This window comes from Bos indicus x Bos taurus, chromosome 3, assembly GCF_003369695.1.
Source record: "Bos indicus x Bos taurus breed Angus x Brahman F1 hybrid chromosome 3, Bos_hybrid_MaternalHap_v2.0, whole genome shotgun sequence".
NCBI lineage: Eukaryota > Metazoa > Chordata > Mammalia > Artiodactyla > Bovidae > Bos > Bos indicus x Bos taurus.
In genome coordinates, this window is record NC_040078.1 from 34,117,903 (window position 1) to 34,239,798 (window position 121,896).

Below are 121,896 nucleotides of genomic sequence, written 5' to 3' on the forward strand. Positions count from 1 at the left end.
ATCAGAATAACACAGCAAAATTCCACATACCCACCAATCAGCCTTGTGAAATTTTAACACTCTTCCTCATTTGTCTCAAATCTATTCTTTAAAAACAAAATTAAAATTGCATGTAAAATTGAACCCCTGGGTGTACCCTCATATCATTCTCTCCCTTTTTCCTTGCTGTAAGTAACAACTATCCCATCCTGCATTTGTTTTTAGTTAGCCTCATGTACATTTTAGTGCTTTTTCTCTCTCTATATATATATAACTATATACATGACTGTATGACTGTATCTAGAAATAACACACATTCACCATTGTATTGTTTTTCGGATTGTTTTAAACTATATGTAAACAATATCATACGTTAGGTATCCTTCCTCTGCTTTTTTTTTTTTTTCCTGTAAACATAAGGTTGTAAGAGTCATCTAGCCTGATGCACGTACATTTAGTTCATTCCTTTTGGCTATAAGGAATTCCACTACATACATATACCATATGTATTCACTTATTCTCATATTGATGGACATTGAGGTTATTTTCAAACATCTACTCTCACAAACAGTCCTGCATCACATGTGTACATATGTCCTTCTGCATCTGTGCCTAGGTTGCTTCACAGCAAGACATTTCCAAACTTCTCTTTTTTAATACAAATGCTGGTAAGAAATACATTTTAATGTCATGATCCATGATATAAATGGAAACAAAAGTTTCACAAAAAGCTTTCATATTTTCTATTCCATTTCATTTTTTAAAAAAGTCTGATGATCCAGAAGCAGATCCAGGTTTTGTGGGGACTAAAGTTTATACAATTTGAGCACTCTCTTTAGAAAAAGAATAGAAAATTATGAATAAAAATATATCAGTCAGATATTGGAAGAAGCTTTGCAAGTGAGAGGTCCTGAAGCTGAAGCTTCATTAGTTTTAGGGTCCCTCTGAGTAGACACACTAAATTAATTTAATGATTCACTTATAATGATGGATCTCTACCAGCAGTTTGAGAAACATCACTCTATACCTAAAAGTGAGCTAGCTGGGTCATGAAATATGAACACTGCAACTCTGAGTTTTGATAAATGTTTATATCCAGGTAACCACCACCATGATCAAGATAACAAAAGCTTCCATTATTCCCAAGTGTTTCTTCCTGCATTTTGCTGTCAATCCCCAGTCAACCACTGATCTGCTTTGTCATTATAAATTTGCTTTGCTTTTTCTAGAATTTCAGATTGGTGGAATTATACAGTATGTATTCTTTTGTGTTTGGCTTCTTTCACGCTGCATAATGTTTTTGAGATTTATCCATATTATTGCTGTATTTATCAATAGTTTGCTCCTTGTTTGTTCCTGAGTTCCATCCCATCACTGTTTATTCACCTGCCAAAATATATTTGGGTTATTTCTACTTTATTTTTTAATATTATGAGTAGAGCTGCTAAAAAACATTTTTGTGCAGGTTTTTGAATGAACATAAGTCTTTATTTCTAGGGTAAATACCCAGGAATGGGATTTCTAGATTATTTATCTAACTTTATATAAAACTACCAAACTGTTTTCTAGAGTGGGCTTACCATTTTGCTTTCTCACCAACAATGTATTCCAGATGCTCTGCATCTTCTCCAGAACTTGGTATTGTTAGAGGTTTTTTTCTTAGCCATTGTCTTTTTCTTAGTCAGTGGTACCTTATTGCTGTTTTAATTTGCATTTCCCCAATAGTTAATGATGTTGAATATGATTTATGTGCTTATTTGCCATCTGTGTATCTTTGGCAAAGTGTCTGTTCAAGTTCCTTGCCCATTTTTTAGTTGGGTTGTTTGTTTCTTACAATTAAGTTCTGAGAATTCTTTATATATTCTAAATGCAAGTCCTTTGTTGGATATGTGATTTGGTAATATTTTCTCCCAGTCTGTAGTTTGTCTTTTCATTCCCTTAACAGTGTCTTTTCCAGAGCATAAGTTTTACATTTTGGTGAAGTCTAATTTATCTTTTTTTAAAAATGGATCATGATTTTGGCATCCTATCTGAAAACTCTTTGCCTAACCCTAGGTCACATATATTTTCTCCTATGTTTTATCTTAATGTTTATAGTTATATACTTTCCATTTGGATTTTTTGAGCTTTGTTTTTTCTTTTGTATAAAGTATGTAATTTAGATCAAGGTTCTTTCTTTCTTCCTTCTTTCCTTCCTCCTTCTCCTCTCTGTCCACCCTTTCTAGGCATGTAGATATTCAGTCGTTCTAACATCATTGTTTGTAAAGACTGTTCTTTCTCCATTTAATTGCTTCTGCGCTTTTGTGAAAAAAAATCAGTTGGTCATATTTGTGCGACTCTACTTCTGGACTGTGTCTAATCTGCGTCTCTATGCCCTTGCCAACACCACACTGGGTTGGATACTGTAGCTTTAAAGTAAATCTTAAAATAGAGTGATACAATTCCTCCAACTTTAGTGGTCTTCTTCAAAATTGTTTTAGCTATTCTAGTTCCTTTGCCTTTCAAAATAAATGTTAAGATCAGCTTGTCCATATCTTAAAAAAATTCTGCTAGGATTTTTATTAGAATCACATTAAATTTACCTGCCTAGATCAATTTAGGCAAAATTGACATGAATTTTATGTTGCATTTTTCAATCTATAAACATGACATGCTTCTCCATTTATTTAGGGCTTCAATTTCTTTCATCAGCATTTGCAGTTTTCAACATACAGATCATGTATATGCTTTGGTAGATTTATTCTCAACTATTTAATTTGTGAGAGAACCCATTATAAATTATATTATTTTATTTTTTAAATATAATTTTAAGTTTCCTTTTGACAATTGTTAGTATATAGAAACATGATTGATTTTGTTTCTGTTGACGTATCCTGTGACTTTTCTAAACTCACGTTTTAGTTCCACGAGTTCTTTGTAGGTTCCTTGGGATTGTCTATGTAAACAATTATATCGTCTGCAAATAGAGAAAGTTTTATTTCTTCCTTTATGAACTGTATGCCTTTTATTTATTTTCCTTGTCCTACTGCACTGGCTAGGACTTCCAGTATGATGTTAAATAGGACTGGTGACAATGGACATCATTGCCTTGTTCCTGACCATAGGACAAAGTATCCAGCTTTTCATGATTTCGTGTGATGTTAACTCTATGTTTTTTATAAATGCCCTTATCAGCTTGTGTCAGTTTTTTTCTATTTCGAGTTTGCTGAGAGTTTTTAATCATGGATGGATGTTGAATTTTGTCACATGCTTTTTCTGTATCAATTGATAATGATCATATATTTTTCCTTCTTTGGACAATTATGACAAGTAGGTAGATTACACTGATAAATTTTTTAGATTTTTTTTTGGCTACACTGGGTCTTTGTTGCTGCACACAGCCTTTCTCTAGTTGTGACAAACCAGGGCTAGTCTCTAGTTTTGGTGCACGGGCTTCTCACTGTGGTGGCTTCTCTTGCTGCAGAGCAGAGGCTGTAGGGTGTGCAGGCTTCAGCAGTGGCATGTGGGCTTGGTAGTTGCGGCTCATGGGCTCTAAAGCATGGGTTCAGTAGTTGCAGCATGGAGGCTTAGTTGCCCTGTGGCATGTGGAATCTTCCCAGACCAGGGATCGAACCTGTGTCTCCTGCATTAGAAAGCAGATTCTTAATCACTGGACCACCAGGGAAGTCCTACTTTTTAGAATTTTAAAAGGATATGTAAATATATGTCTATATAAAATTATATAGAAATATATATATCATTTTTAAATAAAGTATTAATATAATACATGTATACACACGTACATATATGTGTGTGTGTGTATATATATATATATATATATGCATACATACATTTTATTTTTAGAGCAGTTTTAGGTTCACAGTAAAATTTGGCAAAATGTGCACAGAATTCCCACCTCCCTACCCCGTCCTTGCACACAGCCTCTCCAATCATCAACAACCCGAATCAGTACGGTACATTTATTTGTAACAATCAATGAGCCAACAATGACACATCATTATCAACCAAAGTCCATAGTTTACATTAGGGTTTACTCTTTGTATATTATATAGTCTATGGGTTTTGACAAATGCATAATGACATGTATTCACTCTTATAATGTTATGCAGAATAATTTCACTACCCTAAAAATATCCCAAGCTTTACCTGTTCATCCCTGCCTTCCCACCACCCCATATCAACCAACTACTTATCTTCCTGCCTCCCAACTTTTGTTTTATCCAGAATATCACACAGTTGGAATCATTAAGTATGTAGCCTTTACAGATTGACTTCTTTCACTGAGTAATATGTTTTTGTTTCAGTTCAGTTACTCAGTCGTGTCTGAATCTTTGCGACCCCATGGCCTGCAGCACGCCAGGCTTCCCTGTCCATCACCAACTCCCGGAGCTTGCTTAATGTCCATGTCCATTGAGTCGGCGATGCCATCCAACCATCTCATCCTCTGTCGTCCCCTTCTCCTCCTGCCTTCAGTCTTTCCCAGCATCAGGGTCTTTTCCAATGAGTCAGTTCTTCCCATCAGGTGGCCAAAGTATTGGAGCTTCAGCTTCAGCATCAGTCCTTCAATGAATATTCAGGACTGATTTCCTTTAGGATGGACTGATTGGATCTCCTTGTAGTCCAAGTGACTCTCAAGAGTCTTCTCCAACACCACAGTTCAAAAGCATCAATTCTTCAGTCCTCAGCTTTTTTTATAGTCCAACTGTCACATCCATACATGACTACTGGAAAAACCATAGTTTTGACTAGACAGACCTTTGTTGGCAAAGTAATGTCTCTGCTTTTGAATATGCTATCTAGGTTGGTCATAGCTTTTCTTCCAAGGAGCAAGTGTCTTTTAATTTCATGGCTGCAGTCACCATCTGCAGTGATTTTGGAGCCCAAGAAAATAAAGTCTGTCACTGTTTCCCCATCTATTTGCCAGGAAGTGATGGGACCAGATGCCATGATCTTAGTTTTCTGAATGTTGAGTTTTAAGACAGCATTTTCACTCTCCTCTTTCACTTTCATCAAGAGGCTCTTTAGTTCCTCTTCGTTTTCTGCCATAAGGGTGGTGTCATCTGCCTATCTGAGGTTATTGATATTTCTCCTGGCAATCTTGATTCCAGCTTGTGCTTCCTCCAGCCCAGCATTTCACATGATGCACTCTGCATATAAGTTAAATAAGCAAGGTGACAATATACAGCCTTGATGTACTCCTTTCCCAATTTGGAAGCAGTCCATTGTTTCATATCTGGTTCTAACTATTGCTTCTTGACCTGCATACAGGTTTCTCAGGAGGCAGGTAAAGTGGTCTGGTATTCCATCTCTTTCAGAATTTTCCACAGTTTGCTGTGTTGCACACAGTCAAAGGCTTTAGCATAGTCAAAGAAGCAGAAATTTTTCTGGAATTCTCTTGCTCTTTTTTTAATCATGATGTGTTATTCTTTATATGTTGTCTATTATATATGCATATATTATATATTACTGAATTCAATTTTTAAATCTTTGTTGAGATTTTTTTTTTATTTGGTTGTGCTACTTGCTTGGCAGGCAAAATCCTAGTTCCCTGACCAGGGATCAATCCCTATGCAGCAGAAGTGTGGAGTCCTAACCACTGGACCACCAGGAATTCCCCAGCTGGGGATTTTCTTCACCTATGTTCATGAGGAGTATTGGTTTGTAGTTTTCTTTTTTGGACTCCCTTTCTTTGGTTTTGTTATCAAGGTAATGGTAGCCTCCTAAAATGAGTTAGAAAATGTTACTTTCTCTTTATGTTTTCTGGAGAGCTTTTTAAAAAGCTGAAGCTGTATTGTAGCCAAATCAACTGACCATTCAATGTAACATAACTCAGCATTTTTTAATCTATGAAATTATTCCACAGCAGATATTTCATTTTTTAAAAAATTATGTCTGTTGGGAGGAGAGGTACCCTACAAAAGGAGACTGATTACTGCCAAATTTCTGTCCTGAATAGTTTTTTGTTTCGTAATTTTAGACAATCTTGGATTATCTAAATTTTAGATAATCTTTAGGGGAGACCCTAAACACTTGTTGGACTTTTGGTAAAATGACTTCTACTATTTGGAATCCTAATTCTGTTTGATTTGGATTTTTAAACAATTTATAAAGGCCTAATACATTTCAAAACCACTTAATATTTGTACATTCTTCAGAACAGTTCATTTTAAGGGAAGAAATATACATGTGTGTATATATTTGTATACATGTAAAAATCAATTTATATATATATAAAAATAAAAACCATGACAATTATTGTGTGAAACAATGATTTAAATATTTCTATTTTTTTTTCTGGAACCAGTGACACATTGAAAACATTCTTACATAAACAAAGGCATGGAAGTGTGAATTGCTGAGGGATATTGGTGTTCAGCAAATGCTTTTATTTGCCCTGAAAATCAGATGTATGAAGGGGCATAGTAGGAAATAAAATTGGAATGGCAGTTGAAAGTAAGGGTCTTAAGTGATAAGCCCTTAGACTTTACTGACTGCTCACTCAGATTCTGAACAGAAGAGGTGATAAAGAATAGTGGTTAAGGACCAAAGTCAAGTGAGAGAGATCTGAGTTCCAAACCTAGTTCTGCCATTTAGTAGCTATATTTCCTTTCCAAGAGACTTATTTTTCCTAAGCTTCCATTTTCCTATCTACAGAATGGGGTTAATGATGTTACCTACTTTGAGGGGTTGTTATGAAGACTAAATAAGATAATATAGAGAGATATTATATGTGGTGCCTGCCACATAGCAAATATTCAGTAAATATTAGTGACTACCTGATAAGAGCTGTGCTTCAGGAATATTAATCTGGCAGCAATGTGTATAAATTATGTAAGTACATGGCTTTCCTTCTTAAAACAGAACCAGAGCCTTCCAAGGTTTGTGCCAAGAATATTTCAGAAAGCTGAATCTCCAGGTGGAATGGCATGTCTCTGCAATTGAATTACCAAGATTTAGAGGCTACTCTGAAGGTCAGAGAAGAGGGAGTCACGACTGCATTACTGTTTTCTATATTTCAGCGTTCCCATACACTGTGCTATTTTTAAGCACTGAAATTCAAGTATTTTTGTTGGTGTAATACCATTATCCTAGACATTTGTTGACAACTTTATTTACTCTCTTTAGGTCCTTTTCAAACCCTCTTTCCTTCTGCTCTAACCCCCTCCTCATCACTACCACCATAAACTCTCCCATCCCCTCCTTACCACCCAGTTCCAGTAACTCCCTACCTCTGCTAACTTCTTCATCCTCCACTATGCTCTCTCAGCCAAAATACTGAGTGAGGATTAGATAGGAGGAGCTTCTGAAGTAGGAAATCTCCCCACAGGAGATGAAGAAAAGTCAGATTCAGCTAGAGCTCACAGGAGAGAAATCATTTTCAATCAGAGGAAGTAGCCCTGAAAACTCTGTGGGTTGCTAAATTGGGCAGGAAAGTTTAGAAGCTCTTCCAGACCAGCTACAACAGAGATGATGTTATGTGTGTGGATGTGTGTGGGGGTATAGATGGAAGAGCAGTAAAGCTGCAAAAAGCAGCAGAGCCAGTAGTGGCTAGAAGGGTATTGTGTCATTTAAAAAATATATTAAATAATACTTAGTTACATTAATCGGAGAAGGCAATGGCACCCCACTCCAGTACTGTTGCCTGGAAAATCCCATGGACAGAGGAGCCTGGTAGGCTGCAGTCCATGGGGTCGCTAGGAGTCGGACACAACTGAGCAACTTCACTTTCACTTTTCACTTTCATGCATTGGAGAAGGAAATGGCAACCCACTCCAGTGTTCTTGCCTGGAGAATCCCAGGGACGGGGGTGCCTGGTGGGCTGCCGTCTATGGGGTCTCACAGAGTCGGACATGACTGAATTGACTTAGCAGCAGCAGCAGCAGCAGTTACATTAATATTTTTTAAACTTTGTAAATTCTGCTGCTGCTGCTGCTAAGTCACTTCAGTCATGTCCGACTCTGTGAGACCCCATAGACGGCAGCCCACCAGGCACCCCCGTCCCTGGGATTCTCCAGGCAAGAACACTGGAGTGGGTTGCCATTTCCTTCTCCAATGCATGAAAGTGAAAAGTCCACACCAAGTACCAAAATATTGGATTTTATTTCATCACGTGTTCAGAATTCATAACAATTTTTTGAAAATTAGTGAAACTGCTGCTAATTCACGTTGTTGTTGTTTAGTTGCTGAGTTGTGTCTGATTCTTTGAGACCCCATAGACTGTAGCCCACCAGTCTCCTCTGTCAATGGGATTTCCCAGGCAAGAATATTGGAGTGGGTTGTCATTTCCTTCTCCAGGGGATCTTCCGGACCCCAGAGATAGAACCCACGTTTCCGGCATTGGCAGGTGATTCTTTACCACTGAGCCACCTGGGAAGCCCTTCTCGGCTCAATAAACTTGTCTAAGAAAATAATAATAGATAGTGAAGAAGCAAAAGCAAAAGGTGATCGCTATATCACATAACAAATCTGTTAGAACTGCACCTAGAATCAAGGCCAGTTGGCTCTCAGTGAGAATCGAACATTTCCCATAAATGAAGTCCATGAACGCAGGTATATAAACTTCGTGCCCTCTATTTTGGTAGCTCCAGGTGGTTTTTCAGAGCTGAGGGCATAGAGATATTCTTCTGCAGAATCATCTTCTTCGGTAAGCTCTTTAAGTGTGGGCACCTCTTAGGGTTTTATTCTCTGAATAATTGAGTTGTCACATAAATTATCTCTAGAAGATGAGTTGTACCATAATCTAACAAGGGGTATTTCTCTCTTCCAGGATTGCACAGGCAAATCATTAGGTTGCAAAGAGAACCTCACAGAATATTTAAGCCACCTGGAGTACAGACAATAACCGTTAAGTGTAGAATTTAAGAGCTAAAGGAATCTGGGACTGCTTTGCAGAATGCAGCTAATTCTCAAAATGAGGAGTCAATTAAATAAATATCAATTGAACACTATCCTGTGATTGCTTCCACCATATTCATTTCCTCATTTTTCCAACAGTGGTACCCAGATTTTGCTTAAGGCACACCATTTATGGCCACATGGTTTAAGTAATATAAATGATACCTCTGGTTTTAGAAGTAGGTTCTGATTGACCTATGGCAATGTTTCTGGTCATAATAATTCATTCAAGGATGGGAATATGACCCAGTTTAGGCCAATTACACTCAATTCTTAAACATCTATTTGAATGAATCAGAATCTCTCTCTTAATTGCATACAAATCCATATACACCTAGATTCAGGCAGCTATCCTGAACCAGGAAGGGAGAGCTTGCTGAGGATGAAGCCAGTCTCAAGAAAAACTGGAAGAGAAAAACCAGGTCCTGGTCACATTTTTTGAGTTGTTGGATCAAGCCACACCTGAAGCCATATACTTGTGGACATTTTGGTAATGTGCACTAATAAATTCCCTTTACTTTTCAAAGTCAGTTTGAGTAGGATTCTGTTTGTTACTTGTTGTTCTAACACAAACCCCAGCTGAATACAATTCTGATACTAACCACCTGCAGTTGGTGCAAGACTACACAAATTTAAGGGCACAGTTCTCAGCAAGACTGCCCTTACATCAGATGCCAGCCACACTCTGAGGGTCCCCAAGTCACCCACACTTCTGACCAACTGGCAAAAATTCAGGGATTCCTATGATCCCCTCAGGTTCAGTAAGTCACAAGAATAACTCACAGAACTTAATGACTCAGGAATGCACAGTTTAGTCAATTCAGTTGTGCCTGACTCTTTGCGATCCCATAGACTGCAGCATGCCAGGCTTCCCTGTCCTTCACCAGCTCCTGGAATTTACTCAAACTCATGTCCATTGAGTCAGTGATGCCATCCAACCATCTCATACTCTATTGTCCCCTTCTCCTCCCACCTTCAATCTTTCCCAACATCAGGGTCTTTTCAAATGAGTCAGTTCTTTCCATCAGGTGGCCAAAGTATTGGAGTTTCATCAGTCCTTCCAATGAATATTCAGGACTGATTTCCTTTAGGATAGACGGGTTGGATCTCCTTGCTGTCCAAGGGACCCTCAAGAGTCTTCTCCAACACCACAGTTCAAAAGCATCAATTCTTCAGTGCTCAGCTTTCTTTATAGTTCAACTGTCACATCCATACATGATTACTGGAAAAACCATAGCTTTGACTAGACAGACCTTTGTTGGCAAAGTAATGTTTCTGCTTTTGAATATGCTGTCTAGGTTGGTCATAGCTTTTCTTTCAAGGAGCAAGCATCTTTTAATTTCATGGTTGCAATCACCATCTGCAGTGATTTTGGATTCCCGAAATATAGTCTATCACTGTTTTCATTGTTTCCCTATCTATTTGCCATGAAGTGATGGGACCGGATGCCATGATCTTGGTTTTTGAATGGTGAGTTTTAAGCCAGCTTTTTTACTCTCTTTTTTCACTTTCATCAAGAGGCTCTTTAGTTCCTCTTCGTTTTCTGCCTTAAGGGTGGTGTCATCTGCATATCTGAGGTTATTGATATTTCTCCTGGCAATCTTGATTCCAGCTTGTGCTTCCTCCAGCCCAGTGTTTCTCACGATGTACTCTGCATAAAAGTTAAATAAGCAAGGTGACAATATACAGCCTTGACGTACTCCTTTTCTGATTTGGAACCATCTGTTGTTCCATGTCCAGTTCTAACTGTTGCTTCTTGACCTGCATACAGATTTCTAAGGGGGCAGGTCAGGTGGTCTGGTATTCCCATCTCTTGAAGAATTCCCATCTCTTGAAGAATTCCCATCTCTTGAAGAATTAAGTGCAGGAATGCACTGCACTTAACAATTTAGTTTTATTTAAAGGATACAACCAGGGCCAGCCAAATGAAGGGCAGGGTGAAACCTGGGAGGGTTATGAACACGAAGCTTCCATATCTTCTGCCTGGGGAGCCAAGACGTGTCACCTTCCCAGCACACCTGTATTTACCAACCAGGAATTCCTCTGAGCCTCAGCATCCAGAAACATTATTGGGATTTCATTAGGGAGGCCTGATGCATTGGGTCATTAGCCACATGATTGGACTCAATCTTCAGCTGTATTAGAGATGTTTGCTCAGGTTCCCCCTCCTTGCTGTTCCCCCTGCCTCTGCATGAATTCAATCCCTCACCACTTCTCACCTGAACCCTTAGTACAGCTTCTTGGTTCCCATTCTTATTCCATGTCAGTTTCTCACTGGTTGGGCCTCCTTATTCTAGCAGTTTCTCTGCCTTGATGAAGCCCCAGGAGATAAGCTTAGTCTGGAATAGTACAGGTGGGAGTTCTTCATCCCTAGTTAACCTGCAAAGTCCAAAGACAATCTTGAAGATCCTTGTTACCTGAAACAGAGAATATAATTAATGGGAAATTTAGGATGTTTCTCACTATTCTCTCATCTTCTTGTCAAATCTGTCTTTTTGAGGTCCATTTCATCCATCCATTCATCTTTTATCCCTTCTGAATGCAATGATCTGCCAGATGCTTGGCCATTTTCCTCACCTGACTCATGGCTTTCCTGTTCCTTTCCTGGGCAATTATAAAGTCCATGTGGCCTCTCTTATCTCCAATCCAATGAATTTCTTCTTAACTCCATGTCATCCACAATCCTCTACTGTTGTCATGCTGCCATGTCTCCTTAGACACTCTTATTAATTCTTATGGCTTTAGACACAGTCTGTGTACTCATGACTCCTAGTTACTCTTCCAGTTCAGGCTTCTCTTCTGAAATTCATACCTCCATATTCAGTTGCCTGTTTAGCATATTCCTTACATGACTCACACTCAGGCATCTCAAACTCAACTTCTCAAAACTTATATATTGCTTCTTTGAACTTCCTTTGGCAAATCTGCTACATTTCAGCAAATGATACCATCAGCCATTCAAGTGTGCAATCTACCTTTCTCATCCCTTCATTTATTCTATCAAGTCCTATTCATTTTACCTCCGAGATATATCCTGAATCTGTTTACTCCTCAACATCCCCAGTGCTGTCAACCCAAGCCAATGTATCATCCCTTTTAGCCTGGATGATTGCAGGAGTGTCCATCAGGCCTCTATTTGTTCTTGTATTCTTTCAACCCATTCTGTACAGAGAACATGTATGTAAGTTGTTGGGTTTTTTTATGTACACATTTTATCTTTATTCTCCTCCTTAAAAATATTTTAGAGGCTTTCTGTTTTCTCGGAGGATGTTGTTCAAGATCTTTTGCATGTTCAACAAGGGCCTTGCATGATCTGGTTCCCTCAGTCTTTCTGGCTTGCTTCCTGCCACTCTCCCCTTTGTTCACTGGGCCTGTCACACAGGCCTTGCTCTTTTCTGAAGATACCAAGCTCCCTCATGCCTCAGAGAGTTTATACATACAGTCCCATCTACTTTGAACATTCTAGACACCCTTCTCCTATCTCCATCTACCCCTTAGAATGTGACAGAAGACACAACTAAATAAAATACAACTCTCTTTCCTTAAGAGCTCATGGTTTAATAAGAGACTTGTGCTGTGCTGTGCTTAGTTGCTCAGTTGTGTCCAACTCTTTGTGACTCCATGGACTGTAGCCTGCCAGGCTCCTCTGTCCATGGGGATTCTCCAGGCAAGAATACTGGAATGGGTTGCCATCCCCTCTTCCAGGGGATCATCCCAAATCAGGGATCGAACCCAGGTCTCCTGCATTGCAGGCTGATTCTTTACCATCTGAGCCACCAGGGAAGCCCAAGAATACTGGAGTGCATAGCCTATCCCTTCCTCAGGGGATCTTCCTGACCCAGGAATTGAACCAGAGTCTTCTGCATTGCAGGTGGATTCTTTACCAGCTGAGCTACCACGGAAGTCCAATAAGAGACCTACATGTAAGCAAAATAAATAAATAAACAAAAATTCCACTGCAGTATATAAATGCAACAGAAGTATGGCCAAAGGAATAAATATTCATCTATCTCTAAAAGTCAGGAAATTTAAGTAGAAGAACCATACGTCCCCAAGGACAGAGGCAAGGACTCGAGGTGATATAAGCAGTTTGGCGTTGTTGGAGAGTAAAGGCAAGGGGGTTGTGGGAGATGACTTGGATGTTGTGTTGATGGTTTTATCCAATATGCAAAGAAGTTGCCCTCTATAAAGGATTCTATGTAGGAGAAATATGAATACATATCAACTGAAGTGCTATCAAACTGGTAATGATGAGAGAGAAGGGCCTCAATAGAAGAAGGTGAAGGCAGGAAGTCAAGTAGGAGAATGCTATGATAGTCTTGGCAAGTGGGGATGGCAACTGAATTAAGGCAAAGGTAGTGAAAATGGAAAAGGAGATGGGCAGAAGATATTTTTAAGGGGGAGAATTTGATAGGACTTGAGGACTGAGCAAAACATGAATTCTTGCCTTTATGGAGTTTGCATTCTACTGTAGAGGGCAGATAATACGTCCAATAAACAAACACATACATGACACAATCCCTGTCATGCTACAAGCAATGAAGAAAATAGAGCAAAGTAAAATCCCAGCAAATGAAGGAGAGAGTTATTTTAGATGAAGTGGTCCCTGTGAGGGGATGACACCTGAACAGAGAAATGAGCCATGTGAATATCTGGGGAAAGAGTATTTTAGGTAGAGTGAACAGCAAGTACAAAGGTCCAGAGATGAGAATGTTCTTGTCATATGTCTGAGGAAAAACAGTGAAACTAGTGTGATTGAAGTACAAAAAAAAAGAAAGGGGAGAATGAAGAAGATAAGGTCAGAATATAGCAAGAAGCACATAGATCATGGGAAAAACCTTGGGTTTTAAGTGTGATGGGAATCACTGGAGGGTTTTGGAATAGGGAGTGGCATATCCTAACTTATACTGTAAAAAAAATCACACCCAGAAGACTACAGTGGGACAAGTGGAAGCTGGGTAGCCAGTTAGAAGGAAGGGATCTGGGTGAGAGATGATGGCAGTTTGGACTAGAAAAATAGTGATCAAGTTGGTGATAACTAATCAGTTTGGTTTGTATTTTGATGGCAGAGCTGATGCAATGTGTTGATGGATTAAATGAGGGTAGCAGAAAAAGAAAGGAGTCAACAACGACCCCAGTGTTTCTGGCATGAAAAACAGGCTGAATCACTGAGCCATTTACTGAGATGGAAAAGACTGATAGACAGGAAGTCAAGAATTTGATTTTTAGACATGTTTAGTTTGGAATACTATTAGACTTCCAAGTAGAGTAGCTATTGGAGATATGATTAAGATATATAGTTTTGGATACATTGGCATATAAATGATATTTAAGATGATAGAATTGGTTAAAATGAGTATAAGCAAAAGCTGAGAAGAAGTCCAAGGATGGAACAATAGAATACTCTAAGGCTTAAAGGTTGAGAAAAGAAGGAAGATCTAACAAAGAGACTGAGAAGGAGTGTCCAGTCAGGTGAGAAGAAAATCAGTAAAGGATAGAAGCCAGGTAAAGGTAGTCTTTCAAGAAAGAGGAAATAATCAACTGCTTAAATGCTGCTATTAGGTCAAGTAGTTTGAGAATTGGATTTGGCAACATGAAGGTTATTGGTGACCTTGATAAGAGAAGTCTCAGAGAAGTAACAGAGATAAAAGGTTTTAAGTATCATAAAAGGTTAATATACAGTAGATAAAAAGAAAGTGAGAGGATTCTCTACATCAAGAGGAGCAGAAAAGTAGTGCAGTACCTGAAGAGACATATGCCGTCTGAGGAGGGTTTCTTCAAGAAGGGAGGAAAGACTGGTGATGCAGAAGAAAGAGGAATATAGGTGAAGAAGTAAAGTTCTCGAGTAGGTGAGTTCTCTGGATATTTGAATATATAGGCCTGGAGCTTAAGAGAGAGGTAAAGGCTAGAGATACAGATTTTGGAATGATTAAACTATATATGAAAGGGGCAAATGTGAGACTGACAGAAATTGGGATGAATGAAAACCAGAAGCCAGGGAATAGCCACAGGTATCAAAAATTAGAGGAAATAAGGGGAGTAGATCCAGTAAGGAAGATTGAGAAAGAATATCCTCTATTTTTCAGCTATTTTTATGCTCACAGCACATGGCATATTGTTTCACTTCTCATGCCTGTAAAGCATTTCCTTCCCTGGATTCATACCCATCTTTCATAGTACTTTATAAAAATCTTCATTAGCACTTATTTCACTGCATTTACATTATATGTCTGCTTCTTCCACCAACCTGAAAGCTCCCTCTGCCAAATACTTTATTCATCTTCTTATCTACAACTCTTAACATAATGCATAGAAGGTGCTAAATGAATGAGGCATGGAGCAGGGGGAAGTTAATCCACAAATAGAGTGTGTGATATATAAGCATAAGAAAGTGTGAATATGCCTTTTATGCCTTTCTGAAAGAAATAGACATGTTGGAAAGAATTCACCAGAGAAGCCATCTGGCATATTTTTTTGTAGAAAGGTTTTGAATTATGAATTCAATTCCCTTAAAATAGAAAATATAGAATTTTCTCTTCATTATTGTTTCAGTTTTATAAGTTTTATTTTTCAATAAAAATTTCCACTTCATATGAATTGCCAAATTTATTGGTATAAAGTTGTATTCTCTTACATTTTTAATGTCTATAGGACCTGTGGTAATGCCCCCTTTTTATTGTTGATATTGGTAATGTATTCTCTTAAATTCTTCTTTGATTAGTCTTTCTAGAGTTGATTAACTTTTTTAGTCTTTTTGAAGATTAGTAAGTTTTGCCTTGTTGATTTTCTCTCGTTTTTTTGCTATTTCTGATTTTATCTTTATTTCCTTTTTAAACTGTCTTTGCATAAATTGCCTTTTTCTAAATTTCCATCCACGCTCTGAATTCTGTCAGTAGTTCTCTAGCTAAAGTGGCCCACTGGAGAAGTCTCAAGTCTGGAAGGAGTGGGCTTGCATTATTACTCCACCATGCTCAGTCATTAGCTAGGAGTAGGTTGTGGGAAGTGTGGCCTCAGTTGTGAACACACTGGCGGATCTACATCAATATCTGAGGTCATCAATTAACTGTGTACCACAGCAGGAAATCCAGTGGCCCATTTTCAGAAACACCACAATCCACTCCTTTCCCCACAGATCTACTTCTTGCTGGTTTGGGGGAAAGCTCTTCCATGGACCTCTCTTTCTGAAGAGAAACTTGGAAGAGGGTTAGTGGAATGAACTACAGAAACTGGTCTGGAGGCCACGATTGATAACTCATTCTCTCCCTTTTCCACTACCTACTCTAAATTCTTCTCACCTTCAGTTACCAACTTAGCAGGTCTTGGTGGCTTATGTGGTGGTGTGGTTCAAACTTCTATTTCTGTGGAGACTAAGCTCCTAGAAACCACATCCTTCTGAGGCCAGAGTTGCTGCATGTGTTCACAGTTACAGTGAGGCAAGGAGCATCAGGATATGCCCAAGCGGATCACATGGAATCTGTAAAAAGCAGTGATACCTTCTACTGATCAGGGTCAGTTTTCCGTGTCATGATGGTGACTTCTCTTTTCATCTACTGGTCCCTTGAATAATGAATTCAAAGTGCCCTGGTGCAATCATAGCTCATAGTTCAACAGAACCTTTGTTATGACCCTTGACAGGAGTGTAATCCCTTTGGGGACCAGTACCTCCAACCCTACATATTCCAGATTTGTAGGTATTGGAAACAAAAAAATCCTCTAGTGGGGCACTGGTAGTAAAGGTAAGCGCAGCTATTTCTGTATCCACTCTTTGGTTAGTGGACCCATGTATTTTTCCTACCAGGTTCATAAAGGCCAGGATTTAATGTGTATAACATATCCTGGATGATAGCATCTTAGTTTTTCAGAGTTGTCACTGGCATTTCACTTGAACCTTTAGAAATGTCATTCTAACTCTTTATCAGGTCAGTTTGTTCTGATTGGTGTGGTACTGATGAGGTCATAGGTCCACTCTCGCACTTTTTTTTTTTTTTTTAACCATGAAACAGTTGCCCTGTTTGGATGCTACGTTATGCAGGATTCTGTGCCTGTGGATTGGACATTCCACAAACCCCAATACAGTTATCATGAAAATGAACTACTGGCCCCTCCAGAATGGAAGGAACCCAATGTAGTCAACTTGTCACCAAGTAGCCAACTGTCTCCCTGAGTAACAGATTCAAACTAGGGGCTCAGCATTGGTCTCTATTGCTGATATGTTGGCCATTTAGGCATCAACAGCTAGACTGGCCTTAAAAACTTGGAGTCCAAGCTTCATGGGCCCACAGCTAGCTTCTGTCTTCCATGGTGGCTCACTTGGTAAAGAGTCTGCCTGCAATGTGGGTGACCCAGGTTCAATACCTGGGTCGGGAAGATCCCCTGGAGAAGGAAATGGCAACCCACTTCAGGAGCTAGCTTCTGTCTCTATGTGGGCACACCATTTGTGTGCCTGCGTTAGCTTCTTAGGGCTGTGTTACCAAAGTGATTTAAACAACAGAAATGTATTTTTAAACAATTTTTAAAATTATTTATTCATTTATTTTTGGCTGCACTGGGTCTTCAGCAGTTGTGGTGCACGCGCTTAGTTGCTCCAGGGCACGTGGAATCTTCCTGGATCAGGGATTGACAGGTGGATTCTTACCCACTGTACCACCAGGGAAGTCCTAAACAATAGAAATATATTGTCTCACATTCTGGAGGCTAGAAGTCTGAGATCAAGGTGTCAGAAGGCTTGAGTCCTTCTAAGGGTTGTGAGGGAAAACCTGTTCCATGTTCTCTTCTCTAGCTTCTAGTGGTTTGCTGGCAATCTTTGGCATTCCTTGGTTTCTACTGCATCACCCTCATCTCTGTTTTTATCTTCACGTGGCATTTCCTCTGTGTGTCTGTCTTCATATGGCCTTCTGCTTATAAGGATACTGCTGCTGCTGCTGCTAAGTCGCTTCAGTCGTGTCCGACTCTGTGCAACCCCATAGATGGCAGCCCACAAGGCTCCCCCGTCCCTGGGATTCTCCAGACAAGAACACTGAAGTGGGTTGCCATTTCCTTCTCCAATGCATGAAGGTGAAAAGTGAAAATGAAGTCGCTCAGTCGTGTCCGACTCTTAGCGACCCCATGGACTGCAGCCCACCAGGCTCCTCCATCCATGGGATTTTCCAGGCAAGAGTACTGGAGTGGGGTGCCATTGCCTTCTCCTTATAAGGATACTAGTCACATTGAATTAGGGCCCATCCTACTGCAGTTACGATGTCATTTTAACTAATTACATCTGTAAGAACCCTATTTCCAGATGTCACATTTTGAGGTATGGGGGATTAGAACTTTAACGTATAAATTGGAGGGAGGAGGCAGGCTTGGAGCGTGTCCCAGAAGAAACCATGGCGTCGCTCAGCTGTGGTACCACCGTCTGCGTTATTTGGAGAAGCCCAAATATGGCTGCCCCGCCTGCTTTGTGCCCTACTGCTCCTTGCCCTGCTTCTGGAAGCACAAAGAGCAGTGCAAGCCTGCAACTGATCTTGTTGAGAAAAAAATAAGATCAGCTCTTACTGCAAAAACTAAAAAGTGTGGAAAATGAAGATGATGATGATGACTCTGTAGCTGATTTTCTCAATAGTGATGAGAAGAGGATAGAGTGTCTTTGCAGAATTTAAAGAGTTTAGGGGAGTCTGCAGCGCTGAGGAGCTTACTGCTCAAGCCGCACCTCAGACAGTTGATGGTTGACCTCAATCAGGCGGACGACAAGGCCAAGCTTATGCAGGCCTGCATGCAGGAACCCTTGTTTGTGGAGTTTGAGGACTGCTGCTTGAGTATCGTGGAGCCATCTTAGAACAAGGATCCTTAAGGTGGATGACTGTGCTGTCTGCTCCTCCTGGGAGGCCATCATGTGTGGGCCCTGCCCAGGGCGGTGCTTCCAGGACTCAGCGGCTGACGTCAGGTGGGCCGCCCCAGCCCCCTCTCCAGCACTGCAGGCTGAGGCACAGGCAGGTGGAGGTACTCACGGTGGCAGACCCGTATGGAGAAAGAACTTGACGTTCAAATGGTTGTTTTTAAGTGTTTTATTTTTGGTATAATTAAGACAAATATTCACTGAGTTTCCACACCCATTTGAGTAAAAACTTGCTCAGTGTTTCTAAATAAAATTATGGTGTGATGGTTCAAAAAAAAAAAAAATGGGGGGGAGGATACAATATAACCCACAATAGTTCCCATCAGACTGGTTCCAAGGTAGCCAATGATTAAGATTGGTAATGACAATTGGATGAGTTATTCTACTTCATTGTTTAGTACCTTTTCCCTGGCAAGTGCAAAATGTGTTACAAAAATCTTCACAATTCATGCCCATTCCTGTATATCCACCCACAAGACTCTACCCTAGACCTTCTTGTCTTTGATCTTTCAGGCCTTTTACTTCCCAGCCCCCTACCAGCGAGCCAGGCCATTGACATATGCCCAAGCATCTCTATATATTTACTTCAGTCTGCTTCTCCTAATATACAAACCAAATGACCAGGGACACTGCTTTAACTCTACCCATTAGGAAGATTTTTCCTCTTCTCTATTTTTCAAAGCCTATCAAGTATGTGGCTACAAAGGAGCCACTATCTAATTTTGGTTTATACCCACATACTAAGCTGACTCATCCATTAAACCAAACTCAGCCTTTATTCCTCCTCCTTCAGCTGGTCAGCTGTTGGTGCAGCTATGGTGGGTGACATGGGAGTCTGGATTAGTTGGTCCTGCAGCTTACAAGTATCTCAATTGTGCTTGAGCTCCATTTCAGATGTACTATTTCCATCTTATAATAAATGCTACTGGGTCCATCTGAACACCAAAAGAACGCAGACCATAACGGGCAGTTCTGGGCACAGGGTCACTTGGAGTCCCATGGTTAAGTGTTTGGTTTCTACCAAGGTGCAGTATCACACTAGGAGTTGTTTCTTAAAACTTAGGTAATTTTCTGCTACAGATAGAATGGCCCCACTCAAGTCCCAGGGACTACACTTTGATTTTTCCACTGAGCTTACCTAAGTTCTGTCTTAATTCAGTTTGGGCTGTTATAATGGAATACCACAGACTGGGTGGTTTAAACAGCAGAAATTTGTTTTTTGACAGTTTTGGAGGCTGGAAGTCTGAGATCATGGTGCCAGCATGTTCAGGTTCTGATGTGATCCCTCTTCCTACTTTGGAGACAGTCACCTTCTCATTCTCACTCTGCCCTCATGGGGGGTGGGGGCAGCCAGGGAGAGCTATCTGGTGTCTCTTCTTCACCATCACGTTGGGAGTTAAGGCTTCAACATATGAATGGGGATGGGGACAAATTCAGTCCATAATATTCCTCCCCTGGCCCCCTAAAATTCATGTCATTATTGCATGCAAAACACATTCACTCCATCCCAACAGCCCCCAAAGTCTTAACTCATTCTAGCATCAACCGAAAAGCCTCCTCTAAATATTATCTAAATCAGATATAGTGAGACTCAAGGTATGATTCATCCTGCGGCAAAACTCCTCTCCAGCTGTGAATCTGTAAAATCAGACAAGTTACGTGCTTCCAAAATACAATGTGGGGGGAGGGGGCAGGCATATAGGATAGGCATTCCCATTCTAAAAGAAACAGGAAAGAAGGAAGGAGTGATGGGTCCTAAGAAAGTTCAGAATTTAGTGAGAAAAATTCCATTAGATCTTAAGGTTTGAGAGTAATTCTCTGGCTCAGTGCTCTGCTGTCCAGGTCCTACGGGGTGGCAGCATCACTCCCAAGGCTTTGCTGTCTAGTCCCACTCCTAAGGCTTCCGGCAGAAGCCACCTGCCTGTCAAAACTGAGGCAGTGGCCCTGATGACCATCTCTTATTCTGTCCTGTCCAATTCAATAAATCCAACAGCCGTCCTTTATTTTTTCCCATCTCTGTCCTCTTCAGTTCAAGCTGGCAGTGTTTCTGCTCATGTAATCCCATATACTCCTTTTCAAGTAATAATCTAGTAACGCTGTTGGGTTTTTCATTCAAACACGTTTTCTCATTTTTTGCAACATGGGTAGGCTGAGAGTCTTCTAAGTAATCAAGTTCTAGTTTCTCTTTGCTTTTTAATTCACCTCTCTCCTTTCATGTTTTACTCTAAGTAATAAGGTGAGACCAAGCCCTTCCTTCAGTACTTGGCTTAGAAATCTCCTCAGCTGAATATTCAATTTTATCACTCAAATTCTACCTTCCACAAAACACTAGGACACAATTCAGCCAAGTTCTTTACCATTTTATAACAGGAATCACCTTTCCTTCAGGTTCCAGTAACATGTTCCTCATTTCCATCTGAGATCTCACTAGATTTTCCCTTAATGTCCATATTTCTAGCATGTAACTTAAAATCATTCCAGCCTTTACCCCTTATCCAGTTCCAAAGCTACTTCTGCATTTTAGTTACTTATTACAGCTGTACTCCACTGCTCATATCTGTATTAGTCAGGCTCCTCCAGAGAAACAGGAGTTAGATAGAGATGTAAATTTATTATAAGGAACTGGCTCACGTGATTACAGAGGCTGAGAAGTCCCAAGATTTGCAATCAGCAAGCTCATGACCTAAGAGAGCCAACGTGCATGTCCAGTCTGAGTTCAAAGGCTTGAGAACCAGAACACCTATGGTGTAAGTTCCAGTCTGAAAGTTGGCAAGCTCAAGATCCAAGAAGAGACAAGGTTTCTGTCCAAGTCTGAAGGCTAGAAAAGACCAGTGTCCTAGCTATACAGTCAGGCAGTTGTAATTCCCTTTTACTCAGTTTTTTTGGGTTCTATTCAGGTCTTAAATTGATAGGCTGTGGCCCACCCACATTAGACAGGGCAGTCTGCTTTACTCATTCTACCAATCCTATGTTAATCTCATCCAGAAACAAACCCCTACCCCACCCCAGACACACCCAGATGTTTGACCAAATTATTTGGGTACTCAATGGCCCAGTCAAGTTGAAACAAAATTAACCACCACAAGCTCCAAACTGCATCTTTTCCCACTCTTGACCCCTCTAATACAAGAGTCTACTGGAATAGTAACAGAGATACTTGTATAGGAGACCGGACCATCTGAAGAGCCCTTCTGTTCTGGGTCTCAAAGCTGGAAATCTTCTGTTACCTAGTATATAAGCTGGAGAAGTATTCCTAGATACGGAATATGCCCCAGAAGATGAACAGAGATACCAAGCCCCGTGCATTCTTTGTGGCAGGGGATGCAAGATGCAACTTTTTTATGTGTAAGGATGGACCCTTAAAAACTTCACTGAAGTGACAAATCCTTGAATCTTTGCAGCATTTTTCTACTTTCTGGAGCATGGGTCTTACCAATGCCTCCAGCATACTAGCCACCTCTTGCTTGCACTTGTCTGCCCAGCATAATATCATCTACGTAATGGGTCAATGTGATATTCTATGAATTGTCCAGGTGGTCCAGATGTCTTTTGACTATGACAGAGGATAGAGTTAACTTATCCTTGAGGCAAAACTGTACGTAAATATTATTTATCCCACATGTATGTGAACCTTTTCTGATATCTTCTCTAATTAGAATGGAAAATAATTCATTCAACAAATCACTGGCCATACACTATATCTTGATGCCTTATTAATCTGCTCTTGCTAAGTTGCTTCAGTCATGTCCAACTCTGTGCGACCCCATAGATGGCAGCCCACCAGGCTCCCCCGTCCCTGGGATTCTCCAGGCAAGAACTCTAGCAACAATATTATGCCCAGCACAGCAGGTGTGATTAGAGCTGTTACTTGCTAAAGCCTGCAATAGTCTACAGTCATTCTTCAGGATCCATCCAGTTAGTTTCTGCATGGGCCAGACTGGCTAATTAAATGGAGACATGACAGGGACTGGATTTCCCAGGTGGTGCTAGTGGTAAAGAATCTGCCTGCCCATGCAGGAGACACAAGAGATGCAGGTTTGATCCCTGGGTCAGGAAGATCCCCTAGAGGAGGAAATGATAACCCACTCCAGTATTCTTGGAGAATTCCATGGACAGAGGAGCCTGGCAGACTACAGTCCATGGGTTCATGAAGAAGTTGGACATGACTTAGAGACTAAACAACAACAGCAGCAACAAATTACAAGGTTGGTGCCAAAGTAATTGTGGTTTTGGACTGTTGACATCTGCCATTTGATACTGGAATATATTCTTAAATGTGGTTATGTTATTCATCATTTTAATGCACATTTCTTGCTATATGTTTTTTGCTAATGAATTATTACTTGCTATGTATTTTATATATATTTTAAACTATGGAAATCATGTTAGACAAAAAAAGCAAATTCAAGCGATTTTCTTATGCAAGTTCAAAATGGGTCATAAAGCAGCACAATTTGCAAGGTCAACAACACATTTCTCCCAGGAACTGCTAATATACAGTGCAGTGGTGGTTGAAAAAGTTTTGCAAAGCAGACAGGAGCCTTGAATATGAGGACTGTGGTGGCCTGCCATCTAAAGTTGACAATGACCAACTGAATCATCAAAGCTGATCCTCTTACAACTACATGGGAAGTTGCCCAAGAACTCAACACTGACCATTCTACGGTCATTAGGCATTTGAAGCAGACTGGAAAAGTGAAAAAGTTCAGTAAGTGGGTGCCTTATGAGCTGATCGCAAATCAAAAAGAACTGTCATTTTGAAGTGTCATCTTCTCTTATTCTGTGCAACAACAATGAACCATTTCTCAGATTGTAACATGCAATGAAAAGTGGATTTTATATGACAACTGGTGATGATCAGCTTAGTGGTTGGACCAAGAAGCTCCAAAGCACTTTCCAAAGCCAAACTTGTACAAAAAAAAAGGGTCATGGTCACTGTTTGATGGTCTGCTTCTGGTCTGACCCACTACAGCTTTCTGAATCCCAGCAAAACCATTACACCTGGGAAGCATGCTCAGCCAGTTGATGAGATGCACTGAAAACTGCAGCCAGCACTGGTCAACAGAACGGGTCCATGACAATGCCCACCGCACATCGCATAACCAATGCTTCAAAAGTTGGATGAATTGGGCTACAAAGTTTTGCCTCATCCACCATATTCACCTGACCTCTTGCCAACCAACTACCACTTCTTCAACCATCCTGACAACTTTTTGCAGGGAAAATGTTCCCACAAGCAGCAGGATGCAGAAAATGCTTTCCAAGGGTTTGCCTAATCCTAAAGCATGGATTTTTACATGACAAGGATAAATAAATTTATTTCTTGTTGGCAAAAATGTGTTGACTGTAATGGTTCCTATTTTGATTAATAAAGATGTTTGAGCCTAGTTACAAAGATTTAAGATTCAGGGTCCAAAACTGTAATTGCTTTTGCACCTAACTGTCAAATAGATCAATTCCAGTTACATACACAGGAACTGAAGAAATGATCATTGGGTGGGCCCACAGACACCATGGACCCGCTGTTACTGACTTTAGCAAGGACCCCATTTACTACAAGGCCCTCATAAGTGTCCAGTCTAACAGGGGGCCATGACAATGCTTGGGTCTCAGGGTACTGATATCTGTTTTTTGAGTCAATTTTCTGGTTATCCCTCTTCCACATTGTGTACAGTCACTATAGTAAATGGCCACAGGTCTCTTTGGGGAAGGACTGGAGAATCATTACATGTGTAACTTGCTGAAGTGCTGCAGGATCTGCCATCTCTTAGTCAATGGATTTCGGATCTGAAAAGTGGCCCAAATCCAGACATTGAACAAGGGATAATGAGTTTTTGGCTAGGGTTGGGGGTGAGGGGGACCATCTTCAGTCTCCTATTTTTCCATCTTGGCCTATTTTTGGTTGTAGATGTTAATTTTACCTCTAGAGATGCTAGGCTCTATATCCATCTTCATAATTCCCTGTCAAGGCCCTTGGCTGCCAATCTTGTCAGAAGTGGCTCATCTTTTTAATATTTGTGGCCTCCTGGTGATTAAGTGCCACCATCTGGCCTGTATTACTTGGGGGAAGGGGGATATCATTTCCATAGTTATTAATCAATCCCAGCTCTGTTCCAACCCCAGACTGTTCCTATGTCAGCCCAGACTTCTTGGTGATGCTCTTGCCCCTCACCAGAGGATTTCTGACGGCCTCAGTGAATGGTGTGTTTCCTGGGCCTTCCTGTGGAACATAATCCTCTGATGGGTCCTCTGGCCTCACACCTATTCCTGCATGCCCACTTCCTTGTCTTTTTATTCATTCTTCTACCACATGCCAGGGTAACTGAGACATTTCTACTTTACTCAGCATTGGCCATCCCTTTCTCTAGGTTCCTAAAAGCCCCCCTGCAGTTTGTTTCATCCCCAAGGGTTTTTGCTACAGTGTTAAATCCTGTACCTCCAGAAAGTGCTCCTAATTCAATGAATTCCTGATTATACAGTCTTATATTCCAGCCCCTTTGATCAAGCAACCTCAAAATTCAACTGCAAGATACTCTCCTGGCTTCTGTCTGTATATGCTAGCTAGTTCTTACAGCTCTTTGTATATAATCTCTTTCCTTCTGTATCAGGCCAAGTATGTTCTCAGCTGGGCTTCGCTAGGATTTAACTCTAGTTACTGCCCTGGCAGCCAGTAGAAGAGGTAGGGACAACTTCTATGTTGCCTTGTGGGGCAGTGGCTCTGCAGTATCTTTCAGCATGAAGGGAGTAAGAAGAAGAGGTAAACCATCTCTGCAAATTTTGAGAGTTCATGTGGGGCTTGCAGAACTAACATCCTTACAGATGTCCATTCAGATGCACTATCTCTTGTTTCAGGTTTTCTCAACCAGGGCCCTGACCTGTTGCCTCTCTGAAGTCCTGAGTCAGTGGCTTAACTGTCAGCTCTTCCACTATAGGAGATAAAAGCCTCTTTGAAAGCTACTAAAGAGGCCCACTGTCTCTCATACTTAACCATTAACCAAGGGAGAACCCTTGCTTTCTCCTTATTCCTTTCCAGAGTGTCACTACAACTTGGCAGTAACCAGTAAACCCCACTGCCCTTACAGGTATGTTTCGCCCCCAACCACCATGTATTTCACATGCCTGAAATTGTGCCTGCAAGGGCTTTCTCCTCCACTGGGATGTTTTCCCAGGTTGTTCTTAGTCGCTCAGTCGTGTCCAACTCTTTGTGACCCCATGGACTGTAGCTCACCAAGCTCCTCTGTCCATGGGGATTCTCCAGACAAGAATACTGGAGTGGGTTGCCATGTCCTCCGTCTCAGGATCTTTCCAACCCAGGGATCGAATCCTGGTCTCCCGCATTGCAGGCAGATTCTTTACCATCTGAGTTACCAGGGTAGCCAGGTTACTAATGATTAAACCTTTAGCAGCTAGATCACCAACTGTGTTAGTAACTACCCATGCCCCTACACTACTCGGGAAAGCATCATCTTGGTTTACAAGGTAGTGAGTGTGCCATCACACTTTCTCAACTTTCTATGTTTTCTTGGACCTCTCCTGGTACCACCTGTGCTAGTTTGGGCCCTCTAAGAGGCAGTTGCCAAAGTGTGATTTGACATGTACATTAGCTAGGGCTGGGTGGCTTAAACAATAGAAATTTATTTCTCACTCTTTTGGAGGCTAGAGGTCCAAGATCAAGATGTCAACAGGTTTGGTTTCTTTTGGGGCCTCCATCCTTGGCTTGCAGATGGCCACTTTTGCAGCATGGCCCTTCCTCTGTACACATACCCCGAGTGTCTCCTTACGTGTCCAAATTTCCTCTGCTTTTAAGAAATCAGCCAAACTGGGTTAGGGTTCACCTTAACAGGTTCATTTTAACTTAATTGTGTCTTTCAAAGACTCATCTCCAAATACAGTCACATTCTGAGGTACTGTGGGTTTAGAGTTTCAACATATGGATCCTTCAACATATGGATCTTGGGGAAATCACAATTCAACCCATAACAACATGCAAGATATTTATTAGGGGAGCTATCTGTCAAAGATAAAAGGGAAAGGAGAAGGGCAGGTGTGAGAGTCTGCAAACTGTGACTATCAAGTCACATACCTGACATCTATGCAGAGAAAAAAGAAATGATTGAGTAGGCAGGTCTTAGACTGCAGCACAAATTGAAGAAACTCTAAGTTAGGCTGATGGGTCCTCCAGTCAAAGCTGCCCATCAGAGGAGTCCCAAACGTTACAGCAATGCAGCACATTAGCAGCCTTGTGCAGTCACTTCTAAGTTAGAAAACTACAGGCACATAAAGAATTCCATTTAGGGACCAGTTCTTACTGGTTTCTTTGCTTAGTGTTACACTCTGGCTATTATTCTGCCACACTTTATTTTGCTCCAGGACCCATGTGCCTAGCTCTCCAAGATGTTTTTATATCTTTCTTATTTTTTGAGTCCAGTTCATTTTCTCATGTTTACTTTATTCCTTTCCTTTCTGTCTTCTATGGCTTCCTTATTATTTTTTTTCAAAGGATATCCAGTTCAACTTTCAATGAAACATTTATTGAACGGGATTGATTATGGGCAATAAATACAGTAGGTGCTGGATTTTTATGCCCTAATGGTCCACTTTCTTGGGAGAAAACAAGATTTCCCTTCTTATCCACAATCAGAGCTACCTGCAGCTTCCTTTCACTTATGATATATAGGGCACAAGCACATTTACCCTGAGAATTCTACATTCAAATAATTTTTTGACACTCACCATAATATCTGATAGTAATAAGGGCTGCAAAGCACCCTGCATCCCTGGGTGTTCAGGACATATTATTATGCCTGAAGTGAGCTTCCCTGGTGGCTCAGTGGTAAAGAACCCGCCTGCAATGCAGTTTGATCCCTGGGTCTGGAAGATCCCCTGGAGAAGGAAATGGCAAACCACTGCAGTATTCTTGCCTGGGAAATCCCATAGACAGAGGAGCTTAGTGGGCTGTAGCTGTAGTCCATGGCGTCACAAGAGTCAGACAGGACTTAGTGACTGAAAAACAACAACAACCTATTTAGGTACATAGGTAATATTTATGTAGATATGTATAAATAGTTACTATATATTAATTTCAAAAGAACTTCAGAAGAGAAAGCATAATGAACTTAACTAAGCATAATGAAGCTTAACTATGGCCTTTGTAATAGAAAGGCCATATTAAGCTGACCAGAAACTTGAGGGATAAATCTAAAAGATGTCTGAGGACTACTCTTGGAATTTCTCCTCAGTTTTATCAGTGTCAAACTTATTGGCTAGGGGCCACAAAAACAAAATTCCAGTTGAACTCATGAGGAAAGGACATAAAGGACGGGGAAAAAGATATCAATACTCAGAAGGCTTGTTTCTACATTTCCTTAACATTTCCAAATGAATTGCCTTGGTCATTTACAAACGTAATCTGAGGCCAAGTCAGGAACTTGAGAGAAACAGGCCTGGAGAGGTTGAGGCCTTGACCAGTGGTATATTATTAACCAAAAATGGAACACTGGCATTTCTCTTTCAGTCATACACCACCCACTAAATGACTTCCTAACTGGCTATCTTTCTTGAACATATCATTTACAGTCTTTCTATGAAGCTGTGAGTGTGCTCTCCTACCCTTAGGGAAGGTAAGTTAGAAAAACAAACAAGACACTGCTGTCTGTTAATTCATGGATAATAGAAAAAGCAGTGAACAATCTGAATCCCAGATCCAGAGCTCTGGGTCACTAGGTTGAAGCCTGTAGTACTAGTGGCTGGGGGGTAAGAATGGAAGTCCCCTACACATGAATGAGTTCCCTTCCAAGAGTCTTTAGTAAGTCCAGTAAAGTTAGCCTAAGCACCCAACTAACACAATCAGCTATATAGTACTGTACTGTAATAGGTTTATAATACTCTTCACACTAATACATAAAAAAGAAACACAAAAAAATAAAGAAAACACTTTTAATCTTACGGTACAGTACCTTGAAAAGTACAGTAGTAACCAGCTACATCACACTGCTTTAGCTCACTTCAGGATATCTTGGGCTTGAAATAAAGATACTATACTACTGTACTCTATATAGTACTGTAAAGTACACAAAAGCAAAACCACTTGTAAAGGCACACATGTGACAGTGTATGGCAGACATGTGAACTAACTTAGGTAACTGGACATGCGAAGGTACTTCCTATCTTTGAAAGTTTCCAACTTTCAACTTTGAAATTTCCTATGTAGGAGACTTACTGTAAAATTACCCTGGCCATGGGGAAACTTCAAGACTTTCCTACCAACTAAAACTCACCAACTTTTCTCAACAAACGAGCCATGGGAGGGGTGGGCTGAAGTGAACGGACTCGCTCCCAGCACCGGTACAGACGCATCCAATTATTTCGCAAGTTCAGTCCTGGAGGCAGTCACAGCACCTGGAGGAAGTCTGCGCCGGAGCCGGAAGAGCGGGGTATACAGCTAACAGCCGGGCGGGTGGAAAGCGAGAAGAGCCTGGGACAAACGCTCTCCGATAGGGACCCATCAAACCAGGGCTCAGACAGTCTGGCTCGCCATAAAATTACCCAGTTGACAATCTTGGGACAGTTCACAAGAACTCTAAAAAAGTGAACTCTGACCACACGCCTTCAGTTCCGAGCGCCCCTGGCAACCACTCGCGATTTAAAACGGAAGAACGGCCTTTGTCCCGCCCACCCTGGGCCACCGGAGGCCCGGCGGGTTAGCTCGTTGGCCCAATCACCTCGGCGGGAACTCCGATCAACCAATAAGAGACAGGTATGGGAGAGAGGGCTGCAGGGGTGGCGAGCGCACGCGCAGCTGGGAGAGTGGCCCTGGTAGTGTGGCGGTGTGGGTGAGTTGGTTGCAGGTGGACTCGTGTTGGCTCTAAGAATCCCGGAGTAGCCACTGCCGCTTTCTCCTGCCCTTACCATGTTTCTCACCCGGTCTGAGTACGACAGGTCTGTATGGCTGGGGGGGGAAGATTGGGTCAGGTAACGGGTGGGCGGACTCGGGGCCCGGTCTGGGCCTGGGTTCTGCCGTGTCATCAGGGCACCCCACGAACCCGAATTCTGGCCCAGCCTGGGGGTCTCCTCCCTTCCCCAGGCGTCCGCTGTGTTCTCCAAGGCTAGATTTGCGCCCATCGGCCTCAGTTGTCCTACCGCTGAGTCACTGCTTGATCCCAAGTCGGTGCGGAAGCGTGAAGCTCTGCTTTGTGCTTCGGAAAGAAGGCTGATGGGGGCCGGAACTCTGACCTTTAACCCGGGGAAGGCCAGGAGTCACCCTCTCTCCCCTTCTTTTTGTGCTGAGTGTGACTGCCTTTTAAAAGATGTAAACGCGCTACCTGGAAGAAAAAGCAGTTAGGGATCACTTAATGGGTTTGATGATTTCAGCTCCCTTTTCTTTCTAGGAGGACAGCCTCGTTTTCCGTTTCTTAGTTGTAGGAATAAAGCTGCTATTCCTTTGATTGAGTTGTAGTAAGGCGTCCTGGGATGTTTAGTTTCTGCAGAGGAGCGAAGGAAATCTCAGCTTTACCAAGATACAGTGTCTGGAGTCAGATTTTGTGGGAACTGGAATTTAGAGTGATTCTCAAGTGTTTTGTCATCATGCTGATTCAAATAGCCTTTTTGACTTTTTAAAAAGTTTAAGGGAAGTTGCTTTAAGTGTGTCGAAAACCAAACCTGTTTTTGAAATCAAAGCTGTGAGATTGTTGTATCTATTTAAAAGAAAAAACTTTCAGAGCTTGGGAATGTTAATATTAAGTTGTATCTACTTATGCTGCAGACATTTTTACTTTCAGTTTCTGTTTTGATCAGTTATGATTCACATAGTTATTAAGTTGCTTAAATATTTGAGGCCAGGAAAAGCAGATGTTTTTTCTTTATTAGATGGGTTTGAGAAGCTGCATTTCTTCTCAAGTATATGTTGATCGTGTTGAAAGTTTTATCACTTAGAACCGCTACTTCTAAAAAAAACTGTTTACTGACTCAGAAGATGTATGTGAGGCTTTAAAACTAACTTTTTTCTGCCGTCCTATAAAATATCTTTGTTGGTCGGTATTTATTTTCTAGAACATTGAAGAGAATCGTCTTTGTGTGATACAATTTTGAGTAAGGGTGTGTATGATGGAAATTGTTGTCCTTATCAGAAAACCTTTATTAAGGTTTTTGTGATCATTTACTTAACAGCTTTATTAACTGCTTTGTGTTACTCATTTTTGTATATTCTTGCATTTGTGCTGAGTCGCTTCACTCGTGTCTGACTCTTTGGGACCTCATGGACTGTAGCCCACCAGGCTCTTCTGTCTAGGGGATTCTCCAGGCAAGAATACTGGAGTGGGTTGCCATTTCCTCCTTCATTGTATCTTCGTAAGAATGCCTAAAATATAGTCTGCTTAGCTAATATACTTAAATGCTTGCTGTGTACAAGGCACTGTTATAGTTGCTGATCATACAGCAGTGAACAAAAATCAAGATCCGTGTTCTCATATGGGAGACTGTCCTTTAAAAACTACTTAACAGGAAAATTCTCTGGTGGTCCAGTGGTTAGAATTCTGGGCTTTCACTGCTGAGGGTGCAGGTTGGATCCCTGGTTGGGGAACAGATCCTGTAAGCTATGAGGTATGGCCAAAAAAAAAAACCACCACTATTTACAAAAGTAACTACAGTATAAGTTAGAAATGTGTTCGTGTCATTAGAAAAGCTGAAATCAACACGATGGGAGTTTTAATGACAGAGGTTGCATTTGATATTATAAGGGGATTATGGAAAACTTTAGAAGGAGTTGATATTTAAACTGAGTTCAGGAGTAAGAATGTAATAAATATGCATAGTAAGAGTCAATAGTTTTGAGGCAGAGAATATAAGATGAACAGAGGAGGGGCCATGGGAAAGCCACAGTTCATGTTTGGGAAAACTCTAGGCTTCTGGCACATATGATACACATATGGGAATAGGGGGAGTTCAGAGAAAAACATTGGTGCTAGGTATTGGGTGGTTTTTAATTTGAAGTTGAAGGGTTTGGGTCTTATTTTGTGCCATTAATTATCATTTTAAGTTACATAGTCATAATTGTATTTTATAGAAATTAATTGACTGGATTAGAGAAAAGAGTCAATACCGGTTAGATGGCTGTTACAGTTAGGTGAAAGGTAATGAGGGCATTGAGCAATGGAAGGGAGAGTTGAGTTACTGTGGGGGAGGAACTGATTTAAATTAATATGACTTGGCATATGGTTAATATGGGCAAGGGCTTCCCAGGTGGCTCAGCGGTAAAGAATCTGCCTGCCCATGCAGGAGCTGGAGGTTCATCCCTTGGTCGGGAAGATCTCCTGGAGGAGGAAATGGCAACCCACTCCAGTCTTGCCTGGAAAATCCCGCAGAGAGGAGGCTGTTGGACTACAGTCTGTGGGGTCGCAGAGTCCAACACGACTGAAGAGACTGAGCACTCATGCACTATATTAAGTCAGATCATTCAGAACTTTCTAGCTTGGGAAACTGGGAGGTGGGAGGTGTTTTAAAGTAAAAAATGAAGTAGGATTGGCAGCAGGTGGAGCTGATTTCGAAACGATGACTGGATTTAAGATATATCAGATTGGAAGGTGTTAAGTGTTTGGTATTAATGGGATATCCATGTGGAAACACTCATAAGACATTCAGATTAACGAGGAAAGAGGTCAAACTGGCAATAGAGATTTGGAAGTACTTTTGCCTGGAAAATCCCATGGACGGAGGAGCCTGGTTGGCTGCAGTCCATGGGGTCGCTAAGAGTCAGACACAACTGAGCGACTTCACTTTCACTTTTCACTTTCATGCATTGGAGAAGGAAATGGCAACCCATTCCAGTGTTCTTGCCTGGAGAATCCCAGGGACGGGGAAGCCTGGTGGGCTGCCGTCAGTGGGGTTGCACAGAGTTGGACACAACTGAAGCGACTTAGCAGCAGCAGCGGCAGTGCTTAGCATAGATGAAATAACCCAGGAAAAGTTTGAAAAGAGGACCAAGAGCAGAGCCCATATTAGAGAAGATATGGGAATACTTCACCAGGATGAAGTTCCTGAATTAGAGCGAAAATACTGTATTCATATTCACAGAATATGGTGGCTCAGACGGCAAAGCGTCTGCCTACGATGTGGGAGATCCCTGGGTCAGGAAGATCCTCTGGAGAAGGAAATGGCAACCCACTCCAGTACTCTTGCCTGGAAAATCCCGTGGACGGAGGAGCCTGGTAGGCTGCAGTCCATGGGGTCGCAAAGAGTCGGACACGACTGAGCTACTAAACTTGCACTTTCATAATCTGTGCCATTCAATACCAATTGTATTGTGACAGAGCAGGATGGGGGTTTTTTTTGCATTTGAGAGAGGAAAAGTTAGGTGACACAACTAGAATTTAATTCCAGATCTTCTGCCCTGACTTCCCTCTCAGTGATTTTTAAAAAACTGTTCTTTAGTGTCATAAATTTCCTTTTAAATGACCTTAAGGAAAGCACCTCTGGGGAAAATGAGAGGCTGGAATGGTGAGATTCTCCTTTGAGTCCTGATAGAAGTTTGTCTCTGTAGTCAGATTGCCTAAATTCTCCTTCCAGCTCTGGTTCTTATATGCTGAGTGACTTTGAGCAAATTACTCAACTTCTTTGTATCTCAATGTCCCCTTCTCTAAAATAGTATCTGCTTTAGTTTACTTCATGGGATTGTTTGAGGATTAAGTGTGTTGTCATTTCTAGGATTATAACAGTGCTAGGCATATAGTAGATGTGCAGTAAACATCAACCTTTATTATCTGTTTTATGTTTGGGAGTTATACACACACACATATTTCTTTGGGGGGAAAAAAGTTTTTGATAAAACAAATTTGAAAACACTGCTGTTTATCATGATAGTTACATGTTATAAACTCCAGATTCCATAAACCAAGGAACACAACTATTTGCTTTTATTTGTTCTTCTTGTCCATTTTTTTCCAATTTCCATTTTCTTCTTGTCCAATATTTATTCTTCGTGTCCATGATGTGCTGAAAGCTTGTATAGCTAATTCTATGCTGCCTCTTCTCCAAAGGAATTTCTAACAGACTGGAGCAAGGAGAGGTTGGGAATTGTTTAAGGGAGAAGAGCATTCTGGCATATAATTAGTATAATATACTGAGTGAATTAATCAGGTTAGGTTTTAGGAACCACACAGATCTGTCTGTTGTTCTGATAACAATACTAATTCATACTTATAAACAGAGAAGTGTCCCAGTGGCTGATTTCTACTAAAAAGAAATGTCAAACGCACATAATGGAAAGAGGATAAGAATAAGTGCACATTTTATTAAGAATTACCTGATAGTTTGGGGGCACGAATTTACCAGAGGGATTCCAAATTGATTCAGGCTTGAGGCAGAAAGTCACCTACTCTCATTTGATCAGTTTGAAGATACTCTGGGAGTGGGAAAGAAGTGTTCTGTATATAGGTTCCATTCTCTTGAAAAACTGTTAATGTACCCAAAAAATAGAAGATTGTTGTGGTTGAAAGAGAATAATGACAATATGCACATCTGAGCTAGCTGTCAGGGAACTTGAGTTTAATGTCTCTACGTTTTTGTTTTTATTTTTTCTCTTCTCTGAAAATTTTAATACCTTTTTTTTTTTTTTTTTAATTATAGGGGTGTGAATACTTTTTCTCCTGAAGGAAGATTATTTCAAGTCGAATATGCCATTGAGGCTATCAAGGTATAGTATCAAGTGGGATAGTTTTTGAAATTTCATGTTTAATGCTTTGCTGGCAGAGCATTTGGAGTAAATGTATGTACATAATTTCTTTAGAAAATGTTCTTTATCTCCCTTTAATCACAGTTAACCATAAAAATATTTTAACTGAAGTATAGTTGATTTACAGTGTTGGGCACAATTAACCATTTTTATATAACAGATTCAGTCCCAACTATTTGAAAGCTTTTTAAACAAATAACTGCTTCACAGTTATGTAAGTAGCTTTTTCTTAGTGGGGTTGGAAGGACATGTTTGTGTTTGTAATGTTCTTAACTATAAAGAGCTGCTGCTGCTAAGTCGCTTTAGTCGTGTCTGACTCTGTGCGACCCCATAGACAGCAGCCCACAAGGCTCCCCCGTCCCTGGGATTCTCCAGGCAAGAACGCTGGAGTGGGTTGCCATTTCCTTCTCCAATGCATGAAAGTGAAGAGTGAAAGTGAAGTCGCTCAGTTGTGTCCGACTCTTAGCTGCCCCATAGACTGCAGCCTACCAGGCTCCTCAGTCCATGGGATTTTCCAGGCAAGAGTACTGGAGTGGGGTGAGGGGTATAGAATTCCCGAGTTAGCACCTGTGAGATATTTTGTCATCTTGAACAAATTATTTAACTGATCACCTGTATTCTTGTTGGTAAATTTGTCAATTTGTACTAGATATTTTGGGGACTGAATAAGAGATGTATTCTGTAATCTAACAACAAAATTGAATAGTTCAAACCAGTTTTCAAAAAATTAGTTAGAAAGTAAACTGTATACTGAAATTTAGTTATGTGGGATCTTCTCTTTGTTGGATTGTGGATAGTCTAAATTCTGATTTAAATCTAAATTAGGTCTAGGAGAATTAGGCCCAGGCATCAGTATTTTAAGGACTCCCTCGGTGATTCTAGTGTCTAGCAAGGGTTGAGAATTACTGATCTAGTCCAGCTCTTCACTGTTTGAATCACCTCTACATACCCAAACAGGTTCTGTTTTTGTAGTTCTGGTGACAGGATATTTTCTCACTAGACAGCTCATTCTGTTTGAAAATAGGTCATAATGGTTTAGAAATGTATCCTGTATTGAATCAAGAGTCTAGCTTCATGAAATTGTTTTCAGTTGGCCCTAGTTTTACCCTTGAACCGTACAGGATGTTTAAACCTCTTCCATAAGACAATTGCTCACATATTTGAAGAGAACTGTTGTGTTTCCCTCTAAATTACCTCTTCTAAAAAGTGTATATTGGGAGAAATGGTTGTATGACAGTCTGGAAAAGGGCAAAGCAGATTCTTAGTTGAAGATGTAGAAGTGAAGGTGGAAGCATTGTAATAGATAGTGGGCAGAAAATGATGGGCCAGCTACCTGAGCTGTTTTTCTGTTTCCTCACAATATTGTTTTCCTGAGAGTTAATAATTCTTTTTCAAAAATTTGCCTGATTTAGTATGTAAATATCAATAATTCATCCCCAAGGTCTCCAACTTATGTATATCCTTTCAAAACACCCAGGCACATTAAGTATCCTGTTAAAGACTCTTAAAGAAATCTTTGAGCTCTGACCTGCTCCAACCTGACTGATTCTCTGGGCCTGCGGCATAGCTATACATTTAGGATCTTCTGTTGTCATCTTCCTTTAACTCCCTCTTGCATTGTTTTATTATTTTATCCTTAAAATGATCTGATATAAATCAGGTTGCTTCTGGACTTTCTTTACTTAGCTTAGGATGTGAATTTCTCATGTCTGCTTTATTAAAGAATTAAGAATCCTTTAATTCTTCAAGGATTAAAAAAAATTTTTTTTTCTTTAGATTTTTTTTTTCCCCTTGAACTAGCTAGATTCTTTAGATACATTTTTTTGAACTGCAGATCTTGAATTAGTGGGCATTGGGTCAATTTAGCAAGTAGTAGGAGCATCTCTCTTTTTAAGTGGAATGGAGCAATGGATTTCAGGCCCATAGTGTTGGTGATTTCTTTTCTTTTTTTCATGAAACTTTGTTTCTATTATATTTGTTTCTTTGTGTCTATTTGTACATTTTGGTCGTGTTGTAGAATATATTTCTTAATGTAGATTTGGATCAGAAAATTTGAAAACTGCCTCTTCTCATATCATGCCTGAAGGGTATTTTTGGCTACTCACTTCTGAGAGCAGTGTAGGGGAAGAAGGCTGGGATTTATAACATTAAGCTTGTCAATTTTTACTTAATCCCCTTGTTTTGACAGTAGTACTCCTGCCTTTGAATGTGCGTGGTGTCCTCCAATGTAGACACCCTCATTTTATGCTTTCCAGAGTCGTCTGCGAGAGTGGGAATGGGGAGCATACTGTAGCTTTAAGTGTGGAGTAAGGGATCTGGAAATCTGTTTCTTAAGCACACACTGCACTAATCTTGTAATTTTTAGCTGTTCCACTTCTATTCCCAGAGGTCCTTGTTGCCATCATTCCCTTTTTGAGCACCAGTAGTGGGGTGGTCCTGTGATATAAAGCAGCTTGCTTTTGTACTTTGTTTACTTAGCTGAGGATTTGGGTTTCTTGTGTCTGCTAAGTAAATTATCACTTCCCCACCTTCTTTCTTGAAAATTTTGTTGTTTCTGTGGCTTTGCCTTTCTCTTTGTCCTAGTATATTTATCCTACCCATGCTTAAGCCCTTTAATCTCCTATCCTCAGGCTTGGGGAAGGAGTGGAGCTAATGCACATATTCAGTCTACACCTTTACTCAGAAGTAAGAGCATTCATTTTTTACATAAAATTCTTTGGCAGTTCATTTCCTGAAGTTATGCATATACCGTGGATTAAGAAAATATACAAATGAAAAGCAGGTATATACTTCTAAATAATGTAATGGCAACCCACTCCAGTATTCTTGCCTGGACAACCCCATGGAGCCTGGCATGCTACCATCCACGGGGTCACAAAAAGTTGGACACGACTTACTGACTCAACAACAACAAAAAATAAGGTCATAACTTTGTGCATTTGAAAAATAATACAGATATGTATGAGCTATGATCATCCAGTCTGCATATGTGTTGAAAGCATGTTATGCACAATGATTCATGAAATTCGTTCAAATACTTTACGATAACAGACTCCAGGAATCTGATGCTCACACCAACAGTCATTGCTTTTAGAACTAAGTGAAAAAAATGATTATTTAGAGGAGCAAGCACACATAGTCCTGGGAGACATTATGAATGATGGGGTGGGATTTGGATTGGAAAAGGGAAGAGTATATTCCAGGGGTGACGGCATGGCAGAGGTGCAGATGCGGGGGATGACATGGCATGAGAAAGTGGATTTGGCTGCAACGAGGGGATCTGCTTAGAGGATAATGTGTAATAAAGTTGGAAGAGAAAAGTATGATTAGGTTTTGAGAACTCTGGAGGCTTGCTTGGATTTTATGTGTAAGCAGTATAGGGAGACATTGGTTCTTCACAGAAGTATAATGAGAATAGCATATTATTGTATCAGTTAGGCTGTCCATGAACAATGCATTGGGAGAGAGATTAAAGATGGGGAGACTAAGTAGGAGGATGTTGAAGTCATCTTGGCACATAAAACAGCTAACATCTGTTGCTTGTTTATTATGTGAAAGTTGCCATTTTAAGTATTTTATGTATTAGTGTGTTTACCCTTCTTGATGTATAGATATTGTTATTATTATCCCCATTTTGCAGATGTGAGATGAAGGGTGGGTGACTAGGATGGTGTTGTGCAGCTGGAGGGATGAAATCAATCTATATTGTAGACTGCTAGTGACCTTGAGAGAGATTTTTATGTTGTTGGTGGTTTTTCTTTCTTTCCTCTTTTTAAAATTTTTTTAAGTAAAATTTTTTTTCTGGAGGTCACATAGATTTGAGGGATATCACCTTTTGGGATAATTCAAGGTAGCAGAGGTAAAAAGATACCAAGTCCAAAAGAAACATTAGTTGTATTATTTCTTATCCACTATGTTTAGGACTTTAGAACCTGCCCCTCTCCAAAAAATTGGCACTAGAGTTGATTGTTTTCCAGACATTTTGAGGACGTATTGAACTTCCCTTTTACAAGCACAGAATTCTGTAAATCAATGGTCTTGCCACTGACGGGAATAGTACATTATTTATTAGGGGACTCCTGTTCTCTCCGTGTACTAGATATGGCTGATTGAAGCTTCTATCCTGTGAAGATATACAGAGAGATTTCTGGTGAGTAGGTGAGACTATTCTTTGACTTCTCCGTGATAACATAACCTGTTTTTCTTTAGCTTGGTTCCACAGCCATCGGGATCCAGACATCAGAGGGTGTATGCCTAGCTGTGGAGAAGAGAATTACCTCTCCACTCATGGAGCCCAGCAGCATTGAGAAAATTGTAGAGATTGATGCTCACATAGGTAAGAAGTAGGGGAAGATCGTTCTGTAGGATCTTGCTGAGTTCATCAGTCTTCTTTGATGTTTCAAGGGAGGTTCATTAGGTGAACATCTTATTCCCTTGTTAGCTGTTGCTTTCCAGGCCATTGTGCATAACATCGGTAGCAGGAAGCAGTTGTAGGATTCACCTACTCCCAGAAGTTCCTTTCTCCCTCAAATTTAGACTTCGCAAATGTGATGGTTATTGAAATATGTAAAAGTTGAATCATAGGCCAGTTCCCTATGATGGCTGGGTCTTCGTGGATGTATAACATTAGGAGGCCACCTGGAGCAGAATTATCGTGTGGGAAGCTAGGGGTGTCCACTGAGAAAAGAGAAATTCTTAAAGATCTTCAGAGTGACTAAGGTGCAGAGAGTATAAAGATAATAGACTTTGACCCAAATCACTACTCTTCCTCCGTTTTCAGATTTATCATTTTATTCTATCTCCCCCTGCCTTCCCTTCCTCCCCTTTTGGGTCTCTGATAAATTCCCCTCCTGTAGCTTCTGGCATCATTGTAACATAAGGAGTAGTTCTTATTTATAGCATGGCATTTTAGTTGACTGCCTATATTTGCTTAACCTATCTATTCATCTAATTAATGAAACATTGATAAAATAATTAATTGCGTGAAGACATCAGAACCAAATGCCATGGTGACGAAGGAAGCTTGACACTATCTCTTTCGTAGATACAGAAACTGAGATTTAGTCTTTAAGGATTAGAACATTGTGTCTATCTCAAGCCATCTCATATACCTTTTGGAGGTAGGTCAGGGTCACTTCATTCAACAAACTGACAATCTACTATGCACCAGACTTTGTGCTAAACACCCGGGACACAGAAAAGAGACATAGACATAGTCCTTTGTGTTCTAGGAGCATGCAGTTTAATCACAGAGATAAACATGTAAATAAGTCAATGTAATTAAGTGATGTAGATATTAAGAAAGACTGTGGCATATGCTTAGTCTTTCTGAGGGGAAATACTTAGTTTTGCCTGGGGCCTGTGGTAGTGAGGCTTTCAGAACATAATTCCATAAAGGTGAGGCTAGAGCCGAGCTGAATTCTAAAGGATGAGGAGCTGTTTACCAAGCGAGTAAGTGTCTGGGTGTAGCAGGGGAGAGCTTTGTGATCAGAGGGTATAGAAAAGAGCAAACCTGTGATGGTGTAAAATATAAAATACCCTGGCACCGGCAACTTGGGATGACTGGGAGGTATAACGTGGTAAGAAATGAGTCTGGGATCAAAGAGTGTCCTTTTTACCATATGAAAGAGCTTAAACTTGATCCTTTTGCATTGACGTCAAAGATTGTATGCATTGAGGTGATATGATCAGATTAGGATTTTAGAAAAACCATTCTGACAGTAGTGTTGAAGGTAGAGTGAATGGGACTGAAACTGAAGGTGGGGAGACCAGGTCAAAAATTTTTTCACAGTCTAAATAAAGAGATGAGGAAGGCTTTAGCCAAGGAAGTGGCCGGACATCAGCGAGGTAAGGATTAATACCAGACAGGCTAATCAGATAGTGATCGATAGAATTTGGGATTTTTGATTGGTTATGAGGGCCAGGGGAAGATGGAGTCAAGTAGGGGAATGAGTTGAATCTGTGGTCTCTCCATGCAGATATATTAAGGGAGTCATTTGGCTTTATAGGTCTGAACTGTGGGAGTGAGACCTAGGCTGGAAATTTGGATTTGAGTCATGACATGTTAAGTAATAGCCATAATCTTGGCTTCCTGGGCCATCTCTACTGTAACTAGTTGGTGTTTGGCCAGGAAATGAGATTTTTTATTTTACTTTAGGGTGTTCCACTGTAGCTTATAGTGAGATAGTTATTGAAAATTTTTTCCCCTTATTTTTCCTATTGGAGTGTTAGTGCTTGCATGGGCTACCAGGAGTGCTAAAGGAATGTTTGAGTATGTAAATACGACAATTCATGTTTGATTAGCTGTCCTTCTCTGTCTTCTCTCTTAATAGCTGGACTTCTGTGTCACTGTGGATGGTTTTTGTTAGTGATATAATTATACTTGTGTTCAGTGCAGATACTTGCTCATTTAATCTTGTGGGTATAGTGCTGTGGGATTGCTGGCTGGCTGCTGTGGTTTCATTCCAAAACTTCAGTTATTTCCTGAGTGGATGAAAGAGTTCTACAAGGATCTGGCTTACTGGGTCACTGTTGCTTTTACATTGCAGGTTGTGCCATGAGTGGGCTAATTGCTGATGCTAAGACTTTAATTGATAAAGCCAGAGTGGAGACACAGGTAAAGTCAGCATCAACTCTCCTTTCTACCATGATGCTTGGGTTCCTTGTTTAGTGATGATACAACTGCCTGGGCTGTACTGCAGCTATCTGTGTTAAAATCTGATGTCGCTCTTGGGAGTGATTTTGAGCAGAACCGCTGGTTGTAACTTTCTGAGGCCTGGAGTCTAGCCATCCAACCATTGCGGCTCTAAGGAAGCCCTGGTAAATAGTGCTGACAGTCTCTTGCTTTTTCTTGATTTGCCTTATATAAAGTAGGCGTTGCACTGCATTCTGTTCCCTAATTGACTTTCTGTGGGAGCACCATAGCAGGAGTAGAGGTAGCTAAAGGAGTTTTGCCCCACCTGCCCTTTGCTGCTAGGCTTGCAAATGACAGCTCTCCTGTGGTGAGTAATGATATGTGCCAGGTGATAAATGCTGCTTAGGAATACTGATTTTTTTTTTTTTTTTAACTGAGCTCTTGCTGCCTGCAGAGTAGACTGGTCAAAAAAAAAAAAACCTGATTGGTAAAAATTCTTTGTGCTTATTTGCAAGTTTGCTGTCAGTACTTACGTAAGAATAAGTCATTCAGTTTAAAATCCAACAGAATAATAAAATAGAATCTTTGAGGGAAAGTGGCACTCAGCTATTAACTTGCACTTTGTGAAGAGACTAAATTTGGTTCTTTGAGGGGTTAGCTGTTTTTCAAGGGAGCGATCCTCTAGCCATCATTGCCCAGAGTCCTTTTGGTATAACTTTATTTCCAGAGCTATTCCTCTTTCTCTCATGCAGTCCCAAACATTTGAGTTTAGTGTTAAGGAAAACACACCCGAGCTTGAGCCTTCAGTTTTTAACCACAGTTCAAAGGGATGTGTGTAGTGAGATGGTGGGCTACTTTTAATGCCCTTCTTGTGAAAGACAGACCATGCATTGCTCTTCTTTTAGAACCATTGGTTCACCTACAATGAGACCATGACTGTGGAGAGTGTGACTCAGGCTGTGTCGAATCTGGCGCTCCAGTTTGGAGAAGAAGATGCAGACCCAGGTGCCATGGTGAGTGTGGTGACTGCGCCAAGCTGTCTTGCTGTCCTGTGGGACTTAGGGTGTCTGTCCTCGGAGCATGTCTTTCCCTGGTCTTCTTGCCCTCTTACTTCACTGCTGTTCACCTTATTATCTTCTGATTTGTGGTTCTAGTCCCGTCCCTTCGGAGTAGCACTGTTATTTGGAGGAGTTGATGAAAAAGGACCCCAGCTGTAAGTACCGTTTTGCCATTTTTCTCCTGATTCCTTTTCAGGAGACTTTTTTATCATTTGGGATGGGATTGGTTGTTTATCAACTGAGAAAGATTATTATAGAGTTGTAAAAATGAAGGCCTTCTAATTCTATAAAGTCAAGTGATTCTGGGCTGCTTACACAAAGACAAATTTGGGGATTTTATGAAGAGCACCCCTATTGGAACCAGTGCTACTTCTGGAAAGAAAGGAGAAGTAACTTTGTTACTATAGTCAAGATATGTTTAGAGCCTTGCTTTCGAATATTGATTTGATCCTTATCCTCAAATGGTATTTGGATAGTCATACATAAGTGTCATATTTATATATACTGTATGTATAGAGTATATTTATATGTACTTCTCTAAATCCCAGAGGAAATTATTATTTGTTTTCTTAAGCACTTTTTAAAAGATCTGATTTCTCCAGCCATGGAACGTCTTTTGGACGTATGCCTTGGTATTTCCTGGCTGCAGGGCCAAGCATTTATATTTTTTTAGAGAGATGTTTGTAATGGAAAATATCACCATTTCTTAAGCATTTTAATCCTCTTCTTTTTGGTGGTGTTGCAGGTTTCACATGGACCCATCTGGAACCTTTGTACAGTGTGATGCTCGAGCAATTGGCTCTGCTTCAGAGGGTGCCCAGAGCTCCTTGCAAGAAGTTTACCACAAGGTAATTAAGCATTCTCATGCCTTCATTATTATTTTTAAAATCAGGGTAGAATTTACATACAATAAAATGTACAGACCTAAGAATTTATATCTGTGAATTTTGATGATTGTGTATACCCTGGTAATCACCACTTAAAATATAGAACACTTCCATCATCCTGTCCCAAAATGCTTGCCTCCTCTCCAGTCAGTCTCTCCCTCCCTTTCAGCCACGTTTGCCATTGTAGATTAGTTTTGTCTGGCCTTTTTATAAATACAGCCATACAGTTTGTGTTTTTGTGTCTGCATTTTGTTCAACATACTGTTTTTGAGATATGTTCATGTTCTTGAACATTTCAATAGTTTCTTTTTATTGATGAGTGATACACCATGGTATAGGTATACCACAATTTGCTTATCCTTTATTTTTATAGCTTTACTTAGCATTTTATATTGACTACTCTGGCTCTTCAAGCAAGTGGGCTTTTTACCTTTGTGAGATGGGAAGATTTGGTTTTGGGTGACTCATTGTAGTGGCTGAAGACTGCTATACTTGTCATTCAGGTGGTTCATATAGGGATGTCTGCTTATAACGGCCCTTCATAGCATTGCTTTTACATGTGCAGGAAATTAAGTATAAAATGGGGTAAGAAAAGAGCAGATTTTCTAAACCTTTGGGCTACCTTCTAGATCATTTGGGAATTATTCATAGGATATCACCATTATTTTCTTGTTTTTAAATTAAAAGACAAGGACTGGAGAAGTTTAACTCTTTGTCCTTCAAAGATCACTTACTGTATTAAAGTTGGGGACTTTATTCTGGTTCAAAATAAAGCTTTTTTCCTCTGAATAAATGTACTCTACTTATATACCACTTACTTGAATTCTACAGATAATGCACTGTACTTACTAAGATGTTTAATTTATTAATATTTGCTGAATCATTTTTTCAGAAAGATGGGGGTTATAAGGGGGATCTGTGTAGGAAAGGAGTTATTGTACGATTAACGGCCACTCTTCTTACCCTCTTTGTTTCAAGTCTATGACACTGAAAGAAGCCATCAAGTCTTCACTCATAATCCTCAAACAAGTAATGGAGGAGAAGCTGAATGCAACTAACATAGAGGTACTTTTCTGTTTTATTGATTTTTATTCAGATATCATAGCTCTCATTGCTAAAGATTAAATAGGTCAAGACAGTCACATTTTTATATGCTCAGTTCTTAAGAAATTATTGGTTTCCTTTGAGTAAGCGATTCTAGTAAAGTAGTAATGGCAGAAGCCAAAGTGTGATGAGTTAAAGAAGAAAAGGGAGTGATGGAGTGGACAAAACAAGAATATGCTGCCTTCTCAAGAAGACATTAATGTCAGTAGCAGCAGGCAGCATTAAAGAAAAGGATTTTTGTCTTTTTAAGGATACGGAAAGACAAAAAATACTTTTATAGTCTGAAAAGAAGCAAGAGAATAGAAAAAATGTTAAAAGAATTTAAAGCAGAAGTTAGTGATGGGAAATTTCTCGAGAGAGAAGACATGGTACAAATGAAGGAGTTCATTTTGGAAAGTAGAATTGATTCAGCATTATATAGAATACCCATTACATGCCAGGTATCAGTAGATGCCAGGGATACAGACACAAAGTCCAGTTCCAATTTAAGTGTTACTAGTATACTGTGTGGTATAGAGGACATACAGATAATTACAGCTTGGGTTGATACTTCGGTAATAGCAGTAAGAATGGATTGACACGGGAACATATAACTTACACTGGGACATTAGGAAAGGCTACTGGAAGAAGTGATGTTTGGAAAAGGGAGAAGAGAATGGTATTCTGGAAGAGGAGATAGCACATGTAAACCATCATCGGGCATCAAAGGGAACCTTGAGGATTTTGTCTTATCGTTGGAATGTGAGATGTAAGATGGGGAGATGATAAGAGATGACACTGGAGAGACATGGACTAGATTCGGAATGCCCTAATTTAACATTCCAAGAAGTAGACAGGAAGAAAGGAAGTAACGATAAGATAAGGTAAGTTCAGAAATGAATTGGGAGAGAGGGATTATATTTCCCTGGTGACTGTTAGATCACCTTCTGAGGGTGGGTCAATGCAACAGTGAAATTAAGAAGAATGGGAAATATTTGGAAAAGTGTTTTCAATAGGGAAGAGAGAAGACAGGGATGAGTAAAAGGATTGCTGAATCACATTAAAATACTGGCTAAGGCTGGAATCACAAATTGTAGAAAGTCAGGGTAGTGGTTACCCTTGGAGGCATGGTGTGTATGTATGTTTTAATTCAGAAAAACTTTTAAAGATCAACTGAGGCTGGAATCACAAATAAGCAATTAAACTAGTCAGCACTTAACCAGGATACTTCTCAGCTGTACTCTTTATGGACTGAGAAAATGTATATTTGAATTAAACCTCTGAAGGAGGATTGACGGATTGTGGGCAGAAGAATGGAGAGTATTGTTATCAGTCTGTCCCCAGTAGAGCCAGCTTCTGTGGCTGCAGGGAAAGGGGCAAAATTGGATGCCAGGACAGGGGCTGGCCTAAAGGTGGGGCGATCTGAGAAGAGTTGGGATGTGGGGGTTGGGGGGCATTTGGCTTGCTTGGATTCTTTACCACTGAGCCACCTGGGAAGCCCCTTATTTTCTCTAGAGAAATGTCTGTTCAAGTCCTTTGCCCATTTTTAATGTGGGTTATTTGGCTTTTTATTGTTGAGTTATAGGCTCAGTGGGATATTCTTGATTCTGAAATGCATAATGCAGTTAATAATAATTTATAAAAGTTCCTCCCAGCTTAAATTTGGATTGACATTCCCTTGAAAACATTATCTTGGTTATTCCTTTGTCTTTCTCTTCCCATCACCAATTTTCAACCAAACCTATTAGAACAGGTGTTTGTCCTCAGTTTCTCAATTACGTTTATAACTTGTTGTTGAGTCATTAAGCCACGTCTAACTCTTTGTGGACTGCAGCACGCCAGGCTTCCCTGTCCATTACTACCTCCAGAGTTTGCTCAAACTCATGTTCATTGAGACGGTGATGCTATCCAACCATCTCATCCTCTGTTACTCCCTTCTCCTCCTGCCCTCAATCTTTCCCAGCATCAGGGTCTTTTCCAATGAATCTTTCTCTAGAAAAATAAAAAAATTAAACTTACCTTTGTCAGCCTCTGTCTCTACCTAGTATCCTTTTTGAAAGATCAACTTTGTTGAGGTATAATGTACATGCTATAATGGGGACTTATTTTAAGTTTACAGTTCAATGAATTTTGACAAGTGAATTACCCTTGTGACTACCACCACAATCAAAATACAGAACATTTCTGTCATCCCCAAAAGTTCCCTTAATGCCCCTTTTTAGTTACTGACCTGCTTTTTGTCACTATCGGTTTGCTGTGCATCTTCTAGAATTTCTTATAAGTGGATCTACAGTGTGTATTCTTTTTGTGTCTCACTGCTTTCACTTAGCTTCATAATTTTGAGATTCAAGAGCCTGTTACATTTTATTGCTATTGTCTTTTTTAACCTTTAATTGCTAGACGATGAATCTGTATTCATCGTCCTCACTGCCTCACCTCTCAATTATTCCTCAATCACTGCCATTGGTTTCTGTTATTTTCGAGACTGTCCCTTGCTAACATACTCCTCTTATCAGATTTCATGGTCATTTTTAAGACTTACTATATGAATTTTTCTGAAGCAGACACCGCAAATTTTCGACACTTCTAAAACTTGTCGTTTTTCCTGAAAACCATTTCCTCCTCTCACGTTTCTAATCCTGAAAAATGACAAGGTGACACCTGTAGTGTGCCTGTCATTCACAGCAGAAACCTTGAAGACATTGACCTCCCTTTGTCTTCACTGATTTGTGCCTTTGCCTCCTTAAATAACTCTCACATCAGTGCCTCTTCTTCATCCCTTCTCCCAGGGCCTTCTCTTAAGTCTCTCGTTTTTCTGCTGCCTTGTATATTCTCAGAGATTTCCTAACTGGTCTTCCTGCTTCTAGCCTTGCCCTCCTCATTTTCATTCCATTTCCCCTGCTACTTCATTGTGCTACTGAAGTGGATTTTCTGAATTGCGTAGCTAATCTCGATTGTTCTCCACTTTAAAAAAGTCTTTTCTAGGGGGATTCCCAGGTGGCTTAGTGGTAAAGAATCCATCTGCCAATATGGGAGATGCAGAAGACACTGGTTCGATCCCTCACTTGGGAAGATACCCTGGAGGAGAAAATGGCAACTCAATCCAATATTCTTGCCTGAAAAATCTCATGGAGCCTGAGGGCTACAGTCCATAGGGTCACAAAAGAGTTGGACATGACTGAGTACAACACACACATATGGGCAGCCAGCTGCTAAAAAAGTCTTTTTGTGACTCTTACTGTCTGCAAGATAAATTCCAAACTTCTTTTCCTGTCACAATAATTCACTACCTCTTAAAGCATACGTTTAACCTGTTAGGTTAATTTTACCTGAAATTATCATTACATCAATTAAAAATTGCTAATCTTACATGCAAGAGATACAAGAGGCACAGGTTCAATCCTTAGGTCAGGAAGATCCCCTGGAAAAGGGAATGGCAACCCTCTCCAGTATGCTTGCCTGGAAGTTTCCATGGATAGAGGAGCCTGGCAGGCTGGAGTCCATGGGGTCACAAAGAATGGGATGCAACTGAGCATACGTCGGAAGGTTAAACAGCAAGTGTGCTGGTACCAGGGCTTCCTCGGTGGTAAAGAATCTGCATGCCAGTGCAGGAGATGCAGTTCAGTCCCTGGGTCAGGAAGATCCTCTGGAGGAGGAAATGGATACCCACTCTGTTATTCATGCTGCGACAATCCCATGGACAGAGGAGCCTGGTGGGCTACAGCCCATGGGATTGCAAAGAGTCAGACATGACTGAGTACCCATGCACAAGCAAAGAAAAAAAAAACAAACAATTTTACATGCAATTATCTTTAAATCCTCACAGTAGCCCTATGGGATAGATGTTCCTATTTCCATTTTACAGAGGAAGAAACTGAGTCTTTCAGAAGGTAGGACCTTGCCCAGAGTAATAGCATTGGTAAATGGAGGGATCAGGGTTTGAACTGCCTCACCTCTCATTTATTCCTCAATCACTGCCATTGGTTTCTGTTATTTTCGAGACTGTCCCTTGCTAACATACTCCTCTTATCAGATTTCATGGTCATTTTTAAGACTTACTATATGACTTTTTCTGAAGCAGACACCTCAAATTTTGAACACTTCTAAAACTTGTCGTTTTGGGGCCTTATTTGGGGTTGTGTACTTTTAACCACTTTAATATACTGTGTCTCTGAGCTCTCACTCCTAGTACTCTCCATTTTGTCTCATCTCATATGCAACCTCTGCTCTAGCCATTCAGAATTATTTTCAATAATTCTGTTTTTTTTTGCAAATACATCATCTTGTTTCATGCTTTTATGTATTTGCATATTCAACCCGCCCTCTGCTACTTAAGATTGCTGTCCTTGAAGCCTTCCTGGACTCTCTAGATTACTCCTTTGTCCCTTTCTCTGTGTGCCAGGCTCTGTTACAACCCTTATCTGACATTAAAAGCATTTGGCCTCTATAACCCTTAGTGACAGACTTTATCTTTGGATCTATAGTGCCTTGTACAACCATAACTTGTACACAGGTGCTTAGCAGTTAATTATTGATCACATCAGGAAAAGAAAATAACTCTTTATCTACCTCACAGAGGTTTTTTGAAAGTGAGATGAATAGAAAAGTAGCTTTCATATTCATTATGTAAATAAATGTATCATTATGTAAATGCAATGGATTATTTTTACTCATCTAGTGATGAGTACCTTTCTGAAAGCAGTATTTGGTTTAAGTCCTATTAGTATTGATTTGCAGCCTGGTTTTACGGGACTATTCTAATTCAGGATTACCCAGTTTCTGGTTTTTAGCCCTTGTAATGGTTTAGGAGGACTAGCTTGTGAGCCATCGGTGACTTGACAAAAACTCTAGCCCCTCACTCTTCCTCTGGTTTATTGACTTTGTATCTCTCTGTCCTCATGTCCTTAAGGGAAGTGTTTATATATTTTAATTTCCTTGAAATAGAACTTATGGTCTATATGGACATCAATAAATTATTTGACATATATTTTACAAATGTGTTTGGGACTCTTCTGACATTTCAGGTACTTGGATAGATCTTTTAAGAGAATCTAGTGGAGACTGCAGGGTTTTTTTAGTTTGTCCCTAGACTAGATCTTCAGGTGTTTTGAGATGTGCAGTCATAGTCTTTTTCTAAATTTTACCTGTAGTTGAGGCAGACTTTCATGTTCATATCATGGAACTGGATGGGCAGTTTTCAAATTATACTAAATACTAGTAGTGAATATTACTCAAAAAATGCCCTACTATGTTTAATTTTAAAGTTAAAAAATAAAATATAAGGAAATGACATCTCAAACAAACGCAAAAGCTGAAGGCAAAAATGAAGTTGCCCGTATTCCTCGGTGTTGCCCTAAAACATGGGACTGTGTTGTCAGTAGAGATGATGGGAAACCTGGGGATTTGGTTAAATTTGAAACTAACCATCTTCTGCCCCTAGTCTTATATTGCTTAAATATGTTGTAACCTTGACTGCTGGATTTTACAAATACCTTGAGTCACAGCTGATTTCCTATTGTCAGTGTTAATGGGATCTTTTCATGGCCAGTCCTTTTAAAAAACAAAACAAACCTTTTTCTTACTAAGTTAGCATATAGACAATTTTATAGAAAATAGTACCCAACAATAATAGTTAGGTGGTGCTTATTATAATGTTTTAAGCACTGTTCTAAGCATTTTACATGGATTGACACATAGTCGGACACGACTTGGCAACTGAACAACAGCAGCAATCGTATGAGTTAGGTGCTATTCTTATTATTATCTCCATTATCCCAATATAAATTGAGGCACAGCGTGTCCAAGTATCCCAGGGTCACACACAAGCTCAACTTGCAAGTGTGTGAATATGCTTGTCTATTTCAGAATTTAACCTGTCTAAAGAAATCTTCAACAGAAAAACGTTCTGACCCCAATTTACTGCTGCTTTTGTGATCCTTGTTGAAGTAATCTCAAGAAGTGACAATGATACCAGGCATTTGGTTAACTATTATGTGGTTGGTTAACCTCAAAATAGAAAATTTGGTCAATAAGAGTTTTTATTTTAGAGTCAGAGAGCTATTTTAGGGACCTGCTGCTGGAAAGGCTATCCCTGGGACAGCAGATCCCTTAGTTCCTAATGGACAGCTGCATCACCAACAACTCCTGACCATGCGAGGACTAAAGCAGGTAATCGAGCCCAGTTTATTAACCCTTCTCTGTTTTCTTTCCAGCTAGCCACAGTGCAGCCTGGCCAGAATTTCCACATGTTCACAAAGGAAGAACTTGAAGAGGTTATCAAGGACATTTAAGGAAGTGTGATCCATAGAATTTCTTGGGGACAATTTCAGTTCTTCTAGTTGCCCTTAACTTTTATTTCCAGCTCCAGTTCCTTGGGAAATCTCCAGTGTATGTGCATTTTTTTATGATGTCTGTACATAAAGGCAGTTCTGAAATAAAGAAACATTTAAAATATTTAATAGACTATTCTTTTTTAATGCAGTCTTGTGTATAAAATGCTTATATTAGGGGCAAAGAGGATGGTGGTATTAACAGCCCTATCCTACCAGAATATTCTAAAATTGTTTTAGTGGCTCTCTACAACAGAATCAACTTATTATCAATTCCTTGGTGTTGACAGATGAACTTCCAGCTGGTCCAACTCCTTCTCATGTGTAATAGATATTAATACTACTGTGAACCCATTTCAGTTCTGTAATTTTTCTTGAGTAAATGGGTATTTTTGCTGCTTTCCTTATATGAAGAAGATGCTACTAACTGACCATCAAAAAGAACATGTTTTGAGCTCCTCCCCCAAACACTGATGGCTTGGAATAAGCCAGCTACAATGTTGTACTAGTTCTTGTGCCTTAATAGATAATTTGGAATGAGATTTTTTTTTTATGAAGTCAATCACTATAAAAGAAATGAATTCATGATCTTGGTTTCGCTGGCAATCAAAAGTGGATTAAATTCAGAAGTAGTTTTCATTAGACTTGGAAATATACTATGAATTTCCCCCATTAGAGCTGCCATTATATGACTGGTTGAGATTATTTAAAAAATCAATCTGTTGGAGCCTAAAAAATGGCCATGTGAAGTAGGTATCTTTACTTATAACATCATACTTAACAGATGAAGAATCTAAGGAGATGTGACCATAGACACAAAAAATTAAGCTCTTAGGACTTGAACACAGATTTTTCTGGTTTTAAATTATCAGCTCTTAATTTTTAAAGTGTCGGGTATGAGAAGCCTAGATACCTACTGAGTAAGAGGGAAACCTCAATGAGATTTGAGAATATACTGTCCACAACATGACTAATCCATATGTGAATAATGCATAATTGATTGTGTATTATTTTCATTAATATTTCTAGGAAATTTTACTCTATTAAAATTCTGATTATTTGAATACGCTGAATTCATATTAAATTCATACCTTTTCCCAGCAGAAAACGTGTCCTTATATACATTTGGAAACTGCAATGATGGGAAACATTTGGGAAAAAAGCTTTGCTTGAGACATACACACATAAAGAAAATAGGGAACTAAAGGTATATTGTCACCAGTGTTCTGGAGACAGTTCTAGTGATATATTAAATATTGCATAATCATGAGATTAGTTTCTCTCACATTCACTTCTTAAATCCTAATAGGAAATGCCATTGAAAAATCATCTCAACTAATATTTATTCAGATTTAGCAAATTTGAGTACTAAAAATATAGTAAGGTTTTAGGCATTGGAGATAGAGCTGTGGTGTAGGTATGGTCTGTGCTCCAGTGAAGCTTCTAGTAGGGAGAACTAGACAATAAATACCTATTTTAACTCAGTGTAGATGAATGCAGCAATGGACTAAACATGCTTTAGGGAAAGGTGAAGTTGTGTCTTGGAATCACGTATATTATGTAGGGAAGAAAAAAATACTAAGGAATAAAGTAGCTCTCAGCCTCAGCTTACACTGTACAGGTGAAACAAAAGTAATTCCCTTTGTAATCCCAATTACAGAGTTATTGGAAGAGATCGACTTCAGTTTTCTGCAGAATTTTAAAATTTCCTTTAAGGTTTTTTTGCGTCTGTTTAAATAGAAGAGACATAATCTTACTGACAAAAACAATGGTTATGTGATGTGTACCTGCTTTCAATTCATCTTTCTGGTTTAGGATTTATCTTGGAGAATAGTATGGTTTTAGTAATAGGATAAATTTACATATTTTAGTCTTGCAAGTAAGGTAAGATCTTAGCTGTGGTATTTCACAAAGGAGGTCTGACAGTGCAACTTTTATATTTAGTGCCTGTGTCATTAGATGAAAGTGAAATACTGAAATAATTCATTCACTCAAACACTGAGTGCCATATGCCAGGTACCGTGTCCCCAGCGGCTAGTACAGTTTGAAGAAGGCACCATACTCTGTAAGCATATAATGAAAACTGAAAGCAATATATTAAATAACTGCAACGATATAATGAGTTTAAATAGTGGGGTATTTAGTAATTTCTCCAGGAGATGGCACTGTTGAGTTGGCTTTTTTCTTTTCAGGCAGTAAGACAATAGACCTTTCATGTATTGGCCCAAACAAAGAAATATTCCTGTATAGCCTGTCTTCTCTCTCCAGCTAATCACATGCTACTGGAACTGACTGTCTTGTGATCTACTCCCCAGTTGGCATAGATTAAAAAATAATCTGTATTTTAAAAATCTGACACATTGTAGTTAATGGAAAAGAACAAATTGTTCACCAGTTTTCATGGAGCTTTATCTTGTCAGTTCAGTAGCTGAGAACTTGGAAGACTATTCCAGTGATTTTACCTTTCAAAATTATGTTTTCACTTGTCACACCTTACTATGGTTGTTCTGGCAAAATGTAAATTTGTAAACATTAAAGTAGTAAATTTTTGTTTGTAAATTAACATGACTAGAGGATTTTAATGTAACACTGGTTGGGGCACTGCACCATTCATTTTGCTCTACAATATCATTTGGGTTTACCTGCAGTAATTATTAAGAGTAATTTTTAGTGACTTTATTTGGGTGTAATGTTTTGTATATTTTGTGTCTGTTCCCTATTTTACAGAACAACTTCTGGCATTCTGAAGGGATGGAGTCAGTAAGGAGAAAATCCAGAACTGGTTTTACCTGCACTACATGTTCCAGAATAGTTACATGTGCAGTTTCTGCGATAAAGGCAACAGCTTAGGGATTTTATTTATTGGAGGCAGGATGCTAAATTAGGGGATATCATATATTGAAAATCAAACTTGTGCTGTGCACTCACTTCAGGGTTAAAGTACTTTGATAAAGATAAATGTGCATTTACGCAATAATGTCTAAAGTAGGCACTGGGCAATTATATTGCACCCTTTTACCTGCATTGCACCCTTTTACCTGCCCCAACATCTACTTTCTAACTCCAGGAAAACCAATAAGCAATTCCTGTTTTGGCCTAACTCCCTACCTAAATGGAAGATGAGTGAGAAGAGATTTCACCAGGCTTGCGTGAGTCACGGATGTCCTGATGTCTATGTGCCTCACAAGACTCAGCCCACACAATTCGCATTCACTTTTGTCAGCAAGGCGGCTGCTGCAGTAGACAATGGACGCTCCAAAGTGCGGGGGTTAAAAACCAGAAGCACCGGTTCATGAAGGAGCCCCCTTTTCCAGATAAGCGAGCTCAGGGATTCTCTGAGAAAATTTTCCAGGCGCTGCCGCAACCCAAAGGAATTTTAGGGGTGTCTCTGGGGGAGAAGAGGTGACCAACCCAGCCCCAACTTGAGGGTGCCAGGGAGAGTAGTGGGGGGTCGGGACGCCACGGAGCGGGGGGCATTCTTGTGAAGGAAGGAAGCTCCTCTTAACTCTGGAAGCCGGGCCTTGGAGACGCGGGGCGAGCGGGGGATGACCTCAACCGTCTCTGCCACGTTCCAGCCAATCAGTCCCGCATCTTGGCATCCGAATCCAGGACCCCCGAAGCCGGAGGCGACGCGAGCCAATGAGCAGTGGGCCGGGGAAGAAGGACAAGCGGCCAGCCTATGGGGGCGGAGAGGCCCGGCTCCGCGTATCCAAGGAGCGCCGGGCTCCGGCTCGGGGGTGTGGCGCGGCGCCTGCGGGGGTGGGCGGGAGCGCCCGGCTGCAGGTGTCCGAGGCGTAGGCATTCGGCGGCGATGGAGCGGCCCGGGGGAGCAGCGGACAGCCTCTCGCGCTGGCCCCACGGCCTCGGCCTTCTTCTCTTCCTCCTCCAGCTGCTGCCGCCGGCGACACTCGGCCAGGACCGGCTGGACGCGCCGCCGCCGCCCGCTGCGCCGCTGTCGCGCTGGTCCGGCCCCGTCGGGGTAAGCTGGGGGCTGCGCGCGGCCGCGCCCGGGGGCCCGGCTCCCCGCGGCGGCCGTTGGCGCCGCAGCGCGCCCGGCGAGGACGAAGACTGCGGCGGGGTCCAGGACTTCGTTAGCAGGCTGGCTAACAACACACACCAGGTGAGCGGGCGCCAGGTCCGGCCACCTCCCGGACTGCGAGGTACCGACCCTCGTACCCCCAGAGGCCCGCCCGCCAGGCCCGAGCAACCGGCCGCTCTTTCTCTGTCCGCGCGCCTCGCGTCCCCGAGGAAGAGACCCCGGCCGCGCGGCGCCCGCGCTCACCCGGCCGCGGCCCCGAAACTGCGGCTGCAGGAGGGCCGAGTCGGGCCGAGGGAACGACCCTCGGTTGTCGCGGCCCAGGAGGCGGCTGTGTTTCGTCACAGGGGAGGCCGGCTTAGACTTTCACAGCATTCTTTTTTTTTTTTTCTTCCTAAGTTGTCAAAATCTATCGAGCGTTGTTGTTTTCCGTCTGTATGAATAATTAGGATCGAGTAACGCTATCCCCCACGAGGAAGCTGCAGGAGTTAATTACCTTTTAAGTGGTTGGAGAAGTTGGGGCTGCGCAGAAGCAAAGGTGTGCCTTCGTGGGGTCAGTACTTCCAGGGTCGGTCGCTGGTGTTCAGAAGTACCAAAGCAATTATTAGGCTCCTATGTGTGTTTTAATAGCTAAAGGAACAAGGTTGTCTGTGGGATTACAGTGTGTGATCTGTCTTACGCCTTCAATTTGGTCTTCTGTCTTGGTATTGGACTCTAACCAGGATGTCTTGACACTGTTTTAACAATGGTTTTCGATGGTGAAGAAACACTGCAGAGATTCTCCTTTGAGCCAGGTCTTAGACGAAAACTTTAGAAATTGTGGCAGTTCTGTCTCTGGGGATAAGCATCTCAACCTTTGCACACTACTGGATTGACAGTAGTCAGTGTCCTGGCTACGTGCTCTAGTGCAACCTGGGCATCTTCCTCGTATTTTTTCTAGAACTAACGATTTATTTGTTGCATAATGTCTTTTCAGTTCAGTGCATTTTCTCCGTTATATCTCTTCCTCTTTCAGAGAGAGCCGCAGTGAGGGGACAGAGGTGAGTGGCTGACTGCACTTGTCTTTGTAGAACCACATTCTGTACCAGCCCAACTTCAGCCTCCCCTTGATCTTTCTTCCTCTGCTTGGACTAGTAATCTGTGCAGAATTCTTTGTTCTGGGGACCCAGGGCAATTTCAGCCAAAGCACAAGTAGTCTGGGAAAACTCTTGCTAAATGCAGTCCAAACAACAGCTGTAAAAAGGTGGCCAAGCTAATGCTGACCTGTGGGACAGGTTGGATGCACATAGGGCAGGATGAGAACTGGGAAGTCTTCCTGTTTGACAAGGAAAAGAAAAATGTTATAGACTTCCATCTCACAGTGGGGAGTGTAGAAAGGCTTTACAACACCAGCGCCTAATTTATAACGGGACCACTTCCTTCCTTGAGCCAGCCAGACACAACATTCTTACTCCAGACACAGCATTCTTACTCCATATTTGGCTTCTTCTCTTGCTGATTGACCTACCTTTAGGACCTGCTGCTGCTCCTGGATTTATTCTTTTCGTCAGTCTTCCCTGGTTGGTTTGAATTGGTATGTCATTTGTAATATATTGGTTTCTAAAGCAAGAGGTTGAAAAAAAAAAAAAACTGGCTCAGGAGGTGCTTAGGCCAGATCTATCAAGAGCAGATCTGAAATCTCATTCTTTGAGGTCTCTCTCTCTCTATATATATATATGTTTTTTTATTCCCCCTTTCTTTCATTTTATTTAGCTACTCTTCCCAGTGATGTTTTTAAAAAATTGCTTTTTAAGTCTTCTTTCAGTGACCTTCTTTAAGAGAACTATTTTTGCATTTCTTAATTGTCTACAGTTTCTTCAGAGATCCCATCTTTTTTATAGCATGTATATGTAAGTGGAGCCACTGTTAATAATAATCACCTTAGAAACAGTTGAATAAAGCAGTTCTTAGCAGTGCACCCACCTTAACCAAGAGTTGTTATGTAGTGGTTTCTTCTGCTTTGCAATTCTGTATTTTTAAAAGTCATAATGAATCATCCTGAAACTCTGTTGAAGAGATCCTGTTGTGAGAGCCTTTATAGACAGTGTGAAATAAATGTATCAGCATGACTGAACAACTTTCTAACTTTCTATTAGAAATATTGTATACTTTGTACAACTGGGAAAGTGCCATTTAGAATAGTTTTTCGTAAGATAACAGGGTTCAGTTCCTAAGAAGAATCAAAAGTTCCTGGTTCTCTTCTTACTTGTTATAGGGATAACCTGCTGTTCATGTCAAGCCTCCTTCATGTAATCGATGTAGGTGAATATCTTCCACTGTCCAAGATGTGTTAGATATTGGAGGTGCCAAGATACAAAGAGAGAGAATTCAAACTGGAGAACGAAAAGCCTCAAAGCTTTTAGCATATCTCCTAGACCTGTTCCTGTGGCCTGTTTAGCTTTGTGAGACTATGCTGGGGTTTAATCTTTAGAAAGCAAAGTAGAACTAAAGCATGAGAGTGCTTTTATATTCTTCAAGTTTTAGAAGACCTTGTGCTGTAATGACCTATATAGACTTGGTCTCTTCAGTCATGAAATCCAGCAACTAAGTGTGTGTGTGTATTTATAAATGCTTTTCTTCTTAGACTTAATAAATAACCTTCCTTTTGCCTTTAACCCTGAACTCTTTTCATGACACACTTTTAACTGATTCTTTCCTTTAAATGCTTAGAGTGTTCATGACATGTATAACCTTTGTGCAAGAGAGAAGTTGAACAAGCCTAGACGATTTTATTAATGTTGGTTGCTAAGTTGGATTGCTTCAAAACATTCCTTCTATAAGCACCCCTTTGAGGTTAGGCCTGAAACTGTGTCTTAAAGAAACAGATGAAATGCCTTGGCCAGAGTTATGGCGGTGGCTGACATAATTTCCTTACTTCTCATTCCTGAGTTCAGACCATTTGACAATTTCCTTAAAACCTTTAACACTTAGGATTAATAAAGCCAGGAACTGTGGTTCATTCTCTGTCCTTCTGTTCCTGTCATTAACTGTTTCTTTACATGTAACTTCACAACTTCTACCCCAACATCAAAGCGTCTGGTTTCTTAAATAAAACAGGCCCTGTGGTGAGGCCCTGTTGTATGGGGTGTCAGTTCTGAGAAGAATGTGTGTGTTTGTTTGCTGGTGCTGGCAGGACTCAGTCCAGGCTGACAGGACTGAATGTGCCTGTTGGAGGCTTTACGGAGTGACTGCTCATAGCCTGTTGCGGATCTTTGTCACACCCAGAAATCTGAAGGTCAGTGCCTTTAACTGCCCTGAAACTTTCTAACTGCCTCTTTTATTGCAGTACCCAGCCCTCTCCTTATACTGCCTTCCCCAGCACTCCCACCTTCAGCCTCTAGTTAATCTTCTCTTGAGCCCTGTTTCATCCATTCGTTTTGAGGTCAAGGAATAGGAATTCTCTAGGCTCTCCTTCCTGGTCCTGATTGAGCAGAATGAGCAAAATCCTGTTGAGGACTCTGCACCCATACAGTGTATCCATCGGACCTGTAACCCCTAGGAGATGTTCAAATGACGTCTGTGTCTGGGATTTCAGTTAGCAGTATCAGCCAAGTTGATGAAGTATACTTATCTGGGGAAGGGTTAGTTATCATCTGAGGTTTAGTTAAGGTGAGGGTAGAGAGCTAGCCACGTAGAATAAATGGCTCAAAGGGGATCAGATCAGATCAGTAGGGTAACAATTAGGTAAGTTCTCTGCTGACTCAAATATTTGGCTCTGCTCATAGTGATTTTTAATTAGAAAATTAAAAACACTGGTCAGTTTCTACTGGCAATTTTCTTTTTATAATGGTGATAATAATAGGCTCCTCATCCTGCTGTTTTGATCAGATATTTTGTGTTAGGTTCACAGAAGCGGTTAACAGCCTCTTTTGCACTCTATTGATTTCAAATCAACTCTTGCCAGTAAACGTTGGGTTCTCAGTGAGTGACTACAGAGACTGTGCCCCACAACTTTGCCCTAGTTGGCCCGTTACTCTCTTGTGATCCTCAAAGAAAGGGCAGTGCTTAATACTGAGTTGTAGAGATCAGATCAGGAGAGTCACATTTCCTCTTCCTCCTCCCTTCCTACTCCTCAAAGTTCTCTCCTCAGAAAGTAGACTGTGCCTTGAGATTGGAGAAATGAAGTACAGATGTTTTATACAATTAGAAGCTAAGTTAGACCAGAAGTTAAGGTAGACCAGATATCAAATTTGACATGTAACTAAAAATACAGCCTTTTTAGCAAAAGGTTGTGTGTCAGTGGCTCAAAAAATATTATAAAACAGATACTGCATTTGTAAATTTCTAAAATAAAAAAAAAAGTTTTTAAAAATTATCTCTTTATTTTTTTCTAACCAGTGTTTCTATTGTATCTTATACTCTTTTTTAAACACTTAGTGAAAAACTTGTTCTTCCCACTGTCTTTCTGGCCTCACTGATCTGTATGTAGGTGGTTCTGAGGAGTAATGGGGCTTGAGGAACAAATTGGTCAATTTCAGTCTGTTCTAGGCAGGTGTTTTTGGTGTTTTTTTTTTTCCTTCTGACACTGTAATGGTGACTATAGTCAAGGTTGGGTTAGTAGTATGTGGCTTTGAGCTAGCTGGCTTGGATGAATCTTCATGATAGACTCTTCATGCTTGTAGAGGCTGTTAGGTGAATGCTGGACATATGGAGGTGTTTTGCTTGTTTTTTCTTTCCTTTTTTTTAAGATTGGAGCTATTTTTCCTTCTCTGTTCTCAACCCCAGTCTCAGGAAACCATAGCAAAGACAGAATCTTCCATTCAGAGCCCGTGGTGTTTTGCTGAGAAAGTTTTCTATGAATGTAATTTATTTTCTGTTTTGCATTTCAATATCTGGCCCTCAACTTCTCATCTACAACATGAGAAGTTTTGGACTAGATTGAAAATGTTTAATAAGTTCTGTGATTCATATAGAAGAAGAGGAGGCCAGAGGTTGTGATCACAAATGTTTATTGGTTGATTCCAAGTTTAGAAGCAAATTATGGCTGTTCTGCTTCCCATTTGAACTTGAACATGGCCTGGATTTCACATCTGGGGTAATTTGTTACCACTTCCAGAGCTTGCTTCAATGAAATACGAGTGTTCTTAAAGATAATGGACGTATTTTTGTCCATATATTTATGAGAAATTTAACTCTTATTTGGGCAAAAATACTTTATTGTTCTTGTTGATTGGAAAAAGTCTAATGTTAATCAAAGCTACTAGCCTGGATAGTCCAAAAGAAAACCAAATAGATACCTAACAGTAAATTTGTTTTCCTTTTCCTTCCCTATAATACTCTACCAAAAATGAGGCTTTTTTTTTTCTTTTTGTTATGGCTGCTTGTGTGTTTGAAAATAGATGGTCAGCCTCCCATAAATATACTCAGCCCTGTGCTAGTTAGAAACTTAATGTGTGATTAATTGACTTGATTTAGATTTCTTCTTCATTGGAAGAAAATGTATGTTTTTTTCCTTCTAGGGCTTATGTATCTCTCATATTTGCTTTTGTTAAGAGTTTTGCTCTTTTTACCTGAATGTTCTAAAAAACTAAGTTCTAATGTTGTAGTTGAGCCTATTTGCAAATCTAATTCAACAGTAAGATCACCCTGAAGAGAAATTGAACTGGGAAGGAAATTTTTAACTGACTTTAGTACTTCTCAGATAATTCAGATCAAATGTTTATCTGGTACCTGCTCTTTGTCAAAGGGATTCCCGTCATAAGCATGTTATATACAAAATTCAAAAAAGAAATCTTAATACCTAGACTTCCCTCGTGGCTCAGACAGTAAAGAATCTGCCTGCAATGTGGGAGACCTGGGTTCAGTCCCTGAGTCGGGAAGATCCCCTGGAGGAGGGCATGGCAACCCATTCCAGTATTCTTGCCTGGAGAATGAATCCCCATGGACAGAGGAGCCTGGAAGGCTACAGTCCATGGGGTCACAAACAGTCAGACACGACTAAGTGACTAAGCACAATACTGGATTTGAATCCTGACTCTGCTGTTTCATAGTGTATTGTATGATTATAGATAATCACTTAACTTCTCTGACCTTTATAGTTTTGTTGTTGTTTGTTCGTTTTACTAGAGAGTCAGCTTTAGGATTATTTGGTGAGTCAAATGAGAAGTTTTATCAAAATGTTTGTTAAAAGTAAAGTATTGTGTAGGTATCCTTTTGGAGTTCTGGCCTGTGCAGAAGAAAAGTTAAACATTAAAAAAATCTGTATTGTTGTCATGTTAAGGATTTAGCTGTTCAGTGATGGTTTGCTGAGAGTCTGAAAGAATTTTAGAAGAAGTCATGATGACTGCAATGCAGTAGTCTGGAAAGGCCTCATGGATGAAGAGAGAATCAAGGTGTGGAGGAAATTCTTAGGGAGACCTGTAAAGGCTCGGAGATAGGAGGAAATTCTTAGGGAGACCTGTAAAGGCTTGGAGATAGGGAAGTCCACGATACGCTCAAGGGATGATCAGCAGAGACTTTCTTTTGGGAAGAAGTAGTTGATGAGTATGAATAAGGATTCCGGAAAAACCTAGTTAAAAAGATAGCTCATTGTAAGGGAAGGAAAGAAACAGGAAGTACAGGGAGGGAGTCTGCTAATGGTACTTACTGGGGAAAGTATTTGAACAGTTAGTGGTTGACAGAAGGCTGCTGCTGCTGCTGCTGCATCGCTTCAGTCGTGTCCGACTCTGTGCGACCCCAGAGACGGCAGCCCACCAGGCTCCCCCGTCCCTGGGATTCTCCAGGCAAGAACACTGGAGTGGGTTGCCATTTTCTTCTCCAATGCATGAAAGTGAAAAGTGAAAATGAAGTCGCTCAGTCGTGTCCGACTCTAGTGACCCAATGGACTGCAGCCTACCAGGCTCCTCCGTCCATGGGATTTTCTAGGCAAATCAGGAGGCTAGACAGGAGGCTAGAGCTAGATAAACCAGAGGTGGAAATGGAGAGCCAAGAAGAGTTATCCTTTTAGAGGTCGACCATTCTCTGTGGTCTTGGAAGAGTATGTCCAGCCTGGAACAGGACAGAGGGCAAGGCGGACCATCTTTTGTCCTTGAAGTGCTCAAGGTTTCAAGGAACACTTCAGGACTCCTGGACCTTACTGAAGGGGGAAGTGAGCCCAGGGATGAGAAGTTCAGGAGCTAGAAGACAATGAAGCCTGTGAATGGATTTTTCTGAACATCTGTCAACAAGGATAAAATTGAACTCTTGCTGATAATGTGCTTAACAGTTTGAATCATAGATTGTTAGGCTGATTAGCTGGTCAGTTCTCTTACCAATGAGGCTAAATAACTTGCTTACAGGCCAAGAGCTGGTGTAGAACATGTATGTCCTGTGGCGCTGCATTTGGAAGGTTGCATAGAGATATTTTAAGTCAATTCATTTGCTTTAAAGGTAAGGCAAGATTATAGACTCTGGCTGTAAGTCATGTAGTTATGAATTCCTCGCTGCTCCTTAAGGTCATAGTTCCCTTAACAGAGCTCAATTAGCCTTTCTAAGCCTCAACTCCCCATCATGTAAAATGGGAGTATTATCATAAGACTTTGAAGAGAAAACATTTTGAAAACCTTGAATCCTACCATGTATGTAGGATTTATGTAATTTCTTAGTAATCCTGTTGATCTGTTTCTGTGTCCATAGAGCCCAATCGTCAGCCAAATGATGCTGGTAAATACCAGCTCCCGAGGAACATGTGCATAAAAGGAGACAGATGCGGCATAAATGTATTTGGTTTCATTACTTGGCAGGGTTGAGTGACAGCCTTGGGCGGGGGTGGCAAGAATGAGAGTGAGTCAAGATTGGCAGAAGTGTAAGAAGCATATGTGTTCTTTTTTTTTTAAGCTTCATGATTACAGCAAAATTTAACTTGTTAATATGAGTGATACTAACAAGTAATATTAATTTGAGTCCACTCCAGTGTTCTTGCCTGAAGAATCCCAGGGACGGGGGAGCCTGGTGGGCCACCGTCCATGGGGTCACACAGAGTTGGACACGACTGAAGTGACTTAGCAGCAGCAGCAGCAGGTGGTGATTAGGAAGGAATGTGATCTCAGGTTAGACCTGGATTCAAAGTTTAGTGGTGACCAGGGAGAGATGAATCTTAATGAACCTTAGTTTTTTCATCTATAAAATGGATATACTAATACCTACCTCCTTAAGGTCCTTGTGAAGATTAAATACCTACCTCTTAAGATTCTTGTGAAGATTAATTAGGGTTTGGTGTGTATTCATCCTTTATTAAAGGTATTTTATGATGATTATCTTCACACAGCTTCTAATGGATTACTAGTTAGATGCTCAGATATTTGTGTATGCACTTAAAATTTTTTTTCATAGCTGAAATATTCCAGGAGAATGAGTATGGTTACTCACAAGAACCAAATCTGGATTAAGGAGTACATTCTACTTATGTTCTTGGACTTGGAGTTTAAAAAAAACTGGGTCTGATAAGGTAAAGACTGTCTATCCAAAGTGTCTGTTTTTTTAATTTTATTTATTTTTAATTGGAGGATAATTGCTTTACAGTGTTGTGTTGGCTTCTGCCATACACCAGCATGAATCAGCCATAGGTGTAAAACTGCATAATAAACCTAAAGCTTGGGGCTTCCCTGGTGGCTCAGTGGTGAAAAATCTGCCTGCCTGCCAATGCAGGAAACATGGGTTCAATCTCTGGTCCAGAAAGAGCCCACATGCCTCAGAGCAGCTAAGTCCATGTGCCTCAACCATTGAACCTGTCCCCTAGAGCCTGGGAGCCACACCTGCTGAGCCCAGGTCTCACAGTTACTGAAGCCCGCGTGTCCTAGAGCCTGTGCCCCGCAATAAGAGAAGCCACATATTGAAAAGCCCTTGCACCACAACCAGAGTAGTCCCTGCTCTCCACAACTAGAGAAAGCCCATACAGCAACGAAGACCCAGCACAACAAAAATAAATGTGTATAAAACCTAAAGCTTAGTGAAGGAGAAGAAAAATATCACTGAACGATTTTTTATTACATGCGTATCTCTTTAAAGTAGCATTGCACCACTTCCTGGCCTACATTAACTCTCCGCTCTGGTTGAAGTTGCGTCCTCACCAGTCGCTGTAGCTTGCCGTGTGCTCCGTTGCTTCTTGTCTTTGTTCTCATGGCATTCCTCCTGTCTGCCTTTCTAGCTCTGCTTGGTGTTTTCTGTTCTCTCCTATGGCACTTAACAGCACTATGTAATCGAGCACTTTACTGTAGCATTCAATTTTGTATTTACTTTCATTTATCCCATTGGTATTCTCCAGATTATAGACTTCTTAAAGATAGTACAAGTATGCCCCTTAACTTCACCCTTTGCCTCACACAGTGCTAGAGAAAGAGTAGTCAGCAAATGCTCAGTCTGGACTCAGCAAACACTTGCATTCTTGCTCTGCCCCTTGTCAGGTGTGTAGCTTTGAGCAAATTACTTAGCCTCTCTGAACTTCCTTCATCTATAAAGTAGCAGTGATGCTTTATGTATCATGAGTGCTCAATAAGGGTCAATATTATTATTATTCTTTAATTCAGCCATTTTTTATTGAGCACCTACCACATGTTAGGCCTTGTACTGGGTCCTGGGAACTGATAGAGAGCACAACAGACAAGATCCCTGCCTTTATGGACCAGTAGACAAAATAGACATTAAACAAATATGTAGTTATAAATACAGTAAGTACCAAGAAGGAAAAAAGCAACTGATAGAGCTCCTGAGAAATTATTTAAGCTGGTGCTTAAAGATGAATAGAATTTTTCCTGTAGGAGTGTCCCAGGCAGAGAGAACAACATGCTCACAGATGTGGGGCTAAAAAGAGCATAATGCCTCCAAAAATCTGGAGGAAGGCCCGTGTGGTTGTTGCAGAGAGAGTCAGGGGCTGGCCTCCACACCCTGTCGGGAGCCATGAGCTTTTATGGTTCAGTTAGCTGGCAACTGGTGAAGACCCTTTCATCACTTTCTTTTCTTTGAAATGAGACTAAGATGTAAAAATTAAATCCTAAGAGTTTTGAAATTTAACTGATTTATTAGGCATGAATAGAAATGAATTATCCCATGAAAATGGATTTTTCAATAACTGTGCCTACCCTTTTAAGTGCCAAAGTTTTTGTTGTTTGTTTTTTAATGAATATCTTTCTAAAATACTTCTCTGCTTCCTTAGTCAACAGTATGATCTTGGATCATTAAGGAGATTAAATTATGCTGTACCACGACTCACATTATTTTAACGTGGTGTGGCACTAATACCCTCAAGGTCCGCTGAGATTTGCAGGGCTATTTTCACCCATTTCGAATGGCCCAGATTTATAAGCTTAGTGAAATAAATGGTCTGCCTTGGTGAAGTTTACTCTTTTTTTCCTATAAAAATGATGGTCCCCTTTCAAGATCCTGTTCCTTCTTACTGTTGTTCCTGTCTCTAGAAACACTGTCCCCTAAATTTAACTTCTATAAACTAAAAAATTTTACTTAGCTTAATTTTACTTCTGTAAGATGCTTCTGTAAACTAAGAAAACAGGTTACTAATTTTAGACAGTGTAACAGGTTTAGCAAGCTGATTTGGCGTGATGGTCTGCAGGCTTCTCTTAGTGGTCAAGTCTGTAGGTTTTTACTGCATGGACAGTGGCGTCAGAGGTCTCTCTCCCTTGGTTCCTTTCAGTGGGTGCCCAGGTTGTTGAGTTTTCTAGATACGGGATTATTGTTGCCCTTTCTTGTTGACACTAGACTATTGTGGAGCAAGGAGCTGATTTTTTTTTTCCCAAACGAAGACAGAGCAGTGGAAAAGCAAACTGAGTTGTGAAATTATCGATGAGTCATAGAATATTAAAGCTTACAAGAATTAGAAATGTTGTTGTTCCAGCTTCGTCACCTTGGTGGTGAAGTGAGGTTGCACTGCTCAGATTCACAGAGCTATTGGCAGAGGCAGAAATAAAATTCAGTTGACCAGGTATTAAGCCAGTGCTCTCTCTGTATCATCCAGCCTCACAGGAAACTGAATAATTGAATAGATTTGCAAGCTTATATGCTGTTTTATGTTCAGCCCTTTTATTTCTAAGGATAGTCTCCAGGAGAACTGGAACGTTTGTGATCTTATTTTTGGCTCATGTTGTGTGATCCTAGCAGTGCCTTATTTAATAGAACTGTATTCTGTTAAGGTTTTCTTCCTGCCTGCAGGAGCTTTGCCCAGTTTGTCCCAGACCTCTCTTATACATCACTATGTCCTGTCTGTCCCTGTGTTTCCTGGTTGGGTTTGGAAGCCCGAACCTTCAACTCTCAGCCTTTATGGAGTCACCAGTGCCTTGTTACTTCATTTGACTCTCATTATTCCAGTGAGTGAAGGAGCATAATATAGTTTTATTCCTGAGGAAATATAATAGATTCCCAAGAGAGAAAATGATTTGTGCCTGCTTTCCCAACCAGCTAGTTACTAGACCAGGTTTTAACACTCTTTTGTTTTCAGTGACAGGTTGTCTTCTGTAGGTTGAATATCTTGCGTGTTCAGTCTTCATTTTTAGACTTCTGTTAAGTGTGTTCACAGAGTACAAACTTCACGAGCACAGAGTGTGTGTTATCACTGCTGTGTCCCCAGTGCCCGAAAAAGGGTCTGGCACATGGTAGGCAAGCAGATTTTTTGTGGAAAGAAGGCATGTGTGTGAAGGGTGACATCATTCACTCCCTGTTTATTTGCCAGAGAAGCTGTTCCTGATGGCCCGTCGGGTCATCTGCAAGTGGCTTTTAAACTGGGTCCCCCCATGTGAAACTGACCCAGGCTCAGTTGTGTTGTTGTGAGTTCTTTGAGTATTTTACTTTCAATTGGGTGTATAACTGAAGATAGACAAAGATTTCTCATTACCAAGTTTTTTTTTTCCAAGCTACAGTGACTCTTGGGACCAACTGTGAGTTCTCCTAGCCATAGCAACAGTAATTTAATTAGGCTTCTAGTTTAATTAGATGTGAAGACAAAGTTATTTCTGTGAAGAATGTTGTGTTTTGTGGCCTTTATTTTTTTCCAGATGAAACTGAAAAAAAATTTTTTTTTTAATTTTAGTTAGTCATGTCCGACTCTTTGCGACCCCATGGACTGTAGCCCGCCAGGCTCCTCTGTCCATGGGGATTCTTCAGGCAAGAATACTGGAGTGGGTTGCTGTGCCCTCCTCCAGGGGATCTTCCCAACCCAGGGATTGAACCCAGGTCTCCTGCATTGCAGGCAGATTCTTTACCACTGAGCCACCAGGGAAGACCAAGATGGAACTAGGGATGAGCCAGATGAGCGTAGAAATGGACATTTGTGTTCATTCATGGTCTCTTAAATGTGTGAACCTCAAGCTTTTAAATGGTGGGCATTAAATGTGTGTATGAGTCTTGCATTATCCAATGTCAAGGTGAATGTATTTCAGAAAGCTGTCACCGACTTTCTGACCTAATGAGTCCCTGGAAGCCCACTTGGTTGTAAACACCCATCAGTGACTCCCTCTACCCAGAGCTCCCCTGCTGGGGTCAGTTACGGCTGTCAGCACCACCCGGGACACTGACCATCACGGTCCCTACAGCAGATGATGCGGTGGGGAGCAAGCCAGCCACTCCGCAGAAACTGGGAGGAAGAAACATCACCATAAGTTCTGCCAACAAAAGGTGCTTTCTGTTAGTATTTAGAAGAAGTTGCTTTTAACCATAAACATAAACACACAATTTTACCTGCTATTCTGTAAATCTGCTTTTTACTCAACATGTTTTGAACCTTTCAAAGTCAGTAAACACCTGAACATTTTCAGTGACACCTGGTATATATTGTTTTATTGCCTGAGATAACTTACTTAACAGAGCGTCAGTTCTTCATCTAGAATATACAGATATAGTAATATGGGGTTGTTACGTGGATTAAATGATAATGTGTGTAAGGCTTGAACACAGTAGATGGCCTGCAGGATGTAGTGAACATGCAGGTGTGTAACGTCCTCTCTGAAGATGTGTAATTATCCCCTGGTGATAAATTCCTCAGTGGGATTGCTTGAGTCATGTGGTTGGGACATTTTCAGTTGATTCACGTCACCAAATAGCTCTCCAGAAAAGTTAACAGCGGTTTATATACTCCACTCCCACCCACGGTGCACACAGGCGCTCTGGTCTCCACTTCTCCCTGGATGCCTGTTGTCAAGCTTTTCCAAAAGGTGGAAAATGTTATCACATTCTTTTTCTCTGATTACTAGTGAGATTGAATAACTTTTCAAACGTTATTGGTCATTTCTGTGTCCGTTTGTGAATTGCTTGTTTGTGTCTTTTACCTATTTTCTTTTGAGACCTTTGTCTTTCTCTTATTGACCTGAACACTTTGTATATTAACCCTTTGTTGTGTTGCAGATAGTTTTTCCAGTTTTGTTCCAACTTTATGTTCAATATTTTGCTATTAATTTTTATATAGTCAAAGTAATTGATATATTAAGGGTTCTGGCTTTTGTGTCATTTTTGAAATGGCCTTCTCGTTCTAAGTTTGTAAAAATATTCACTCATACTTCTAGGATTTTTGTGGCTTAACTTTTTGTGTTTCAATCTTTGGTCTATGTGGAATTTAGTTTGGAGTGGGGAGGGGTTGTAGGAAGGAAGTTAGGAATCCAGTTTTTTTTTTTTTTTTCCAAATAGCTAGCTTTACCAACTGTCTTTTACCAATGATTTGAAATGCCTGCTTTATCATACATTAAAAGAAACTTTGTCTAGTCTTGACCTTTGTTTTGTTCTATTGCTCTGTCTTGTCTATTCCTGTGCCAGTAACTGTGCTATGAGATTAATAAATCTCTCACTGGATGTGGCCAAGTTTCATGCTCATCTGCTCCTGATTGGATCAAGCTGACATTTTACATAAGTAGTCTTAAATTTCTTGGTTTCTGAGCTTTCTATGATAGGGTATGATTATGTAATCTGAACTACTGTATTTACTCTGTGGTCCCTCTGGATGCTGGTTTTGGATCGCTAATCACACAAACAGCATGTTTACGTGGTTTCCCTTAACTCTGACTTGCTTCTAGAACCTACATTTGGCTGGCTGTTTAGCAATATGTAGTGGCCAGATCGTGTTGTCTTTCTGCTAAATAAGCTCCCTCTTAGGCATACTACACTGGGGCAGCGCAACTATTGTTTATCAGAAACGAAACAGGCTCAACTCTGCCACCTTTTCCATTTCAGTTGTCATGTATGCAGCTAATAAATAACATCTTTTTTTGTAACAGCGCTTGAGGTAGATCCTCTCCCTCCTGTTGGCTGGACTCCTCAACTCCTGAATGTTGTTGTGTATTTATTATTTTCATATTGTAGGATGTTCATTGGAAATACTGTGTCGGAGGTTTGGGGTTTTCTGTTCCTAAAGGGCTTATTCTGCCTTGTGGTTCTTGCTATCCACAGAACTTTGTCCTCTGCTCTTATTTCTCTTATTCATCTTACTTTGCCTTGATTAGAGCAGTTGAACCATAACTTATTAGTTGGTTATGTTCTGCTGTATATACCGCTGGAAACCTTCCTTGTGTGAGTAAGTGATCCTGTGGCGGCGTGTCAGTTTTCTTTGGGTGTTTCAAGAAGTGATTTTCTTTTCACACACATTTCCTTTTCTCTGTTTTCATGATCCTTTCATTCCCACCATAACTGTGTTTATCCTGATCTTGAAGTTCTTATTTAACAAGTACTTGATATACTGTATTCTCAGCACTTTACTAGTTGGTGAAATCAATATGTTTTATAATATGTTTTAACAGTGTTACCCTTTGAATTTTTTCAAAATACTTGCCTATATCTTCGTGTTTGTTCTGCCTGCACAACCCCCTCTGCCATATCCACTATTATTTATATCTGTTCCCACCTCCGTAAGCTCTGTTTAAATCTCAGTGGACAGACTTTTATTTCTTCATAGTCAAATATTTGAATTTCTCTTCTGTATAGTCTGAGCCACTAGACTACACAGAGGTGGCTTAGATGGTAAAGCGTCTGTCTGCAATGCGGGAGACCCAGGTTCAATCCCTGGGTCGGGAAGATCCCCTGGAGAAGGAAATGGCACCCCACTCCAGTACTCTTGCCTAGAAAAATCCATGGATGGAGGAGCCTGGTGGGCTACAGTCCATGGGGTCGCAAAGAGTCGGACACGACTGAGCAACTTCACTCACTCTGTATAGTCTACTCCTGGCCGTTGCCTCTAAACACTTTGATGTATTTGGGGGAACTTCACCAATTTTTGACTATATGGAGTTGATGGTAACTACAGTGGAAGGAGAGGAATAAGATCACTATTGTACATGTGAACACTCAAGAATACACACTAGTGTTTAATAATGTTTCGGCTGGCAGTAAGGGCATGGGAAGAAACCCTATTTAGCCATTATTTACCGAAATGGTGGAAACCACATTAGAGGAGGGGTTACACACAGGTCTATTTTGGTAGCAGGGGTTTGTGAATAGACTTTTATGGAATTATTCATGGGATACTTAATATCTTGTAAGATCTTGTGCTAGGCCTGACAGGTAATACCAGATCATACTATTTACCATCTAAGAAGTCCCAGCATAATTTGAGAGTACAAGCAACAGTACTTGGAGAGTTCTGTACAATTTATAGTACAAACAGCATCCATAAGAACTGTGCAAAGTAATGCCTAAGAAGAGATCATTCAAGCTCTGATAACTAGGAACTAGAATGGTTGGTTTTACATGGAAAAATGGGATTTCAGCTGTCTTTCAGATCTTTTGCACTGGTGTAGTCCCTCTCTTGTGGCTGTCAAAAAGAAACACCCACAATATGGGGTGCAGCCACTATGAAAACAGTATGGAGGTTCCTCAGAAAACTAAAAATGGAATTGTCATATGATCCAGCATTCTCACTCCTGGGTATATACCAGACAGAACTATAATTTGAGAAGATTCATGCACCCCTGTGTTCATAAGCAGCACTATTTACAATAGCCAAGACATGAAAACAGCCTAAATGTCCATCAGCAGATGCATGGATAAAGAAAATGTATGTGTGCAATGGAATATTGTGTATATGTGTGTTCTTAGTCACTCAGTTGTGTCTGACTCTTTGCAACCCCTGGACTGTAGCCTGCCAGACTCCTCTGTCCATGGGATATTCCAGGCAAGAATACTGGAGTGTGTTGCCATTTCCTCTTCCACGGGATCTTCCTGACCAAGGGATTGAACCTGTGTCTCCTGCATTGGCAGGCAGATGCTTTACCACTGTGCCACCTAGGAAGCCCTAATGGAATATTACTCAGCCATCAAAAAGAATAAAATAATGTCATTTGCAACAACATGGATGGATCTAGAGATTATCATACTAAGAGAAGTAAGTCAGAAAGAGAAAGACAAATACCATGATATCAATTACATGTGAAATCTAAAATGGGACACAAATGAATATATCTACAAAACAAAAACACACTCACAGATACGGAAAACTGACGTGTGGTTGCCAAGGGACAGCAGGGGAGGGAGGTTGGGAGTTTGAGATTAGCAAATGCAAACTATTGTAGAAGAATGGATAAACAACAAGATTCTACTTTGTATAACTCAGGGAACTGTATTCAATATCCTGTGGATAAACCATTATGAAAAAGAATATATACATGTTTAACTGAGTCACTTTGATGTACAGCAGAAATTAAACTCAACATTGTAAATCAACTATACTTCAATAAAATAAACTTAAAAAAAATCCTGCCAGATAATGGTGAGGACCAATGGAAAAGTTCAGAACAGAACCCTTCTTTAAAACCTGACCTTTTAAAAGGTATTCTCCCTGGGTATAGATTTCTGTCTTTACAGTTTTTCCCCAGTTCTTTAAAGACTTTGATACACTGATTTGCATTGTTTCTGAAGAGAGATCTTCTATGATTCTTTATTCCTCTGTATGTAATATCATTTTTTCTTCTGGATACTTGTAAGAGTTTTATCTATCACCAATTTTGAACAATTGGAACATGATTTGCCCTGGTATAGTTTTCACTGTGTTTCTTAAGCTTGGGGTTTGTGAGGTTCTTGGATCTCTGGGTTTATATTTTTCATTAAATTTGGGGAATCTTTGGTTATAATTTCTTCAATTTTTTCTATTCACACCCTCCACATCTTCCAGACTTCAATTATATATATGTGTGTGTGTGTGTGTGTGTGTGTGTGTGTGTGTGTGTGTGTGTGTGTATTTATTGGTTTATATATAGTTGCTTGAAGTTCTTTAGCTCAGTGATTCTTTGTTAATATTTATATTTTTGGCCTTTTTTTTGCTGTGTTTCTCTTTGGATAGTTTCCACTAGGTATGGCTTCCAGTTTATTAATCTTCTCTTCTGCAATGTCTGATTTCCTGTTAATCCTATTCATTGTAATTTTCATCTAGGGTGTATATTTCTCATCTCTAGAAGTCCAATTTGAGTTTTTTAAAATACTCTTCCATATCTTTAATGCTCATCTTTGCTCAGTCTATTCTCTAGCTTCTTGAGTGAACATCTGGAGTATTATTATAACTTTTAATGTCCTTAATGTTATTATTTGTGTTATTTCTGGGTCAGTTTGATTGATTTTCTCCTCATTATAGGTCCTGTTTTCTTTTTTGCATGTATGGATTTTTGTTGTTGTTGTTAACTGTTGGACATGGTGAATTTTATCTGCTTGAGTGCTATATATTTTAATATTCCTATAAGTATCCTTGAACTTTGTTCTGCGTCATGGTTAGGTTACTTGACAATAGTTTGATCGTTTTCAGTCTTGTTTTTAAGTTTTTTAGGCAAAACTAGAATAGCGTTTGGGTTAACTTTTCTTCATTACCAAGGTAAAACTTTTCTGAGTATTCTATCCAGTTCCTTGTGAAATATGAGGTTTTCTGTATGGTTGTTGGAAACAGGAATTGTTTCTGGTCCTGACTAAGGCCCTGATATTGTTTCCTTCAATTTTTACCCTGGCCTCTGGTAGATTCCTAGCATTCATGTGATGATTAGTACTCAGGAGAAAACTTGGCAGGGTGGTTAGGGAGCCCACATCTGTAGATCTCCACTGTTCTCATTCTGTACAGCTCTCACCTCTGTCACACCCTTCACTATGAACTCCAGCCTCTTTGGCTTCCCCAGACTGTCAGCTCATCTCTTCAAAGGAGAAAGACCTCTGGACTCTGCCTTGTCTCCCCTTCCCTGTACCATGGCCTGAAAATTATTTCAGGACAGTACACTAGGGCAGATGTAGGCCATCGTTTGCTGCTTCTCTTTCAGGGATCATTGTCCTTCATTGCCAAAAGTCCAGTGTCTTGAAACCTCTGTTTTATGTATTCTGTGTTGGTTTTTATTTAATTTTATTTTTAGTTGTTTCAGGTGGAAGGTAAATCTGATCCATGTTACTCCATCTTGGCTGGAAACAGAAGTCCTCTCAGAATAGAACTTTGACATTGCATACTCATTTCTGTCTTGAGGAAATTAAGTGGATCTGGCCATATCTTTTCACTCCATATCCTCCCTTTCAGAGCTCTGAAAGTAGTTCTTCTAAGAAATGAATTTAATCTTCATTGTCTTCCATGTGCCGCGCTCAGTTGCTCCATTATGTCCAACTCTTTCTGGCCCACCAGACTCCTCTGTCCATGGAATTCTCCAGGCAGGAATACTGGAGTGGGTTGCCATGCTCTCCTCCAGGGGATCTTCCCAACTCAGAGATCGAACCCACGTCTCCTGTGTCTCCTGCGTTAGCAGATGGATTCTTTACCACTGTGCCGGCAATAAGGAATCTGCCTGCCAATGCAGGAGACGTGGGTTCAATCCCTGGATCAGGAAGATTCCCTGGAGGAGGAAATGGCAACCCATTCCAGTATTCTTGCCTGGAAAATCCCATGAACAGAGCAGTCTGTAGGCTACAGTCCATGGGGTAGCAAACAGTCAGATACGACTTAGCAGCTGAGCACACTATGCTGTGTATTAGTTGCTAAAATGAACAGGCCTGGTCCCTGTTCATCTGGTCCCTGAACCAGATGGGCTTCAGATCTAATGAGGCAGGCAGGCATGATTCTTGTTGCTATAATTAGAAGTAATACATGTTTTGAAATGTCTAAGATGCTACCACAGTGTAGAATGACATGTATATTTTGTTAAACATGATAAATAAGCAGTAGAATTAATGGCCTTTTGCTGACATTTGTAAATTCTGTCTCCTAACCATGACCAGATTGTCCACACTTCTCCTGGACATCTGTAATCTTCCTGTTAAAGGGGTAGGATTGAGTCTGTGGTCTTGGTTCCCCAATTCTCCTGGATTTGTTTCCTTTCCATATGACCTTTTCTTTCTATCTGAGCTTTGGTCTGTTGATAGATCTGATTTCATTATTTTCTTTTATTTACAGCACTATAAGAGTGGTAGAGACTGAAATATAAAAAATTAATTGCATTTTCTCTAGGTGGATGAGTTTTCTCAGTGAGTTTATGCATTTTCAAAAGTAAAATGTAATTGGTTGCTGGGAAGGGAAGACTAAGGGTAGCAGAAGGCCACTATAACAGTTAATGAATTTCACTTCCATTTTCCCAAAGGAACTCTGGATGGTGAATGAGGTCAACTGTACTTTGATTTGTTTGGGTTAAGTTGAGGGTTGCTAGTGTCACCTAATAGTCCTCCTCTTTCTGTGACTGAGCAATAGAAGATATGAGTAATGCCAGTGTGTCTGCTGACTGAGTCAGGTGTGTAGAACATTGCCTGAAATGTGAAAGCTTGATCAAGCTAGCAAGAGCTCCAGTGATGGAATTTTTCTTTTATCCTAATCAGCTTTTGTGCCCAGAGCCTATCTTGGAAAGATAGCCTTTGTTTAGATGACTGTTAGCCCGTGCAGTCTGTCTGGTATTTGTGGAAACTCTGGATATCCCTGTTTCTCCTCAAGGAGCTCATTGATGTAATTTCAGACACTGTATCCTCACTCAAGAGAACATGCTGTCTTGCTCTGTGTGGTATCTTAGAAGACGCGCTGCTGTGTCAGTTTTTAAGCTTCTGGTTCCAGATGTCTCTAGCAGCAGACCTACTTTTTCTCAGATGCTTGGCCAGCTTACATGTATGAATAGCCTTTCTGTCCTGCAGTGGCTATGAGAAGCTCTGAGCATTTGAGAGTTAACTAGCGTTTACTGAGCAAGCCGTCTGTGTGGCACTGAGTGTACTATTTACAGAGATTGTACAAGAGATTCCGTCGACCTCAAAGCTGCTTACAGTACAGGGGAAAGTAGCGTAAGTGAATTTAGCGACCCATCTAGTAGGACCACCAAAGAAACTTAGAAGGTAAGCCAAACAGTTAATGTGTGAGTTCTGTTTCTTCAGACATCTCTGTTGCGATTGGTGGCTTGAGTGACCATGCAGCTGGAATCCCACCATTTATAGACATGCTGTATTTTGAATCAACTTTGTGGTTTGGGAAGGATGTATAATTCAACAGATGCTTATTGAGCATGCAAAGTATCATGGTAGGCACAGGGCATACTATAAAAATGACTATAAAAATTATATCCTTGGCTCCTAAGGAACTGCTCATATTTGGAAAGGCAAGGCATATTTAAGACTCTTAAAATCTTTGTAATATTTTTAAGTCTTCATAAAAGAAAAGCATAGTCATCAACAAACTACTAACTCCTCTGGGTGGTGGGGCTGTGGTGAGGTTGTGGTGGGGAAGAGGAAGGATCTTCACTCCTTACTGTATACATTTCTAATATTAATATATGTAGTAAGAAGTTTTTACCAAGTGCCAGTGTTGCCTTTTTGGTATTATTTCTTTATTGGTTAAAAAAGTGATAGAGACTAGTAGATTATACACATAATGTTAACTTTATGTGTATCTCTGTGTGATAAGATTTATATTTTCTTTGTTGTCTCTCTCTATTATTGTCTGGGCTTCCGAGGTGGCTCAGTGGTAAAGAATCCACCTGCCAAGCAGGAGACATGGGTTCGATCCCTGGCTTGGGAAGATCCCCTGGAGAAGGAAATGGCAATCCATTCCAGTATTCTTGCCTGGAGAATCCCATGAACAGAGGAGCCTGACAGGCTCCAGTCCATGGGGTCGCAAGAGTCAAAACAGGATTTAGCGACTAAACAACAATATTATTATCTACTTTTTTCTATAATGGATATATATTATTTTATAAATAGAGAAGAAAGTATTGGAAAACCAAAATTTGAAAGGACCTACAATAGTTATTATAATGAATTTTAATATGATTACCATATTTTGGATACAGCATACCAGCTTTCCCTTTTTTGTCTCCTCACTTTCACCACAACTTTATTAAGGTGGTTCTATTATTATTAATATTATTACTATTGTAGTTATTATTATTAAATAAAAAGGTGAAACAAGGGCATTTACTCTTGCTTCTTTCCCTTGTCATTTGGGTGTATTAGCCTAGAAACAAAAAGAATCCAGCTATTAGCTATTTGGCTGTACTGTGAAGGCTCCTTAGAAAAATTTAAATTATGCTGATTGGGTTACAATTATATCTGTCATTGTGGGCTGTGATCTCTTGTTTTAAAATATCCTAAGAATACTTTTTGTATCTTTATATTTAGTTCTGTTGGAGAAAGCAAATAGATTATCCCATCTCCCCATCTGGTACAGTGAAGAGAACTCATCTGCTTGGCTTACTTTGTGTGAGAGAGAATTAAAATTTCCAAGTTATTTGTGATTCAGGTTAAGTAGTTAAATGCTGTCTTTTCCAAATTTTGTTCCAGAAATCCATATCCCCTTTTAATTGTAAAGATAATTACTTTGAAAGTAATAGTGGTCTGTGTTATTTAAAGAAGTCAAAGATTGAAGAGGAGATGTCATTTCTAAATGAGTTTTTTTTTCCCCCCTTATAGCATGTATTCGATGATCTCAGTGGCTCAGTATCCTTGTCCTGGGTTGGAGACAGCACTGGGGTAAGTAATGTTTTGACTTTGTTGATTCAGCCTAGCAAGAAAATGGTGTAGATTTGGGGGAGTTTAAGTGCTAAATGTTTTACCTTCTGAAATTGTCTCCAACTTCAGCTGTAGGAAATGCATTTGTAGGACAGACTTCCAGAAGGCTGTGGTTGGTTTGGTTTTGCTTTTAGAACTAGGAACATCTTGTGACCACCTTCTTCCATAATAGAAACTAGACACCTTTTTAGTCTTTGGTGGCTGCTTGATATCAAGATGAGCAAGAAGAAGAAAAGAGAAGAGTGCTGTGTGAAAAGGGAGCCTTACAATTCTTGGGAAAATTTCTGTGTGGAAGTAGAAAACGGCACATTATACATGTTGGCATTTTTCCTCCGAATTGTATTGTTCCTGTATCCTTTCCCATAGTTAGTGTTAAAGGACTGTGGCAGCCATGGGCTTATCACTGTTCAGCTCCATCTGTTGTCCTTCCCCCAACCACAAAGGAGGTAGGTACTGCCAGGATTGGGGGAATGAGACAGTCAGTAAGCTTCTCCTTAATCCTCGTAGCATGTAACCTGACTCCCAGTAGGAGGTTTGCTGAGGATTCATTGGCCTCAGGTCTTGAACAGGGCTTGACATTACCTGCTCTGTTATTATCCTGCCTGAGCAAGGGCAGGGACCACAGCTCATGCCCTCCAGTATTCCAGTAATGTATGTATCAGAGCATTGAGGCACGTGAGGCTATATCAGAAGCCGAAAGAAATACAATTTTTGTACTAAAGAACAAGTTATTAATTTTTAAATTGCTGGTAGAATTTCTTTAAGCCTGTCTCATTTGCTTCTAAAATTTGAGTTGTTCACTATTTCCCATGATTTATCACTTTATCTAAGATAGTTGATATCTCCAAGATTTCTTGTTAAATGGCTGTATGAGACTCCCTAGCCTCTTATTCCAATCTATCACAATCATATCTTCATGCATGTTTTCTCTAGAAAAATACTTATTTAAAAAATTGATTTCATGGAGAACTAATAGCAGGGAGAAGAAGAAAAGGACAGATGTGACATAGCAACCTCTATTAGAGCATTCACCCTATTCTAGCCTTGTAATCAGAAAGAGATGATTCTTGACTGAGAATATCTTAGAATAATGTGGATACAAAACAGTTAAATTCTTCCTTTACTGTTATTTGGAGTTGATTAGTTCTGTTTCCGGAGAAGGCAATGGCACCCCACTCCAGTACTCTTGCCTGGAAAATTCCATGGACAGAGGAGCCTGGTAGGCTGCAGTCCATGGGATCACTGAGAGTCGGACACGACTGAGCGACTTCACTTTCACTTTTCACTTTCATGCATTGGAGAAGGAAATGGCAACCCACTCCAGTGTTCTTGCCTGGAGAATCCCAGGGACGGCAGAGCCTGGTGGGCTGCCGTCTATGGGGTCGCACAGAGTCGGACACGACTGAAGCGATGCAGCAGCAGCAGCAGCTCTGTTTCACACTGCATCAGGTGTAGGCAGTGGGACCATCTCAACAAAATTAGCTGAGAATTTGAATCATTGTAAGCCATAATCACTTGGTCCTTCTTGGTTTTCAGATGTATTACAATATAGACTACTGTGAAGTAGAATTATTGGCAATCTTTCTGATATTCAGATGTTGCAAACATATAATTGGATTATGTTTCTTATTGACCACATGCTTTTGTCTCTCCAGATCATTTTAGTCTTAACCACCTTCCATGTACCACTGGTAATTATGACTTTTGGACAGTCCAAGCTGTATCGAAGGTGAGATGCCTAGCATATGATTGGGGAATTTGATTGAGTAACATATTGTGACTGTAAGTTCTCTGCTTTTCTAGGCATGATGGGATCTAACAGTTGATTTAAAAGATCTTCTGGCCATCTTAAATTTTCACCAGATTGTGGCCCTTAGCACATTTTTTAATATCTAATTAGCAACCTAAAGCAGCATGAAAAGGAATCTAGTTCCAAGGAAATAAGGTTGACCTGACTGAGTGGCAGAACAGTAGAAGAAGATAAAGGAAGAGTCTGTAGGAGTGTGTGTATGTTTATTTAAATGGATATTTATTTGTGGGGAGGTAGCATAGAATAGAAATGGCAACCCACTCCAGTGTTCTTGCCTGGAGAATCCCAGGGATGGGGGAGCATGGTGGGCTGCCATCTCTGGGGTCGCACAGAGTCGGACACGACTGAAGCGACTTAGCAGCAGCAGCATAGAGTTTAACCATCTTTCTACTTATTATGAGGACAAATGGTTTTATACTCCTGATGTAACAATCCTTACTCTACCTTCCAAGTGATTTTTCTTTTTTGGCCCCACTATGTGGCTTGAGGGATCTTAGTTTCCTGATAAGATATTGAACCCAAGCCCTGGCAGTGAGAGTGTGGAGTCTAACCACTCGACTGCCAGGGAAGTTAGATACCTAATATCTAAAATATTAGATAATATTTTTCATCTAATGTTATGAGCCCCCAACAGATTGTTTTTAGGTCCAAAGGAGGTTCTCAGGTCAGGCCTACCAAAGTGCCTGGTAATGATGATGGTAATATATGTTCTGGGACTATAGTCTGTACTGTGACATTCACAAAGTTTGAGAGTTGTCTTTTCAAAGGTCCAGCTTGGTTAAAGGGTAGGATTCTTTTCCTTACCTGTAAGATTCAAAGTCAGCTAACTCCCAGAAGTTGCTGATTGTCTTCTCAATCGTGTGTGCCTATCCCATTTTCTGCCTAGGGACCTAAAGAAATTTGACATTTCAGCAGATAATATAGAAATTACCCTCTGGGCCAAAGGATGTCCCTGGAGCCACCATACTTTCTGAGGGTTCTTTGATTGATTGTTGACGTTGGCCAAGGTGGGAGCGAACCCATGTTGAAACTCTAATATATATCAGTCCAGCCTCCCTTTCCCAATAGGTGACCCTTGACTGCTGCTCCTGAGTCTGGAGCCAGTGCTTTCTGCCCTTCAACACAGAGACTTTAATTTAAAAAAAGAGGTCAAGAAAGAATTGCCATCTTGAAATTGTTGTACACTGCATGAAGGCAGGTTCTTGACTAACTTGGGGTTCTCCAGCAACTAGCTAAATGACTGACACACAACAGGCAGTACATATTAATCGAATGAAGGAATGTCTTGTCTTCTTTAATAATTCTTAGGCTAATAGTATTTTTATTTGTTTGATAAGGATTGACAAGGTATTACAGAATCCTAATTCTAGAAGGGACTGTAATTTATAGGTGATTTTGTATATTAAGTTAGAAAACTAGTTGAACCATTACGGGTAGATGAAAAGTATCCTGTTTGGGAAGGAAAAAAATGCGTTAAGATTTTTGTAACTTTAGTAAACTCTTTCCATTTTTTAAGAAACTTTGCTGTTGTAAAATTCTTTATGATACAGTTTTCTTACCAATTCACCTTCCATTAAAAAAGCAATGCAACCATATTATAAAACATTGGAAATTTTAAATGAAAAAAAATTCACCTTAAAGTCAAGTAATCTTATTTACAGTTTATTATCTTGACTTTTCCCCTTTAATGTTATACCATATAACTCTGTAGTCTAAGGAAGCAACATGGTACAGTGTAAAGTTACCTCTTGGCATATAGGCCTGGGGTTGAATCTCAGCATTATTTGTGAGCAGAATGAACTTGGGTAAGTCATTTAACCTCCCTGAGTCTTTTTGTCATCTGTAAAAGAAAGATGATATTAGCAGCCACCTTAGAGCCATTGAGAGTTGTGCTTTGCAGCACCTATCATGGAATAAGAACTTGGTACCGTTAGCTGTTGCCTTGCCAGTGGCCAGATACGGCATGTAACCAGCATGTACTGGCACTGTGGTGCTATTCATAGTTTTTTTAATGAATTGAAAGCCTTCCATACCAGTTAATAAAAGGTGATTTCCTGCCTGCCCCCAGGTGCCTCCATAGCTTCTACAAGTACACCCCCACCCCAGCCAGCATGGAAGTGTTACCAACACCTGATGTTATGAACTATAACCATTCTGATTGGTCACTGCTCGTACCATATTTGTCAAATTCTTATCATTTTTGTTAGATTGAAAGAATTTACTTAATCATTATTCTCTTGGACACCTAAGTTGTAGTTTTTTCACTATTGTTAATGCTGCTGTGATAAATATCACACATGTATGTCATCAGTTCAGTTCAGTCGTGTCCTACTCTTTGCGACCCCATGAATCGCAGCACGCCAGGCCTCCCTGTCCATCACCAACTCCCGGAGTTTACTCAAACTCATATCCATCGGGTCAGTGATGCCATCCAGCCATCTCATCCTCTATCGTCCCCTTCTCCTCCTGCCTCCAGTCCCTCCCAGCATCAGAGTCTTTTCCAATGAGTCAACTCTTCGTATGAGGTGGCCAAAGTATTGGAGTTTCAGCTTTAGCATCAGTCCTTCCAATGAACACCCAGGACTGATCTCCATTGGACCTTGCTTCTATCACCAGTCACATCCACAACTGGGTATTGTTTTTGCTTTGGCTCCATCCCTTCATTCTTTCTGGAGTTATTTCTCCACTGATCTCCAGTACTATATTGGGCACCTACCAACTTGGGGAGTTCCCCTTTCAGTATCCTATCATTTCGCCTTTCATACTATTCATGGGGTTCTCAAGGCAAGAATACTGAAGTGGTTTGCCATTCCCTTCTCCAGTGGACCACATTCTGTCAGACCTCTCCACCATGACCCACCCGTCTTGGGTGGCCCCACACGGTATGGCTTAGTTTCATTGAGTTAGACAAGGCTGTGATCCGTGTGATCAGATTGACTAGTTTTCTGTAATTATGGTTTCAGTGTGTCTGCCCTCTGATGCCCTCTCACAACACCTACCATCTTACTTGGGTTTCTCTTAAGAAGATGCCTATTTCCAGTTTTTATTATGGTAGCAAATGAAAACCTCCTCTCTGATCTCTGCATGTTTTGAATCCTTTACTAAATTCCTTCTCTTGGTTGAATTATGTTCTAAACCTGTTGCTTCAGCCGCTTTTTTGCTTGCCTTCTGAATTCACGTGTTAGCCTCTATAGTGCTCTTCAATCAGGTGGCTAGAACTGGACCGACCTGACAGACCAGAGTCATACCCATGGGGAGTGCAGTGTTTTCACGACTGCTTTTCCTGTCCTTTTGCTTTTCAGCGTTGTGCTTACTTTGAGACAACCCCAAACAAAACAAAACAGTATCGCTGTGTTACTGCTTAAATACCTACCACCCTCTGACTCAGCCTTTTTCCATCCTATATTTGTCTAGTCTTGTGAGAAACCACTAATATACACTTTACTAGAGAGTAAAGCGAGTTGTTTCTGGTATAGTATGTTACTAAGGTTCTTTTTCTTCATTTTGCACACCAGGTTTGTTTGTTGGGTTTGTTTGGTTTTACCAAGGTCATTTTGAATATTAATTACTTCCTCCCTGCTGTGAAATGAAAACTCTTCCGAAATATGGGTGGAGACTGTAAATATGCCTTGTTGCCTCCCCAGCTAGGCTGGCCTGGCCTAGTCTGAAGTGACTCATGTTGTTGGACACACCAGCCAAGAGGCACGTGTTGCTTGAGAAATGGGAAAGGGAGGGAGCAATTTGAGCAAAATGAGTCCTGAATATGCTGAGCTTGTGCAACTGAGAAATGAAATAAAAGCCTGTTGAATCTGCTCTGAAGACTCTTCTGTTTTTCGCAGCTTTAATGATTGTATTATTTATTGGATTGTCTTTCTCTCTCAAATCTTATGTGGTCAAAGGTTCATTTGGGATTCAAATAGGAGGCAGCTAATGAGATGCCACCTGCCATAAGCAGTGCCGCATGGAGGTATGTGTGAGGAGAAGGAAGTTAGTTGTTTCTGTTACCTTTGCCGAGTTAGAGGGAGCACACTTCAGAAAGAGGATTGTTAACAGATTTGGGAAATAAAGTCCCTGGGCATTAATGATTGGATAGAATTGAATAACATACTAATATCTTCAATTAAAGGGAATCATATTTGAATAGTATAAATTTTGATTCCCTCTTCAGGAATGTTAATTCATATAACAGATAATAAAGTTCATTTACCTCTCACTTGCAAATATGAAATTAAAAAGGAAATAACTAGCTATAGTTACGGAGAAGGCAATGTCACTCCACTCTAGTACTCTTGGCTGGAAAATCCCGTGGATGGAGGAGCCTGGTAGGCTGCAGTCCATGGGGTCGCTGAGGGTTGGACACGACTGAGCGACTTCACTTTCACTTTTCACTTGCATGCATTGGAGAAGGAAATGGCAACCCACTCCAATGTTCTTGCCTGGAGAACCCCAGGGACAGGGGAGCCTGGTGGGCTGCCGTCTATGGGGTTGCACAGAGTCGGACACAACTGAAGCGACTTAGCAGCAGCAGCTGTAGTTAAGATGACAATTTGATTTTCAGGAACAAATATTGTGTGCCTTTTTGTTTTATGGCCCTTTGAGTCTAACCTTTCATTGTAAGATTAACTTAGTGAAGCACATTATGTACAGCAAAATTCTATACCAAGTTAACAGAAAACTGCTGGACTGTTTTACTTGTGGTTTCTATTTCCTATTCAAAGTTGTTCAAATTTTGGAAATTGGTAAGGGAATCTCTAAGAGATTTCACATTAAAGTTTATACTGTAGTCAATGTAAGTTTTTCAGGATGTTACCTGAGGTTTAATAAAAAGGATAACTTAAATATATGCAACAGAAACTTCTCTGACAGTTTAGTGGCTAAGACTCCATGCTTCTACCACAGGAAATGCAAGTTTGATCCCTGGTCAGGGTACTAAGAACCCACATGGTCAATAAATAAATAAACAATAAAGATATGCAGCAGATACTAAAGAAGAGTTCAGTAAACCAGGTTCTCCAAGGCATCTCATTATGACAACCTTTTTAATGATATGCTTGGCTCAGTTTTCACCTTAGTAGATTATTAGCAATGACTGCATATTCTAATTACAAGGTTAGCATAAATTCTGTTTGCAGAATATATTTTTCTGCTTTTTTGTTTCTTAAAGTTTATTGAAATGTATGATGATGGCATTTTACTGCACCTTCATTTTTACAAACTTAGGGCATATAAAAATCATGAAGCTAGGTGGTTTTTGTCACCTAAATATTCCCATGATTTTCATGGGAATGAAAATCCTGTTCTTAGGATTGTCTTATTGTCAATCAGAGCAAAATAAGGACCTCAGATACATACTCACATTCCTTCTAATAAAAAGTTGTGTGATTTTATTTATAATATTTCACCCTCTTTATTTTCCTACTTGTATTTTCAAAACTTCTGTAGAAAACATGCATCCTTTTCAAGTAAGGATAAAACACAATGAAAATTAAATTTAAAACACATAAGGTAGCATCAGAGACAGTTGGGGTTAAAACAAAGAAACTGAAGTATTGGGAATTCAGTTTAATGTAGATTCAGATTCTGCCCATCTCACCCGGTAGTGGTTTCAGGTCTGTAAGTCTTTTGGAACATTTTAATAAGCTACATTCTCCTTATTGATCTTTTAACTGGAAATTTCAATCCAGTTAGTTCTCATTCACAATAATTATGTTCTCCAGTCTCCATGAATACTGAATTAGTGAATACTGAGCCATTGCTTCTAGGGGAAATACAGAATTAGGTTCCTGCAAACTTCTGGCCACAGCATTCATTTTCTTCAGTTGATCAGTCTATTAACCTTGTTTTATGTGTGTTTCTGTTTAAAGATACCTTATGTGTATTATTGATTCGTTGAGCTCACAACCAACTGTTGCAGAAAGAAGTTTATCTAACTCACATATTTTCTCCAGAAACACTAAACAGCACTTCATAACTGTGCTTGGGGACTATTTAAATAGCAAAGCACCAACAGAAGGCACAAAAATGCAAAATGCAGAGCAGTAAACAGACTGTAAGGAAGATACTCATGTACAGTATAAGAGCTGAAACAAGAAGGCAGGCCAGCCGCTTGTTGGACTTTAGAAGGGAACATGAGCCCCAAGTGACACATTTTTCGCTGCCCTATGCATATCTGCCAGTGACTAGAAAAGTGCCATGCGTATTGATTTGGGGTTACAAATCTGAGTAGGCAAATTTATAAATATGGAATCTGTAAATAGTGAGGATTAACTGTATAAGCTTTCTCAATTAGTGAAAACTACAAAACTAATTTTTTTGGAGTTTGTTGTCTTTCTTTTTGCTTTTATGTAATCATTTATAGTGACTTAATCATGGCAAAAATGAATTAAAGGAGTAAAGAAGTGGTTAGGCCTGAAAATCAACCAAACAAGGATATTTATGCTTGTTTGATTGTTGAAAAAAGTAAAATGTAAGATTCTGTGAGATATTTATTGTAGGATTCTTTTATTGTTACTTTTCATTGAATGTCTGCAGGTCAAATGCCCATTGTCACAGTCCCTCTGTATTATAAATGAAAAGTGGTCAAAAATGGAGGTGTGATTCTTCATTATTGGCATTTGGGTTGAGTGTCAGTCAACATGTTAGTCTTCTGGAAAAATACCCTCCTGAGTCCTTCGTCTTAGGAGGAATTTTAATGCTATGTCTTATCAGAACTCCATGTGATGATTACTTTTTTTCCATTTATTTAAATAATGTCTAGATTTTTCATGTTCTTTGGTGGTATTAAGCTCTATCCTCCCAAAAACGTTTGTACTCTAATACTATTTTTTATTGTTACAAATGTACATATTCTTATACATGTTTACACCACAGATATAGCAAAAGTGATCATTTGTTTTTGCTAACCAGGAAGAGCTTTGTTAGGTTTGATGTATAGAATTGTTATTAAAAAGACTTACTTCTAAAGCAGATGGTTTCACAGGGCTTTGTTAATGTTTCCTGTTCATAACTCTTAATTATCATATGGAATTTGAAAAGTGATTTCTTTTTCAACGTGTTTCATTGATTTCCTCTCCATGATGTATGATGTGTGCCAATATATATGCTGATAAAAGATAAAGCCACTTTAAAGCAAAGTGCCATATTAAAATATATTCCTGGGCCCAACATGGCCTTGACAAAACACTACTTAAATCCCAGCAGGTTGACACTGGTCTCTCATGCTCCATTTGTTTATCTGGCTAAAGTGCCAGAGTGTTGTAGCAGATGATTTTTTGTTTCCCTCGTGTTGCTTTCTTTTTCTGAAGGGCAGGGATGTGTTTGTTGTGCCAAGTTCTTGAAAAGCAAGCGCACTTGCCAGCAGGTTTGTGGAGGTTCCCTGGGATGTCACGAAGGAGGGGTGATTTGTGAACTGGTGATAATCTAGCTGCTGCAAACCCTTTAGGACATGGTCTGAGCTATTGATGATGTATGCACTGTAGAACTAGGACTTGAATATGCGTATCTCTTGGCCTGCTGTTGAGAAGATAAGAACTTTTCTTGTACTCAGAAGTCAAAGGCAGGGTAACAGGAATCTGTTGGGTGGTTTCTAATCCCTATTTTATTTAGTTTTTTCTGTGTGTGTTCTAAGAGATGGAAAGACAACTTAAAAGTCCCATGTAGTTTGCTTTAGCATGGTGAAGGGACCTGTACCTTCTCTCAGAGATACTTCCCTCCTGTCTCTCTTCAGTTTCCTCTAAGCAGACCTTTCCTGACAGGCCACAAGCCCTGGCAAGAAAGAGCAGGACCACTGGTTGCCAAGGAAGAATTCCTTACACGTAATTAAAAGTTGTCTCAAGTTTGGGGCTGAGCGTTAAGAGAATTAGACTGTAGTTTCAGTTTTGCCCTTAATTGACTGGTTGACTTTTGATGAATTGCTTCCCCTTGAACCTCCTCCTCTGTGAAATAAGGGAGTCTGACAAGATGTTCTCTTCAGTTCCTTGCCTGTCTCATGGTCTGTGGTTCTGTGATTCTTTTTCTGTTGAGGCTAATAGCAAAACTGTACCACCTCTTAAGTCGTATCAGTGAAGACCACTGTACATTGCATTTATCATGGGCAACTGACTTGCAGTGCACTGTGGGCAGCACTTATGATACTGAAATTTAATTAATATTAAGGTCTAGCATTATATTGGAGGAGGAAATGGCAACCCACTCCAGTGTTCTTGCCTGGAGAATCCCAGGGACAGCGGGGCCTGGTGGGCCGCCGTCTATGGGGTCGAGCAGAGTCAGACACGACTGAAGCGACTTAGCAGCAGCAGCAGCAGCATTATATACCATGTTAGAGCTGTGCATAGTATTAAATACTCCTGACTTTTTTTTTGTCTTACTTTTTGAAATCTAAAAATTGACTTTAATACTTCACAAAGATATTGTTGAAATGAACTTTTGGGAAAAGCTTTAAACAACCTGGGAGTTGAGATTAAGTTTATCTGTCTTCTTTAGCTGTGTGCTGCATGCATTAAGAGATTTGTGCCTAAGGATGGTAACTTTGGGGGAGGAGGTACTCAAGATCCTGCTACTTAACTTACAAGCTTTATCATGAGTACAATACAATGCATTGATAAATTAGTTAGAAGGCCTTTGGCTACCTTTAGCAGAGAGCCCAACTCAAACTTTTAATATAATAGCTTAAGTAATAAGGGAATTGGGACTTCTCTGGCAGTCCAGTGGTTAAGACTTCACCTTCCAATGCTAGGGGTGTGGTTTCGATCCCTGCTAGGGAAGTAAGATCCCACATGCCTCAGGACTGAAAGATCAAAATAAAAAACAGAAGCATATTGTAACATTTCAATAAAGACTTTAAAAATGGTCCACATCAAAAAATCTTTAAAAAATAATAATAAGGGAATTCATAGAGGAAGGATGGGTCGATTCAGTGCAGCGTCACAGGCTACCTGTCTGGAATCCCAGAACTATTTCGCAGTACTGGCCACTTATGTTGGCTTCTACTTCAAGTTTGGCTCTCACTGTATCAGAATGCCTGTAGCATTTTTTTGTTCTGTTTTGTATTCACATAGGACAACATGGGAGTTTCTCAGCCTTGATGCTCTTGGCATTTGGGGCCAGATGCCCTATCTGATGCCAGATGCTTGTGGCCCTCTCTTTTTTTGGGACACTGTCCCATGTATTGTAGGATGTTTGGCAGCACCCCTGACTTCTACCTACTACAATGCCAATACAATGTCAGTAGCACCCAACCCTGACTTGTGATAATGAACAATGTCTCCAGATATTACCAAATGTTTGCTTGGTGGGGTGGGGGCATGGGGCAAAAATACCCTGGTTAAGAACCACTGATCCTTAAGGAAGACAGACCATTTCATTAAGTGATTGTCTTAAGTGTGTTTCCTAATTGATCCCAGTTCTCCCACTTTTTTCTTACTGGCTCAGTCTAGGTCCTTTCCTCATTCCTGACCCTGTCACCCATGAGGGATTGGAACTTCCTTCCACTAATTAGGCCCACCACCGCGGGTAGGGGTAGAATCAGGAGGGTGAGTGCCGGAGAGTGAGGGAGGCTAGGTACAAACCCAACAGTGCCCATGACCTCTGCATTCTAAATTTGTCCTTTTTTTCCCTCTCAGTGAGGACTATGGAAAGAACTTTAAGGATATCACAAATCTCATCAATAACACATTCATTCGGACTGAATTTGGCATGGCTATTGGTCCTGAGAACTCTGGGAAGGTGAGACTATACCATATGTGTACAAAACTGTGCATAATACCATGTGCAAGGCCGTCAGATGTTGATATTTGAATGGTCCAGTGATACACAGCAATATGTTTAGTTTACTATTACAATATTTACAATATAATAAAATGAAACAATTTAATACTGATTACAAAAGATTGGCATTTTGCACACAAGTTGTTTTCTTTGGACCTTGTCTAAGATGCATCAAAACTCTTCATAATTATGCGGTGGTTGTTTAGCGTTACGAGGTATACGTCTAAAGACAACATTCTAGTCTTTGGGGAAACTGGCTAATCTCAGACTGATCAAGCTTATCTTCATAGATACAATGCACTGTCTCAGGACAGTATTTTTTTTTCGTAAGACTAATACTTCAGGAAGAGAGTGTATCAACTAATCTATTTTTATAACTCTTCTTACTTTTGGAACTAAAATTTTTGAACAAATGTCTGGTGAAAATGGTGGAGGAACTTCATGTACTTTTATAGTATTATACCCTGGTTCTGAACTTCCTTCTCCCTGACCAGGTGATTTTAACAGCAGAGGTATCTGGAGGAAGTCATGGAGGAAGAATCTTCAGATCATCAGATTTTGCAAAGAACTTTGTCCAGACCAATCTCCCTTTTCATCCTCTGACTCAGATGATGTATAGCCCGCAAAATTCTGATTATCTTCTAGCTCTCAGCACTGAAGTAAGTCTGTCTGAAGAACCTGTCTTGCCTTTTGTGTTTTATAGTCTCAAAACGCACTGTCTGAAGAGGACTGTGTAGGTGATGCTTTTTATGTTGGACTGGCTTCTAGTGACTTCTTATGGTATGAAGTGTTGGGTTTTTGGTGTGTGTGTGTGTGTGTTTTCCTATACGGTAAAGGACACAATTTTCATATGCTGTGTATACCAGATAGGTATGTGTCTAGTAATCATTACAATTTTTTTTTAAAGTGAACAGATACTTACTATTAGAGTAATGAACTAGGAAACAGTTTAATCATTCATGTTCTGCAAGAGACAGACATAAATTGTTAAACTTTTAAGATTGTTATTGTTTCTTTCCTATGGCCAAACTACACCTTTATAATTTTTTCTTGTTCAGTCCTTAGTATAAAAACCTGTTGATGTCTGTCTTTGACGCCCATGTGTTAAATATCTAGAGTCCTAATTCCCTGCACCCCCTATCCTATTCCTGTACTCTTCCAAGAAACCACAGGTGGCCCTCCCACCTTTGTTCGGAAAGTTTCCTGAGGAGCAGCTCAGCTTTACTATTCCTGGAGGACCAGTCTGTTTTATCATGGATGTTAAGGGCCCAGAGTGGCTGAGTTGCCAGACTATGATAGTAGTCATAATTACACTCTGTGTTTATATGGCTCTCTCTCATCATTTGCTTAGAGTGTGGTCTGCTGACCTGCAGGATCAGATAAAAATCCCTGGGAGCTGGTTTAAGATGCAGATTTCTTGGCCCCGATCCGGATATAGTGTGTCAGTGAGGTGGCTAGTGTTTTTAACAAGCTTGCCAGCTAAGCTTGCACACTAAAGTCTGAGAGCCATTGCTGTGATGACCATTCTGGGAATAGAAATAGGATTATCAAATATAGACAAGTTGGGCTGAGCAACAGGATGGCATAGGGAGGATGAGAAGGACACTTGGAAGAGAGGTCTGGGTTCTGGGTCTTCTGGGGGCAGAACTTTCAGCTGAGGTCAGGCTGGGAGGCTCAAGCAAGGTCAGAGTTAAACTCAGCCAGAGGAGGAGAACTAGCCTACCGGATAGGCTTCACGTCTGAAAGCAACAATTCCTGGGAATTGGCCTTCAGCAGCTTGAGTCGGACACAACTGAAGTGACTTAGCAGCAGCAGCTTGAGCTGAAGGCCCTTCAAGGGAACGAAGAGACCCCTATTGGAATGGACAGAACCATTGATCTGCCTTTGAAAACCCCATCACCCTTACCAAGTATCTTAAGTTTATTAAAACAGCTATCCTAGGGAGAGGCAAGCACAATATGCCTTTAGACCTGAAATTTCTTCCTGTTAAGGGTGAGTTTGAAGTACAAATAATCAGGGTGGAGAGATGGACCAATTTGTACTAAAGTGTAAATAGGTGATATCAGACCCTTCCCTATTTCTAAGTAGGATTAGGTTAATTAGAAATGCTGGGAGGTGAATGTTACTAGAGGAGGAAGAGTTAAAGAAGAATAATGGGTGAGAGTGGAGGACCGCTGAAGTTATTTCTGCCTAAACCATCACCATTTCATTTGAGCTGCTCCAGGACATTTCAGTCCCACCTCCAGTGGGTCTGGGCTCACTAGACTCCTATTGCCAATGTCACTGAAATTGTCAGTTTTTATCTTATGAAGTCTCTGCTGCACTTGAAAGTATTGACCTCCTTTTGGGAATTCTACTTGCTTGGCTTCTGTGGCAGTCCCTTTGGTTCTTTCCCACCTTCTAACCATTGCTTCTTAGTCTCTTTTTTAAACTCCTTTCAACCTCCCCTTAAATCCCTATTGCTCATTTTACTCTGAGTAGTCTCTTCCACTCTTTACCATTTTGCTACCACTGTGATATATAAGATTTTCAAATGCCTACCTCTGGTCCTGGCTTCTTCCTGGGGCTTCAGATGCCTTTCTTGCTGTCTGCTGGGTATCTCTAGCTAGATGTCCCACACGTCCCTCAAACTTAACCTTTCTCAGCAACATTGTTCTTCCCTTCATCCTTATGCTGGCTAAAGATTCCACAACACTGCTTTCCCCTCACCGAGAATCTCAGAGTGTTCAACTTTCTCACACACACACACACACACACACACAGACATGCACTCCATCCTGCCCTACAGGAAAATGTCCAGTTCTACTGAATCTAGAGTCTATATTATTTCTGAGCCTTTTCCTCACAGCTGTGGCTTCAGGCCTTACTAACTCTTAATGCAACAATTAGTCACTGCTTTCCCTGCTTCTATTAATAGTTTGAACCCTCTGAAATCCATCTTTCCCACTGTCATCCAAGTATTCCTCTTAAAAAAAGTAAAACTGGGCATGTCATTCCCCTACTTCAAATATCCCATATAAAATAAGAACCGGATTCCTCAGTCTGGCACAGAAGGAGGGCTCTGCACGAGCTGCCACCCCCTCCCCAGCACTGGCTCCTCTCTTCACCTTGGAATGTTGCTCCATCTGTGTCTGAAGGCTTCAGCTCCCTGCACACACTGAGATGTTTCATCACCTCTCTGTCTCTGCTTGTATTAATCTCTTTGTGCATTGACATCTCATCTCCCATTTGCCTTCTTTTGGTTACACTGCTCATCATTTAAGACTCAGTTTGGCTGTCTTCTTCACAAGTCAGCTCTGATGCTTTGTCTCTCCTTTCCCTGCTCTTACCCCAGAGACTATGTTTCCATAACACTTACCGTGTGTATTGAACTTTCTTATGTGTACCCTTGTTAAACTGTGAGCTCCTTGAGAGCAGAGAGTATGTCTTATTCATCTTTGTATCCCCAATGCAGCATCTGGTACACTTGGCACATAGTAGGCACTTCATAAGCATTTGTTATTCTGATCCAAGACCCTAGGGGGGCCCCATAAACTGTGTGTCTATGAGCTCGGCAGCTTGGCTGGAATTTCAGTGTGTGTTTTTACTGCCCTGAATGATTGGATATGAATTATTAAAAGGTCATACAAGCAGCTGCACATGATAAAACTGGAATTTTGATAAGTCATTTATAATCTTTCAGAATGGCCTGTGGGTGTCCAAGAATTTTGGGGGAAAGTGGGAAGAAATCCACAAAGCAGTCTGTTTGGCCAAATGGTGAGTAACAGAAGATTCCATCCGTGCAGAGCCCTAAACCTTTCCTGATGATGCTGCCAGAAGTCACACGAATCAGTGTTAAGCACTTAATAGGTGCCAAGTGCTCTTCAGGGTGCCATAAGGGATGTGAGAGAGGGGTGCAGCATAGACCTTGACCTGGAGGAACTTCTAATTCTGCTGGGAAAGAAGACTTGTCTCACTAAATGTTAAAATATAAAACAAGGCACGTCACCGAGTAGGTACTGCCTGTAAAAGGTTTATTCTGTGTAAACGGTGACATCAATTGCAATAGCATAAAATACTGCTTTGATTGGGGGACTTACATGCTTCTCTGCATGCACATTTATGCTCCCTCATCTAGAGATCCATGTCAGTTAGGTGGAATGTAGTGAGGAATCAGGAAGAAAGCTCAGAGAGCTTCCAGGCGGCCAGAGTCACACTATCCATGCACCACAATTCGTTCACTTCTCTTGATCGCCCACCCCGTCTGCTTACAGAGGATTCAGTGGAGGAGGCTCTTACTCAGGAGTCAGGTCACCTTTGTTCTAACCTGGATCGGCTGCTAGTCAGTGGCTTGACTTCTCTGGGATTTAGCTTGTTCCTTCTATGAAAGGAGATTTATTTGGGAAGTTTGGGGGATGGTTGAGCAAGAATTAAGAGCTGTCATACCTCCAAACTCTGATTAGGCTCAGATTCTTCTTTAGAGCCTCTTTCTTCTTTCTCTTTGACTAATTTTAGCAAGTTCATTGATCTAGTTTCCCAGTTGATAGCAGGTTGCTGCCAGAAGTGGGGTATGTGAGTGTAAACAGCAAGCACAGACCAGCCTGAGAGTCCGCTGCCTGGGAGCTGCACGGAAGCAGGAAGAGCTCTAAGAACAGGCAGAGACAGAGAACAAGACAGAGAAATAGACAGGATGGAGGGATTTAGTGCTGTGTCAGGAGCTCAGACGGTAAAGCGTCTGCTTACAATTCGGGATACCTGGCTTCAATCCCTGGGCTGGGAAGATCCCCTGGAGAAGGAAATGGCTACCCACTCCAGTATTCTTGCCTGGAAAATCCCATGGACAGAGGAGCCTGGTAGGCTACAGTCCTTGGGGTAGCAAAGAGTCGGACCCGACTGAGCGACTTCACTTTCAGGAGAACACAAAAGCCTCAGTAAGTTCTAATGGGAACATTGCATTACAGTTTCATACAGTTGGTGTTCATGACAGTGATCCATGATCCCAAGGAAGAGTTTGCTACTTACTGTTCTTTGCTTGGAAAGGTAGGAAAATATAGACATAGACATTGATATAGACAAGGTGTGATATAGACATTGCCAAATATGTCCATTGAAATTAACTAAAACATTTAAAAAATGATGCTTAAGCAAGCATCCTTTTTTAGGAAATACTAGTTAAATTAGGTTTTTATAGCACTACTGTGGTACACATCGTGTGTCTGCTTTTGTTTTATGTATTTTAATTAATTGTGTTTATATCTTATATGATCTTATCAGGAAGGAATTTTTAAAGTAACAAAGTTAACAAATTATTTTGCTCCTGATAGACCTAAAATATGTAGTGTGTGTTCAAATAAGACTATAATAATTTTGATCATTAAAGCTCACCTTTACATCCATATATCAGATCACCACAATGTACATTTTAGATGTCTTACGATTTTATTTGTCAGTTATACCTCAGTAAAGCTAAAGGAAACAACAGAAGACTCATCTTTAAAACTAAAGAGTTATTTTAAAATGGTATTTCGTTTTGTATCTTATACAAGAATTTTTACTCTTGTTAACTTGCTTCATTGAATAGTGTCTAAATATAAGATTTGGGCTGCTGCTAACTGTTTACTCACCTTTTAGATCTTTGGTTTCTAGAAATTTACAGTCTAAAGCTCTGAAAGAACATGCTCAGACCCAGCACCTTTTTTGTTTTATTGAGGAACAGTTGATTTATAATATTATAATCATTTTTGATGTATAACATAGTGATTCAAAAATTTTATAGGTTATACTCCATTTATAAAATGGAGTTATAAAACATTGGCTTTGTTCTCTGCACTGTACAATGTGTCCTTGTAGCTTATTTATTTTATACATAGTAGTCTCCACCTCTTAATCTCCCACCCCTTTCTCACCTCTCCCCTACTTCCTCTCCCCAGTGGAAACCCCTAGTTTGTTCTCTATATCTGATGCCCAGCACCTTTTGCTGGTGCTAATCTATAAGTCCTATCAAGGTCTGAATCTAGTTCCTTGGAACTCCCTTTCCAAGTTAGAGTTTAAATAATTCAACTTCTGACCTAGTTGTCTATTTCAGATGAAAGAACTAAATTATTTAGTTCATGCAAAGCACTGAACTAGGTTCTAAAGGGAAACAACAAAACTTAGTACCTGCTGTGAAGAACTCAGTGGTGGAGTAGGAGAGGTAAGGCACACAGAATGCAATTGAAATAGCCAAACAGGAGACAAAGGAATGGCCAGGCGGCTGACACAGAGCTGCCCGGGAGAGCTGCACGGCAGAGCTGCACGGGAGAGCTGCACGGGAGAGCTGCACGGGCTCTCGAGCAGCACTCCTCAACCTAAGCACTAATGGCGTTTGGACTGGATAGTTCTTTGTTGTGGGGGACAAGCCTGTGCATTGCAGAATATTTAGCAGCATCCTTGGTCTCTCCCCACGTAAGAGTTGTAACATCTCCCCTCCCCCACTGGTGACAGCCAAGACTGTCCCCTGGGGAGCAATATCGGCCCTGGTTGAGAACCACTGCTCTAGAAGTTTGCAGCAAAGGAGTCTTCAAGTTAGAGTGACAGGAAACTTCATGGAAGAGCTAGATTTTAACCTGGAGCCTAAAGACTGTGAGGGTAAGATTTAGTCATGTAAGAGAAAAACATTTTAAGAAGCGAACAGTCCGAACCAACGCAGGAGGCAGGCTTGGAGAGTGTAACGAGACCAGTTTGACTGGCTGGAAGAGTTCACATAAAGAAGTAGTGGAGTGTAGAGAATGCCTGGGAGCAGACTGGGGGGACCTAGATATGATGCTGCGGAAGAATCAGGTGTACAGCATCCGAGAAAGCTGTTTTGGCTAGTACCCATGGGTGACGCTTATTAGACCTGCCTGGAGCTGAGTGATTAAGGTTAATGCAGTCTGTTAGCAGTCTTGAACCGTGTCTTTTCCCTGTCTTTGCCTCATTGTAGGGGATCAGAAAACATCATCTTCTTTACCACCTATGTGAATGGCTCCTGCAGTAAGTATATTTTAGTCCCAGAAAAGAGTGTCCTGGTGTCCATTCATGGTAGAATATTCTGAGTTGTAATAGGTAGAAGCATCAAAGATCTTCCATTCTCTTGTAATTTTAATAGCTAAAGATAACTAGCTGTTAGTGATTTTTAAAATCTTGGAAGCACAAACAACCAAGTACTATACTGTGCCTTGAGCAAATAAAAAATGCAGGCTATACACAGAGACACTATAACTTAATTTTAGCAATGTACATAAAGTAAATATTAGGCTACAACCAATAGCAAAATGAAATGTATAGTGATTTCTGCCAAAGAGCATGGGCTGTGTTTGTGTTGGTGGAAGCCACTGGCTTTCCAGTCAGTGGCACAAAGCTGAAAGCATAATCTTTCATTTATTCATTCAACAGATTCATTTCATTTATTCATTCATTGGAACACCTGCAGTAGTATGTGAACACTCTTCTCAGGATGGTGAGAACAAAACACCCAAGGCCAGCTCTCATGGAGCTTAAATTCATGTAGACATGTTGGATGATCAGCCAGAAAATCAAAACTCAAATGATACAACTTAAAATACAATAAGATAGTTTCAAACTGTGTCATGAAGAAAGTAAAGCAGGATGCTGTGGTGTTTTAATGGAACACTGTACTGAAATTAATCCTCTCTTCCTGTCCAGTATAAAACTTCACATGTATAAAGATAAAACCAAAGTGTGAATTTCCTGTGTCAATTCCTATATCATTTTATATTGTTATCTGATTAACACGCATAGCATTGAAAATTCTGTTGCTATAAAACTAAGAGTAGTTCTAAAACAATCGTTTTGAACTAGAGGCTCACCAGTAAGTGAAATTTTAATTAATATTTTGTCTTGTTTAAGAAGCTGACCTTGGGGCACTGGAATTACGGAGAACTTCAGACTTGGGGAAAAGCTTCAAAACCATTGGTGTGAAAATCTACTCATTTGGTCTTGGGGGACGTTTCCTTTTTGCCTCTGTGATGGCTGATAAGGTGGGTGTTTGCCTCTTTTCTTTGGGTTCTGATATTTCTGAACCTCAAAATATGCCTCAAACAGATAGCTTCAGTAGATGTACTGATGGAGTTTCTTGCCTTTTGTAGTATTTAGTGTCACTATTAGATTTGGAAGTGCTTCTTTTTATCGGGGCTGAATGATTCTTCTGGACTTCTCTCCACTTTGGCCTGTGTCACCAACTGAATTCTGGTGTCTGCTTAGGATATATCAACCCAGTGTTTGGGCTTTTCTCACACACGGATTCTGAAAAAAGCAATCTCCTTGCTCATTATCCAATGAAAATAATGGAAACATATAACATTTTTGAGTACCTACTGTATACTAGGTACTGTTCTGGGTTCTGGGAATATAGCAGTGAACAAATCAGATAAATGTCTTGCTCTCAGAGTTTCTATTCAAGTAGGGAGATAGATACTAAACTAACAAATATGATGTAATATCAGGTAATGATTAAAACTATGAAGAAACCTAAAACAGAGTAAATACATAAAAAGTGGCAGGAATTGGAGCAGCGCTGTTCCAGATAGGGTGGCTTGGAAGGGCTCTCTGAGACCCGACTGAAGTGAGAGGATAGCTGCGTGGATATCTAGGCTGAGTGAGCGCAAAGAGCCGCGGGCTGGCGCGTGCTCGGAATGCTGAAGGTAAGTGAGAAGGGCAGCGTGGCTGCAGCACGGGAAAGGGCGGTCCCAAGAGGGCAGCCGGTGGCCAGATCACACAGGGCCTCTGTAGGTTGTGAGCAAGACCTTGGCTTCCATTCTTCATGTGTTGGGAAGCTGTGAAAAGGGTGCAGGCAGGGGAATGGTTTAACTGACTGTTTCTTTTGATGGAATAGGTGTGCATAGTGTCACCTGAGGGTCAGGAATGGAAGTAGCAGCAGCAGCAGCGAGAGAGACAGTAGGTTGGACCAGGCTGTTAACAGTGGATGAGGGGAGACGTAGTAAGATCACGGATGTATTTTTAAATGCTAACCAGTAGTGTGTGCTGGTAGATTAGATGCAGATTGTGAGAGAATAAGATGAACCAAGGATAATTTTAGTCTTTGGCCTGAGCACCTGCATGAATGGTGGTGCCATTTACTGAGATGGAAAGGACTACAGGAGAAGCAAGTTTGTGGGAAGAAAATCAAGAATTCAGTTTTGGATATGAGATGCGTATAAGATATATAGGTGAAAATGTCAGGTAAGCATTTGGGTATATGAATCCCCCAAAATTATATAGTATAATTATATGGAATGGTCTCATCTAGCTGTGTGACTAGATGGTATCTTGTAGGGGAATGAGTAGGTCGAGAAGAGGTGGGAGGGCTGAGCACTGGGTGCCCTGGTGCCCCTCATGGAATGGTGAGGTGGGAGAATACGAGCTTTCATAACAGTTGTACCCAGTGAGGAAATGGATAATGAGATGTGTATTTATTAATAATAGTGTGCCTGTTAATGTCACCGCACATGGTGTTATCTTGAAAGCCAAGTGAAAAAAAGGTTTCAATGAGGAGGAAATGATCAGCTGCATCAAATTCAGCTGAGATGTGGAGTTAGATGAGTTCTGAGAATTATCCACTGAAGTTGGCAAAGTATAGGTTGTTGGTGACCTTGATGAAAGCAGTTTCTTTGGAGTACTGTGGTTAAGAGACTGATTGGAGTGGGTTCAGAGAGAATTAGAGATAAGAAAAGTAGACAAGGTAACTACACATCACGCCCTTGAGCAGTTTTGTAATAATCCTCCCAACAGCCCTATAGTTCATACTGTTATCTCAGTTTAGGAAATTGAGTAACTTGTCTAGGTGGAACTCTGGTGGAAATCAGACTGTGTAATTCCAGAGATAGCTGCCTGTACACTGCTGCTGTCCACAAAATTAAAATTCCACTCTGTGCTTTTGAACTCCAGTTTTTACCTATAACAGCGAGTATAAGATTCAAAGTAAACATCTAAGATGTAAGTTAGAAAAGTAAGTTAAATGGACTCATCACTGAACTTTAAAAAGACTAATTCTCGTGCCCTGGCTGAACTGTGTCTAGAAGCTATTTTAAACTATTTATCAGATAGTACATGTTAATTGCCTCAACCTGTGCATACGTGCTAAGTTGCTTCAGTAGTGTCCAACTCTTTTCGACCCTATGGGCTGTTGCCTCCACGCTCCTCTGTCCATAGGATTCTCCAGGCAAGAATACTGGAGTAGGTTGCCATTGCCTTCTCCAGGGGATCTTTCTGACCCAGGAATCAAACCTAAGTCCCCTGCACTACAAGCAGATTCTTTACCATTGAGCCACGAGGGAGACCTGTTTTAACAGCTAAATATTCCCTGATCAGCTTCCTTATGTTAATTTCTGACTCTCCTTGCCCTCTTTCCAGCCTGGCCTGTTCCCTCCATCATGGCTGTTCTGAGAGCCTTCCTTAAAGAGGAGACGTGTCACATTTTGATTTACTTCATGATCTTCCAAACCTGGGTTTCATCTCCATTTTCCAGACCCATTATCTAATTCGATGATGCCAGAGCTATCTAAAAGAAACCAAACTTCTATGCAGCAGCCATCATTTTAAGAATTATCTGAGCAAACATGCAAATGGCTGCAGAGCCAAGCTCATAATGGTCCCAACAAACCCCTATCTCTGTTGAAGGAAATTGGCATGTCAGAGGTTAGGAGGAAATATTGGTATCTTAGAGGGCCACACAAGAACGAAGAAGCCAAAGAGAAAGCCAGGATAACCTTATTTACAAGAGAATGGATTATTCCAGTGCCTGGATCTTTGCAAAAGGTTAGAAAAAGCTTGGATAATTGGTACTAGGACCTTTCATTTATAATAGATGTACCTAGTGAGGAAATAGGTAATGAATATAATTATTAAATAATAATGTGCCTATTAATGTTACTGCATATGGCATCTTGGTGGAATATTTAAAAGATAAGTATCGGCATTTGTTCCAGGATACAACAAGAAGGATTCATGTGTCAACAGATCAAGGAGACACATGGAGCATGGCCCAGCTCCCATCTGTGGGGCAGGAACAGTTCTACTCTATTCTAGCTGCTAATGACGACATGGTGTTCATGCATGTAGATGAACCTGGAGGTAAGAGCTTTGCAAATGGTTCACCCTTGACTGCATAGAGACTTCAACTCCGAACCCTGTTTTAGTAGCTTTCCTTCTCAGTGTGCATGCTGCATCATTTTTGACTCTCTGCGACCCTGTGGACTATAGCCTGCCAGGCTCCTCTGTTCATGGGATTCTCTAGGCAAGAATGCTGAAATGGGTTGCCATGCCCTCCTCCAGGGAATCTTCCCAACCCAGGGATCAAACCCACATCTCTTATGTCTCCTGCATTGGCAGGAGGGTTCTTTGATTTTTCTTTTCACCCCTGGGAATTTATTAGTGGCCTACTTGTTTTAGAGATGATATGTAGCCTCTGTTAAAAAGGCCACTTGCTTTGACCCTCTAACATGGTTTGTAGGTATGTCCAGGTGTTCTGGAGCAGTGCTGCTCAAAGAATGGTCAGAGAACGGGGACTGATTTGCAAATTCTTTATTACCAAAGAAGTGCAGAAAGCAGCATCAAGCATTTAGAAACTCTTACAGCTCTTTGACAAAGAAATTTTGTATCTGTTGACTCTACTAATAAAAAAATTTGAAGATTGTAATTTTTTCTTTCTTTTGTATTTCATTTTTCTAGTGATAAATTTTTTGTTATATTTACAAAAGCATCAGTTTGTGACAAAATTTTAAAATTGATCCTTCATCACAGAGAGTTTGAGAAGCATTCGTTTAGAGTAAAAAGATTTAAAAATGTGTAAGATATGAAGCTAAATGCAATGCCTCTGCTACCAAAATATAACTGATTATACCAAAATATAAGAGCTTTTCTCTAACGTCTGAGTAATTTATTAAACAAATTCATCATCTGCTATGTTCAGGCACTAAGCTGGGTACTGGAATTAAAGATGGCCACAAAGTTCTTAACTATCAATCCTTGATTAGCTCTCAGGTCTGCATCCGCATCATGAAGAGAGACAGTTGGCTGATGCGTGCATGTGTATGTGTCATATGTATGATTAGACTGTTGTTTTTACTCTGTTCCCTCCCAAGACTTGGTGGGTTTTTTGTTTGTTTGTTTGTTTGCCTATTCCAGACACTGGATTTGGTACCATATTTACCTCGGACGATCGAGGCATTGTCTATTCCAAATCCTTGGACCGACATCTCTACACCACTACGGGTGGCGAGACAGACTTCACCAATGTGACCTCCCTTCGTGGGGTCTATATGACAAGTGTGCTCTCAGAAGGTGGGTCCTTCAGCTGAATATGTTCAGAGCGGAGGCTTTGGGGGAAACTGATGGTCCTGTCCCCTCAGTAATGGTGCTTGCCTGGCCAACAAGCCTGTCTGTGAATTCTGGCTCTCTGTTTTAAATAAGTTATGGTGATTAGAACTAAGAAAGAACAAAGCAACAGCAGGCATAAAGAAAGATTTGAGATTATTTTGTTTATGAAAAAAGTCTTATGTATTGGGAAGTTCAGGCCTGTGGGAAGGAGTTTGAACCACTTTGCTTTTCTGATTGTCAAGGATGGAGCAATAGCCAGCTCAGATTTTTCCTGTGTTCTCTTCACTGGCTCTGCAGAGCCCAGTTGAACAAATAAACACGTTACTCTGAAGTACAAAGGGTTTTAAGGTTTTATTTATTTATGTATTTACTTTTTCGGTAGGAGTGGGAGGTGTTTGTTTTAATTTTGTGAACACCTTGCAGCTGTCTACAGGATCTAGGTGATTCTGGCCCCTAGTTCCTCCCAGACATCGCTCCTTCGCTTACTCTTGCAGTCACTCCAGTCGTCTGCCAGTCCTTAAACTGGCAGGTTCACACACTCTTGGGTGAGAGATTTGCAGTGACCTCTTTCTCCAGATGTCTACGTGGCCCACACTTTCCTCCTCCCAGCCATTGGTCATGTTTCTTTCTGATGAGACCTGCCCTGACTATCCTGTTTTAAATGTCAGTCTGCCTCCCTGCTACACACGCACTCTCTCATTCCCAGTTATCTGTACAAGATTTTTCCAAAGCATGCATTTTCTAACACACTATGTAATTTACCTATTTACAGTGTCTAGTGTTTGTCTGTCTCACCCTACTAGAATATACATTCCACAGAGTTTTTTTTTTTCCTAATTTGTTCACAGATATATTTCCAAAGCCTTACAGCAATTTTCATATAGTGGATAGGCAATAAAACATTTATTGGGTAAATGAAATTTACTTTATTAGCTTTCCTTTTTAAATTTTCCTTAAGAAAACTCAAAGCACTTCTTTTAATTTAAATGTGCAACAGTTTATGTATCATTAGCAATAGAGAATAGGGAAGACACATGAAGAAAAAAAAATGTGTAAGAGAAATAGGATATGACGTGGTAAAGAGACAAAAGCTAGGAATTATTCATTGAGACTTAATGCAGATAATTCAAATCTTGAGATTTCCTAAAATAAGCCTGGTATCATGGCCTTAGTCCAGATTAGAGTGCCTTCTCATTGTAGATTTTCCTCCAGGGCAAGCAAGCAAGGAAGAATAGAATTGTGTTGATAAGGAGATAAATGGTATCTTTTTTTCAAGAGTAGCAGTCTAGATGATTTCTGGAATCAGTAGAATCCTGTTCAGGTGCGAAGCCTCTTTCAAGTATCGTACTCACCAATATTGACCCATTTCACTGGATGTCAACATCTTGTGGGACTCCAGGGTTCTATTGGTATTACATAATCTCTGTTAGAGAGTTATGCAATGATAAACTGAATTGATTAGGGTGCTTCCTAATCAATATATCAAGATTAATGTCATCCTTTTCCTATTCAGATAATTCTATCCAGACTATGATCACTTTTGACCAAGGAGGAAGGTGGAAGCACCTGAGGAAGCCTGAGAACAGTGAATGCGATGCTACTGCAAAAAATAAGAACGAGGTTTGTTTTATTCCTACTGTCATATGTATTTGGAGCAAAGCAACCATTCTGTTCTGCTCTTATTAGTGCCAGGCTTTTGAATAATGAAGTTTTGTACTTGCTGAGGGTCCACAGCTAACAGTGGAAAATTGGGAAATGAGAAGTTGAAATTAACTAGGATGTGAGAAATTTGAACGGTGAAGAAAGACCAAAATATTACACTTTATTTGTCTTTAAAGAAAACCAAAACTGAAGGCTAACAATTTCAGTCGGTTTAGTTCAGTTGTTCAGTCGTGTCCGACTCTTTGTGACCCCGTGGACTGCAGCACACCGGGCTTCCCTGTCCATCAACAGCTCCCAGAGCTTACTCAAACTCATGTCTATCAAGTTGGTGATGCCATCCAACCATTTCAACCTTTGTCGTCCCCTTCTCCTCCCGCCTTCAATCTTCCCCAGCATCAGGGTCTTTTCCAGTGAGTCAGTTCTTTGCATCAGGTGGCTAAATTATTGGTGTTTGAGCTTCACCATCAGTCCTTCCAGTGTATATTCAGGACTGATTTCCTTTAGGATTGACTGGTTGGATCTCCTTGTAGTCCAAGGGACTCTCAAGATTCTTCTCCAATACCACAGTTCAGAAGCATCAGTTCTTTGGCACTCAGCTTTCTTTACAATCCAACTCTTACATCCATAATCACATCCATACATGACTACTGGAAAAACCATAGCTTTGACTAGACAGACCTTTGTTGGCAAAGTAATGTTTCTGCTTTTTAATATGCCGTCCAGGTTGGTCATAGCTTTTATTCCAAGGAGCAAACGTCTTCATGGTTGCAGTCACCATCTGCAGTGATTTTGGAGCCCCACAAAATAAAGTCTCTCACCGTTTCCATTGTTTCCCCATCTATTTGTCATGAAGTGATGGGACCGGATGCCATGATCTTAGTTTTCTGAATGTTGAGTTTTAAGCCAGCTTTTTCACTCTCTTCTTTCACCTTCATCAAGAGGCTCTTTAGTTCTTCTTCCCTTTCTGCCGTAAGGTTGGTATCATCTGCATATCTGAGGTTATTGATATTTCTCCCAGCAATCTGGATTTCAGCTTGTGTTTCATCCAGCCCAGCATTTTGTATGATGTACTCTGCATTTAAGTTAAATAAGCAGGGTGACAATATACAGTTTTGACATACTCCTTTCCCGATTTGGAACCAGTCTGTTGTTCTATGTCCAGTTTTAACTGTTGCCTCTTGACCTGCAATTTGTGCTAACAGTTTGTATTATACTAAATTGCTGAATGAAAACAGAGTGGTCAGATGGGCCAGTGATTAGTTAGGAGTCACGATGGCAGCTATGACACTTCAGCAACTCTACAGAAAGCCATCGACCAGCCATTCATAAGCAGTGCAAAGCCGTACTGGCCAGAAACAAATGGAGGAGAACTTGGCCTCTCTTCCCATCTGCCAGGGCTCCACGTGGCCTGTGGATGTAGGTGGTGACCTGGTCTAACATGTGGATTCAAGAGCTGAGCCCTCTGAGGAAAAGCCACAAACTAGAGATTCAAAGGCATTGCTGCAGGAGAGCCAGGTTCCATGAGTGACAGGTCTTGACAGGAAAGGAAAAAAACAAGCTTTGTGTCTGACTCTTTTAAAGAATTTGAGAGGAGCTTAGCAGAACCCTGGGAGTTTCCTTCAAAAGTGACAGCATTGGTAATTCCAGGCTCTCTTCTGAGTACCTGCCTACGGTTGGTATGTACTCTGCTGTCCTGACTGGGCTTTCTGTTTTAAGAGACTCAACCAGTGGGAGATAAATGTACCCACACCATTCCCATCACACTCTCTCCCTTCTGTGTCTTCATGACTACTGTGGAGTCTCTCCCCTCCTGCTCCCCTTCCCACCCCTCCACCCTAGCCTTGCTCTGCTCCTGCCCTCTCCACCTCAGGCACAGGCACAGGTGCAGTGGCCTCCTTACGTACCTTGCCACCCTCATGCTGCTGTGCCTCTCCCTCCCTAGCACTCTTCATGGCTCCCTTTTGCCCATGATCTGGTGAATGAAGGTCCTCTCCTCCCCCGGCAGGTTCTCTTCTGCCTTTTCATTGTTGTTGCCCATTTCATTGTCGTTATCACCGACACACCCCTTCTTGTAACTCTGCTGCTCCCTGAACACCCTGCTGTGCCTCTAGCCCGTGTTATTCCTGGGGAGGTTGTCCCTGTCTCCCCTCCCCCCAGTTCATTAAGGTTGGTGGAAATCCTGACCATCCTTCAGTTCAACTCAGTTCAGTCGCTGAGTCGCGTCCGACTCTTTGCGACCCCATGGACTGCAGCACCCCAGGCCTCCCTGTCCATCACCAACTCCCAGAGTTCACCCAAACTCATGTCCATTGAGTTGGTGATTCCATCCACCCATCTCATCCTCTGTCGTCCCCTTCTTCTCCCACCTTCAATCTTTCCCAGCATCAGGGTCTTTTCAAATGAGCCAGCTCTTCTCATCAGGTAGCCAGAGTATTGGAGTTTCAGTTTCAACATCAGTCCTTCCAATGAACACTCAGGACTTACCTCCTTTAGGATGGACTGGTTAGTTAGAACTAATCATTGCTCTTCATTTCATTAGCAGTTTACATGAAGCTTTTTTTAACTGCAATAAAATTGCACATGGCATAAAATTAACATTGTAACCAATTTGAGCCTCTTTGTTTACTTGTTTATTTTCTGTAATTTTTTGGCAACACCCTGTGGCATGTGGGGCCTTAGTTCCTGAACCTTGGTTCCCGGACCAGGGGTCAGACCCTTACTCCCTGCATTGGAAGGTAGGGTCTTTACCACTGGACCACCGGGGAAGTCTCCTGAACCTCTTTTAAAGCATCCTTTAAAGGATTACCATCCTGCTTTATAACCCAACTAATTTCTAAGAAATGTTTCTTAAAGACAGGACTGGGTCTTATTTCAAATCACCACCACATCTTGTTCAGTATCTGAAATATGGCAGGCAGTCATCAAGTTGGGAAGCCTCTCATTTTCTTTAGAGAAATGTCTTTTCAAGTCCTTTGCCCATTTTTAATGTGGGTTATTTGGTTTTTTGTTGTTGAATTATAGGCTCAGTGGGATATTCTTGCTTCTTAAATGCATAATGCATTTAATAATAATTTAATAATCACATTTACAGAGAAAGAAAATAGAATGGTGTCAGGGTCTGGGAATGCCAGGGTCTGGGAAAGGGGGAATAGGCAGTTATGGTTTAATGGACATAGAAGTTTCAGTTTTGCAAGATGTGGAAGTCCCAGAGATGAATTATGGTGATGGTTGCACAACAGTGTGAATGTCCTAACACTACTGAATTGCACCCTTTAAAATGCAAATTTTATGGTATGTTATTTTAACCACAATTTTTTAAAAGAGTATCCCACTGAAGTCTGGGTTAATAAGTTAAAAAGCCTTATTATTAGAAGACTCTGAGATGAATAAAAAAAATTACACCTTTGGTTTTAATCTAAGCTTTGGTGTCTTTCCACAGTGCAGCCTTCATATCCACGCTTCCTATAGCATCTCTCAGAAACTAAATGTTCCGATGGCCCCACTGTCAGAGCCTAATGCTGTTGGCATAGTCATTGCCCATGGTAAGCAGCCCTCCCTCACCTCTGTGGGAAGAGCTAGTTGAGTACATTGAAGCTCAGTCATAGCATTGAACCCTGTGAGAAAACCACCATCCATGGCTTTTACCACCCTTTGCAGAATTTCTCGCAAGATAAAGATACTGTGGGTTTTTCATGGACTCCCATCAGAGAGCAGCAACATGACCTCTTCCTTTACCAAATTGTCGTGGCCTTTTTTTTTAATTCCAAGAGGCCTGATGGGAAATAATCAGAATAAACTCATTCAGAATTCTTCTCGTGACAGTGACTCCTCTCTGTTTCTCTGCTGACGTGTGCTGATGAGATGGTGGGCTGTGTTGTAGGTAGCGTGGGGGATGCCATCTCCGTGATGGTCCCAGATGTGTACATCTCAGATGACGGGGGTTACTCATGGATGAAGATGCTGGAAGGACCCCACTATTACACCATCCTGGATTCTGGAGGCATCATCGTAGCCATTGAGCACAGCAGCCATCCGATCAATGTGATTAAGTATGCATGAGCTCAGCTCCACCCACACTGTCTGCCCAGAGGGCTACCGCGGGATGTTTTTCAGTTTGTGGGGAAGTTCCGGACCCTGATTCAGATTTAGGCATTCTGCAGAGCTGCAGGGGAGGTGCTTGAAGGGGTTGCATTCAGAGCAACTCAGATTAAATGGCTTTGTGTTTTTCCTCTGACTCTGCTAGCTTACATTTTTTATCACTTAAAAGAAAAAATGTTCTTCTCTCTTCCCACAAGAATATTATGGATGCATTGAAGCAGTCTGGATGGTAAATAACTCCTTAAGTACAAGTTCTTATTGTATAATTTCTGTTTATTGACTCAGAAGCCCGTTCTTATATGGGTCACTATTCTTCCTTTCCCTTGGAAGAATTTTTATAAATGCATTTTCTTCCATACTATTTGAGTGAATCCCATTTCCCTGTTAACTGCAGGCATTAGAAATTAATATAATTGTCAGTCAGTAAGCCGTCACCTAAATATGAGAGTTCTCTGATTTGGGATGAAAACAGCTGGAGTGGTTTCCTGATAATCCAGTAAACGTTGATCCTCTGTCACGATCTTCCTCTAACTGTGGTTTCAGGTTCTCCACAGACGAGGGTCAGTGCTGGCAAACCTACACATTTACCAAGGAGCCTATCTACTTTACGGGCCTGGCTTCAGAACCCGGAGCTAGGTCCATGAACATCAGCATCTGGGGCTTCACAGAATCTTTCCTGGCTCGCCAGTGGGTCTCCTACACCATCGATTTTAAAGATATCCTTGAAAGGAACTGTGAGTGTCTCCTTTGACCTTTTCTATCAGAAACTTGTAAGCCTATTTTCCTAAATAACCCATCCAGTTCAGTTTCTTCTAACTGGAATAAGAAAATCATGTCTATGAAAGAGGATTGAAGGATGTTCCACGTGGGTGAGCAGGCAGTGAAATGGTACCAGAAAAGCACTTCCCCTGTTTGGATTAGCACTATCCAAGAGAAATAGCATGAGAGCAACATATATAATTTAAATTATTCTGTCAGCTAGCTACATTATACAAGTAAGAGGCAAAATTCATTTTAATAATATAGTTATTTCAGTATGTCTAAAATATCACTTTAACATGTAAAACAATATTTGATAATTATTAGTGAAATACTTTACACTCTTCCTTTTTAAAGATTTTTTTAAAAAAATATTGGAGTATAGTTGATTTATAATGTTGTATTAGTTTCACTATACAACATAGTGAATCAGTTATACATATACATATACCCACTCTCCTTTAGACTCTTTTCCTATATAAACTGAGTATTGAGTAGAGTTCCCTGTGTGCTACAGTAGGTCCTTATTAGTTATCTATTTTATATATAGTTAGTGTGTATGTCAATCCTAGTCTCCCAAGTCATCACTCTCCCCTCTTTCTCCCTGTAACCATAAGTTCCTTTTCTGTGTATGTGGATATTTCTATTTGTAAATAAGTTCATTGTACCTTTTTTTAGATTCCACATATAAGTGATATCATATGATGTTTATCTTTGTCTGACTTACTTCACTCAGTATGACAATCTCTAAGCCCATCCATGTCACTGCAAATGGCATTATTTCATTCTTTTTTATGGCTGAGTAATACTCCATAGTTTATATGCACCACATCTTTTATTTATGTGTGATGTACCATATCATACATATGTACTGTGTACAGCATAGTATATATGTACCACATCATCTATCATTCCTCTTTTGATGCTTTTATTTTTGTGTCCTGGCTATTATAAACAGTGCTGTAGTATGAACTGCAATATGCCCCTCTGATCATAGGGGTACATGTATCCTTTTAGATTATGGTTTTCTCTGGTTATATGCCCAGGAATTAAATTGCGGAATCATGGTAGTTCTATTTGTAGTCTTTTAAGGAACCTCCATACCATTCTCCATAGTGGCTACAGCAATTTACATTCCCACCAACAGTGTAGGAGGGTTTTCTTTTCTCAACACCTTCTCCAGTATTTATTGTTTGTAGATTTTTTGATGATGGCCATTCTGACTGGTATGAAGTGATACCTCATTGTAGTTTTGATTCTCTGATAATTAACGATGTTGAGCAGCTTTTCATGTGCTTTTTGGCCATCTGTTACATTCTTTTTCTTCTGAGTCCTCAAAATCTGATGCATATTTTACACTCACCCTTACTGTAAATCTCAATTCACACCAGCCGCATGTGGATATTTAGAAGAGTTTAGTTTTGCACTTTAGATCTCTGAAGCATTTTCTGAAAGTTATTTTCTGCTTGTAAGGATAGTACGTGTTTATATTTGTCTAAAATTACTTCATAAGACTTCAGGGTTTTTCACTGCTGGTTACAGCAGAACTATAAAGAGGAAACTTTAGAGGAAAATGTGTTACATCTAATTGATTATGTCATTTATTTAAATGTTGAAGTAAGGAAGTTTTCCTGCAGAGTTTGGCTTGAATATCAGTCACAACTGAGACTCTAGACTGGCTCCTGCGCAGGCAAGAAGCCCACACTGACCATTTCTGAATGCTGTGACTTCAAACTGGAAGACATGTTAAAGACCCAGAAAAATGGCTTCAGAGAAGGAGTTAAAATATTCATTTCATGGTATTCCTAAAGAATCACAAGCAAACCCAGACCCCCAGTACTAAAGATGCTGGCACTGTATTGAAAATAAGAAGGATAAAAGAAAAACTGGACAAAAAGTGACCATCTGTGACCCGTGATTGCTTGGCATAATATGAAAGAAGATATAAAGTTTCAAGATGCTTGGGTTAAATTTTGGTCCTGACTTTTTTAGACTGTGTTAGGGGCCCATTTCCTTAGCACGTTAATTTAGTGACTCCTGCAGGAAGTAGAAACACTTGGTTTGGACCTTTTCTACAAGATGTTTCAGTGATTTAAAACCAGAGAGTCATTATAATCTAAATTCGTTAAATAGACTGTAAAAGAGCTGGCTTATGAGTTGTCCCCTCTGCAGATGCAGGCAGCTTCTACAGTTATCCCTGAAGTTTAACATCATTAAAAGATTGGTTAAGCACTGCTCTTTAACAGGCTGGGTGCTAGTCTTCATATCCTGAAGGATAAAAGCCCAATCCACAGTCTTTAGGCCACAGCCTTTGAGTCATTTTTCCAGGAGTGGATGATATGACACACTGAGCCAGGTTGACTGTCATTAGCAGTCTTCATTTGAAAGCCAGTCAACAGGCAATGGCACCCCACTCCAGTACTCTTGCCTGGAAAATCGCATGGATGGAGGAGCCTGGTAGGCTGCAGTCCATGGGGTCGCTAGGAGTCGGACACGACTGAGCGACTTCACTTTGACTTTTCACTTTCATGCATTGGAGAAGGAAATGGCAACCCACTCCAGTGTTCTTGCCTGGAGAATCCCAGGGACGGGGGAGCCTGCTGGGCTGCTGTCTCTGGGGTCGCACAGAGTTGGACACAACTGAAGCGACTTAGCAGCAGCAGCAGCAACAAGAGTTAAAAGACTAGAGAATGTTTGTGCTCGCTTCATCAGCACAAATACTAGAAAGAGAATATTTCCCCCACCTTTTGAAGCATTCTCACCCTTGGTACAATTAAACCCTTGCTTTTGGTTAATTGGCGTCTTGCCCTAAAGGCAAACATCTGGTTGCTTACCTCTGACAGCCCCTGACCAAGAACACAAGTGCACAAGACTTAAAGACAGCAGCCTCTCAGTCTGGAAGTAACTTTAGAGGTTCTCCATCCACCTTCCTGCTGCACAAGGTTTTTCTTAGAACTCAAATGGGCTGTGAACTGCAAAGACTCCTCCCTTGGCTTGAGGAAAGGCCATTCACTAGTAGGCTCCCACTAATGCAACTTTCTTTTGCAATTCCAAAGCGAAGCAATAGGTTAAGTCAGACATCTGTACTTTTCGTCTCTTCTTTCTTTCTATTGCCTGGCAGCTGTCTCACATAGTGGATTCATGTAGTTTCCTGAAGAGCCTGTCTTTCTTTTAGGTGAAGAGAAGGACTATACCATCTGGCTGGCTCACTCTACAGACCCTGGAGATTATGGAGATGGCTGCATTTTAGGCTATAAAGAACAATACCTCCGGCTACGCAAGTCATCTGTCTGTCAGAATGGTCGAAACTATGTTGTGACCAAGCAGCCGTCCGTCTGTCCCTGCTCCCTGGAGGACTTCCTCTGGTATCTGCACCCCTCAGATCCCTGTCAGCCACCTCCTGTGCTGGAGGACGCAACAGACAGTTGAAAATTATTTCAGTCCTTTTTTCCCCTTTTTTCCTCAAGAGTGGAAAACTGTTGCTTCTTCTTTCCTCAAGGAAATTGAGGCACAGAGGAAGGGAAGCAGAATTGTTAGTAATTGAACAAATAACATTATTGTATCAGACCATTAATTATTGTGCAGAACCAGCAACAACCCCCGAAATCCTGACATACCCGTGTGAGGAAGGAGAGGAGTGTAGAATGAGGATGCGAGTAAGAAAGCAGAGAGAGAAGGCGATAGGACAGAAGCACCATGCAAAGTGGGGCAGGAGCTGAGAGCTCAGGGGAAACTGGGCTTTAGCAAACAGCCTAAGTGCCTGGGTTCAGCAGGTGGGGCTAGCTTTGGGGTTGTCTGCAGGACTGCAGGCAGAGAGAGTGTGGCTCTGTCCTGAGAGAGGAGATGCCATCAGAATGTTTGGTCTCTATCCCGTCAAGGCTCCGGAGCCATCATGGTGGATCCCTAGAGTTCAGAACCATCCAGGCTTAAGGATTAGTTTCGTGGCTGGCACAGGGTTAGTTGATTGTACAGGGGCGAGGGAGTCCCTTGGTAGCCTAGCTTAGGGCGAATAAGAGGAACTGCTTCACATCACAGGTACTAATCTTATGGAACTTGTTAGCTGCAGAAGAAGCTGTCAGGGAGGTAGAAGTGGATTTGGAAAAGAAGACAGGAAGATAGCAGTCCTACCCTCCTACAGTGTATTCTCCCGAACTATAGGTGACAGAGTATGGGACTGAACAAACCCCCGTCTGACCATGTGTTTCCTCCTGTGTTGTTCACATCTGTGTGTGGGATGGCCAGGGGCCCTCCCTTCTCTATTTCTACAAGGGAAAATGGCACTCAGGTCACTTGGATGTTATAATAGGGCTGGAGTTTGTGGATACTGTCAGACTCTGAAGGGCTCTCTCACCCTTAATGGCACACAGGCTGACTCTCGGTCACCTGAACTACTTCTGTTTTCCAAACATGCTCTGCGGCTTCAGAGCTCCATGCCACTGTGCGTGCTGCTGCTCCTGCCTGGAAGGTCTTTCCACATTTGCTGCTTGACCCCCCAAGCCTGGTGAATTCCTCTTTGGCCTGTAATACTTTAGCTCAGATGTTGCCTCCTAAAGCCTTCCCCAGTTTTTCCTCATCTAGGCTCCCACTGCACTTATTATATTTTTACAGCATTCACTATATTTTAATTCTTGTGTTTAGATTAGATTCCACCATTAAAATCTAACCCCCCTGAGCACATATTGTATTTAATAATCACATAGTCATAATGATAGCAGCTGACTTTTTTAAACATTGCCTCTGTGCCAGACACTGTCCTAAGCAACTCACACTTCTCTTCAGCAGCCGCATGAGATAGGTGCTGTGTTATTTACATTTCACAAAGGAAGAAACAAAGGTAGAGAGGGGTCATGACTAACTTGCTGTCACGTGGCAGAGCTGGGATGTGAACCGGGCAGTTAGTTCTGCCCCAGAGCCTGCGCACACACCCCACGTGCCTGAGGAATGTATACTTCGTGAGTGGGGAGGGTGTGGTCCCTGGAATTTTGGATTGAACACACAAAAGTTTTTGCCAGAAATTTCTCCTTGCTATTGGAGGCATGATGTCTTCTCTTGTTCTTCCTACCCTCTCCCTTCAATATTTGTCAGAAAACCTTGAAGTCCAAGCAGCATCTATATATTTACCAAATATTCATTGAATATTTGTTAGGCACAGGGCAGTGCAAAAGTGATAACAGAAATTTTATTATAGACTCTTCTGGTAAGAGTCACATGAGTATGTTTGAAAAGAGAAACTGTAAGTACCTAATGGATTTAGAGAAGGGAGAGATTCTTCCATCCAGACCTAAAAGGAGTTGGATCAGAGAGGCTTTGTAGAGGCGTTGGCATCTGAGCTGAGCCCTGATGAGCTGTAAGATTTGATCTGTACATCTGGAAAGAAGCAGATCATTAAAACCAGTAGACTGATGTGAGCATAGGCCCCCAACAGCACGATCAGGAAGGTTGTGCTGGGGCTTCCCTGATGGCTCAGTGGAGAAGAATCCACCTACCAATGCAGGAGACATGGGTTCAATCCCTGGTCTGGGAAGATCCCACATGCCCCAGAGCAACTAAGCCTGTGCACCACAGCTACTGAGCCCACATGCTGCAACTGCTGAAGCCCTTGGCGCCTAGAGCCTGTGCTCCACAACAAGAGAAGCCGCCGCAGTGAGAAGCCCTACATTACAACGAACAGTAGCCCCTGTTTGCCGCAACTAGACAAAGCCCGCCTGCAGCAACAAAGATCCGGGGCAGCCCAAAATAAATAAATAAATAATTTTCAAAAAGAAAGAGTATGCCGGAAGATAGGCTGTGAGGGGAAGCCGTGGCTGCCACAGGAAAGAAGCGAGGGCGTCCAGATAGGGGTGCTCAGGAAGATAGTGCCCTGGACAAATGTAAAGAAATGACAGGAGAGGCCAGCTCAAAGGAGGAAACATGATACGTTTTGAACATTTTTATTTCTTTGAGGTTCTGTCAACAGATTTATGTGGCAATGTTCAGCAAGTATTTGGAAATGTAGGATTAGAGTTCAAGAGAGGTAGAACCTGGACGTTTTATTAATTTTTTGAAATTGTTATTTACTTGCATTTTTGTTGCTGTGCACAGGCTTCCTCTAGTTGTGACTAGCAGGGGCTGCTCACCGTTACAGTGTGCGGGCTTCTCACTGAGGTGGCTTCTGTTGTTGCGGAGCACAGGCTCAGCAGTTGTGGCTCCCAGGCTTAGTTGCTCCGAGGCATGTGGAATCTTCCCAGACAGGGATCAAACCCAAGTCCCCTGCGTTGGCAGGTGGATTCTTCTCCACTGGACCACCAGGGAAGTCCAAACCTAGAAGTTTTAGTTGCAGCAAATAGTTAAGCAAATAGTTAAGCTCACGAAGGGAGAGCAGATACAGAGTAAGAGAATGGATGATAGAATCTTGGGAAACATCTGCACCTACGTGTCAGGAAGAGAGCAGAGCCAGCAGTGACCAGAGAAGCCTGAGTGCAGCTCTTGGGGCTGCAGCGGGTGGGCCCAGCGGTGTGCCGGGTGGCCAAAGTGAACAAGACAGAGAAAGCCCCAAGGTTGGATGACTGGTGGGCCTGCAAGGGCGCAGACATTCATTTTCAAGGTTGCAGCAGGGGGTTCAAGCCAAGATGCAGAGCGTAAAAAGTAAATGAGTAAAACAGAACAAGTAAAAGAGAAAATTGGCCAATAAGGGAGAGAGGGTGGTGAAAGAAGAGGACAGGTGCAAGCTAAGGAGAAGCTGCCGGGTGAGGGGACTGGCGGTCCCTCCAAGCTGTTCATGAAGCAAGCCCCCACCTAGGGGTATGAGGTGCCAAGGCCCTGCATATCCTTACTTTGGGGAAAGCAGAGAAAGGAGAACAGGTCACTATGGAGAGATGGGATGGAATGGAGGGCAGGGATGGGCATTCACATTGGCATCAGGCACCATCTAAGAGGCTGAGAGGGACACAGATGTGGGGAAGGCAGGAAAGGTTGGATATACACTCTCATGGGTATAACATAATGAGTTATTTGGAGATGAAAGAATTGCTAAGTTTCCGTGCGTTTAGGTCTGTGGCTGACACACTGTTTCTCTGTGTCTTAGTTGCGTGTATCCCTACCTGCTATAGACTGCGCGATTTCCCTTCCCTGAGCTGTCTGTGTGGAACTCCTAGCTACTGAGTCCTCAGTCCCCCAGGCCCAATCCATAAGCCATTCCCCGCCCCCCAATTAAGCCCTCTGTGTGCTTTTGTTCCTAAAGAGACCTCTTTATATGTCACAGACTTCCTTAGCTGTTTTCTGGCAACCCAAGCCTGGAATATTAACCATCCTCTGCCCCACATAAAGCCTTCACTGCTATTTGCCTCCTGTCTTTCAGCAACTTTGAAAGATACATTCTTTGCTTATTCTTACAGTGATTTTGGCTACTTCCGTCCAGAAAATGACTCCAAATGTGTGGAACAGCCAGAACTGAAGGGCCACGACCTCGAGTTTTGTTTGTATGGAAGAGAAGAGCACCTGACGACAAACGGGTGAGGCGGCTGCTTCTCCCGCGTCGGGCCCGCGTCTCCCCTGTGCAGGGAGAGAGTTCCCTCCACGCTCTTCTGAGTATTTGAGAGAGTCTAGAAAATCACTGTCCGGTAGAACTTTCTGTGGTGGGGGAAATGCTCTATAATCTGCTGCGTCTGATACAGTGACCCCTAGCCCTCTGTGGCTATTGACACTAGAGTGAGGAACTGAAGTAATTTTGATTAATTTAAAAGTAAATAGTCACCATAGCAGAGAGTGCCATTCTAGAGGAGCCTGACTGCCTACTTCCCTGATAACTCTCCCCTCCCCTGTGTACTGACGGGCTTCCCCAGCAGTCTCATAGGGCAGAAAGTCGGCATGTCATTGCAGCATGGCAAGGGATGTGTGGTCTGTCCAAGGACTGAAACTACACAGGATATCCCCCCAGCACCCCTGTGGATCTCCCCCAAGCCCTGAAAGATGGTGTAAGGACCAGAAGTTTTTCTGCAGCTTTTCACATCTTGTTTTCAGGAAGTAAGCAAGAATCCAGAAGTGCATCCTTGTATTCTGTCAACACCTTTTCTCTGCCCCTCAGGTACCGGAAAATTCCAGGAGACAAATGCCAGGGTGGCGTGAATCCAGTTCGAGAAGTGAAAGACTTGAAAAAGAAATGCACAAGCAACTTTTTGAGTCCAGAAAAGCAGGTGTGTTAAAGTAGATCTGGTGTAGATACAAGTGGGGTTTTGAGTTCTGCCAGGAAGGTCAAAGTTACAGTGTGTCGAGAGCTTTATCACCTAATACAAGTGGCCAGACCACTTATGTCAGGCTTCCCGTTGCACGGAAACTGTTAGGATGAAGGATGGTCACTTAAGCCAACAATAAGCTCATCTACTGAAAACTTTTCTGGGGGAGGGAAAATGGTGCTCAGTATTTATCCAAGTCTTAGAAGCTTAGGGTTGAGAAAATTTCTGAGGCTCAGAGTCACTTAGAAAAAAGACTCAACAAGTCCTGCCATCAAGGGCTGGGGTTTTGCACGTGTGGAAGGGAAGGGCATGGGACCCTGGTTAGTGGGGATCTCTGTGCTGAGTCATGTCAGGTGTGTTCATAAGGAGAACCTGCACCACGGTAATAAGGGGCTGGTCTTGATTTGGAAGCAAGTTTGGGAGCTGATTCCAGATCTGTAGCATTGAACTGTCTGGCCAGGCTATGGGGATCTGGTAAGAGGAACCCTCTTGATAAAGAGGTGCTGGCCCAGCAGTGTGAATGGGAACAGAAGACTGTGGACCCCAGGTACCTAATCTGGAAACTGAGAGATGGACAGTCTGCAGTCCCTCCTGTCTAACCTTCTCAGGAGTGAGGGCCTGACGGGGTGGAAGAAGGCAGGGGGAGAAGAGTGTGTGGGTGTGTGTACTTGTTGGGGGCAAGCTCCTGCTTCTTTGCATCACTGCCCTGCACTCCTGGCGGCTGTCCTCAGAGTGTTTGTGTGTGTGATTGCACAGGACTCCCGCCCACAGGGACACAGCTTGTCCCAGAATCCAGCTCCGCCTCCTCTGGGATACACTGAAAACACACACTCCCTATCTCCCACCCAGAAGCAGGTAGGTCACACTCAGACAATGATATGACAGAGCTTATTTATAACAACATGTGAAAACTTAAGAAATGAATCTTGTTATCATGGGAGGGCCTGCCTGACAGCATTGGCACAGCTCCTTCCCAGGTGATGGCCCTATGCTAGATTCATTCAGCCCACTTACTATCATGGTCTCTCTCTCTGCTTCATCCTTAAAAGCTCCAAGACTTACAACCAGTGGTCACGGGGAACAGTCACAATTGTATTTGATCTAGAACCATAGCTTCCAGTGTAACTTTGACATTGAAGCCCCTGAGTTTGCACTATTCTGATAGCTTCAAGGCAGCTCACGTTTTGATTACCCTCTGCCAGCTGTGGTATTCTCCTGGTAGCACTGAGATGGTCATCTTGAGGGGTTTGGGAACGTTTCATCATTAGGTGCCTAGAGACTACAGATCGTTGAGCAGAGAAATAAGAAATTGAGCAGCCTCTTTGAATTCAGTCCTGGAATATGCACACCCAAAATTGATTGTGTGTTTGTGTTTTAATTTATCAAGAATTCCAAGTCAAATTCTGTTCCAATTATCCTGGCCACTGTGGGATTGATGCTGGTCACAGTCATAGCAGGAGTGCTCATTGTGAAGAAATACGTCTGTGGTGGAAGGTAAGGAACCGGAGTCAGTCAAACCTGCAAGTCAGCCAAGGGCAGAGTCTGCCGCTGGCGAAAACTGACTAGTTGAAGTGACGTTACTGAAACATCGGACCCAAATCTTTCCTTCCATTTTTCATATACCAACTATAGGCTGTGCTTCCTGTATGCGCGGCTCATTCTGTGAGTGTGTAAAACTTGGAGAGTCCACAGCCCTATAAGAAATGCATTCTTCCTCACCACGTGAGGGTTGACAGCAGTTTCCGCCCCCAGGTTCCTGGTGCATCGGTACTCGGTGCTCCAGCAGCATGCAGAGGCTAATGGTGTGGATGGTGTGGATGCTTTGGACACGGCCTCCCACACTCACAAAAGCGGTTATCATGATGACTCAGATGAGGTGAGACTGTTTCTTCTTGAGGGGTGGTGCAGAAGTCTTTAAAAAGAGTGATTCTTTTTTTACTGTTTCTTCTTGAGGGGTGGTGCAGAAGTCTTTAAAAAGAGTGATTCTTTTTTTACTTATGACCAAGGTATGTTTGAAGCAACGGAGGGTATAAGCTAGAAGCAGCAACTTAATGACTAAGACTTGGCCAACCCAGAAGCTACGTAACGGCTTTCAAAATAAGGATTAGGGATTTTTTTTGGTCTGTAAATAATATGGCCCGTGTCTTTTGTTTTTTCAGGACCTTCTGGAATAGCTCCTCAAAAGAGCTGGGACCGAGTACGAATGATGGACCGCAGTACCTCCTACACTCCCTGTGGCTCCGACTTAGGGAAATAAATTTCCCATTGCGAAGGACCCAGCTCTGTTTCTGCTGCTTCCATCAAAGCCAAAAGGACCTACACTAAAGAAATAGGGGGGTGGGGACCCGAAACACTCTTGCCAATTGGCTCAGAGAAGAGAGGGGAAATTTTTAATTCTTTAACTTTATGAGTTCTGTGTTTTTGCAAGGTATGAGCCCTTTTTGGTTTTGGTTTTTAAGGGAAATGAAATGGAATTGAAGGGAACTTTTCACTAACCCCACAGTCACATGTTTTGCGCGGCGCCTACCCCAGGGCACCGGCCAGCTTCGTCATCAATTCTCATGAAGCCCTCGGTGCCGTCCCTGGGCTGTGCCATCCCTGGACAGTGTCAGCACCACGAAGCAGCTGCAGAGATGAGCAAAGAGGCTGCAATGACTGGCACAGCCTGGGCAGCCTCTCTCCCTCTGGGGCCAGCCCTGCTCCAAGAATAGTGCACACCAGCTCCTCACATAGATCACTGCTTTTTGTTATTTCTTTCAGGAGCCATAGGCCACAGTGATTTTTCTTTTCCCCTGTTTAATTAGGCAATACCCTTGTTAATTGCCCTTTGGCAACTAACTTACATGTGCTTCCAAGACACTAAATCAGGAAAACCAAAAGGGCAATATTTTTAACTTGGGGCAGGAAGAAGGGAACAGCAGAGAACTGACTAGATTTAGCACCTATTAAAGGAGAAATTCTTGCTTCTTCCAAGATCTTTCAAGCCATGCCTTATGTGTGTGCCAGTGGACTTGCTCAAGGATGGGGCTCAAGCTGAGTACCCAGGCTGAGCAACCTCTTCACTGGAACGGCTGGTGGCATGCACAGCACAGCCTCTGAGGACGACTCATCCGTGAATCATTAGAATGGCTGCTTATTCGCTTCCTCTTAGGTTGCTGCTCTACATGGAGCTGTGACTAGACATGTTTTCAGTTTTAAGCTTTAAAAAAAAAAAATTGAGTTTTGTTACCAAGTTCTCCTTCTTACCCCTCCACTTCCCCAGCTTTGCCAAGTAATTTGTTGGCTTGAAACTTTGAGCCAAACCAAGTGAAAAACACGCTTCTAGTGCAGATTGATGTTTTGTGTGATACATTAAGTTCATATTTTACATTTAATAAAATGTTCCCTTTGACATTTTTAAAAAATGGCATAAATTAGAAAATGTAGCGAGGCGGATTTTTGGGTGGCCAGACAGTGATGGAAAGCTGTCGTCATTAGTTTTAGTACAGCTTGACTGTTTGCTGTACTCGGACACAGTAGTGCGTTCCCAGTCAGCACAGCTACTGTGCTGGTCACGGTTTCTCCCAATAGTGATGACTGGGGATGTTCTTTGGTAACTGCCATTTTGCTGCTGGTTCATTTTATGGCTAGAAAGTCAGGAAAAAGTAAATGTGCCAAATGAACTTTTGTCAGAATGTGTGAGCAGATGGCTGAATTGTCTTCTCACCAGAATGGATTAACAGCAGTAGGGAACGCAGGGGAGGGAGTGGATGGAGAATTTTAAAGAAACTTTGAAACTGCAGTAAGATTAACGTAAGTCAGGGAACTATAAAGTTAAGGCAGTTTTTGTAAAGAGAGTTCATATTTGTTAGAGCCAGAGAGCACTAGTTTTTTAGGAAAATCTCATTCCTTTTGTAAGGTTTTTAAATTGAAAGTAATTCCAAAGATACACCAGCTCACAAATGATCAAAAAGTCTCAGCTTTTATCCCATTCACCCTCACCTCCTGCCCCATGTGAATTTGATGCCCAGAGAAGACCTGCGTAGACCATACACTCTTCTCCCCACATGCACCCACCGAAGTAGATGTGCCGACATACGGTAATTCTCTGATTAGTTTTACATGTAAGAGAGTTAATATTCTTCTCCAACCGTGTAAGACTCAGGACAGTGATACCTGGGGTTTCTGTAGAACTTGGTAGTTTTCATGGCACTTTTTCCCTTGCATTATGTCATTTGAACCTCACAGCATTCTTGTGAGATAAAAAAAAAAACCACAGGGTTTGTAATCCCCATTAGAGATGGAGCTGAGGCACAAAAATGAAGTAAAGGTGTCAAGGTCCCTGAGTCATGAGTGGTGACGGTGATTGTCTTCGGATCTCATGCACTTTGATGGATGCTCTTGCTGCCAGGTGGGAGCAGGCTGCTTTCTTACAAATGTCTTGCAGTTCTTCAGGGCACGGGTCAGTGGCCTTTCTTTCAGAGCAGCATGTAGAGCTCTTTTGCCAACTTAGTAAACAGGAAATTTTTCGTGGCTGGAAGCAAAAGTAATGGTAATTTTGAGTATGTGTTTAGAAATCGCCCCTTACCTCATTGAAGGTCACGGTGGTTCAAGAGTGTGGGAATGGAGTCTCCACTGATGAGTCACCCTCTCCGTTTCCCTTGTCCCCCACCCATGACTGGCTGGAGAGCTTAGTCAGTTTGAGGACTGCTAGCAAGCCTGGCTGGCTAGCCTTCCGCATCTCACAAGGGTATGTCCCCGGCCCAAGATGAAAACAGCCTAACAGAGCCACGATAGCTCCTAAGAAAAAAAGATTTCTGATTTGTCCTACTGATGTCAGGTTGGAGCATTATCTCTGAAAATAAAGTGTAGTGTCAGGCTTAATAGCACAAGGGACTGTTTCAGTAATAGAAGTTAGCGTCATAAGGTAGGTTGGACATAGCAGACTGTCCAGAGTGATCTGAGCTCTGAAATCCAGGTGGTGAACTCACCATCTTTCATGCTCTGTGGACAAGTATCTTGGACTTAAGAGGGCTTTTGGTTTTCAGTGAGACCTGAGACCAGGGATGCATACGCCTAAGTTGTTCATCGAATGGGAACGCCACTTGGACTGAAAGTGTTTGGAGGACTGTGGCAGTTCTAGGCTGGGCTCAGGAGATTCAATAGATTGGCTGTAACTAAAGCTTTAGAATTTGTCATCTGCCTCTGAATAGGCTTTCCAGGGTGTCTGTCTCATTCTTAGGTTTACCTCTGGGCCTCTGCATGCCGAAGCTGGCCTTTCATCCCTGGCAGATCGGTAACGTGCTGGCCACCACTGGCTCTGTCAACCACAGCTGGTTCTCCCGTGGCCTTCACCATGGCACAAGGATAGAGGAGTGCAGGGCGATCCACATCCACTCCATGTGCAGGACTGGCCTGGCTTCAGTCTTTGTTTTCTAAGCAAGTGATTCCAGTAGAGAGTTTCTTGTTTCCTCTTAGGAGAGCTTTAAAGAGCCCTGCTTCTCTCTGCAGGGGCTTGGAGCTCACCCTGCTCACTGTTGGTACCGCCGCCTTACCCCACATTAACCTGGATACTTAGAACTGCTAAAATAGGAAGAGCTTCTGCTTTTCACCTTTGCTACTACCGTCCCTCAAGCAGATAAATAAACATGGACTTACATGTCCTTCAAACAAAAACCAAAGTTTTGGATTTCCACATGGTAGTGATAGGGAGGCCAGACTGTTCCATCTGCCACCAGTTTGCCCAGCTCAGGTTGCACCAGGGACACCGTCCTGCCCCAGGAGGGCCAAGGCCTCGCCCTCATGGAGGGTGATTGAAATAGCAGGAATGTGTTGATTTCTTGGCTACTTTGCATTATAACAAAGAAGAATCAGAAGTCTAATTAGAAGTTGTCTTCAGCAACCTACTGTGTGCATTTTTTTTCACACCGGTACATTCTTAAGCATCCTTGTTTATATAGAATAACATAAACTAATCTGTACCTTTCTATATATATATATGTGTGTGTGTGTACATATATACATGTATAAACTGTATAGTGTACATGTTAATGATATGCCCAAATCCTTAATGCAGTTCTCATCCTCCGCATGCCCTCAGTTTGTGGTCACGTGACTTGAGTGTTCCTGATGATTCTGCCCACCTCCTGTGTTTGGACGTCTAGGGAGGAGGGTCGGGTTTTGATGGTACCCTCCTCATCCTCGTGCACAGATATGCTCAGGGTCCCCCTGTGTGCCTGGTATCCATCCCTCTCTTGTTTCCTATTCCCTGTCTGAGCATGTGGTCCCTCCTGGTTCTGTACCTTCTCTGCCTCCTCCCCAAGCTGTCAGATAGCCTTCCTACTCAAATCTAAAGCAGTATTAAGATCATTACTGCATGTGCACTAAAAACCCAAGTTTTCTGTTCCCTTGGGGCAGAAAATTGCATGTGAGGTGGAATAATCAAGTTTCAATGACCTATGTCAGTTGCACAACAAAGCCAGACCCCAGAATAAAATTCCACAAAATGGAAATAAAACTCAAATTTCTTTAGCACTGTGTAAATAAATCTGGATGTGTTTAACTTTGTACTGGTAATTTTCTGTATATTTGCAATATTTGGGTTAGAAATAAAACAGACTGGACTTTATTACCTGACCTACTAAAATGACTAAGCTACAGTTTGTTAATATGAAAGTTTCTCCACTTTCCTAGCTTCAAAAATTGAACCCCAGCAATCAGAGAACATCAATTAATGAGCCAGGACTATGTGTCTGTAAGTCCTACATGAAGGGTATTAGGTAATTTATGGGAAAAACTACTCACTTTTTTCTTCTTCATGCTCTCAAAGATCTACCCCACCATGG

At 41.1% G+C, this 121,896-nt stretch overlaps 2 protein-coding genes and 1 pseudogene across 5 annotated transcripts; all 3 read left to right on the forward strand.

Annotated features, from left to right (window-relative positions):
• The first annotated feature begins 18,017 nt into the window (after nt 1-18,017).
• On the forward strand, nt 18,018-18,706 carry LOC113889516 (annotated as a pseudogene).
• A 10,829-nt stretch (nt 18,707-29,535) lies between these two features.
• PSMA5 (proteasome subunit alpha 5) lies at nt 29,536-50,592 on the forward strand. The gene is made up of 9 exons (XM_027536288.1): nt 29,536-29,689; nt 34,370-34,436; nt 38,685-38,811; nt 41,024-41,091; nt 42,015-42,122; nt 42,264-42,322; nt 42,913-43,015; nt 44,033-44,119; nt 50,350-50,592. The coding sequence occupies exons 1-9, from the start codon at nt 29,661-29,663 to the stop codon at nt 50,425-50,427; spliced, it is 726 nt and encodes a 241-aa protein (XP_027392089.1). The 5' UTR covers nt 29,536-29,660; the 3' UTR covers nt 50,428-50,592.
• A 3,643-nt stretch (nt 50,593-54,235) lies between these two features.
• Nucleotides 54,236-121,687, forward strand: SORT1 (sortilin 1). Of its 4 annotated transcripts, none has more exons than XM_027536284.1 (21): nt 54,236-54,586; nt 76,337-76,396; nt 78,091-78,164; nt 87,866-87,968; nt 88,505-88,669; nt 91,693-91,766; nt 94,951-95,000; nt 95,877-96,007; nt 98,954-99,098; nt 100,152-100,307; nt 101,857-101,963; nt 105,445-105,547; nt 105,886-106,054; nt 106,647-106,837; nt 110,038-110,227; nt 114,236-114,352; nt 114,925-115,033; nt 115,829-115,927; nt 116,460-116,566; nt 116,825-116,948; nt 117,232-121,687. In XM_027536284.1, the coding sequence occupies exons 1-21, from the start codon at nt 54,278-54,280 to the stop codon at nt 117,244-117,246; spliced, it is 2,598 nt and encodes an 865-aa protein (XP_027392085.1). In that variant the 5' UTR covers nt 54,236-54,277; the 3' UTR covers nt 117,247-121,687. The 4 variants fall into 4 exon arrangements, with proteins under 4 accessions (XP_027392085.1, XP_027392086.1, XP_027392087.1 ...); XM_027536285.1 differs by having other exon boundaries at nt 95,880-96,007; XM_027536286.1 differs by lacking the exon at nt 115,829-115,927 and having other exon boundaries at nt 54,237-54,586.
• Nucleotides 121,688-121,896: the final 209 nt, after the last annotated feature.

Bases quoted from the DNA above. Each gene is read 5' to 3' on its own strand.
- PSMA5 (XM_027536288.1), top strand. From the start codon at position 29,661: ATGTTTCTCACCCGGTCTGAGTACGACAG. The intron at 42,323-42,912 runs GTAAGTACCGTT...GTGGTGTTGCAG, and splicing joins GATGAAAAAGGACCCCAGCT to GTTTCACATGGACCCATCTG. The intron at 44,120-50,349 runs GTACTTTTCTGT...TTTTCTTTCCAG, and splicing joins TGAATGCAACTAACATAGAG to CTAGCCACAGTGCAGCCTGG.
- SORT1 (XM_027536284.1), top strand. From the start codon at position 54,278: ATGGAGCGGCCCGGGGGAGCAGCGGACAGCCTCTCGCGCTGGCCCCAC. The intron at 88,670-91,692 runs GTAAGTCTGTCT...ATAATCTTTCAG, and splicing joins TTCTAGCTCTCAGCACTGAA to AATGGCCTGTGGGTGTCCAA. The intron at 101,964-105,444 runs GTTTGTTTTATT...GTCTTTCCACAG, and splicing joins CTGCAAAAAATAAGAACGAG to TGCAGCCTTCATATCCACGC.